Source organism: Ruditapes philippinarum, unplaced genomic scaffold (genome assembly GCF_026571515.1).
Source record: "Ruditapes philippinarum isolate M1 unplaced genomic scaffold, ASM2657151v2 ctg970_1_1_1_1, whole genome shotgun sequence".
In the NCBI taxonomy this organism is placed as follows: domain Eukaryota; kingdom Metazoa; phylum Mollusca; class Bivalvia; order Venerida; family Veneridae; genus Ruditapes; species Ruditapes philippinarum.
Genome location: NW_026863337.1, coordinates 123,827 through 268,005, shown reverse-complemented (window position 1 = coordinate 268,005; position 144,179 = coordinate 123,827). Strand labels below are relative to the sequence as shown.

The 144,179-nt window shown below is 31.0% G+C and overlaps 4 protein-coding genes across 7 annotated transcripts; 3 read left to right on the top strand and 1 right to left on the bottom strand.

The window, feature by feature from the left end:
• The first annotated feature begins 32,745 nt into the window (after window positions 1-32,745).
• LOC132721867 (uncharacterized) lies at window positions 32,746-49,318 on the top strand. 2 transcript variants are annotated; one of them, XM_060706245.1, is made up of 3 exons: window positions 32,746-32,899; window positions 48,801-49,007; window positions 49,210-49,318. In XM_060706245.1, the coding sequence occupies exons 1-3, from the start codon at window positions 32,822-32,824 to the stop codon at window positions 49,282-49,284; spliced, it is 360 nt and encodes a 119-aa protein (XP_060562228.1). In that variant the 5' UTR covers window positions 32,746-32,821; the 3' UTR covers window positions 49,285-49,318. The 2 variants fall into 2 exon arrangements, with proteins under 2 accessions (XP_060562228.1, XP_060562229.1); XM_060706246.1 differs by lacking the exon at window positions 32,746-32,899 and adding an exon at window positions 42,816-43,486.
• Window positions 49,319-49,874: 556 nt separating this feature from the next.
• Window positions 49,875-57,254, top strand: LOC132721863 (chymotrypsinogen B-like). Its single transcript, XM_060706239.1, has 9 exons — window positions 49,875-49,886; window positions 50,053-50,191; window positions 50,603-50,875; window positions 52,123-52,140; window positions 54,625-54,847; window positions 55,310-55,443; window positions 55,808-55,966; window positions 56,362-56,534; window positions 56,750-57,254. The coding sequence occupies exons 1-9, from the start codon at window positions 49,875-49,877 to the stop codon at window positions 56,918-56,920; spliced, it is 1,302 nt and encodes a 433-aa protein (XP_060562222.1). The 3' UTR covers window positions 56,921-57,254.
• A 3,799-nt stretch (window positions 57,255-61,053) lies between these two features.
• LOC132721866 (phospholipase-B 81-like) lies at window positions 61,054-85,089 on the bottom strand. Its single transcript, XM_060706243.1, is given in 11 exon segments — window positions 61,054-61,322; window positions 61,325-61,379; window positions 62,030-62,136; window positions 63,229-63,414; window positions 64,152-64,292; window positions 65,233-65,433; window positions 80,469-80,613; window positions 81,235-81,396; window positions 81,950-82,181; window positions 82,526-82,757; window positions 84,965-85,089. Coding segments are annotated over 11 exon segments (1,713 nt in total). The 5' UTR covers window positions 85,071-85,089; the 3' UTR covers window positions 61,054-61,176.
• Window positions 85,090-87,618: 2,529 nt separating this feature from the next.
• Window positions 87,619-97,884, top strand: LOC132721865 (uncharacterized). Of its 3 annotated transcripts, none has more exons than XM_060706242.1 (8): window positions 87,619-87,941; window positions 93,287-93,607; window positions 94,879-95,226; window positions 95,752-95,838; window positions 96,084-96,404; window positions 96,660-96,787; window positions 97,020-97,251; window positions 97,518-97,884. In XM_060706242.1, the coding sequence occupies exons 1-8, from the start codon at window positions 87,878-87,880 to the stop codon at window positions 97,670-97,672; spliced, it is 1,656 nt and encodes a 551-aa protein (XP_060562225.1). In that variant the 5' UTR covers window positions 87,619-87,877; the 3' UTR covers window positions 97,673-97,884. The 3 variants fall into 3 exon arrangements, with proteins under 3 accessions (XP_060562225.1, XP_060562223.1, XP_060562224.1); XM_060706240.1 differs by having other exon boundaries at window positions 87,644-87,941; window positions 97,458-97,884; XM_060706241.1 differs by lacking the exon at window positions 87,619-87,941 and adding an exon at window positions 91,923-91,956 and having other exon boundaries at window positions 97,458-97,884.
• Window positions 97,885-144,179: the final 46,295 nt, after the last annotated feature.

Below are 144,179 nucleotides of genomic sequence, written 5' to 3'. Positions count from 1 at the left end.
GGGAAAATTCATTTAGGGAAAGGGAAACCCGGTGTCAGGGATTTTTGATTGCTCAACCCCACCCGACTTTATTATCTTTTTTTCCCCGAAAATATGTAGGGTAAAAAAAGTCCCCAAAAAATTTTCCCTTCCCGTAATTTTTTTTTTGAAAAAAAATAAAAAAAATTTGAGAAAAGGGTTTCCCCCAAAGAAAATTAAAAGTATTTTTTTATTTTCCCAAAATTTTTGATGACAAAAAAAAAAAATGACTTTGATATGACAAATTTAAAAAATTTTTAGGATTTTTATTAAAAATAAAATCATTTTAAAAAGGCTTTTTTTCAAATAGGGTTTATTTTTTATAAATTGATAAACGACTTTTAAAAGCAAAAACGATTAAATAAATAACAATTATTATTAAAAAATTTGGGTTTTAAATGACATTTATTTTGATTTACCACGTAAAGTGTCCTGTTGTCCCCAAAAAGGGGTTACTTTTTTAGTCAAAACATTTTAAAGGAAATTTTTTGTTTTTATTTCAAAAAAATTGCAATGAAAATAAAACCAAAAAAAAAATTTTTAACTAACAATGGTTAAAAAATCAAACCCTTTGCGAAACTATTTTTTTTTTATAGATATTATGAAAAAATTTTGTGTTTAAAAACATAAAATTTAAAATTTTAATTTTAAAGAAATAAAAGAATTGCCCTTTTATTGTTTTCCCGGAAACTGTTTTTAAAAAAATTTCCCCCCAAATCCCATTTACAAATGAATATTGGGGGTTCACTATTGGGGCAAAATTTAGGGTATTTATTCATATGACTATTTTGTTTTTTTCCCATTTGCATAAGTTTTAAATAAATTTTCCCTACAAATTTGATTTGGAAAATTTCCAATTTTTGTTCTCGGGTTTAAATTTAAAAAAAAAAACGGTAAAACACATGCCCCCATTCCCTCATGGTAAAAAGTTTTTGGTAAAATTTGGGGGGTTTTGGGCCAATAAAATTTATTAAAAACCTTTTGGGAGCATTTGTCCCCTTAAATTTTAATTTTTTATAGTCCAAAACAGCCACAAATTTTTTATGAAAACGGGTTAAAGTTCCCGGGGTATATTTTTTTAACATTAACATTTTCTTTTTTTTTGAAAAAAAAAGCAGGGCCTAAAAAAAAATGATTCTACTTTTTTAATGAAACGAAAAGGGTATTTGCGGGGAAAGACGTTGATAAGTTGAAATAATTCTAGACAATGTTGCATTATTAGCATACGATTATTAATTTTTTTGCCACGTGTGGAAGATGATTGAGTTCGGTATCAACTTCTTATACAATTTTCCTATGAAAGTCAACTGTGACAGGCAAACAGGAGGTAACAAATGATTGGATATAATTCAGTGTTAATAGAAAAAGTAACATTTTCGGGGTTTTTTGGGCTTTTCATCGAATGTTCGTAATCCAATCGCAGATGACTCTCACCAATAAATTCAACATGTGAAAAACATATTGGATATTTTGGGTTAGTTTCAATTATTACACGTATCAAATCCGATTGTTTAAAAAAATAAACATTTTTCAAAGAAAAATGAAATTTATTAAATACACTTTTAAAGGCAACAATGATTTTCATTTTTAATCAAGATGTAAATGATGTAGTTGTTTTTAATGTAACTGTTCATTTAACTCAAAAACTCAAATAAGAAATTATAAATTGTGAGACCTCAACCAATAAATTGACATGGTGGCCTCTCGTAAGCAGTGACTGTTATTTTAATAATAAATATATAAGCGGCAATGGTTTTATTTTCGTTGTTGTTTGATATAAAGTAGGCCTAGAGTAAATAAAAACAAGAAGAATTTAAAAAGGGTTTAAGTTTTGCCAAATGTTTTTAGCTTTTGTGGAATTTGCATATATAGAATAAAATCCTAATTTCAAAGAATGACGGTAAAAAGAAGCATTGTATAAGTGAGTGAGTCTGGCTTTAATAGCAGTTTACATTATTGGTTGTATTCATCAAAATGATAAAAAGAGTTATCAAAATGTAAGATTTGGCGGAAACAAAGAACACAAATAATCGCAGTAACAAGCAACTCTTGTTGTTATAAACAAATGAATGTAGTATCGTCATCATTATTGGGTTGTTTGTTTCCAGTGCTTTAAAGGGATTGCTCGTTTCGCAATTTGGTCTTCCATGCTATGATTAATTTATAATAACAAAGTTTCCTGCTAATCACTATTTGACTTAGCTGATCTTAAGGTGACAACGAGTCAATTATCACTGAAAATACCTAAATGAATTTTTGCTTAGTAGATTTATCAACCTTTTCTGAACACATTCGTAGATTTAATTTTGGAAGCAGCTAGTCCAAAAAAATGTGTTTTTAAACGTTTTAAAACGGTATCTTGTACCATTTTTATCTGCTATTACGCGTAACCTGTCATTATCGGATAACGCTCCGCGCCCCCTGTTGAAGGCCATCATGAGGGAAATCGGTAGTTCCATCCATACTGTCCATACTAATCGTAATTCATGGTATCGAGTGACGAATCCCGTACATCTTTTATGAATATCCGGGGGTCTCCTTTAGTTAGTCCTTTTTTATAAAATACGGAAAATTATCGGCCAATGTACGTTAACATAAATGTATGAAAACATAAATAATTAAAGCATAGCGGCAAACATCGCACGCCACGGGGTTGATTAGAAATATAAGTTTGGCTAAAATATCCATAATGTGGTGAAAATAATTTTGTTGTCCCGTTAATCTGATAGATATTACATTGAGTTTATGGACCTTTTTTACGGATTCAAGGACGTTTGCTTTACATTCAATCCCCGTTTTTCATTTTAACAATCGTTAAGTTAAAACAAACAAACAAAAACAGACAAGATTTTTAATAGTGAACGCCTATATTGTTACGGCCCCCCTTAAAACGTGGAGAAAAGGGTGTTAGCTTAAAGCTAGGTCAGGATTTAATCAATATGCCAGGCGTTTGATAAGAGGGATAAGTAACATGTTTTTGTGGGAGTTTACGATTTGGGGTTCTACCTACTGAGAGATAAATAAGACATGTTCCAGGTTATCTATGATTTTATTATTTGTTTCATGATAGTTTTTTGAAATATTCACATACATAGAGTTATTGAGTTAATCTGGCTTTTAACCAGATTGTTCCTATATAAAAAACAACTGAGCTTATTAAGAGAAACATATATGTAGATCTAGTACTCATAATATAATATCGAGTTCAAGTATATAGTTAATTAATACGATTTACCAGATTGGGTAGTCAGAATCCGGTCAAGTTCCAGATTGGGTCAAATTACCAGATTGGGTCAAGTTCTAAAAAATGGGTTCCAAAGTTAAGTTTATAATACAACTTTAAAGATGTTATATAAAATTGTAATAAAGATCCAGATCAGTGACAGGTTAAATGTTTATAATTATATTTGGGGTACAAACCTCCTGGGATGGGAGTAAGCAATTTTTTTACGACTGGTTGGTAAAGGATCTTAATGCCCAACTGGTATGATAGGTTAACCCAGATAGCTATAAATAGAATAGGAGCGCGCGACCCAGTACTTGTGACGTCACTCGCTACCCGAAAGTAAATCGTGGTGAACGTGAAGACTACTTTGGACTCGTATATCTCAATAAATACAGAGAGTTAAAAGCTAAAATGCGGTCTCAAAATGGAGCTAAAAAAATTAGTATGATCGACAGAATACAAAAATACAAGGTTTGTCAATGCAGTATTATTGTGAAAACATCGATAAAGCTTGGACTAAATCGGGATCAATGAGAGGCTTGACTAGACGGCAAACAATTCCCATAAAATTAAAGCGTCCGTGACTTTTGTAGAGACACAATCCACAATTTGACATGTTCATTAGCATTGCCCTCCCCCCTAAAGGGATTGTCTCCCAATTAAGCAGGACTAAGAAAGATATAATTTACCGAAAAAGACCAAGTTGTGGTGTCCTTTTACAAAAGGTACATTAACTTTTCTTAAATACTTTGGGTAATGTAAAAATGCATGACATGAGTAATTAATTCTTCTAAACAATTTAACTAATTGACATAAATAATTTAATTAATTATGCCTAGAATTGTCAATTCCAATTTATTTACCAAAATGCACAAGTCCCACAGTAGCGGGAAAAATCAGCAGTATACTACATAATAGACTAGAACTGGATTCAACTTAGAATAACAATGTATAAGTTTTTATTCAACAATTAACAATTTAATTCACACATGCATTCCAAAATTACTCTAATTACATGTATAATAAATAATTTTTATGAACTAAAATTTTTTTTTAACCCCTATTTTCAAAACAAAATAATTTTTAATTAAAAGATGTACATTATGAAAAAAGATTTTGGGAAAGTATTTACAAAAAAGAAAAAATTAATAAAAAAAGTAAATAAAAATAAACCTTTAAACTTTTAACAATCTAAAATTTAACCCAAACACCCATTAAGTATTAATTTGTACATCTTTTTCATTAATAAATTAAATATAAACACATATGTAAACATTCATAATTTCATTTTTCAAAAGGGCATCTTTCATAACGGGCATAAATAAATGATTAACACTTGTAAAATTTATAACTTCAAACATTTAACTTTTGATTTAAGTAATAATGAAAAGTTTAGAAATTTACTAAATTCTAAACTTTATGATTTAGTCCAATTTTACATAAATGCCATAATGTATTATTAAGTGAATAAACATTTCAACTAAAGCAATATAATAAATTTTATCAGAGCATAACATTTAATAAAATGTGAACAACATTTAATTATATAACTATCCAGTCTATACCATAGACTCTACATCAATTGCCCTAATGTTTCTCTTTATTTAATAAATATTTCATAAGCAATACATGTAAATAATCTCAACCCAGAGCATCATTAAAAATCAAAAACATTCATTTACCATAACCCCATCAATCATAACCACTTGGGTGTTATAAAAAAGGAACACAAAAAATTTGTGTTATTGGGCTTTTTTAATTCAGAAGTACTAAACAATACATGTAGTATGTTAAAATTTGATTTAATCATAAATGTAAGAAAATTTTTCCTTAACGGTTATTTATTATTTAAGGTATTTCATGTCAATAATATTTGTTATTAACTTATGCAATAACAATTTAATATAATAAATCAATACTTACTATGTAAACTATGCTAATAAATATTTACAATTTGTTTTTTAATTTTTAAAAACTAAACTGTTTTCTAAAAACATTAAATGAAAAGCTTCTTTACTTACTTCAATAGGTACTAATGAAATGTGACTGTTAAGCAATTAAAGGGAAGGAAAAATCTTAAAACACATTCAATTGAGGAAAAATTTAAAAGGTATTGTATACCCATATAATTTAAAGTAATGATATTTAAGTTATGTACTTAAATAATTAATTTAGCATCTTCATCTGTTCTTTTTCCCTTGTATCTTGGGTACATTTTTCATATATATATTCCACGCGAAATTCATGTGAAGAACACTGACATATTGTATAATTATATAATTCATTTTCTGGAGATATTTTTTTGGTGTTTACTGTATTAATTAACATGACATTTCCTTTTTTTTTTAATTCAAAATTTCTGAATATTTTAACTTCTGTTACTTGATGATGATATCTGGATATAACTTATCTTTTATTAATTTCAAAATAGTCCGATTAGTTTTTTTTCTTTTTTCCCGTAGCTATTTTCAACAATTTGAGTTTGACCCTTTAAAATTTACACTCAAAAAATTTTTTTTTCAGTTCTATTTTTGTTTTTTGGGAACAGAGAAGCTGGGGTAAGTTCACCTTTTCGGGTTTTATCGGAAAAATTTGAAGTTTTTGGGCCTGAAATTTTTTCCCTTTTCCCCATCAAAAAATATATTTTCCTTCATTATCAATCTCTTTAAAGCGATTTTTTTCAGCAAGCTTTTTTTCCGCACATAGCTTCCTCTTGGTTTTAGAATATTTTAAATTTCCCCCTACATTCAAAATTATTATTTTCTTGGGGTTTAATTTTTTTTCGAGTTTCTTTTTCAATTTTTTTTTCTTTTTTTGTTTCCTTTTTTTTCAACTGTTTTTTCTTTCTCTTTTCCCTTTGGGCATACTTTTTCTTTTCTTTCTCTCCTCCAATTTTTCTCTTTTCTCCTCTCTTTTTTGGTCCCTCATTATCTAGCCTTCTTTTTCTTCTTTTTCTCTTTTTTTCATTTTCTATTCCCTTTCTTTTTCTTCTTTTTTTCTTTCTTTTCTGTCCAAACTTTCATTTTCTAGCCCTTGTCTTTTCTTTTCCCTTTATTTTCAAGTCTTTCTCTTTCTACGGATAAGCTTTCTCTTTCTTTCATTTTCCCAAGTCTTTTTTTCTTTTCTTTCATTTCTTTTCTTCATTATCTTAGTTTTTTCTTTTTCTTCTACTTTCTCTCTCCAACTTTTTCATTTTTTATTCTTTCTTTTCTTTTTCTTTCTCTGTCCAACTTTTCATTTTCCTAGCCTTTCTTTTTCTTTTTCTTTCATTTTCAAGTCTTTCCTCCTCTCCCAATCTATCATTTTCTACTTCCGCCTTTCTTTTCTTCATTTTCAAGTCTTTCCTTTTTCTAGCCTTTCTTTTGTTTCCAACTTTCCTTTTTCTCCTTCTCTTTCTGTGTCATTTTCCTCTCTTTCATCTTTTTTAATTTCTTTTTCTACTCACAATTCTGTACCATTCTTTATTTTCTTCCTTTCCCTTTAGCTCATTTCAACTAATGTCCTTCTTTCATTTTCTCTTTTTTTCTTTGTGTTTTTCTCTTCCTGATTCGAATTGTATTATTCTTCTTCACAGATCTCTCCCACAACCCAAGGGCTTTCTAAATGTTCGCATTTCTATTTCAGACGAGTTGTGTGGAAGATGACCCCTGGAAGATGATGATGACGAAGATGTTGTTGATGTTGCAGAAGATATGATGATGAGAACCATTGATGAATGATGGTGATTTACTTCTTACTCCTTTTTTCAAATTTGGGTTACAAAGTCATTTTTTTTTTTTTCTAATGTATATATTGTGGTCTTGGGGTTGCAATTCTTTTTTGTGGGCGAATGATTTTCTTGTTGTTAATCTATTATAAATATTAATCGTCTATATTTTAATAAAGTCTTGAAGACAGCTTAGCTCAGCCACGTGCCAGTGGTTTATGAAAGAATGAAGTTTTCCTTCTTGTATGACAACGACTACTGTGTGTTTTCAAAACATTTACAAACTTGTCATTAAAGTTATCTTGAGTGGTTTCAATTAGGTGAGCTCTACATTCCTTAGTAGTAAGTGTCATGTCTCCATGTAAGACTGTAAACGCGTTCTGCAAGAAAGACAATACAAAATTTTAGTTATTAAAAAAATGTGTTAGCTCATGTATACCATATTTATTATTATTTATATATTACAGATTAGTGAAATCGCATCTGTATATTGACTAACGTACAGTAAGTATACTCATTATTTCTTGTGTTCTGACTATTTATACTGTCCATAAGCTCAATTTATCCTAGCACAAACACGCGGTTCTCTCTAGAACCACACTGAATGCGAACAGATGTCACTTATTTTAGTTATATTACATAAGGACTTTCCATGGTCGTGTAATTTAACACTGCGACCAACTTTCTCTGAGGATGTAATAACCAGACACGGTCCCTCGAAATACTGTAATTGTGAATATTAAGATATATTTTTTTTGCCTCAGCTTTCGTTTAAATATGGAGATAATTGCCTGAGTTTCTGCAAAACTTGTTTGTTTTAGTGATATTATAGTAAAATTTTATATAAATGGAATTTAAAAATGGCATTAGATGTGAAATATAAGAAAAATAAATAAAGATTAGAGAATTGATAAAGAAATTTTTCTATGTTAAATATTGCTGTTTGGGATTATGTACATGGTTTACACTGATGTTTACCTGTGATTGTAAGTATAATGGATTAAGCTGGATAACGGACTATAATTTATCACATACAAAGAATTCTAAGATAATGACAATAATAGATACTACACTTAGTTAATTGTTAACAGTAAAATGACAGAAGTATTAATTTGATAAAAATTCTGAGTAAGGTAAGACAGACAGGTCGAAAGGACAACTCGATGGTACAAAATTTAAAAACATCAATAAGGGGAACACAGAAAACAACCATACAGCTAAAAGAGCAATTTCAGAAGTAAGATAACGAAGCACATTAAGTAATGACACATGAATATGTCATTGAACAAAATCAGCTAGAACTTTAATGTCAGAAATCTTGAAGAGCTAAAGAGACTTAAAAAGGTATCATAAAATGAATACATAGAATCAAAATTCAAGATCATAACAATGCCATGAAACCAATAACCAAAAAATGCAATCATTATAAAAAAAGAGATAGAAAACTAAAAGTTAAATGACAAAATAAGTTCACTGAGTTTGAAATAATCAATTTGAAGAAAGTCTGACAAAACAAATACAGAGACGGAAAAGCAAGCACATAGAAAAAGAATATTCAAAATGAAAAGCTCAAGATGCAAAAAAAGCCAAATCTAATGAACAGTACTCAGAAAAATACAATAAAAAATAATGACATAGCTGAAGTTAGAAGAAAATATCCAAATATTGACAGATAAAGTTAATAAACTCTGCAACACAAAGATTCAATAACTCGAGAAAAGAAAAATACGCTATCCAGAACTATTCAAGGAATCCAAAAAAACTGCTTAAACAGCAATCAATCAATGCAAGTCCAAATAATGAGGAAAAGGAACCATGAAAGAAGCTGGACAAGTGTAGATGATGTAACAACATAAACCTGGTTAATAACCGTTTACTGTTGCACCTACAATAAAAAGTTGCATGGTTCTTAATGGATCTGTCTATATACGCATGATGAAAGAATAACTTTGACTTGTTGCATATATGCAGTGATAAAAACTTTCAGAGAAAAAGACACCATGTAAGAAACATCTAAAATAATGTTACAATAGACCAGGGACGAAGAGAACAGATGAAATTATATATGTAATTATAGACTAAAATATAATCATTTCTTTTTTTAGTTGTTTCAAAATAATGTCCGCACTTAAAAGACCATTAATTTAAAAAGTTAAAAAGTACATATTTCTAGATTATTTTTCAATAATCTATGTTATATAGCAAAATGCTACATTAGTAGCTTTTAATATATTTTATTTCTACGAAGTGATTTCTAAGCAGGTGATAGTTAATTCTAAAAATGCTATACTATATACATGTAAATTATTAGTATTATTTATAGAATATTGAAAATGTATATCATATAAGCATTTCATGCTATAAATGAATAAATCCTATTTTTGCCAAAGTATGCTTAAAAAATTTGATGATTGAAGACTGACATTTATACATTCTGTATAATGTATAGTTATACGTAACAAAATTTCTACGTGTTTTTTAAATACATAATTGTTATTTTGATCTGGCATAGGTATATTTATTAATAAATGTCTATATCTAAATAAAGTAACTTGGTTTTTTTTTTAAATTTTGGAACTGGTAATTATATAATTCATAAAATGTGAAGATGAAATATGGATGAAATAAATTACTTTTATTTCATCTTTTAAATAGAATTTTATTGATCATTAATATGATTATTGTGTTATTCATGTATATTGTTTAATGTCATCATACTGGAGATCCAATTTCCTATTACAAAAAAACCTGTCAGTAAGTATTAGTCGCTGCTGTTAAATCTATCGCCTCGCTTATCGAGGGAGTTTACTTCAGTGGAATGTTAGACTCACGGAAAAATGGTAGAAATATCTGTGAGGTGCAGTAGTATATTCATTACTGTCTATGATAGAGAAATATTGACTTATTATATAACATTATTTTTTGTCTAATATACTCTAGTTTCATATCAGCTTATGTACCATGACACATGAATGTAATAATGTTTTTATTTATTATTTGCATAAAAAGTCTAAATAAAAATCTCTGTTCATATAATTTACAGAAAATTCAGTTGTCTTAAATTGTTTTTAATGAATAAACATTTGTTTCTGTTTCATTTGTTTACTTGAATACCATCAAAAGTGACAATTGTTGTTTTTATACACTTAAGAGAATGGAAATCACACGTTTATGAGAAATTTGATATCTCTTTAATATAATTTTATTCATGAATTGTTTCATTGAAATACAATGAAAAGAATGTTTCAATTTTGATATAATTAGATGAACATAACTATGCATCTTCACAAAAGTTTTCTTTCCATAAGTAAATTATTGTTTATTGAGCAAAATGTATTTCTTGCTTTATATACAACATTTTTTTATATTTTGAGGTCATTAGTTATTTAGAAGTGTTTCTCGGGTTATATAGATATTGTATTTATTTACTAGTGTAATAGTATATTGAGATATAGTGTTAATGTATTATTGTAAATATAGTTATGCGTAGTCTTAATATTTTCTCTTACAATTGTCGGGTTTACACGATAGTATCAGAGAAAAGATGTTAGATTATTTTCAGTCAAAAAAAGCTGATATTCTCTGCTCAGGAACACATTATAAAAGAAATTGAAAAGAAAATTTCTGATGGATGGTTAGTTTCCAGATTGTAGGTCTAATCAAAAGGGTGCTATTTTATGCAGAAAAGTTTAGATAAAAAATTAATTCTGTAAACTGATGATTCAGGAAAGTTTACATAATTTCAAATAATTGCTTGATTCTATAATTCACATATAGGTTAATTATTTTGCGCCAAACATAGACGTCCTAGTTCTTTAAAAACATTTTGATACTTAGATTCTTTTGATGATAATGATCCTATTTTTGTGAGATACAACCTTGTTCAAATCTGACTTAGATTATTATAACTATAAAACAAAAACATAATGTAAAGGCAAGAAATTTTTTAATAAGTATTATTGAAGAAAAAGACATTGAATCCTTTCGAGAACGCATGGTAATGAAAAATATACCATTGACGAAACCTATACACAGGTCATAGATTATTTTCTTATATCAATAGTTTTAATCAGTAGTACAAAATGTGATAATGCCATTAGTTAAAATCTGACATCAATATTATTTAGATTTTTGTTTAGTTCTGTAGTCAATGGAAAAGGTTATGGAATTTATAATGCTCTGTATATGACATTGAAGTCCTTGATATATAATATAAAAAAATAGAATGAAGTAAAATTAACAATATTGTTTACAGTATACAATATAGGACTTTGTAAGATCAAAAACAAAGAGTAAATTTGTAAAATGATGAACTTTTTTAGAAACTCTTTTGATGAAATAAGAGGTAAAACTATATTTACAGCTCTTATAAGGTCAAAGAAAGAAATACTTATGAAAAAAGTTAATTGAAGAATTAATCTATAGAGCAAAAAACCTGACAATTGAAATAAAGACAAAACTTTTACACTTACAGAATGAGAAGAATGAATTAAGAAATAGAAAAATAAAGGTGCTATGATAAGGTCAAGGTCACAATGATTGAATCTGGGAGAAAAGCCTACTATGTTATTTTTTAACTTAGAAAAAACAACATTGTTCATAGATTAAATTATTCTTTTTAGAAGACTTGATGATGGATTTTTATATTGATAAAAAGATATTTTACAAAGACAATGTAGTTATATGAAAATTTATATAAAGTGATATAATGAAGAATTAAGATTGATATGAATGAGAAAATTGTAATGTTACAAGTTGTCTAAATGAAGCATTGAATTGAAGTCTACTTCTTGAGAAGTTCTTTACATTAAAAACATGAAAAATGATAAAAGCCGCAGGGTGACGGTTTACAAGCAATTTTTTAAAAAATATTGGAAAGAATTGACATTTGTTTAAAAACTAAAACTTGCTATATGTAACTTTCTAAAATCAAAGCTAGGAACAATACATGCATTCAAAAGAAAAAACCAAACAATTTTTAAAAAATTGGAGAGATAACTTTTAAATGTATTTCTAAATTGCTCAGGTCAAGCATAGACTAACTTGTTAGATATTCTGAGTTTTCAAGATCAAAGATTGTAGACAATAGATATATTGTGAGACACTCGATTATGTATGATATTATGAAATATACTGAGGAATAATGATATACCAGTTTAGTAGATGCATAGATTTTGAAAAGCATGAAAAGTTTCATTTACATTTATAGAGAAATCTAGAACTTTTCCAATTGGTCCTTTTTAAAATGGATATCTTATTTTATAGTAATCACTGAACTTTGTTATTTTTTAATGGAATTTATCAAAGTTCAAAGTTAAACGGGTTGTAGAAGGACCTATACACCTTATATCTCATCTTGTCAGAGATTGTAGCAATAAAATAAGACATAGTAAAGATAGTGTAAATTTATAATATAGATGGAAGAAATAAATACACATTTGCTGTGATACTGCATTTGCTGATGATAGAAATCCATTTAATACTGTTTAAAGTATTAAACACGTTTCAAATTCAAGGATTGAAATAAATTTTGATAAAACTAAAGTACTATTATGATAGGCTTTAATACCGACAAGATCTATTAAACAAAATGGAAACTGACATGGTATCCACGTTAATTGTTAGTTATATTGATGTTGATTTAGAAAAGATAGAGTTAAATTTTAATGAAAACTCAAAGTTAAATTAATAAGGATACTGAAAAGAGTTAACACCTATAGAAAATACTGTTTATAGTATTATCTCTTTATCACTCATTGCTTAAAAGTTTTATCCAACACCTAATTCAGCATTTGAAAACATAATGAGTTATTTATAAATTATATATGGAAGGTTAAAGCAAAGATAAAGAATCATAGTATAAAAACATATGAGGAAGGTGCTAATATGATTGATATTGATGTTATATAATCTGTAAAGATAAAATGGTTTAAAAATATTTAGTAATAGTAAAGTAAATGTTATAAAAAGCAGCTAGTGATGCTTATTCCAATATTGGATAAAGTGTTTAGCAGGTAAATTGTTTGTAAATGACAATTGATAAAATTAAAAAATGCTTTTTGGATAGATGTTTTAAAAGCTTATATGATTTTTAGCTCGACTGATTTCGAAAATTATGAGAAGCTATTGTAGTCCGCCCGGCGTCGGCGTCGCGTCTGCGTTTGGTTAAATGTTTTTTGTAATAGTCAAATATCTCAATCATTAGTTGAGATATTCATTGAAACTTACAATAGTTATTTATAGTAACTAAGGTAATCAGCTTGACAAGTGGATAAATGTGCCTACAATATTGACAGAATAGCCCTTTTTAAGCTTAGAAATTTTGGTTAAAAGTTTTTTGTAGAAGTCAATTTACTCAATTATTGCTTGAGATATTAATTGAAACTTACAATACTTATTTATAGTAACCAAGGTACATCAGATTTGACAAGTTGGATAACTCTGCCTACAATATTGACAGAATTTGCCCTTTTTTAACTTAGAAATTTTGGTTAAAGTTTTTTTGTAAAGTCAATATCTCAATTATTGCTTGAGATTTTTCAATTGAAACTAACAATACTTATTTATAGTAACAATGTACTCAGACTGACAAGTTGGATAACTTGCTAACCATATTGACAGAATTATGCCCCTTTGGCAACTTCGAAATTTTGGTTAAAGTTTTTTTGTTAAGTCAAATATCTCAATTATTGCTTGAGATATTCAATTGAATTTAAAATTCTTATTTTTAATAACAATGTACATCAGTTTGCAAAATTGCATAACTCTGTCTGCAATATTTGCAGAATTATTTGCCCCTTTGAAACTTAGAAATTTTGGTTAAAGGTAAAAATCTTCAAAGATATTTACTTGAAATTTTACACATGCACTTAGGGTCATAATTGGAGGGGCATAATTGTATGTCACTAACCAAGTTCCATAACACTATCTTGCATTAAGGCTGACTCATATCCCCTTTTCTACTTAGTCTCTTGGTTAATGTTTACATGCAAGTTTTACATATCTCAATAACTATTAAAGATATTTATTTAAAACTTCACATATGCATTTAGGATCATAATTGTAGGTCACTGACAAAGATCCATAATTCTATCTTGCATTTAGGCTGATTTTTCTCCCCTTTTTAAAGTTTTGCTTGTAAGCTGTTATCTCAATAACTACTGAAGGGTTTGTGCCTTTTTTGGGATTCATAATAATAAAGCAGTGATTTACTTGATAAAACATCTTAATAACAAGCTTTTGTACCTTTTCTGTCAAATTTATGTATTCATAGGTAATTAGTATTATTATACTCAATAAAAAACCCTTGTGACATTACCTTCCAAATAGTCAAGCCAATTCTGTATAATTAGACTCTCTCTAAGACCTATAACATGAATTTATAAAAAAAAATTAGCCCTTTTGTGAACTTAAAAAATTTAACATTATCAAGGCTCTTTTACTATCAAGCACTTAGAATAGTCGAGCATGCTGTCCTACAGACAGCTCTTGTTACAGATAAACTTTGTATAGACAGTTTAGAACAAGTGTTACAAATGCCATTGTTTTACAATCATAACTTGTTAGCAGGAAATAGATACTTTTATATCAAAATTTTTTATGAAAAAGGAATCAGATTTGTTAATGATATTATTAATCCCCAAGGCGATTTTGTAGATTTAACTTACTTAGAGCAGGTGACACAAAAACAAGTAAATTTTTACAATATCATAGTTTGAAAAAAGCAATATTATTATATACACAAAAGCTTAACATTTCTATTTGTAAAGATTTTATTAACGTTCAATACCCTATTATGAGTTGTTATATAAACCTATTTTAATTACACAAAATATCAAAAAGAAATATGTTTATGATATTCTAGTTAAAATCAAGATGTACAACATGTCAAGAAAAATGGAACTCATTTTTTACAAATTTTGATATAAATTGGAATTTAATATATAGTTATGTATTTAAATGTACCAAAGATTCTATATTCAGTGGTTTCAGACAAGAATAATTCATAGAACTTTAGCAACAAACTCACTTTTATTCAAATGAAAATTGTCAATAGTAAAATGTGTACTTTTTGCAAATTGCCAAGAGGAAACTCTGTTGCATTTATTTTGGGAATGTCCAAAAATTCAATTGTTATTTCAATATCTGAAAGACAAGATAGATAATTTGGATGATAATTTTAATTGTAAATCATTTATTTTAGGTTCTGAAGTTAATGATTTTAAATATGATATTTTGTTTTAGAATTAAAAGATATATTTATTTGTCAAAGAGAAAAATCGTGTTACGCTACAATACCTGGTTTTAGAAATAGTCTTAAATTGGCGTGGAATATTTACAAAAAAATACAAATTTGCCAAACATGTAAATGAAGGATGGCAAATTGTAAGAACTTTAATAAACTAATAGGCTACACTAAATCAATTTACCCCAACCAATATTCTTTGTTTGTTTTGAAGCTGTTGCATAATATATTATCATACATAATTGTTTTATACATATTTATGAAATTGATTGAATGTTTTGAATATAATGTATATTATAATTATATAAAAAATATTATTATAGAATGATGATTAAAACTTATTATGTAATAATATCATGTAAGGTATCAGAGGGTGACCCCGACCCTCTCATACCTATTACGGGGTAAATAAACGGGGTTACCCAGTTGGGGTCAAAAAAAAAAAAAAAAAAAAAAAAAAAAAAAAAAAAAAAAAGATATATTTCTTTTTCATGGCATCACTAGAAAGTGAAAGCCTCGTTCGAGCAAATTCATGAACTTGAGCTAGCTTAGGACTCAAGTTGAGCTACATAATCTAATCCATTTTTGGTTTTTGTTCAGTTCGATCTATTTCAGGTTTGCCAAAGACTAAATCAATTGGAAGTCGAATTTCAGAGCCAAACATCATGGTTGTTGGTGTGACACCAGTTGACTCGTGCACAGACGAACGATATGCCATTAAACAAAAAGGTACAAATTTATTCCCAGTCATTTTATGTTCAGAACAAAAAGCATGTTAGCATATTGAGGATAACTTCTGTTTGCTTTTCTATAAAAACCTCCACGCTTGGGGACGGAATGGAGTATTTCGGGTCTTTTGAAATTCCTAATAACTTACAAAGTTCTTGAAATAACTTTTGATTCAAATTGGAACCCTGGTCTGTTATGAATTGAGATGGGCACACCAAATTTTGAAATAATGTGTTCAACAAGGGCATTTGCAGCTGTAACAGTTTCAATATTTTGAAGGGGAATAGCCTCTGTCATTTAGTGAAATAATCAAGAAACACCATCAAAATATCGGTTGTCATTTTCTGTTTTACCTAATGGACCTTACAAAATCTATTGCGATTCTCTCCCATCTTTCACCAGAATTAAATTTTTTTCATTGGAGCTTTAAATTTTCTTAGGGGGCATTTTTCTAGAAAGCACATACTAAACATTTTTTTTACACCACATTTTCTACATCTTTTCTTTGATTATACCAATATAAATCTTTGTCTGACCTTTTTCAAAGTTTTCTTAATCCCTAAATGACCATTGGTCACAGTATCATGTAACTGTGTCAAAACATACTTAGTAAACATTTGGGTAAAACTAGTTGGAATCAACTGTATTTCCATCATCACTCCTCCCCCACTTTCTATACAAATATTTTTCTTTGATAACAAAAGATTCCCATCTATACCAAGAATATTTTAATTCTAACTATGTTCAGAAACACTATTCCAGTCTGGTTTTCTCATTTTCGTTAAACCAGCTCAAAACAAATGGTTTGATAATAGGGTTCTGACTTCTGCAAATTCAGCTGCTATACTCTTAAGTTTAAATTTTCTACATTCTATCTCATTTTGTACTCCTCCCTCACCATCCTGTACTAATTGTTAACTACTACTTGGTTTGGCTAAATCAACTTGTTTTTTAGTCAAGTCCTTTGCCATGTGCTTATATTTGTAGTGGTTATCTGTTACTACTATCTCTATTTGATGGACCGAGGTAAACACTCTGGTATCTTTTTAATATTCTTGTCAGATAATGATCTGACCGTCTTTAGAATTTAAAGTATTACATTGTTTACCTGATTTTTTAATCCAATCTTTCATGTCAGTTGTATTATACACTAACCCTCGGTAAAGATTTGGTAATTTCACACTAAATGTCACTACTCTGGACCGATGCTAAATTTATTACCCAATTTTCTATCAATATCACATCTTGACTAGATCATTTCATTATTGTTGGCAAGTGTTACTAACACAGATATCGTAAGACCCTCTTTACTTGGTTAGGCAAGCTACAGTTTTTACTTCTTTTATTTCATCACTATTTTCTACAGGAATAATTAATTTCTCTGTGAACAAAAGTTGTCCTATTACACAAGTTGAAAGAAAATATACAGTATAAACAACACTAGTACTGAAAGGTACTTTCATTGCAATATAGCCCATAGAATACACGTATACAGAAAGGAAAGGTAGTCAGGGCACGACAAATAATGCTGACTTGTCGTATTAATTTTGTCAACGTTTATTTGTTCACATTAATCATTGTGTACTAAGTCTCTGTACAGAACTTCTGGTTGATTTTTAACCCTAATTTGGATCTACAGGTTGTTTTTACTTTTTGTCATGTTAATGTGGCTACTTCTAGCAACTGTTAAATTATCATATCTGTATTCTAATCTATCACAATGTTACAGCAGTGTTCTCATCATAACAATGGTCTCCTACTAAGTGCTATCAGCATTGTTATGAACCCTACTCAGGTCTATGTACAATTTCATAATCATAATTTTTCTAGAATCATTTATGCCACCTACATGAGTTGAAAAACTTCTAGATTTTTGAAATTGTGTTAACCATGTTTAAATCTGGCATGATCAGTTTGGATGGTAAACTTTGACCAGTATAAGTAATGATGAAAGTGTTGTTACTGTTGATCATTGCACTTAAAGAAGTTCTTTACGGTAGTACAATATCTCGTTCGAATCTAGTAAAGCATTTGGAGTAATACGCATAACCTTTTCTCTGGCCCCATTTGTGTATTTGTGACAAGACTCCGCATACGCGAATTACTCGGCGATCAGCGTCTAACTATAAAATAAATCATCTGAAGTTAGTGGATAAGCTAAGTATAGCGGACTACTGGTCGAATAGCAGCTTTCATAAGGTAAAAAGGCCTGTTCAATTCTGTGGTCCACACAAACTGTGGACCTTTCTGATAGTGCATTGCAAAGTTTTGCAGGTATAGTTTAGACCCTAAGTGATATATAACTTTCGGTACAATGAAACTAGGAGAGGGTAAAGCTTTGTAACGCTCCTTAATGTTCTGGTCTTGCCATTCTTTGCACACTTGTTAACTTTATCGGGACAGTGTTGAAATGCCATCTCATTTATAACTGACCTAAGAATGTAACCTGTTTTTGAAAAAGAGATGACACTTTTCGGAGCAACTTTAAGCACTTTGTCTTAACTCTGTTAAACTTCTTGTAAACGTAACCAGGGCTTGATAAAGTTTGTGCAAAAGTACAATAATGTCATTAAAATTACAATACCTGAAAGTATTCCAAATATAGACTTTGAAATACCATTTTGCATGAGCCTTGGTGAAAAACACTAGGATATTAGAAGACCAAAGCTAATTTACGAAACTGCCATTGCTGGACCAACCTTGCAAGCTAAAATGCTGTTTAATTGCGCTATCTTCCTTTACTCAATATCGATCTGCCAAAAACCCGATTTTAGTCATCAACGAGAACCATTTGGATGATAATGCATTATAATTAATTCTTCTATTCTAGGCAGAGTTGATGATTCTTTTAACAGTGCAACGGTTTAGTTTTCAGAAATCACAGCAAAAACCTGATTACTGGCATCTCGTTTTGTTACATAAGAAATGGGGATAGCCATGGGAACACTGCAGGTTCTATTTATCCCAATCCTCAAACCATTTCTCTTAATTTCAGCTTCTGCTGCTTTATCGTTCTGGCTGAAATTTTTTGTGGACACGATAAGGAAGGTTTTTAACAGGTTCAGATTACCATGTTTGCTATGTCTGACTTTTTATGTAACTAAGTCATATCGACCGAATGTCCCTCTATCCATTTTGTGAAAACACATCTTGATTCCTTTAATAGAACTGTTTTTAACTTTCCTTTTTGTATATTATAGTATGATCCACCACTGAAGACCTACTCATAAACACTTTTTAAATGATCAGGCAAGGATTGTACTACTTGGCTGCCACCTTGGATACATTACGTGCTGAACATTTCTGCACAGATATCAGGCTCATTTACAGTTACAGGTTCTAATACAGCAGTTCTGTATTTTATAAAGTAGTATTATAGGTACTATTGAAATTTGCAAAGTTTCTCATTGGAAATGGCCATTTTTGGACTAATTAAAGGATTTTGCTACTACAACCCTGGATTTTCATGCAAAACTAAATTCTGGTTCTATCAAAGCAATCCCTTATCTCGACTCAAGTGTCCAATCGGTTTCCCTTTCTACAATAACTTGCAGTTTCAGGTGGGAATAACTAACGGTTTAGTTACTGATATTCTACCCAGCAATTGAACAGCGTGCATCTTTTCTGAATTCATAAAACCTGGGATTCCTCTCCCCTTTCAGTGTAATGTACCTTTACTCAATCAAAACATTATATCACAATTGTCGACTTAACACAAAAATCTAAGCCCAATAATGGCAGGTTTGTTATATAGCAATCAAAAAACTCGTGAAGTATTTTTGTTTACCTATACATATTGTTATTTCTGCCTTCCATGCAAAAGGGTGATGTTTCACCAGTAACCGTAATGAAAGTGAACATGTAAACACTTCTAATAACTGGTCTCGACGTTGAATAAGGCCAATTTTGAACGTTTCTTTAAACTTATTTATGCTAACATTAGCACCACTAATACAGAATAAGCATACGCAAATCAACATTCATCTTTATTGGTAAGCAGATATAAGAAGCTATCCATGGTCAGAACCTAAATTATTTAACTGCAATTGGCTCTTGATGTTGTTCAGCTGCGATCCCCCTCAGCTGGACTTGTTTGAGTTTTCCCTGTAAGTTCTGGTAACACCTATCTTGATCATTATTCTATATCAGAATAATTATTGTTTGTATCAATCTCTATCGTTTCGAGCCATTGCGTAAAAACCATTATTATGAAGAAATCTTTTTCATTTCTGGATATTAGGTCTGTTTTTGTCATTTCTTGAACGTCACCTATTTCGTATAGAACTGCATCTAAACTCTGTGTTCGATAGTTGATTCTATTACCTGATTCTTGTGCCAACTACTAAGGTTGTCTACTTTGACTACTTATGTGCTCTTGATCTCCAATATTTGTTGGATTTGACCACAGTAATTTATTCTTTGTGACTACTTACATTATCTACTGCACAGACATAACTTATTTCTATTTCGATCAAGCTAACCTAATGGGCTCCATGCGCATCTCTATTTCTGCAGCTCAGAAATAGTTTTTGTGGAGCAATTTCTACGTAAAAAAATAAGCAACCTTAAAACGTATGTCAGAATTCATTTCTAACGCATGTATGGAACTATCAAGTGAAAAGCCTCGACCACATCTTGGCTAACCTGTGGATAAGCTAGCTAGTCATTTTTCTAATTGGACTGAGCCTTTCTGGAATGGTCTCCCCTTCCCACGAACACGATCTTGTAACTGGGTTCGACACACTACCTCGGCTTTTTTCTTCCCATGACCGTTGCTTTTTAAGTTTTTCTTCGTAATGTATCAAAAATCAACGCCGTTCCGCTTCACTCATTCGCTTAAAAGTGACGAGCCCTCATCCCCTGTTACTACTTGCAGATAATGATTTTGGGTATAGTCCCAACCATTTATTTTCGGCTATAATTTGAAATTGGTGCATAGAAAAGTCTTGCAAGTCTTTCATCTCCACTATAAGTTTGGGTTTCATTTCAAGTTATTTGTGCTTCTAGGTACTTGACAAATTTGGGTAAGTTAGGTCAGGTCTCATATTACAGACAGATCGATCACATTCGGGCCATTTTGATACACAATTTATATTACTTTTTCTGCTCATATAAGTTTTGATTTCTTCTTCCAAAAATGTGTTGAGAGTTCCCTGTCATCTCCTATGATCTAAATCTGTATTTCTTGGTCAGGATGTTTCAGTTTCAGCACAATGTTTCGGACTTTACAAGACCAATTCATTTCGTACACTGTTTTCATATTTGCTTTCATTGTGAATTTACATTTTGATATAGTTTTTGACAACAACGGTAATCTTATTGTATACATGTGAATTGGCTTCCCAGATTCATAATCTTCAAGATCTTTAACTGGGAAGTTTTCAATTTTTCTACTGGGTTGATATCATGGTTGGTGAGCAACAGCACTATTCTCATCATACTAGTATTAATACTAGAAATAGTTTCTTCATTAGATGACATTTTCATTGGACGAGACATTTCTGAGGCATTACCTCCAAAATCAAAGCAGATGAATAACTCGTCATTTAACTAGAATAGTTAAATATTGACTAATATAAAAATCTTTGATACTTATAAATTTACCATATAGAATAAAAATTAGATTTACATTGTAATTCTTATCTATTTTCAGAAGAGAAAATACAACAGCTGTCCACATCCGTCAACATAAAGAAATACACTGCCGTTTTTTGTACAGTCAATCAAAAATTTACTGATCATTACGTGTTCGATTTTCTGTAAATCCAGAATTCATGGATTCGATATTGGCGCTATTTGTAAACTTTCCTAATCAACACTATCAAAAAAAAAAAAAAATAAACCGGTCAAGATTTTTTCATTTATTTCTTATTTAGGACTACAAAGATCGCTGTCTCATTATCATCTCGGCATTTCCAAAATTCAAATCTATGAATCTCTAAGACACGATTTCCCACTTCTGACACCAGATGCTTACGCCCTTAAAGTGACGAAAAGGGTGTTAGCTTACAAGGCTAGTCAGGATTTTAAATATGCCATGCGTTATATAAGGGGAAAGTAACATGTGTGGGAGTTAGATTTGGTTCTACCTACTGAAGAGAAAATAAGCACACCTGTATCCAGTTGCAATCTATGATTTTATTATTGGTTCATCGATAGTTTATTAATAATATTTACAACATAAAACAATAGAGTATTAGTTACATTGGCTTTTTAACACCATTGTTCTACTAAGTAACAACTGAGCCTTATTAGAGAACATTATATGTAGAAAGCTAGTAACTATAATTAATATCCGAGTTCCAAGTAAGCTAAGTTAATCTATAGATTTACCAGATTTGGGTCAAGTCAGAATCCGGTCAAGTTCCAGATTGGCTCAAATACCAGATTGGTCAAGTTCTAAAAGTGGTTCAAGTTAAGTTTATAATACCAACTTTAAGAGTTAATATTAAAAATGTGTATAAAGATCGCAGATCAGTGACAGGTTAACATGTTCTTATAATTATATTGGGGTACATACCTCTGATTGGAGTAACATTTTCTTACATCGGTTGGTTAAAAGATCTTAAGCCCAACTGAGTATGATAGGTTAACCCAGTAGCTTAAATAGAATAGGAGCGCGCGAACCTCACTACTTGTGACGTCTACTCGCTACCCCGAAGTTAAATCGTGGTGAACGGTGAAGCTTACTTGGAACTTCGTATATCCAAATAAATACAGAGAGTTTAAAAGCAAAATCGGTCTCAAAATGGAGCTAAAAATTAGTCATGACGGACAGAAATCAAAATATCAGGGTTGTCAATCCAGTATTAGTTCGTGAAAAACTCGATATAAGTGCTTGGACTAATCGGTGATCATGAGACGTTTGAGCTACGACGGCCAAACAATTCCATAAATTAAAGCGTCCCGTGACTCGTTGTAAGACACAGATACACAATTTGACATGTTTCATAGCAATATGAACTTTGAATTTAGGTGTCCCCTGACAAATTTATACAAAAATCCATTTTACGGTTGTCGCTAACGGATGATTATTTCTCTACGAAGTCAATAAAAAAGAAAGGATAATAAAATATATGTTATCACTGAATCGCTTGGAATAAATCTGTCGCCAGTAAATTCGAACACAGTACTAATTAAACCGAGAACAAGTATGGAATTTATTTGTCATATCCCGTAGAAACTTGATCTCTATCGTCGTGCATATCTATGATGAGACGTGTATTAATGATAACTCAGAAGTAGAAGCCAGATCATAATGATGGAGTGATACCTTTTATTCTTGTTAAAATTCCATGTGAGCATTTATATCAATTTGGAGGAAAAAATCAACTATAATCATCCGTTCTTATTCTGTACATCATACCATGGACTGTTAAACTAGACCGCCAGAAGCTCAGGTTTTTTGTTATTTTAATTTTAGTATTGTTAACGGAATTTCATACACGAATACACGCTCAGACAGATTGACGGTAAATAATATAATAATAATGCTGATTCGATAAATACTAATAACTTCAAAAGTGAAACAATTAAATACCCGCTAGCGTGCGCAAATCGTTCCATTTCCCCCCACGAGTGCCCTCAAGCTAATTTTACCGAAAGTCAATGTTGGTCATGTGCGACCGATACCAGAACGGACGGGTAAATCACGTTAAGTATTTGAAGAAATTTACGTTTATAAACTGGATATTAATCAGGCAACTTTTAATTGGTCAATGTCACTGGGGTCAATAAAAAGTTCGTTAGAGTATTCCGGGAACTTGTGACGCCTCTCTGGTGCGATATTTGTGTTATTATGCAATTATTTAGCCGTGAAACGTAGGGGTCCGAGAGAGAAACAGCCGATTTATGACACTTCGTTTGATGCGGGTCGGACTAACTTTGAAAAGGCATAACTTTTTTAATAATCAAGCAATTAACATGCGGTTTAAAGCACATGAAAAGGGAATTCATTTACGGAGGGAACCGTGTTCAGGATTTTTGATTGCTCAATCAGCGACTTTATTATCTTTAATTACGTAATATGTATGGTGAAAAAAGTCGCATAAAATTTTTGACGTTACGTAATATTTTTTTGAGAAAAGATAGAAAAAAATTTGAGACACGGTTCCCCAGATATTATAAGTATGTTTATTTTCCAAAAGTTTGATGACAAAAAGATAAAAAAATGACTTTGATATGACGATTTAAAATTTTAGGATTTTTACTTAAAAATCAATCATTTTCAAAGGCATTTTTCTCAAATATGGTATTTTTTATGATGATCAACGACATTTAAAGCACGAACGATTAAATAATAACAATTATCTACTTAAATAAGTTGGTTTAAAATGACATTTATGTGAGTACCACGTAAAGTGTCTGTTGTCACCTAAAGGGTACATTTTTTAGTCATACATTTTCAGGAATTGTTTTATCTTCAATAAATTGCATGAAAATACACAAATAAAAACAATTTAACTAACAATGGTTACAAATCACTCAAGCATGGCGAAACTATTGTTTTTTTAGATACGATATTATGATCGATATTGTGTTTAAAACATAAAATTAAATGTAACTAAAGTGAATAAAAGTATTGCTTTTATTTGTCTCCCGGTTAAAACCTGCATATACAATACATGCATTTACCAAAAATGCGAATATGGTGGTCATGCTATTTGAGCAGAATTAGGGTATTTATTCATATGACTACTTGTTGTTTTCATTTGCATAAGTTTAAATCATATTCCTACAAATTTGATTGAAAAGTTCATTTGTTCTCTGGTATGACGTAAAACACATGCCCATTACGTCATGGTAAAAGTTCTGGTGACATTGTTTGCAATACATTATTACAACCATTGGAGCATTTGTGCTTATTTTAATTTTGTTTTATAGTCACAAAACAGCACAAATGATATATGTACGAAAGAAACAGTTCAAGTTCACTGGTATATTCTTACATTACATTTTCTTTTATTTTGAATAAAGCAGTGCTAAAAAATGATTCCTACTTTTTAATGAAACGAAAAGTACTGCCGGAAACGTTGATAAGTGAAATAATTCTAGACAATGTGCATTATTAGCATACGATTATTATTTTTTGCCACGTGTGGAAGATGATTGAGTTCGGTATCAACTTCTTATACAATTTTCCTATGTGAAAGTCAACTGTGACAGGCAACAGGAGGTAAAAATGATTGATATTATTCAGTATTAATAGAAAAAGTAACATTTTCGTTTTGCTTTCATCGAATGTTCGTATCCAATCGCAGATACGATCTCACCAATTAATTCAACATGTGAAAAACCATATTGGATATTTTGCGGTTAGTTTCAACTTATTACACGTATCAAATGCATGTTAAAACAATAAACAAGTTTTTCAAAGAAAAATGAAATTTATAAATACACTTTTAAGGCAACAATGCTTTCATTTTACATAAACAAGATGTAAATGATGTAGTGTTTTAATGTAACTGTTCATTTAACTCAAAAACTCAAATAAGAAAATTATAAATTGTGAGACCTCAACCACATAAACTGACATGGTGCCTCTCGTAAGCAGTGACTGTTATTTTAATAATAAATATATAAAGCGGCAATGGTTTTATTTCGTTGTTGTTGATATTAAAGTAGCCTAGAGTACATAAAACAAGCATAAGAATATTAAAAGGTTTAAGTTTGCCAATGTTATTAGCTTTTGTGGAACTTTGCATATATAGATATAAAATCCTAATTTCAAAGATGACGGTAAGAACGAAGCATTGTATAAGTGAGTGAGTCTGGCTTTAATAGCAGTTACATTATTGTTGTAATTCATCAAATGATAAAAAGAGTTATCAAAATGATAAGATTGGCGGAAACAAAGAACACAAATAATCCGGTAACAAGCAACTCTTGTTGTTATAAACAATGAATGTAGTACTCGTCATCATTATTGTTGTTTTGTTTCCAGTGCTTTAAAGGATTGCTCGTTTCCGCAAATTTGGTCTTCCATGCTATGATTATATTTATAATAACAAAGTTTCCTGCTAATACACTATTGACTTAGCTGATCCTAAGGTGACAACGGAGTCAATTATCACTGAAAATACCTAAAATGAGATTTTTTGCTTAGTAGATTTATCAACCTTTTCTGAACACATTCGTGATTTAATTTTGGAAGCAGCTAGTCCAAAAAATGTGTTTTTAAACGTTTTTAAAACGGTACCTGTACCATTTTTATCTGCTTTTCGCGTAACCTGTCAATTATCGATAACGCTCCGCCCCCTGTTGAGGCATCAATGAGGGAAATCGGTAGTTCCCATCCATACTGGTCCATACTACTCGTAATTCATGTATCGTACAAATACGCGTACAACTTTTATGAATATCGTCTACCTTTAGTTAGCCTTTTTTATAAAATAGGAAATTATCGGCCAATGTACGTAACATAATGTATGAAACATAAATAATTAAGCATAGCGGCAAATCGCACGACCACGGGTTGATTAGAAATATAGTTGCTAAAATATCCATAATGTGTGAAAATAATTTGTCTGTCCCGTTAATCTGATAGATATTACATTGAGTTTATGGACTTTTTTTTACGGATTCAAGGACTTGCTTTACATTCAACCCCGTTTTCTAACAATGTCAAGTAAAAACAACAACAAAAAACAGACAAGATTTTTATGTGAACGCCTATATGACTTGTGATTAGGTGTCCCTGACAAATTTCTAAACCATTTTTAGGTTGTCTAAGGATGATTATTTCTCTACGAATCAATAAAAAAAGATAATAAAATATATTATCAGTGAATGCTTTGAATAAATTGTTCGCCAGTAAATCGAACACAGTACTAATAAACCTGAGACAAAGTATGGAATTTATTGTATATCCCAGTAGAAACTTGATCTCTATGTCGTGCATATATAGATGATACGTGTATTCATGATAATAGAAGTCAAGAAGGCCAGATCATAATGATCGAGTGATACCTTTTATTTCTTTTAAATATGTGAAGCATTTATATCAATTTGGAGGAAAAAATATATAATATCCCGTTCTTATTTTGTACATCTACCATGGACTTTAAAAGACCGTCAGAAGCTCAGTTTTTTGTTATTTTAATTTATATTTTAACCCGCATTCTCATACAAAGAATACACGTCAGACACGATTGACCACTGGTTAATATATATAATAATACATGCTGATGATAAAAATAATAAACTTCAAAAGTTGAAACAACTTAAATACCCCTTAGCGGTGCGCAAAATGCGTTCATTTCCCCCCACGAGTGAGGCCTTCCAAATGCTTTACCGCCAAGTCATTGTGGCATTGTGCAGACCCGATACCGAGACTGGACGGTAAATCGACGTTAAGATTTGACACGAAACTTTCTCGCTTTATAAAACTCCGATCATTAATCAGCAACATTTTAATTGGTCAGATGTTCACTACTGGTCATGAAAATTGTTTGTTACGAATGTATTGTTACCCCGCAAACTTTGACCCTCTCTGGTGCGATATGTGTAGGCTATTGATGCAATTATTTAGCCGTGAAACGTAGGGGTCCGGAGAGAGAACGCCGACGTTTATGACACTTTCGTTTGATGCGGGTCGGACTAAACTTGAAAAGGCATAACTTTTTTAATAATCAAGCAATTAACATGCGGTTTAAAGCACATGAAAGGGAATTCATTTATGGAGGGAACCGTGTCAGGGATTTTTGATTGCTCAATCAGCGACTTTATTATCTTTAATTACGTAATATGTATGGTGAAAAAAGTCGCATAAAATTTTTGACGTTACGTAATATTTTTTGAGAAAAGATAGAAAAAATTTGAGACACGGTTCCCCAGATATTATAAGTATGTTTATTTTCCAAAAGTTTGATGACAAAAAGATAAAAAATGACTTTGATATGACGATTTAAAATTTTAGGATTTTTATTAAAAATCAATCATTTTCAAAGGCATTTTTTTCAAATATGGTATTTTTTATGATGATCAACGACATTTAAAGCACAAACGATTAAATAAATAACAATTATTACTTAAATAAGTTGGTTTAAATGACATTTATGTGAGTACCACGTAAAGTGTCTGTTGTCACCTTAAAGGGTACATTTTTAGTCATACATTTTCAGGAATTTGTTTTACTTCAATAAATTGCATGAAAATACACAAATAAAAACAATTTAACTAACAATGGTTACAAAACTCAAGCATGCGAAACTATGTTTTTTTTATAGATATTATGAAGATATTGTGTTTAAAACATAAAATTAAATGTAACTAAAGTAATAAAAGAATTGCTTTTATTGTCTCCCGGTTAAACTGCATATACAATACATGCATTTACAAAATGAATATTGGTGGTCATCTATTGAGCAGAATTAGGGTATTTATTCATATGACTACTTGTTGTTTTCATTTGCATAAGTTTAAATCATATTCCTACAAATTTGATTAATCTGTGAGTAAATCAAAGTTCTTTACTTAAATACTTATTTATTCTTTCTTACTATGTTTATAGTAAGTTGTAATATTCTAAAGCCAATGCCCAGTACTTCATCTTAATTCGTTTAATTTAATATTAGATACCAATAAATTACTTTTTGTTTTAAACATGTGCTATTTCTGCTTATTTAAAAGAAAGTGTGTTTTCTCGAACTTGTTTCTTACAAATGTATCTGTGCAACTCTTATTCTCATTCGATTCACACTGAAAATAAATTTGGTTATGTAGAGGCTATAAAAAAGACTTGTTGTTATAGAGATTTATCCATATTCTAACTTTATGAAATTATTAAACATTAAAACAACCTTAAGCCAAATAAAACTGACTCATTTCAATAAGAAGAACAGCAGAACAAAATAAAAACTAGAAACCACGTGATTAATATTTGCTTTCTGTGTCCTAAGCTGTAAAATTCTAGCGCAAAATCTTAGTGACGGGAGATAACTCATGTATCGCTTCGTATTTTCGTGAGCACAAGGTGTGAGGATACAATGCTACACGGCCAATTTAATCCAAGTTTATAGGTAGCACACCACAATAATGTAAGACACAGCTTTGAATGGCCCGGAGGATTTCTTGATATAGTGAATATTCTGGATTTAACCTTTTACCCCGATGATCATATTGTGAAAAATGGCCAGTTTTTCATTGAAAAAGCCTCCTGTTACAAGTTCAAACTGCTATAAAACTATAAAAAATGTTTCAATACTGATGAAACTTGGCACACATGTTGACTGGACCATGGCCTCTGTAACAGCATGAATCGTAAATTTTCTGTTACCACGGCAACGGGGAACGTCTAAAAATCACTATTTTGCATTGTTTTTCCCATCAAAACTGATTTCAAAGTGCTGCAACTTCTCAATGAATTGAGATAGAGTAAAAGGCTTTTCAGCGTCGGTTACTAGTTACCCTGACATCGACCTGAGGCCGTGTTTAGCCTGTCACATGTCCAAAATTTTCTTGGCGATGAGGGGGGCTACCGCCACCTTCAACGCCCCCCCCCCCCAAACAGAAGGGGGCACATCCCTCTTCTGGCAACCCCCTGATGTACTATTTTGATAGGTGGCGCGTCGAAAAGTGGTCACTTTTTTAACAACATTTCTCAAACGTCTATATAAGGGAAAAGGTTAAATGACTGGTTGTCTTTAAAGTGCATTTTCAGCATGAAATTTGTTTTTGTGACATCTAATATGATCACTTGCAAATTCGAAAACATGGCCAGAAATCACATGCTGTTGATTATAGATGTTAAGGCCGCCATTTTTTGTAAACATTGCTTTTAAACAGCATGCACGGTAAAGACAAGTCATTTTACAGGGGGTACAAACTATTAGCAGTAGTAAAAAATCTACAAGGTTGAGCACCAGTTTGTGATATTTTGCATGTGAAGGGTGTTGCTAAAGCAGAGACGGTGTTCCTTTAACCTGTATATTTGCACCCACTTTGTATTCTTAAAAGGAAGGACGTTTAAGATCATAAGTTAAAACTAAATTATTCAAATTGAAAAGGAAGAAGTATGCAACATAATATCTAATCACGTAGTTTAAACAAGAAGTCGAAACAATTGATCCTTACATTCTGCAGTATCAAACTACAAATGTTTAGCTGGCAATTAAAAAGTAGCAATTAAACTTGTTTAAATCAATTTAAATTTATATGATTATAGATAAGAAAATTAATGAATACGAATACAAACTAGATAAATAGAAATTGAAAGATAAACAGCGGATAAATACCCAAATTCTGCTCCATAGTCATCATCCTATATATCGTCTATGTTTCCGTCAATGTTACATTGAATGAGTTCTTTGCTTCGATTTAATAAAATTTGATATACGTGTTTTGAGATAAATGCCAGAAAGAGCAATGGTAGATATTATAGACCATATAATTAAGGCTAAACAGGAAAACATCTTATTTGATATATTATTCATCAATTGATATATTTCCTTACTTAAATTTACAACGAATTATTGCAATGGGGTGATAAGCTGCTTACAATTTTGTGACAATAACCTTTAAGCAAGTCTTCCACATTTTCCAGCGAGCTATTGCAACACTGGTGACATGTATTTTTTCTATGTTACAGCAACCAACTGTGAATCCAGAAATAAAGAATTGAATAACATACCATCTACATAATTAAAAGAACATCACACTATTGTCGCATATTGAAGTAGTACTGATCCGAAATTAATGAAATTAACATTTACAAAAACAATTTTCATTTAATCTCACTGTTGCATGTACATTATAAAACATACATTACATAACCTGATGCAATGCCAATTCATATAGAATTATAAGAGATGTTTTTGAGAAACAGAACAATTTACATAATCTATGCATAATACTGAAATGCCATTTTAGAAACACTTACAGAAACATTATAAGTATAACATATAAAATTTGCAAAGAATTCTGTTTTAAAGGCATAATGAATAGCATAGGAAGAAAATCATAATGACATATACTATACAACGGTTACATGAAACTTTGCATACATGTACATGACATTTGTCATAGAACGGTATGATATGATTCTTGACTTAGAAAAAGAAATACAGTTGATGATTCCAAGGTTTTCAGCCGATTAATCAAACAGATTGTGACATAGATATTTTGACATTTAGTGCTCTTGCAAGTTAATTGTTTTAATAGTTCAATTCTCCTTTGAATCGTTATTTGGTTTACAATCTGCAATTATATTAACTCTGGAATGAAGATTTTGCACACATCGCAGGTTTATGACCTACGTTACACGACCACATGCATGAATTTTCTATTATCATCAGATAGAGAGAAATATTTTAACCAAAGGAAACAATCGGTGATGAAGGTGAGCTATCTTATAAATACACACTACTGATCTTAATTCGTAAGGACAAAACTGTGACAAGAGATCGTCATTTAATCATAAATGTCAATCAAAGAACATGCATTTCATAAGAATTCACTCACAATTTATTTTATATCTGTATGACATTGTTTGATAAGGGATTATAGTTTGTACCTACATGTGTCATCAGACAAGATTTGCAAACTTTGACCTATCGCGGTGTTAAAATATGTTATATAACAATCAAATGCTGTAGAAATGACATTTTTATACTAGTGTGTAATAGTGCTTGATTTTGCTAAATAATTTATATTGGTTCTTTCATAATTGATAAATTCACGTCTGTTTCTTACAGCAAGATCTATTAATATCATATACGTATATATGATAGACTATTCACAAGAAGATGAAATTGTAGTAATGACCCTTTGGCTTTTGGTCATAGTTCTTAATAAATGGCACATAGAATTTCTGTAACAGGACATGACATGTAAGAACTGAGGCAATATCTGTTAGTGCTTTTATCACGTTATTTAAGCTTTTACAACAAGAATCGTTGGTGTAGGTGGAAAAGTTGTACAAACGAAACTGACATTTGATATAAAGCTATGTGAAATAGATAATAATAATAATACTTGTTGGAGATTGAAAAACATTTGTGAAATATATATTGTGTATTAATTGTTTCCAGAGCGGTTTCTAAAATCTTATATGAAACTTGTACATATATGCACAAGAATGCTAAAAACATATAGATAGAAATATCTAATTCGTTCACAATGATTGGCCATTTCATTATATACAAAGATAACATAAATCATGATATCGAGCATTATTTTCTATCAAGAAATAACAAACTCAAAATTACAAATATTATTATTTACCCTAAGGTCAATGCCATACTTAGCGGTAGAATGTAAGATTTTGGTAGAATCTTGCTCTCCAGAGAAATAACTACATGTTACTCTTACACGGCGTGATACCGATATCTATACGGCATCGGACGGGCAGGATAAGTTACAATGGGAATATATAATCTGGTTGAAAACTATTCCATACTTTCGACATTTCAACTTATTATTCATTTGTTTTCCTATTAGTTCTTTCACATTTAAACTTTATTCGAATTATCTTTTTTGTCAACATAAGTGTAATCCGTTTGTGTCATAATCTACATTAGTCTGTCTTTAATATTATCTTCAGTCTAGCACCCAACCATTTGACTTTGAACGCCTTAACAATGGAATTGATGATCTCTTATATAAAAAGTATCTTGCTATGATATATTATATCATTAAGATTGTATGTATCTCAGGGTATTATACATGTGAATACGTTTAGTATATAATGTTTCAAAAGATATATAAGTCACTCGTAGAACTAACCTATCGTATTACCGTATCAAAATAAGCTCAGCATGCGAAAGCTATTAAAAGATAGACACGTGACATCTGTTCGATGGAACTTTTATTGATGATGCGGAGAGACTGTCTTTAGAGAATAAACGAACTTTCTTGTTGACAGGACCTATGTGAACTTGAACAAAGTATAAAAAATAAAATGTGGACTTCAAGATTGTTTGCGTTATTTCAAATATTTATGGTATTGGATACAACAATTTGTAGAACAATAAAACGGGTAAGATTTCTTTAAGATACCAGTGGATAAATAATTAAATATATTGGTATATATACACGTATATGAATATGTTGATAAAATATTGATAAAAATATTGATATAGTTTAAATTTAGTATAACACCGTGGTATTTATGTTTTTTTCGATATCTCTGAAGCATTTCAAACATCTTATTTCTTTGTCCTAAAATGTATATTTTATTATCAAATGACATTGGTAGGTAAATCTATATCCCGAAAAGTCTTGTCAAGCTGAAAAGAATCAGTTAATGTTAAGAGATTTGAATTGTAAAAAACAGCAAATTAAATTTGAAAAAAAGAGAAAAAATGCCAATTTAGCAGATAAATTTATTACTGATACTGCAAGTGTACTCGAAAAGCTTTGTTTTGAATTCTAAAAAAAACAACAACATTGTTTTATCATTGTAATAGTACTGTATAATTCTCTCAAGGAAATTATCCAAAAAAATATGGCAGAAATTAGATTTAACTTTGAATCTGCCGTTGAAGCGGCATTTCACCTTAAAAATTTAAACTTAAGGTCAGAGGAAGCTGCTTTATTTACGTTGATAGATAAATAAATGTTATCATAGATAATTCAGATTACAGATTTTCAGGTATTCAAGAAAATATCCGCCAAAACTGGATTAGCATAGACATGGTAATATATTTATACATTAAAAAATTATCCTGAATTCTGGTGTAAAAATTCTAAAAAATAAGTTACATCAATTAGGGGACAAAGCATCCGATAATCTGAATTAGGTAAGGTATGGTTAAATTATATCTTGAATATAGTAAATCAGAATAAACTCGGAGTAAATGTCATAAACATATACAATCATTCGCTAAATCATATTCATTTTCTGATTTTTGTATAGAAGAAACATATATGTATCAACACAAGAGCATTTCAAACATTTTTATTTGACTATAAAAGGTGAAATGATAAAAATAATATGGAAAGCAAATTGATGTATAGTTACGATGCTTATTTACTCAACTATGAACAGAACAGTTCATTAACAAAGAGTGAATAACCGAACGGTTTTTATTAGTTCAACTACAGTGGTCCGACGCACCTATCATATTATCACATATCTCACCAGCTAAAAAACACACAAATATGATTAGTCTGTCCGCACTGATAATTTACTTGTAAAATGTCTTTTTGATACAATTGATTCAACAAGTATTCAGGCATCAACCAATATCAACTTTTAGCTCAACATTTTCTATTTTGTATTTAGTATTATATCAACAAATTTAAGGCTACATAATTTCCAATTACTTTAATGTCTACAGAATTCATTCGAACATAACTTGACAGAAGCATCAAGTGTATCCGCCCTTTCTTGCAGCTTGATTCATCAACGTGTGAAGTTGAACTACCTGTTTAATTATTTGATACACCTGATTGGGCAGAAATGTGTTTGAGGCCCGTTTATAGCCATGCCAATCCTTATTTATTGGCCAATAAATATTTCTGTCAATACTATTCCAAAGAACTAGAGAAATTAATATTATATTATAAACGGGGGATAATTTGAAGCAATACTTCCTAATTTTATGCGTAGATACATACTGTACAATATGCAGCCTGACAGTGAATTAAGAAAAGGTGGCAACTTCCTACATTTAAAACAGTTGCTAGACATATAAAATGTACTGAACTACTAGTATACAGGCATGATTTATCTAGTTTTAGACTAGTCCTTTTGACAGATGAAGTTGTAAATGTTTATTTTTCCTTTCAAAAAACAGATTCTTTTGATTAGTGTTCAATTTTGTGTGATAGGAAAATAAATTCTTTCCACTTAACTACTTTAATCACGATCCCCGGATCAGGAGGGAGAATCTTCAATATCAAGACCGCCGTTTCAATCTGTGCTTCCCATTCATCATTTCTATCTTTATCATTTGCAAATCTAGTCTTTCTAATACCTCGTTTAACAACATCTTAATCGAGATATTTTAATCAAGCATTACTTATTAAACCTGGCTGTACTCCTCCCAGTACAAGTTTAAGGCCCCCAATCAACTTTTGTCATTTTCTTGTCATATTCTGAAGCATCAACCAAGAACTGTTTAAAAACTTAAGCAGCTTTAATGATGTATCATAATAAACAATAAGATAATAACGAAAGCCCGGTAGGGACATTTCAATTTCACGAATTCCCGATTTCATCTTCATGAATTCCCCATTTTTAATTCCGAATTTTGGGGAAGTTAAAACGGGAAAATTCCCTGGAAATTGAAATGTGAATTTGTGTTAATTGAAAACGGGGAATTTTTTTGAAATTGAAAAACATAATTTAACCAAATTGAAAAACGAGAAGTTGAAAACGGGGAAATTATGAAATTAAAAACGTGGGAAATTATGAAATTTTAAAACGGGAAATTTTTGAAGTGAAATAGTTAAAATTTGTGAAAATTTGTATGTTTAAAACGGGAAAAACAGGAAAATTAAAATTTTTGAATTTTATGAAAAATGAAAACGAGAATTATGAAATTTTAAAAGCCCCCAACCCGGGTTTTTGTGATAATTCAGTTTTTTTCCAAATTGTTCTTTTAAAACTAAACCCTATAAACTTAAATTTAAAGAAAATTTAAATTTTTAAAGTTTTTATTACATTGTAACTATTTAAAATTTTTATAATACCCTTTAAACACTGTCCATGGATGGCAGTTTCCATATCTATTGAATAAATCTTGTTTATAAGACCGTTTGAAACATTAAGTATTACTGAGCACTATTAAACAGCTGCGTCGCATGAAATTAGAGCGTAAAGCGTATTGTAAATTGGTTAAAAAATTAATGGGTAATATCCAAGCAATAAATTTGATCATTATCCGCGTACAATTAGCGATTTTCGATTATCAAACAATCATTCTTAATTTCATCATATAATAAAAGTGCAATGAAATTCCCGATTCGGAAAAGCTTACACTGTTTACCTGTAAAGACCGATGCTTTATTACAAAAACATCCTATAGAAAACTTGCCCTTGTCAACCATTTGTATTCATAAAAGTAAGACAAAAGTTCATTTGTTCTCTGGTATGACGTAAAACACACGCCCATTACGTCATGGTAAAAGTTCTGGTGACATTGTTTGCAATACATTATTACAACCATTGGAGCATTTGTGCTTATTTTAATTTTGTTTATAGTCACAAAACAGCACAAATGATATGTACGAAGAACAGTTCAAGTTCACTGGTATATTCTTACATTACATTTTCTTTTATTTTGAATAAAGCAGTGCTAAAATAATGATTCCTACTTTTTAATGAAACGAAAAGTACTGCGGAAACGTTGATAAGTGAAATAATTCTAGACAATGTGCATTATTAGCATACGATTATTATTTTTTGTCACGTGTGGAAGATGAATGAGTTCGGTACAATTTTCCTATGAAAGTCAACTGTGACAGGCAACAGGAGGTAACAAATGATGGATATTATTCAGTATTAATAGAAAAAGTAACATTTTCGTTTTGCTTTCATCGAATGTTCGTATCCAATCGCAGATACGATCTCACCAATTAATTCAACATGTGAAAAACCATATTGGATATTTTGGGTTAGTTTCAACTTATTACACGTATCAAATGCATGTTAAAACAATAAACATTTTTCAAAGAAAAATGAAATTTATAAATACACTTTTAAGGCAACAATGATTTCATTTTACATAAACAAGATGTAAATGATGTAGTGTTTTAATGTAACTGTTCATTTAACTCAAAAACTCAAATAAGAAAATTATAAATTGTGAGACCTCAACCACATAAACTGACACGATGGCCTCTCGTAAACAGTGACTGTTATTTTAATAATAAATATATAAGCGGCAATGGTTTTATTTCGTTGTTGTTGATATTAAAGTAGCCTAGAGTACATAAAACAAGCATAAGAATATTAAAAGGTTTAAGTTTGCCAATGTTATTAGCTTTTGTGGAACTTTGCATATATAGATATAAAATCCTAATTTCAAAGATGACGGTAAGAACGAAGCATTGTATAAGTGAGTGAGTCTGGCTTTAATAGCAGTTACATTATTGTTGTAATTCATCAAATGATAAAAAGAGTTATCAAAATGATAAGATTGGCGGAAACAAAGAACACAAATAATCCGGTAACAAGCAACTCTTGTTGTTATAAACAATGAATGTAGTACTCGTCATCATTATTGTTGTTTTGTTTCCAGTGCTTTAAAGGATTGCTCGTTTCCGCAAATTTGGTCTTCCATGCTATGATTATATTTATAATAACAAAGTTTCCTGCTAATACACTATTGACTTAGCTGATCTTAAAGGGTACATTTTTAGTCATACATTTTCAGGAATTTGTTTTACTTCAATAAATTGCATGAAAATACACAAATAAAAACAATTTAACTAACAATGGTTACAAAACTCAAGCATGCGAAACTATGTTTTTTTATAGATATTATGAAGATATTGTGTTTAAAACATAAAATTAAATGTAACTAAAGTAATAAAAGAATTGCTTTTATTGTCTCCTGGTTAAACTGCATATACAATACATGCATTTGCAAAATGAATATTGGTGGTCATCATCCTATATATCGTCTATGTTTCCGTCAATGTTACATTGAATGAGTTCTTTGCTTCGATTTAATAAAATTTGATATACGTGTTTTGTGATAAATGCCAGAAAGCGCAATGGTAAATATTATAGACCATATAATAAAGGCTAAACAGGAAAACATCTTATTTGATATATTATTCAACAATTGATATATTTCCTTACTTAAATTTACAACGAATTATTGCAATGAGGTGATAAGCTGCTTACAATTTTGTGACAATAACCTTAAAGCAAGTCTTCCACATTTTCCAGCGAGCTATTGCAACACTGGTGACATGTATTTTTTCTATGTTACAGCAACCAACTGTGAATCCAGAAATTAAGAATTGAATAACATACCATCTACATAATTAAAAGAACATCTATCTTAAAATACCTATGTTTTACTGAAATATTCAATTAAATCATTACTAATAGTTAGTGTGTATTTGTTTGCTCATTTGACGATATCTAAAATGTAGTAAATGTAAGCTGCATGCAATTAAAAGAAAGCTCACAGAATGAAGAATAAGTTGCCAGTATGTACCTTGACATATATCTGAGTGCATACACACATTTCATCTATCTGTAGAAGAAACGCACGTGGTATCTGCTTGGAGGAACAAAAAATAAATGTTTACTTGATAAATTTTTGCGGTTTTGAATATGCCAGAGGTTAAAAAATGATTTCGTTTGAAAGCATGTAAAACAGCCATCATTTAAAGAATATTTTATTTTATTTTTTCATGTTTGAACATAAGTGTTGTAGTAATAATAACTTGAACACAAATTTTATCAAAATGAAATTGTAAGTCAGCTGATAAACAATGTTTCAATGTCAAAGAACGGGATGTTTTGAGGGCCTAATTTAGATGCGAAATAACAGCTTTGAATTATATAATAGCAAGTTAATATGACAAGTCTTGGTACACTATTGTCGCATATTGAAGTAGTACTGATCCGAAATTAATGAAATTAACATTTACAAAAACAATTTTCATTTAATCTCACTGTTGCATGTACATTATAAAACATACATTACATAACCTGATGCAATGCCAATTCATATAGAATTATAAGAGATGTTTTTGAGAAACAGAACAATTTACATAATCTATGCATAATACTGAAATGCCATTTAAGAAACACTTACAGAAACATTACAAGTATAACATATAAAATTTGCAAAGAATTCTGTTTTAAAGACATAATAAATAGCATAGGAAGAAAATCATAATGACATATACTAAACAACGGTTACATGAAACTTTGCATAAATGTTCATAACATTTGTCATAGAACGGTATGATATGATTCTTGACTTAGAAAAAGAAATACCGTTGATGATTCCAAGGTTTTCAGCCGATTAATCAAACAGATTGTGACATAGATATTTTGACATTTAGTGATCTTGCAAGTTAATTGTTTTAATAGTTCAATTCTCCTTTGAATCGTTATTTGGTTTACAATCTGCAATTATATTAACTCTGGAATGAAGATTTTGCACACAGCGCAGATTTATGACCTACGTTACACGACCACATGCATGAATTTTCTATTATCATCAGATAGAGAGAAATATTTTAACAAATGGAAACAATCGGTGATAAAGGTGAGCTATCATATAAATACACAATACTGATCTTAATTCGTAAGGACAAAACTGTTACAAGAGATCGTCATTGAATCATAAACAGGCGTTTCATGTACAAATCGACATATTGTTACAACCTATTAGCGATAACATGTACCAATTAAATAATTTTACTGCAATCAGAGGTCTATATAACTGGTATATAAGTTGTCATAGAAAATTATTCTGTATACACTTTTGATGATGTCCATAATTTGCGTGGGGCGACCAATGCTCAATGAATAATTCATAACTTGTGAATTTTCGTTTCAATTTAAAGACGTTCAATAATAAACCAATGTGGTCGACTATAACTATTGTATCTGACGATCATATCATCATCTCGCATGTCACGTAATATTTATTCATAAAGAACACATCAATCAAGAGCTATTGAAAATATTTACATTGACAGTTTTGTAAATGCGTTTAAATATTTTGAAATAGAGAAAATTTAACTGAACACGGTTTTATTAAACAAAAAAAGGGAAACATATTACTTCCAGTAGCTTCTTTTTAGTGTCATTGAACATGTTATTTATTAACGAAATAATTCAAGTTTAAAACAATAGAAATTTAAAGGCTTTGCTTTAGGTTCCTATAAACATATACACGTAGGCAGAATCAAAGAAACAGTTTCTGCAAGGACTAAAATAGGGATCATCAAATTATTTTTAGTTATCTGCCCTTGAATTAAAAATATTTCTAAGGCAGATATTTTTATTAAAACATACATGACGTTAGTTAGTCTCACTTTCATGTACCTTACTTTCGGGTGATGGTGCAAACGTTCAAGAATTTGTAAAATAGTTCTTTACCTCAGCCTAAATATTTACCTCTATAATAATGGTCCATTTGTTTAGAACTGTCAGTCTTTTGATTAACTTAAACTGCAAAAGGGAACAAAAATGTTTAAAGGAATAAAACAAAATATATTTTGTATATTATTGTTTTCAGGGATAAAATGAGAATGTCTGATAGTATTTTTTTCATATCAGTTATCACCCCTTGCAATACACTAAACAGGGACAGATTAATTGAAAAACGAGGTCCGTGACTTCGATTTTTAAATGTGTCGTTTATGTTATACTATTTCATGTTTTATTATATATTGCAATGTTTATACAATTTTTATTCTGTCTTTATATATGAACTATATGTAAACTACAGAATGCGCTTTTAAGGATACGATGTGAAGATTAGAAAAACTAGTTGAAGATTATGTAAAATTTTCATTCATGGATCATGCATAATTTTGAATATACAGTGTATGTCAAACAAAAACAACCAAAGAAAAAATAAATAGAAGTTATGTTATCTCGTTTCATTTGCTTTTCAAAAAACCCTGCATACAGCATAACTCAAAGAAAAGCAAAAAGAGAAATATAATTAATCTTAAGGAATTGTTTTCAACATGAGAAACGATATCTTCTTACATTTGACAAGAAAAAAAACATATTTAGTCTCAACAAAACTTTGTTACTTTACTGAGCCAGTGGCTGCCAACTTTGAAGTAAGAACTAACTTCCTGTATACAAGCGTACTTTTTCAATATATCATGCTGTTATTTTTTCTGTATAGAAAGAAGCATTCAGAACATCACTTGATTTCTAGTTTACTTTGGAAAGGATAGTAATATTTATATATGTGTTGCAAAAATGATTTACTTGAAGCGTCAATATAAAAGTCAACATATTGAAATAGTAAATGTGCATCATGTACTTAGTGTCTAACAGTAACGATAATCGGGTATAAAAATAAAAAGGAATACCAAAAGTATAACTAAATTTGTTCAAATACGAGAATAGAAAATGATGGAGAAAATGATGTTGGACGGGAAAAATACTTTTGACATAAGAATTCTCTCACAATTTCTTTTATAACTGTATGACATTGTTTGATAAGGCATTATAGTTTGTACCTACATGTGTTACCAGACAATGTTTGCAACCTTTAACCTATCGCTGTATTAAGATATTTTATAGTACAATCAAATGCTAAAGAAATGACATTTTTTATACTAGTGTGTAATAATGCTTGCTTTTGCTAAATAATTTATATTGGTTCTTTCATAATTGATACATTCACGTCTGTTTCTTACAGCAAGATCTATTAATATACGTATATATGATAGTCTATTCACAAGAAGATGAAATTGTAGTAATGACCCTTTGGCTTTTGGTCATAGTTCTTAATAAATGACACATAGAATTTCTGTAACAGGACATGACATAAAGAACTGAGGCAATATCTGTTAGTGCTTTTACCACGTTATTTAAGCTTTTACAACAAGAATCGTTGGTGTAGGTGGAACAATTGTACAAACGAAACTGACATTTGATATAAAGCAATGTGAAATAGATAGTAATATTACTTGTTGGAAATTGATAAGCTTTGTGAAATATATATTGTTTATTAATTGTTTCCAGAGCGGTTTCTAAAATCTTATATAAAACTTGTACATATATTCACAAGAATACTAAAAAACATATAGATATAGATATCTAATTCGTTCACAATGATTGGCCATTTCATTATATACAAAGATAACATTAATCATGATATGCTATAGTGAACATTATTTTCTATCAAGGAATAACAATTATACTCAAAATAACAAATATTACTATTTACCCAAAGGCAAAAGCCATACTTAGCGGTAGAATGTAAGATTTTGGTAGAATATTGCTCAACTGAGAAATAACTACATGTTACTCTTACACGGCGTGATACCGATATCTATAAGGGATCGGACGGGCAAGATAAGTTACAATTGGAATATATATAATCTGGTTGTATACTATTTCATAGTTTCGGCAGTTCAAATTATTATTCATTTGCTTTCCTATTTGTTCTATCACATTTAAATTTTATTCGAATTATCTTTTTTGCCAACATAAGTGTAATTCTTTTGTGGCATAATCTACACTAGGCTGTCTATAACATTATCTTCAGTCTAGTGTTCTGCTTTCGATTATCGGTGCAGAATCTTTCACAATGGGGAGTATCTACATATAAAAATATAAGAAAGTTTAATCCACTTTTCCAGCTTTTATTTAATTTGTAAACACATATAGTTATTTATCAGGCAGAATGATCTATTATAAACATAATATTTAATTCTAACATATCAAAAAAGTAAGTTTTACATTCATTTACTTGAATTGCTGATTAGACAAAAATAGATAATATTCAAATATTAAGTTACATCTTGTTACCTGAAATTTTTTTACAATGTTTTTAACAAAATTATATTTTCAAGTATTCAAAATAAGAACAGCTTAGTGTTCTGAACTAAATTTTAGTCATTTAATATCAAACATTTACAAAATGTACATAGAATAAAAAAAACAACAATGATTTCATAACAGATGTCAAATTTATAATTATGTAACCGGAAGATTAAATATGGCTTTTCCTCTTTGTCCAATCAATTGTGCTAAAAGTTTTATTATATATAGGTGATAAAGTCAATTAAGCTGTCTGTACTTAATAAATTGTTAAACTTTATGACTGATAAAATGTCCAGGTGATGATTGTTGTTATAAATTCTATGTTGCTAAGTTACATTATTTTGTATTGTAACCTGATTGACCATTTTATTATTTAAGAAACATGTTAAAATGTTATTGGACAGTTTAAAACGATACCAATTTTAGAAATATTCTAACGATAGAAAATTAGGACAGTTAGACTTTGGATTTCCAAGCGATAACATTGTGGCTTTCCACTAGAAATATTTGTTACTGTTTTAATATCTATATTTGTTAAAGTCAGGATAACCTGTGCATATTTTATATATCATTTGTGGTATTCAACTGAGAAAGAAACATTAAAATATAAAACGGAACATTGTGTTGCGATTCAATCCATCTACAGTAGAACTGTAAAGATCAGCGAATAAAACTAGCACAAAAAGGCAGAACACAACCACTTGACTTTGAACGCCTTAACAACCACAATGGAGAATAAAAAGTATCTTAAATCGCTATGATATGATATATTATATCCGTAAGATTGTCGGTATCTCAGGGTATTTTACATGTGAATACGTAAAGTATATAATGTTTCAAAAGATATATAAGACACTCGTAGAACTAACCTATCGTATTACCGCATAGTATCAAAATATGCTCAGCATGCGAAAGCTATTTAAAGATAGACACGTGACATCTGTTCGATGGAACTTTTATTGATGATGCAGAGATTCTGTCTTTAGAAAATAAACGAACTTTCTTGTTGATAGGACCTATGTGAACTTGAACAAAGTATAAAAAAAAAAAATGTGGACTTCAAGATTGCTTGCATTATGTCAAATATGTATGTTATTGGATACAACATTTTGTAGAACAATAAAACGGGTAAGATTTCTTTAAGATACCAGTGGATAAATAATTAAATATATTTGTATATATACACGTATATGAATATGTTGATAAAATATTGATATAAATATTGATATAGTTTAAATCAATTACAACGCCGTGGTATTTATGTTATTTTCGATATCTCTTTCGAATCTATACTTCGAAGTGTCTTGTCAAGTTGAATAGAATCAATTAATATTAAGAGACTTGATTTGTAAAAAAAAACAACAGCAAATTAAATTTGAATCTTTTAAAAAAATATGCCAATTTAGCAGATGAATTTATTACTTATACTGCAAGTGTACTCGTAAAGCCTTGTTTTGTATTCAGAAGAAAAAATATTGTTTTATCATTGTAATACTACTGTGTAATTCTCTCGAGGAAAATATTCATATGTTATATTAAATCTGCCGTAGAAGCGCCATTTCATCTTAAAAATTTCAGATTGATCATGTTAGAACCTGGACGCTGATTTATTTACGTTGATAGATAAATAAATGTTATCACATATAATTAAAATACAGATTTTCAGGTATTCAAGAAAATATTCGCCAAAACTGGATTAGCATAGACATGAAAATATATTTCAACGATTTAAAAATTGTCCTGAACTCTGGTGTAAAAATTCTAAGTAACAGCAATTAGGGGACAAAGCATCCGATAATCTGAATTATATTCATTTTCTGATTTTTGTATAGCAAAACATGAATGTATCAACACAAGACCATTTCAAACATATATGTTGACTGTAAAAGGTGAAATGATTAATAATATGGAAAGCAAACTAATATATATACCCATCTTGATATGCATGCATATGTTAATTTTGTTGACAAGTTTGTTAAAGTATGGTTGTTTGGAATTGTATAACTTTCTACAAAATATCTCCAAAAATCAAAGAGTATGATACTTGTGCGGCAGCCACCTCATGGGTCGGCATAGTTACGATGCTTGTTTACTTAACTATGAACAGAACAGTTCATTAACAAAGAGTGAATAACCGAATGGTTTTTATTAGTTCAACTACAGTGGTCCGACGCACCTATTGTATTATCACATATCTCATGAGCTAAAAAAAAACTCACGCAAATATGATTAAAGTGTGTGTACACTGATAATTTACTTGTTCTACAATCAATTCTTTTGGAGTAATAATGCCAATCCTTATTTTTTGGCCAATAAATATTTCTGTCACTACTATTCACAAGAACAAGAGAAATTAATATTATATTATAAACTGGGGATAATTTGAAGCAATACTTCCTAATCCTATGCTTAGTTACATTCTGTACAATATGCAATTAAGAAAGGTGGCAACTTCCTTCATTTAAAGCAGTTGCTAGACATATAAAATGTACTGAACTACTAGTATACAGGCATGATTTATCTAGTTTTAGACTAGTTCTTTTGACAGATAAAGTTTTCCTTTCAAAAACAGATTCTTATGATTAGTATTCAATTTTAATTACATTAATCACGATCCCCGGATCCGGATGGAGAAACTTCAATATCAAGAACGTTGTTGCAATCGGTGCTTTCCATTCATGACATCTATCTTTATCACTCTCTAATACATCGTTTATCAACATCTTAATCGAGATTTTTTAATCAACCATGACTTATTTTAACCCCATTGTACTCCTCCCAGTACAAGTATAAGGCCCAATCAACTTTTGTCATTTTCTTATCATATTCTGAAATATCGTCCAAGAACTGTATTTAAACACTTGAACAGCTTTAAGGATGTATCATAAAAAAAACTAAGATAATTTATTTGTTCCCTTTGTTCTTAAAAGCTGCCAGTTAAATCTTAAATGAAACGGATATAAGTTTAATGTTATTATAACATTGTAACCAATTTAAGATTTCTATAATATTCTTTTTCCAATGTTCATGGATGGCAGTTTCCAGATCTATTGAAAAAATCTTGTTTATATGACCGTTTGAAACATTAAGTATTACTGAGCACTAATAAACAGCTGCGTCGCATGAAATGTGAGCTGAGCGTAAAACGTATTGTAAACTGGTTAAAAAAATAAATGGGTAATATCCAAGCAATAAATTTGATCATTATCCACGTACAATTAGCGATTTTCGATTATCAAACGATCATTCTTAATTTCATCATATAATAAAAGAACAATGAAATTCCCGATTCGGAAAAGCTTACACTGTTAACCTGTAAAGACCGATGCTTTATTACAAAAACATCCTATAGAAAACTTGCCCTTGTCAACCATTTGTATTCATAAAAGTAAGACAATAGTTCATTTGTTTTCTGGTATGACGTAAAACACACGCCCATTACGTCATGGTAAAAGTTCTGGTGACATTGCTTGCAATACATTATTACAACCATTGGAGCATTTGTGCTTATTTTAATTTTGTTCATAGTCACAAAAAAGCAGAAATGATATGAACGAGGTACAGTTCAAGTTCAGTATATTCTTACATTACATTTTCATTTTTTTTTAAATAAAGCAATGCTAAAATAATGATTCCTACTTTCGAATGAAACAACGAGTACTGCAGAAGTTTGATAAGTGAAGTATGATTTAAGACAATGTACATCATTAGCATACGATTATTATTTTTGTCACGTGTGGAAGAAGAATGACTTCAGTAAAAACTTTATTGTGTATCAGCCTCTTTTCCTATGGAGGGCAACTGTGACAGGCAACTAGCAACAGGCAATATTATTCAATATTAATAGAAAAAGTAACATTTTCGTTTTGCTTTCAGTATCATAATATTTTGCGTCAACGTACTTGAAAAAAAAGATCATGTGAAAAAAGATAGAAATGTCATCATTTCCTGCATGTCCAATCATATCAGTTGTTGATTAAGATAGAAGGTGATAAATATGGTCGCTGTATTGAACTGAGAAAGAATGGCATTCTAATTAATAGTTCCTATACAAATTGCCCGCAAGTTCAATCACCATGACAAGAAAAAGCCATTAGAACAAACACACTTGCTTGACGTCCAAAGAATGAAAAATGTACATTGTATTTTTAAACATTTTTTTTTGTGTTGAAGATAGAACTGTAAACATGATCATTACTTTACCTGATTGCCCTTCAAGCAGCTGCCTCTTTAGATATATGAGCAAAAATAATTGAAAATGGTTTTGTTAAAACATTGTAATATCCGTTCGTAATCTAATGAAATATGATATTTATCTATTCAAATTTACGAATTTACAAATGTCATGTTGTTTGCAAATGTTCAGTTTTACGAAACAAAGTAAGTGTATGTATTTGGTGCTCTTACACATGTGCAATATTTGAAATAAGATATATTGCAGGATCTTCCTATCCTGTAAAGTGTTAATTTGGTAAGATAGACAAACGTATAAATGATATGACACGAGCAAACTTAATGAGTTTATTTAAATATTTTTTCTCCTCAATCTAGTTTTGTTTAAAAAAAACTTTAACTTATCTCAAATGAATATCAGTGGTCTTTCTTTCATAGGCAGTGTATTTCTATTGTAGGACCTGATGTAAACATAAAGGATCTTGCAATTAAAGTCTTGTTACATGCAATATACACGATTTTAGAGTTCTTTTTCTCTAATTTCTTTTATAAATAGTCGCCAAATATGTACCAAGAAGTGTCTGAAGAAATACATTTTCACATATGATTATTTTTTCATACTACAATATTCAAGTTTGATTTGATATACAGTATATCATATAGCCATTTCCATTGCAATGAATCATTTCTGCTATTAAATTTTACTTTAAGTCAAGAAATACTTTATGATTATTTTACATTCTAGGTATGGAAATAAGCCTTCGGGCTTTCATGGGCAATCCTAGGTTATTGCACACTACTTTATACATGCTTCCACTTACGTCCTAACATTATCATTAACTAGTAAATTGATATCTAGTCATAGGAAAGAAAGATAAATTTGGTATTGTCTGAAAAGTAATTTTTTAGATTTTGTTCTTTATTATTATTTTTTATTATTTAATGAGCCTCCTGTGATATTTATGTTTGACAAACTTCCGAAATATTTTATTATGTGTTCTAACTTTTATATAAAATGCATAAGTGTTTGTATTATGTATATGTGTGTTTTAACCTGAATAAATATTTATCTACCAGTATTTTGTTAACACAAATGTTTGATTTATACGTATTATTATGATATTTCAATACCCCATTTACTGTAAAAAACATACGTTTAAAACAAACTGTATATTTGACTAAGAAATTGTTATATTTTGTTATATACATATATTATGTCCAGTAGCAATGTTTTGCTGTGACAAAGAAATTGATATGGAAATGATAAGGCTAAATATATCAAAATAAATACTTGATGCTACATTCTGCAAGTGCTTCAATTAACTTCTGGAAAAGTACACGCTCAAGTTGTTATTTGTGATTTAATTAGGCAATAAGTAAAGACTTTATAGTAAATAACTTCTTAAATGTTTGAACACATGGGATCTACAAAATCAGTTTAAAATTTAATTTGAAATAATATCTATTTCATTTACTGTGCTCGAGTAACAACAACTCAGATCTTGTAAAAAATACTAGGTAATATTGTCTATGTCAATGATGTGACACATCAAAGGATGTAAGACAAAAACACATGTGTGAGATACTTTTCGATCTATTAAATTTCACATTTTTAACTTTGATATACTCTCCATGTCACACATGTGGTTGTAATAATTAAAAAAGACAGATTCAGAGTCTAATGTTTAAAGCATAAGCATTTGTGTCACGAAACAATATCTGTAGATGAAGATTTGTGTTTCATCATACTTTTGAATTACCAAGGGAAATTTTAAAAAAGGAAAGACGAGTTTATCGTGGCAGTCTTAACTCACAAGCATTCATCAACGTAAGCCGAATAAGAGCTTAAGTGTAATTGAAACATGGAGCTTATAAATAAACAGAACAGATCTCTGTATAAAATACTAAACGTAATTATAAAAAAGATAGTTACTAATCAAAGACTAAGCACGATATAGCCTATAGCCATATTTATATTTATTTCATTTTATTGGGGCTAAACCCTGATTATTTGAATACAAAGACCTTCAATATACATGTAGTTGATAAAAAATCAAATCGTGGAGACAAAAAAGAGGATTTGTATTGTCAAGCTGTCTTAAGTCCGGCGTAACGCTATAAGGGCAATTTTCATAAGCGAATTGATGTAATTTTTGATGTTAATAATTTCGAATTTATCTATGTTAGGTAAAAATAAACAAATAATAAATAAATAAATAAATTTGTATCTGAAATTACCAATGTTTTAATCTTTTATGGATAATTTTAGAATGTGAACTCGTCACCAAATGATGACTACCACTGTAGCTCACCACTTGGCATTGCCAGGGATTCTATAAATATCCAGGTTGGTTTTACCGTCAGTTCCCGAGACGATTCTCGGCCAACATTTGATGGTATCGGACCCCGAGAACAACATGCAGATGATCAGATGACATTAGATACAAATACACTTCATGACAGGTCTTATATTCAGGTAAATAGTGTAGCAGTACAACGATAGACTTTAATAAAATATTTACGTTAGTATAAATATTCTTTATTTTCTACTAAATATCGTATTTCACCTTAAACAGATGTATGTGCGTATGGAGGGCAGCAAATAAACCTGTAAGAAAGAAACATGTGCATACTTTTATTCGTTTAAAATTAATAAAACTTTTAAATGTATAATACAGGTTGAATTCGAGCGTCCAATGCTGGTAACAGGTTATTATTACACAAGGGAGCCCAAACTCCATTTCAAGGGTTGACGCATTACCGTGTACTGCATAGTGAGGACTGTATCCCAATTCATACCAATTACAGACAATGAAGGAACAGTGTGGTAATACGAAGTTTCTTGACATCTGTTTTTTTTTAAATTCTTGTTCAGTTGATGCCTGAATTCACTATAGAGCGATAACCCAACATCTACTGTGTAAAGAATCACCAATTTTGTAAGGTCAATGAAAAATACAGAATTGATAAGTGGCCGTAAGCAATAGTTACTTTTAGGAATCATCATGTCACATCTCTTTAATCCTTATACATCCTCATGGAATAACCGCTTGATGAAACCACTTCATATTAATAAATTCCACTAAATTATTTAAAAGACAATACCATGGTTATCAACCAAAGCCATTATATACACATATATTCGAAATAATTATCAATCGGTATTTCAACTAAGAGGTTAATGTATAGTTCAACCGACGGCACTATATTCTGGAACTATGAAGTCTCAAATTTTTTTATTTCACTCAATTTTCGAAGAGTTCCCCATAAAAAAAGAACGCTTTTGAAATTGGTACAGGTCTATCTGTTGTCATACTGCAATATTAGTCCTTCTTGTATGGCAATGTTTATACACGTATCTATTTCACAAGTTACCATGTTATAATTTATAATGTTTAAATGCATACAAATCAAAGAAGAAAAAGATAAATAAAGCATTTTATAATGAGTCTTATTTGACGTTTCCCAAAACTATAATTTCCTTGTATATGATAATTGTGATATTGTCTTTGATTTTACAGGAATTTGTTGGGAACTTGTACGTCAATTCGACAAATACTGTCGTATTTGACGATGCAGTATTTGCAAGGTGTGTTAGGGTTGTACCTACTAGAAGGGTCGGTGATGATACCTCAATGAGATTTGAGCTTCTAGGCTGTGGTAAGACATGCATACTTTCAAATACTTTAAAGTTTAAAACAACATTTTGTCAACTGTTTGCTTATTGTCTTTTTGTGTCATGCCGAAAACATATCCTTGAAAAAAAATCAATAAAACAAGCAAAACAAAATGGAACACCTTTTCGGACTTATATTAGTTTCATCTTTAAATATGAATGCAATATATTCTTACCGTGCTTAAATATTATTTGCGCAAATATCTTAGAATTGAAATATGCATTTTGTAGCATACATGCAAAGATGTAACAAAAACTTGCAAAAGGGGGTGGTGAAAGTCCTCATTAACTTTTGTATTAATTTACAGATTATCCAGATTCCGGTATCTGTTAAATAAGCTAGTAGAATAATCATTGATTTTTTATAAGCGGATGTCATTTATAATTGTTAATAGATAGAAGCTCGTGTCAGGTGGAACTGGCAACTCTGTTGTTAGAGGAACAAGACACGTGGAAGAAGTTCATGTTTGATAAAGAAAAGATCGTGTCCTCTGTGAAGATATCAATGAATCAGAACGACGTTACCGGTATTCCTGTATTCGCAATGGCAGCGAGTAGAAATTGTAACTTTGGTCCCAACGATAGACTAGAATACAATGGGAAAACAAAAGTAAGATCATCACTGTCAAACAATCACTGGAAAGCTAAAATAGTCTCCTTTATCCCGTGTTAATATATTAACGTATCCCTATATTATTTCGATATTATAATTATTGTGATGTCTATATACGTATTAACCTAAATTTGTCCATTAATCTGTGTAATAGCTATTCAATATATTCAACATACATAACTAGTATATTATTTACAATACCACTAATATGTAATAATAATATTGAAATTTCAAAAATCGATAAAGTAATAAGATAACAAAAATACATTGTCTTTACTTGGATTTTATTACATATCTTATTTAGTTAATTTTTTTATACTATTATACATATTATTTAAGTTACTTACATTACTTTTCTTATTTAGGGTTTTTTTCTAATTTGAGCGGGAAAAAGCGAGTGCTGATTTGACGGGTGACTCCCCTTTCCCCAAACCGAAACCTTTTTGTTTCGCCCGGTGTATAGGGCCCCAACCCCCAATCATATAGCTTTTTCCCCGACGTTCATATTGGAGATGTTTTAAGTTTGACCAAAATGAAAAATTGGGTAAATCCAAAACAGTTTTCACCCTGGGCGTTCTACGGCTTTGGGGAAACTTCCCTTAAAACATAATAAAAGTTTCAAAAAAATAACAAAGTTTTTTTGTTCATTTTTGAAATAATTTTTTTAAAAAAAATTTTAGAAGTGCATCTGGGGAAAAAAGGGTTGGGCATGTAACCCCCCCAGTGAAAATGTTTTAGTGAAATAAACTTTAGATAGTTGTTCAAATGGTCTATCACTACAGTGGAAAATTTGGGGATGATAGGGGAAGTCACTATGCCCCCATTGTTGAAACGTTTCTGTTGTCCAAAGGGGAAAATTTTTGATCAAAAACGAGTTTGACTGGGGAAAAAACCAAATCACAAATTTTTCTTTTAATTTAATAAAATTATTTTTTGAAGTCTGAGCTATATTTAACTGTTTAAAAACGTCACTGTATCCGTCTTTTACAAAAGTATACTTATTTTCCAGCGCCCATTTCCCAGTGCTTTAAAATGTATATTTGATTTAGTGACAAAACCTTAAAATCTTCATTTCAAATTTTTGAGCCGAGTGATTGCACTAGAACATTACCGCAGTTTAACATAAATAATAAAACATTATTTCGAAACAAAATGTGCACAATCTGTCACATAAGAAATATTGTTATTTTTTCATGTAATCATCAGCTTATGTTATAGGTTATGCGTAAAGATGTTATATTTGAAACATTCCATAGAACATTATCAGATTGTGTTTGATTTCAAACTATTTTTAATTTTCAGATGCTTTGGATACTCATGGTAAGATATATATATATATATTTTGAGATTAATGCAATATAAGTTGACAGCAAATAATATGGCGTAATGTTTTTTTATCGTCAAAATATTATATGAAGATTAGTTATAAGCAGCTTATAACTTGCTTGAGTAAAATAGAATCCTGTCACATCCCATTGTACATTACGTATGACTTATAATTACAATAGAAATAACAACTCTTTACATGTATACATACATATAAGTACACCTACTTCCCACTTGCCCTTCACCGCTGTGGGTTCGAATCCCGACAGGGACTTTGGATTCTTTCATGTGAAAGCTACCAAGCTAGCTTACGGAACGTCGGTGGTTCTACTCAGGTGCCCGTTCGTGCCTGCAATAATGCACAGGTCTTCCTCCACCAGTAAAGGTGGGACGTCGCGATATGACCTATACTGTGTCGATGTGACGTAAAACCCAAACAAACAAAAACAACTACTTCCTGTATTATTAAACGCTATAATGATTATTGACGTCTTGAAAGAAACATTCAGAACATCTTGTCAAAAATGAAGACAAAAGCGACATTGTTAATGCGACGATTAGGAGAAAACGTTGAAATTCCCAAATAACACTTTAATGACATGTATACAATAACCATGTCTGTCAACTGTCATTTCTAATAATTTACTAAACATATATTGAAATAGACTCAATATATTTGTAGTCATTTCAAATTAAACGAGAACGTTTCCTTAAAAAATCATATTTGATAAAAAGCTATAGATCTTAGTTTAATAATATTTTATATAATAAATATATACGCAGTATATAATTTCATAATTTTACAAAAATAATCAAGTGTACATACAAAAGGGTCGGGCCAAAAGTTCGACGGGCCTTCCCTGAGCTATAGATCTTTTTTTATATTTCTCTTTATTGTACAGTGCAAACAATAATTCCAGAAATAATACAAGGTGTGTAAAGAAATACTATAAAATTTGATATAATAACAGTGTCCTGAAATAATACACACAAATTCATACATTTGCAAAGCACTATACATGTATGTATTTTCTTATTATATTTTTTTAAAGGCAAAGTTGACTTTGCACAACGTTCAATGATTTAAGCTACAGTCTCACTTACATCCCGGCAAAGCCCCGGTAGACGTCCGGGGTACGACCGAGAACAACCGGTAACTCTGCCGGCAACGTCCGGGATAATCCGGGATCATCCGGCATTCGACCCCGGATGGAAAAAAATATCTAATATCACCGGGGTGGTCCGGGATGGTCCGGGAAGGTATAGCTTTGCCGGCTTCATCCTTAGCTCTGCCGGGAACGACCGGGGCTATACCGGGGAAGCACCGTAGCTCTGCCGGCACAAACCGGGGATGATCCGGGGTATGATATAGCCGGTAGAGCTACGGTAGAGTTACGGTATAACCCTGGGATATGCCGGCAGAGCTCCGGTAACTACAGGAAGAGCCCCGGAGGATAAAGGTAGAGCTACGGTTGATCCCGGTAGAGCCCAGGCAAAGCCCGGATCATTTCAAAAGAATAACGACAATTTGCGATGATTGCACTAGTTTGTATTAAAACCCTTCCCATTTCCCTTCTATCCAGTATGACATAATGATTTTTCAGAAAATCATCATGAATTACTATTCTGGAACAATAGATACTATATTAAATAAAAATTATATATCAATGTTATCATTTTCGGGCGTTTTCAATCCACCGGGGTTCTACCGGGGCTCTGCCTGGATCGTCCTGGGCTCTGCCGGGGCTCTGCCTGGATAGCCGGGGCTCTGCCTGGGTCAACCGGGGCTCTTCCGGCGTCATCCGGGAACGACCGAGGAAGCACCGGCATGAACCGTAGCTTCACCTGGGCTCTTCCTGGGTGATCCGGAGCGCATCCTGGGCGGTTAGTTGGGAACTACCGTAGTGATGCCGAGGTAAGTGTGACCGCAACAATAATTTCACCCCGGATCGTCCCGGATCATCCCGGTTACTTACCGGGATGGTCCTGGGCTCTGCCGGGAGTAAGTGAGACCACAGCTTTAAGAGTTAAGTAACATAACAACGTACAATAAGCAAGTGTCAAAATTTTCTTACAGTTAATAATGCTAGACACTTTCGTTTTCATTGACTTATTTTATGTATTCTTTCCATACATCCTGTATTGCTTCAAACCTAAGCATCTTTTTGGCATTGATTATTTCTGTTTTAACCAAAATATAGTAATTGATTTTTTAAAGCCTCTAAGCTTGGCAAAACGGACTTTTACATTTGTAAATATAATGTTTTAATAATGATAATTTATAATTATCTGGAACTGCGAAACTGGAACAGCCGAAAATGACAGATTGTTCTGAAAAATTAAAAGATGTATTTGGAATTTTGTTTGTTAACCAGACCTGCACGTAAAGAGCTCTAAGATCTAGTATTGTGAAATAAATTAAATTTTTCGTAAGAAAAACATGCTTATTCTTCTATTGTTTTCTTTTCTCTCATTAAGACGCTCTTGACTCGTGTGGTAAGACGAGAGTTGCTGCCCGCCATACTGATCGCCGGAAACGTGTCGTTGGTGGAGATGCGTCACTTCCGGGAGAATGGCCTTGGCTAGTGTCGTTGCATTTTATGGCTTCTCACGAATTTACAGACAATTCAGGACTGCCTCATTTATGCGGGGGCTCCCTTATACACCCACAATGGGTGGTGTCAGCAGCTCACTGTTTTGAGTAAGCATTATTCTTAACATTGGAAAACTCTATAGCCGCATTTATCAGTTCGTACATCAATATGACGCGCACAATTAATGTTGAACAATTTCTGTGAAATAACAGCTTAAAATTTCAAGATTTGTATTCATTCATCAGGCATATAGAACACATTTCATGTGAACAAAAGGAAAACATAAATTGTCAAAGTTCAAAGAATTATATTATTTTTGGATGATTTAAGTCGAGTCGTACTTTCGCTTTTTTCGTTCCTAAAACACAACAGCTTTAGCTTAAGAATTAAAAAAAAAACGACATGGCGTAAATTAGACACCAAATCCTACAGTTTGACGCCTCAACATTACTCGTATGTGTTCATTTTCCGAAGTGTCTTTTTATATTTAAGAATCGAGCAATAAATGTGACCGATAAAGTTTGTTTACAAACATTATTTTCCATTAAATAAATGAAATTTCGTTTCAGTGATATGGCTGGTGAGGGACTATCTAATAAAGATAATTGGGTAGTAGTTCTTGGTGAACACTATCAAGGTATAATGGACGGAACAGAACAGTTTCTTTACATCGATAAACTCGTCAAACATCCGGATTTTATTCGTAAGATAATACATGTAATTATGATCTATAGAACAATTGAGAACTTGACTAAAATATTGGTATAGCATATGATACATAATACCGTTTCTTGATAAGTAAAACAAAACTAGATTATTTGTTGTCCTTAATTAAATCGTTTATCGGATAAAATTGATGTAAAAAATCTAAAAACAGTGATCACTCGGAAGCATTAAAACAAAATTACATGAAAATTGCAGACTCTGTTTGATTGAGTCTGTGACAAAATAAACATTATATTTACAAAGACATATCATCATCAATTTGCATCTTGTTTCTAGCGTCAAACTGCAAATATTTTGTCTCTAAAGATATCAAAGTTTGATATATCTTTTCTATTTTTCAGTTTCATTTGATCATGCGATCCTAAATGATATTGTACTCCTTAAGTTGAACATACCAGTCGTGCTATCAGACTATGTGAACACTATATGTTTAGAACCAAACTACACAGTACCTGACGGAACACCGTGCTTAACAACTGGATGGGGACTTGTTGACGTCGGTAATATTTTTTATTTCTTCGGAGTTTTGCAAATAGTTTATATATTTTCCTTATAATTACATGTACTCTTCATAATCAATGTAGATCACTAACTCAAGCAGTGTAAGCTTATGAATTTGTAAAAAACATTTTAAATATTTCTGTCGGAGCGAGCCGTATACGTGTGACTAATATGATTTGATGTCAAGAACAGATCCAATATTACGGAATTTTCCTACATTTAATGAAGGCAGCACGACATATACTATTTTTTTTGAAAACTGATGTTATACATAAGCCTTTATAAAAGGGTACAGTCCGACTATTTTTAATCACGTTTTGCATGACCGTTATGACATAAACGTGTTTTACTAGTTCATGTGCATTTTACAAAGTATAATGATTATATATTGTAGAAGGCGTTGGTGTAGAGCTTCCTAACTCGGCGGAATTGAGGATTGTACCAAGAGATGAATGTAGAAATATTTATGAAAGTTTGCCGGATGACCACGAGGCGAAGCAATTCGTTTCTATTCAAGAGTCGGTGATATGCGCAAGAGCTGATCGAACTGGAGTAGACGCTTGCAAGGCAAGACTTGATTAAAAATATCATATGCCTCACATATAAAGCTTCGACACTGAACTCTTCGAGACATAGAGCAAAATTATATATGTCTGTCAGCAACTATATCATATAAAAATCATTTATTTTTTAAATACAATTTGCATTTATTGATGTAGATTTATTTGTGAATCTATACCAAGATGATATGATAATAAATATAGTTTAATCATCAATTTCAGGGCGATTCTGGCGGGCCACTAATTTGTTACCATAACGACCATTGGATACAGACGGGCGTTGTTTCAATTGGTTATCAGTGCGGGGATATAAGATACCCAGGTCTCTATACTAACGTGAACTACTTCTACGACTGGATAGAAAATACCATACACACAGACGTCGGGACATAAATATTCCAGCTGTATAAATGAAAAATCAAACATTCAACAATGTATTAAAGTATATATTGAAACAAAAGAAGACACACCTTTTCAATAGAAAATAAACTTAATAATACTTAACTAAAGGTAAATTGATCGACTAGTATGATTTAAGATAAACCATGTTTTAATTGTTAAAGACAAGAACTTATCTTCTTAGTTTATACTGCTATTTTTCTTTTCTCAGAACAAGCATTAATTGATTTATACCAATGGTACGATAATAGAACTACCACCCCTTTCATTTACACTTAAAAGAAAACATATTTGTCTAGCAATTTATTAAAACTTGCTTACTCATAAAGCGTTGTTTCTGGTTATTTCTTTGCAATATTACTTTAAACGTGTAATGATCTAGAATATCCAGAATAAAAAGACAGTTCTAATAATGTCTACTACGCGTTCACAAATTCACTGAGGTCAAATGAAATAACATTACATCTTAATACAATGACACAAGGTCTGTCTGTCTTTTACAACGAAAGAAATCAAGGCAAGATATTTTCTTCTTCCGCTATCAATCTAACACCTGTAACATAAGCATTTATGTATATAAAGTCAAACGTGACAATATAACAAAAATGCGACAAATTTGAATATTTTCGAATCATTCTGAATCAATCCACGTGCTGGTGAACATGACTAAGTGAAGTTCAAAATCCTTAGTGCAGATAGGTTACAGTGATAATTCAAGTTTTAAGTTCATTGACAAATCGATCACATGATAAGGCAAGATCATTGTGCATGAAGATATATCTTATACACATGTGCATTAAAGAAATCTTAAGACACAGTTTTTTTTCGTTTTTTTTTTTGTATAACAAAAACTGTTTTCTTTCTCATACAGAAAGCATATGGGAACGAAGAAAAAAGACAATTACAAGAAATTGTCAAAAGTTCTATAACTGCTATTCAATTTTATTATGATGTAAATAATGACTGTTCTCAGAAGTGGTCATTCTGCAACCTGGACACAAAAATAAATAGACGTACACGTACATGTCGTTTTCACTTTTTAACCTGGACACGGACACATACACACACGTGCATGTCGTGTTTATGGCGTTACTATACTCCTAGATTAGAGCAAGTCATACATACATGGATGTTATTGTTGTAACGAAGTTTTGTTACGGACGAGACATGAGGTAGAATAAACGATTTTCCGTAATGGCATGAAGCAAATGATAGAAAGTCAACAATGTTTAACGCCACATTACAATTACTATCATATCACCAAAATTAGAATTTCAGAATAAGTACAACTTACTCTGTATTGTTGTCTTGACAAAAGTAAGTCATTTACTTATTTCAAAACAAAGTATATACAATTTGTCTGAACACAAAGTTTTAATCAATACATCTATTGTACACACCTAAAATATTAAACCCTATATAGACAATGAAAACAGCCCGATTGTTTGTCGGGAACGATGAGCGATAGCAGTTACAAAAGACCAAGTATTTCATTTATGTAGAAAAGAAATAGTTTAAGATGGAGTAAGATCTTGAAAATCAACCTTGTACCTAATGCTCGTTCTTCATTCTCCGCTTATAAGTCTTAAATAAGTCGTGCCCTGTGCAATGAAACATTGTCATTAGGCAAGGAAATATTTGTCATACTTTTGCTCAGACGCCTTGACGATATCATGTATTCAACGTTTGTTACAAATATTTGCACAAGTGTTTCACTAGCGGCGACATTTCTTCCTCTAGGTACAATAACACTGACAGGAGGACCATGTCTAAGATATAATTTCTAATACACAACCTTCAACACAGTTATAATATCTCGGACAATGACTGGTCTACAAGCTTAAGATAGTAAACTATACCTAAATAAAACCTTTGCGAGTTTGTTCCCAGTGATTCACACAGTAATAGGTTCAGAGAATCGTTTTTCGGCGTATGTACAGTACAGATGCAAATAAAACAAGAACTGCTTAGCTTTTTGACTCATCCTTAATTAAAGAGAAGTACTTTATAGGAGACCTTAGAAAAATATTATACTCATTCCGAGAGTATTCTATTTTTTAATGTGAGAGTGAATTTTAGCACGTTCTTCTATGACTACGCATTCCCGGCCATATTTACACGTGGTGTAATGTATAAAAATATTTCAAATTGCATTAACTCTATCGGTATAAATAGTTTTCTTTAAAACTTCATGCATCTGAAGCTCTATGAAATGCTTTTAATTGGAAAGTCGGTTTAGTGTTAACACTACATTGGCCGTTTCAGACTTTAGTGAACTTGCATTAATTCTGTAACACCTTTGTATAAATTCTGTAACACCCCTCGAATAAATTCTGTAACACTTGTATAAATTTTGTAACACCCCTCGAATAAATTCTGTAACACCCCTCGTATAAATTCTGTAACACCCCTCGTATAAATTCAGAGAACTTCGTCACTCACCTCTCTAGAATTAATTTGGAATAGGAAGGGTCCCTTATTTACATGTACCTATACCAACAATTTTATTACCTACAACCATGAATAAATAAATAAATAAATAAAAATATTTGTTTATAAATTTATTCATTTTTTTTCATTACGAATTCATATAAAAATAGATATAGATCTATACTTATCACATTCATTGAATAAATCATAATTATATATATTGTAATACAATGGTATAAAAATCTCAAGTTTAAATAATCTAACACCACATACTAACAGACTATCTGAATCTTTACTTCCAACTTTTAATACACAATGCGTATTCAATACCTTTAACAAAATATATGTAGAATGAACTTACAAATTTAAAAATCTGTAATAGGAATTTTTATAAATAAAATAGTTGCATCAAATATTGCAAAATATTCAGTATATGTAATACATATATTTTCAAATATGATTGCATACACATGTAAAAATCTGTTTCTGGTGATAAATATTCATAAAAAGATTGGATACTTAAATATGGGTATAATTAAAGCACTCTATACAGCTGAACGCCATGCCCCGCATGGCAGAAGAAAAGGTTTGGCGGATAGAACGTGAAGATGTTAAGATCAAAGTTCTTTCTTTCTTTTTTTCCGATAAACAGACGTGTAAGAAAATAAAATAAAATGTTACATCAATTTTATAATACCTTAAAAATTATACAGTAATGCTTTACGTTCTACGCATGATTGTCATTATAATCTTATTATAAACAATGTTTTAAAATTTACAATGTCTTTTTGATAATGATAACATACAACCTAATACAAAAGACGTGTTCTATCATGCACTATTTTGTATGCCATCACAAAAAATAATAAAATGTGTCGCCACTTTTTGACATAATTCATATATACAGGCATTTTCCAAAAAAACTTGTATTAAAAATATTCATCAAGACTTTACAGTATTTATTTGAAATAAATTAATGATTGAATGAATTAATGTATAATAATACTTAACCTAATCTTACGAATGTGTTGACAAATTTTATCATGATATTGATCCCTTTTTAATTTCAACAAAGCAAACTATTGATTAATATTTATGGCCAAAAACTGGCCCAATGTAGAAAGAATATTTACATGAAACTACATTCACTGTCTTTGTCACTTGATAACCATTAATTGGCATAATTGGTAAACCCACTTAAATTTAAGCATCACCATTATTAGCAAGTTTATAAATAAACATGAATCCATTACTCATGACGTTAAAATCTTGATATAACACTGTCATATGAGATAAACAATTTAATCAAACATTGTCTATCTATAGAAGACAGAGTGTGTATTATGACACTGACACCAGATTTGAGATTATGTAATAATCAATTACTCTTCAGTGTAAAATAATAATATCTTGCCATGATATAATTGAGAATGAGAATCTAAAGTGTTTATCAATTATCTACTTGAATATTAACCTCAGTTCTGCATTAAGAACAATTAACAAATACAATCAATTAGTTCAACAGTGTTCTGACACGGTGTCTATTCATAAAAAAAACTTATAAGGTGTTGTTGTTTATGATGTTCTGAGTGGGTATTGTTTTTTTATGGTTATGTTAGGGGTTTGTTTGTTCTTTATTGTGATGTGAATGGTATTGTCTGTTGTTAATGGTGATCTAATGTGTCTTGTTTGTTGTTTATGGTGATATTAGGTGTCTTGTATGTTGTTAATGGTGATCTTAGGTGTCTTGTTTGTTGTTTATGGTGATCTGAAGAGTCTTGTTTGTTGTTTACGGTTATCTGAGAGAACTTGTTTGTTGTTTATGGTGATCTGAAGGGTCTTGTTTGTTGTTTATGGTGACCTGAGAGGTCTTGTTGTTGGAAGTTAAAGTTGTATGTATCAGGAAGACCTATATGTGACTGTTTGTACTCGTCAGTCCATTGGAATGGTTTCAGACCTGTCCCAGGGTGGGGCCATTGATTATATCTGCTGTCATCTCTAGAGCCATCTTATAATTTGCTACCTGTATAATGATAGAAGTACTTTGTTAGAGATACTTCCACAGTTAAAGTCATGCATATTGTTTTTTAAACTTTATATGGTCTAATAAATCCTGCAAATCCATTCATCACCTCTAAAAATGCTCTAAATCTCCTCCAAGTATATGAATCTGCTGTTTAGAATACGAATCAAGCTATCAATGGGTTATATATTAATGATTTCACAGAATAAATACTAATGTAAATTGCTTTTAAGACTTTTTGGCCATTACTATCCAACTAATATAATTTTTTTCCATTTCCATAACCATGGCAACCACAATCTAATTTTTCTCTAGTATTAATCTTCATATGATTCTTTGTCCATATACCATATCATCATGAATCATCAACCTAGCATTTATATGCTTAGAGTTATGGCTGAGTTCAGTTTTGTTCAGTTTTCATTGGTTTTCACCATTTCTAGAACCACAGCAGTCACAAAGAATATGCATTATCTCCATATGGTAGGATCCAGATTTCATGTACAGAATGAAATGGTAGGGGACTTACTAGCTGGACAGCATCCTGATATGAATAATGAAGGATTTCAAAGTATGTGGCGAGATTCACAAACCTATAATGATAGGTTACTATTGTTCCAAAAATCATAATAACAACCATGTAAACTAACCTTGGTATCATAGCAACCAAATGGTCCAGGTGAACTCTTCCTTAGATCTCCTCGGCAACATATAGCATTACAAGAATCCCCCTCAGAATATGGATCTTCTGTGTAATCTATATATCACAGAGTATATTAAAGATATAGTTAGTTATTAAACATGGAAAATAAAGGATTAAAATTACTTTATATATTTCTTGTATAACTTACTTTGAAATTACCTGTTGATATTGTTTACATAATGGTATTGTTAAAGTGACTAGAAGTATAAAGATATACAAACAAATGTTGTCATAACAAAATTTATCCTGCTACTGTATATATTATCAGCTGGATAAAGCGTTGCTGGATAAACTTATCTTTCTCCAGTCATTATGTCATATGATGATGTCACATGATTAGCAGCAAAACAAACAAGAGCCGGTTAAACCGGGTGATGCTCCCCGCATAGGTTTTGGACACAGGAAGGTATACCTCGTGAGTGTCAGAGTTATGTCACAGACAAAGTTCAAAGTGTAAAAACAAGGTAGCAACCAAAATGTTGCGCGTGACACGTCGTCTCAATATATGGTGATAATTTCTGTGAAATTGTTGTAAAATCCGACTCTGAATAACAAAGTTATGGGCAGGACACGATTTTGCTGCAAGGTCATGCTGTGACCTTGACCTTCAAGGTAGCGACCCAAATGTTGCGCCCAACACGTCGTCTCAATATATGGTGATCATTTCTGTAAAATAGTTGTAAAATTCGATTTCAAATGATTAAGTTATGGTCCGGACACGATTTTGCTGCAAGGTCATGCTGTGACCTTGACCTTCAAGGTAGGGACCCAAATGTTGCGTGCGACACATCGTCTCAATATGGTGATAATTTCTGTGAAATAGTTGTAAAATCAGACTTCAAATAATGAAGTTATGGGCCGGACACAAATTCGGGACGTACGTACATACAGACGGACGGACAACCGGCTTCTATCAGGTGTATAATAAAACCATTTAAATAAACTAAAAACATGATGAAAAGCAGGATAAATCAAATACATGATTAATGTCAGGATAGGAGACGGTTTATCCGGTTCGCTGCAAAAGCTTGCCAAGATACACTTTCTCACTCACCAGATAAACCTTCTCCATCCTGATATCAACCATGTATTCTCTATATCTTTCAAGAAGCCAGAAAACCATTCATATACTTCAATATTACCTACCATTATATCTCATTATATTTTTCATGGTTGCCATATCCTTTACACTGGCCTGATCCCGACGGAAAATCTTTGCTCTTGGTGCCAGCTGATAAGAGAAATCTGTTCCATGTTGCTTTACAAAGTCTGGATAACCACTCATATTGTACACTTTCTCAAAGTATGGAACATTATAAGATGGCCAGTATCCTTAAAATATAGGTCACAACAAATGAAATATTGTGCAACATAAATTGATATGGGGGGTTAACAGTTTATTTATTTGATTTAACATGTATTACCAAAAGTCTGACCTAGGTATGTATGAAATATTCTTATAAAATTGAACTTATGTGATATAGTTAAAAGGTCTTTTAAAGTATATAGAAAGTTATTTTAAAGGTGAATGTTATAATGTACATGGCTACATTTATCACATGAAACTTACTAAATGTTACTAAATAAATATATAAGAAATATTTTACCTGTATTATTTGATAATGTAAAACATATTTTGTTTGAATTAAAAAAAAAAGTGTTACGTACTTGGTTTAATTCTATAATATAAAATAAAAGCTTTTATGAAGATATCCTTTACAGTATTTGCAAGTCATATAATGGAAATCATCATCATAATCACAACCAGCATCATCATCATTTCTCTCATCATCAGCATCCTTGTTCCAGCAATTCTTTTTATAATTATCATTAATATAACATCTTGATGTAAAAAAAGATTTTTTTCATATTTGAAACATTTTGCATAATAAAAATGATTTATTTTAAGAAAACAAGGTGAGGGAATGCTACAAAATTTTGCACACAAGTTATAAGAAGAGACCTACATGCAATGGTACATAAAATTTTTTCCAGCTCCTTCATGTCGTAAAATCTCAGTAGAGTCCCTTTAACATTAGAAACAATCCTAAACATAATGTTATACTAACCAGTTCTGAGTATAGGTGTAGTATCACCATACTCAACAAGCCCGGGGATCTGTTCAACCACCCACAGAGCTCCATCATGGATGTTCCTTTCTAAGTCTATCTTCCTCAAGTCTAATATCATATACTGGTTGTTGTACGTTCCTATAAGGCAATGAAATAATTATCAATAAAATGAAATGATTATCAATAACAGACTTTTCTTTTTCAAAAAAAAAAAAAAAAACCTAACATTTTTTTTTGTGTCAGTTGGCAAAGGAACAAAACACTTTCATTGAAAAGATAAACAAGAGCAATGCCATGTTAACAATCATCTGATTATAACAAATTTTCATAACATTAAAAAAGAGCATAATTCAAAAACATATTGCTAACAAGATAATGCCCCTTGTGGAACAACTGGTTTTTTGTCATGATAAATTGCTAAAACAGTTTGAAATCATCTTACTTAATAGGAAATTACGACCAAAATTGTAGTTAAAAAGGGGTATAACTCCAAAAATATTTCTTTCAGAAAAAGTCCCTTTTCTGACAACTGTACTATGTCATTATAAACAAGTATTTTAAGTTTTATTTTGATACCAATTATAGTTTTGAATTATTCTACTTAAGAGGTAATTTTGACAATAATTATATGCTAAAATTGGACATAACTCCTAAAATATTGCTTTCCTAAAGCTACAACTCATCATAATGATTAACAGATACTCAAATGTTCATGTTGCTACCTTAAAATTGTTTGAGAAATGAGCTACATTAAAGTTTTTACACTATGACGACAACAATGATGCAGTGATTATTACAGATCAACTTTTTCTTTAAAACAGACAAGCTAAAAATCATATTCAAGTATAACATTCAACAATAATGAATAACTGGGTTGAATCACTCTAAGTAAAATATAGTAGAATAAGCAGATAACAACATTGAATAAGTTTCAACAGTTCAATACAAGTTACTTCCCTTATATAAAACATAGGAATTGACATTATTAAATGTGGATTCCATAGAAAACAGTATGAAATATGCCACAGGCCAGGTATGTTTTTATACAATTATATTCTGATCATATAATTATACAAACCTGAATTATTCTCTGAGAATATGGTTGCCCACTCCTCACCATCATGTGCCATCATGTTGGCTAGTCGAACCCTGTGCCAGGCGAGGAGTGACTGAGGTGTGACTAGAGAGTATAATGACGTGTTGAAGACATTGTTGGTTGTTTGTAACATTATCAACTTACTGCTCATCTGGTAAAAATCATCCAGTGACTCCAAGAACCCTACAATAATATGATTCAAAGGCTTACATCTGCTACAACATCTATTTTTTATTACCCCTCACTTTTTTCGTAATATTAATTTCCCATAGGCCTCTGGGAGTTATTTTTACTTTTAATGCAAGTGTATCACGTGACAAAGAATTTTGTACTGTTACATAGGTAACAGTATTTTTTAACAGTATAAAATCTGGTCACGTGGTCTATTTTCTAAATAAAATGAAATAAAATGGCCGCCATTTTTTTTCTCGATTCATTCTTATTTTAGACGTTAAACCCCGATCAATTTCTTCTCTGAAGTAACTATGACACCCATAAAATTTAGTTGTTTGCACCCTGGTCACCTGGTGTGCTTTTCGCGTATAAAATATCTTTTTACTTTTTTTAAAAGCAAACAAAGAAATGTTTGAACAAAATCTTAACATTTCCTTTTTATAAAATTAATCGGTCTGTCTTGTCACATTAGTTTTGTCTATATATTTTGTATATATAAATATACTAATTGATATATATATATAAATAGAAACACACAATTCTATAAAATGAAAATTCTATAAATAGAAACACACAATTCTATAAATAGAAAATTCTATAAATAGATACACGTGGTGGAGTCACTTGGTGTCACATGGTGGTGTCACGTGGTGGTGTCACGTGGTGGTGTCATGTGGTGGTGTCACGTGGTGGAGTCACATGGTGGAGCCATGTGGTGGAGTCACGTGGTGGATTTACGTGGTGAAGTCATGTGGTGGTTTCACGTGTAGGTGTCACGTGGTGGATTAAGATGGTAGAGACATGTGGTGGAGTCACTTGGTGGTGACATGTGGTGACATGTGGTGGTGACGTGGTGGTGACACATGGTGGTGACACGTGGTGGTGACACGTGGTGGTGTCACATGGTGGTGTCACATGGTGGTTTCACGTGGTGGTGTCACATGATGGTGTCACATGGTGGAGTCACGTGGTGGTGTCATGTGTTGACACCTGGTGGTTGAGTCATGTGGAGTCACATGGTGAAGTCATGTGGTGTCATGTGGTGTAGTAACGAGGTGGTGTCACGTGGTGTCATGATAAACAACAAGGTCTTGTTCTTAAGTATGTTCTGTTATAATATGAAGTTGATCCCTTCAATAATAGCAAAGTTACAGCCAGTTACAGCCAAAAGAATCAAAATTTCAATAATTTGAACTTCAAAGTCAAGGTCATTAATGAGTGAAGGTCAAGGTCTGTCTGGTTATTTTTAAGGGTTATCCTTGAAAATTATTATGTTCAAGTTTGAGGACAATCCATTCAAAAATAACAAAGTTACAGCCAATAATAGCCAAAAAAATGAAAATTTCAATAATTTGACCTTCAAAGTCAAGGTCATTTATGAGTGAAGGTCAAGGTCTGTCTGGTTATTTTTAAGGGATATCCTTGAAGATTATTATGTTCAAGTTTGAAGACAATCCATTCAAAAATAACAAAGTTACAGCCAATAACAGCATGAACAAGCAAAATTTGGACATTTAACCTTGAAGGTCAAGGTCATTTATGGATGAAGGTCAAGGTCAGTGTGTTCTACTGAAAGGTCTTGTCCCAAAGGTTGTTGTGGCCAAGTATGAAGACAATACACCAAGAAATAAAAAAGTTATGATCCAGGTACAAGTTTGCGGACGGCAACGGCAACGCCGCCGCCAAGTATACCTGGTTAAATAGAGAAAACAAGTTTACCTGGTTAACTACAGAAAACAAGTATACCTGGTTAACTACAAGAAACAAGTTTACCTGCTTAACTAGAGAAAACACGTATACCTAGGTAACTAGAGAAAACAAGTATACCTGGGTAACTACAGAAAACAAGTATACCTGCTTAACTAGAGAAAACAAGTATACATGTACTTGGATAATAAGAGAAAACAAGAATACCTGGGTAACTAGAGAAAACAAGCAATTATCATAGTATTGCAAGCAATCCATAAGTCCCCTACCAGTTAGAACCCCAGCAACATTCTGAAGGGCCATTGGCCATTCACTTATGTTAATTTGTTGAAAAAATTCTTTAAAAGTGATCACAGGAAACAGTTTTTTATGTACAGACAGACAGACGGACTGAAGGACACTCTAAAGTTATTTTTTTAACATCCCTGTTATCAAAATATAACATTTTTAAAAGCAAAATTTTTAAAAAGGAGATAACTCTTGAAACAAGAGGGCCATGGTGGCCCTGAGGTCGCTCACCTGTATATAGCCCCCCCCCCCCCCCCCCCCCCCCCCCCCCCCCCCGGCCAATTTTTACCAAAGGCTTTTATTTGTTTATTTGAACAGACTTGGTAGACACCCATAAGAAGATGTTTCATGCTAAACATCTAAGTTCTAGCTCATTGGGTTTTTTAAAAGAAGATTTTTTAAGTTTTTTACTATACACATATAGTTAAAAACAATGACCCCCTGGGGCAGGGCCAGTTTTGACCCCTAGACTTTTATTTGAACAAACTTTGTAGATATTTACTTAAAGATATTTCATGCTTAATATCTAAACTCTAGCTATTTGGTTTTTTTCAAAGAAGATTTTTAAGTTTTTGCTATACACATATAAGGAAAATCAATGACCCCCGGGGCGGGCCAGTTTTGACCCCAGGGCTTTTATTTGAACATACTTGGTATACACCCATTAGAACATGTTTCATGCTAAATATCTTAGCTCTAGCTCTTTGGGTTCTTTAAAAGAAGATTTTTTAAGTTTTTACTATATGCATATAGGGAAAATCAATGACCCCCTGGGGCGGGGCCAATTTTGACCCCAGGGCTTTTATTTGAACAAACTTGGTAGACACTTACTAGAAGATGTTTCATGCCAAATATCTTAGCTCTAGCTCTTTGGGTTCTGTAAAAGGAGATTTTTTTAAGTTTTTACTATATGCATATAGGGAAAATCTATGACCACCTGGGGCAGGGCCAATTTTAACCTCAGGGCTTTTATTTGAACAAACTTGGTAGACACTTATTAGAAGATGTTTCATGCTTAATATCTAAGCTCTAGCTCTTACGGTTCTTTACAAGAAGATTTTTTAAGTTTTTACTATATGCATAAAGGGAAAATCAATGACCCCCCGGGGCGGGGCCAATTTTGACCCAGGGCTTTTATTTGAACAAACTTTGGTAGACACTCCACTAGAAGATGTTTCATGCCAAATATCTTAGCTCTAGCTCTTTGGGTTCTTTAAAAGAAGATTTTTTAAGTTTTTACTATATGCATATAGGGAAATCAATGACCCCCTGGGGCGGGGCCAATTTTGACCCCAGGGCTTTTATTTGAACAAACTTGGTAGACACTCACTAGAAGATGTTTCATGCCAAATATCTTAGCTCTAGCTTTTTGGGTTCTTTAAAAGAAGATTTTTTAAGTTTTTACTATATGCATATAGGGAAAATCTATGACCACCTGGGGCAGGGCCAATTTTAACCTCAGGGCTTTTATTTGAACAAACTTGGTAGACACTTATTAGAAGATGTTTCATGCTTAATATCTAAGCTCTAGCTCTTACGGTTCTTTACAAGAAGATTTTTTAAGTTTTTACTATATGCATAAAGGGAAAATCAATGACCCCCCGGGGCGGGGCCAATTTTGACCCCAGGGCTTTTATTTGAACAAACTTGGTAGACACTCACTAGAAGATGTTTCATGCCAAATATCTTAGCTCTAGCTCTTTGGGTTCTTTAAAAGAAGATTTTTTAAGTTTTTACTATATGCATATAGGGAAATCAATGACCCCCTGGGGCGGGGCCAATTTTGACCCCAGGGCTTTTATTTGAACAAACTTGGTAGACACTCACTAGAAGATGTTTCATGCCAAATATCTTAGCTCTAGCTTTTTGGGTTCTTTAAAAGAAGATTTTTTAAGTTTTTACTATATGCATATAGGGAAAATCTATGACCCCCTGGGGCGGGGCCAATTTTGACCCCAGGGCTTTTATTTGAACAAACTTGGTAGACACTTACTAGAAGATGTTTCATGCCAAATATCTAAGCTCTAGCTCTTAGGGTTGTTTAAAAGAAGATATTTAAAGATTTTTCTTTCGGTTGCCATGGCAACCAGAGTTCTGCATGGAATTAAATTCTTTGAACAATTTTTAAAGGTGACCACCAAAGGAACATTCCTGTGAAGTTTGGATGAAATTGGCTCAGCGGTTTTTGAGGAGATGTCATTTAAAGCAAAAGTTTATGGACGGACGCCGGACAGACGCCGGACGAAAAGCGATCACAAAAGCTCACCCTGTCACTTTGTGACAGGTGAGCTAATAAAGATGCAAGATGTCATACATGATGTGAGTGTAACAAAGAACAATTAGTAATGAAGGTATGAATAATGAATGTTTATTTTGAATTTGAAGTAAATGAAAGTTAAAAGAACGAATAGGAAAAATTAAAAGTTTAAGGAGGAGATTATTCTGGAAATATGGATGCTAGATTTATAAACCTTGTCATAATTATTATTATGATGTGGGAGTTTGAAGAAAATCCTATCATGATTGAAGAAGTTGGAGTAAAAATTAACAATTTCTCAAAGTTCAAGTTCAAAAGGGGCATAATTCTGGAAATAGTCTTGCTAGAGTATTGAACTTTCTCACAAAAGTTGAGTGATAATAAGAAACATTTATTATATACTTTTAAATGAAATATTGAGAAATATTGATGAAATAAAATGCGTATTTTCATTTTCCGTATTTTCACTGTAAAAATTTATTTTTCACTGCAGTGAAACATATTTTCCGTATTTTCACTGGTGTCTTGCCGGACTACTTTCTTTTAAATTCTACCAGTACACAAAATTTAAGCGAAAGTTTTTCAAATTTTATCGCAAAAAAAGAGAAAAATGTACATAATAAACAGAAAATTCAAGTACTACCGCCACTCATGAAATATTTATTTTCATACCACTCGATGAAAATAAATCATGTATTTATAGAAAAAACTTGAATATCCTCTATTTATATGAAGATTGAAGTAGATACATTCAGAAAAAAAGAAGTTATTAAAAAAAACAATATTTTTTCATGAAAATTTTAAGTTCAAGGGAGGTAATTCTGATAAATTTTGTCCTAGAGTTGTAAACCTTCTCACATATGATGTGGTTGATGACTAGCAACTTATATTTAAAGTTTGAAGAAAATACCTTAAGAAATAAAGAACTTATAGTGAAAAAATATTTCAATTAATTGTAATCGCAACTGGGGTCTCGAATCAAGCTTGCTATACACCAAGTTTGATTACAATATCTCATTCCTAACTCTAGTTATTGTCTGGAAACCATTTTTCTATTTTTAGTAACACTGTAACGGTGACCTTGACCCTAGGTAGTCCAAATGCAATACCAACCCAGGTCTTCATATAAGCTTCCTTTACACCAAATAAGATTACAATATCTCATTCCTAACTCTAGTTATTGTCCGGAAACCATTTTTCTATTTTTAGTAACACTGTAACGGTGACCTTGACCCTAGGGGGTCCAAATCGAGGGCTGAAAGCGAAACTAGTGTAAGTGCATTTTCAAACATTTTACAGGAGAAGGAAATAACTGTTTAGATTTATTATTACTAAATATTTTAACTAAATACTACAATTATATGTGCAAATCAAGTTTTTTTCACTACTTCTTTGTTTTGATTTTCAGATTCAATCATCACAGATAAAAATATTATAATAAACGTCACTTAGAACAGTTTCACGCTAAAAAACTTTTTAAAATGTTTAAAAAATTAAATGTGAAAGGTGTGTAAGTGCAGTTATTGATGATTATTTTTTCAACTATTTATACCTCAATTAATGTGGTTTTGGTTTTAAAGAGCTGTTTTTTTAATAATATCCATCTTTTTTGTAAAATGTCAGTTACATTGTTTTCACATTTATAAATGCAGACATTTGAAAGTCTGTTATTGTCACTTACATAGAGGTAGGATCAGCTCAACCAAAGTTCCAAAAGATATCTAAGGGGAATAATTGAAAGAACTAAATCTGATGTTAAATTTTATTCAATGGGGTTTAATAGTGAAATAAAATCTGTATCACTCACAGTTTATCTCTGACATAGGGGAATATTGGTTTAGAAAGTAATTCGAACCACAATTTGGTTTCACATTGTCATGTTACTTTGTTATAATAACTACTTAAGTCTGTAAGAGGTTAAAAAGGCCTTGTGTTAAGCCAATTCCAGGTCTTTATACATATGAATACTTAAAAACATACTATAGCATTTTTTGTAAGTCATGTTCTTATGGAATTTTGCAAACATTGGAAAGAATGAAAAACAATGTTATTTTAAATGTTTCATTTCAATTAAGCTTTAATTAGAATTTATAATTTTGGCAAATTTAGTATGCAATTTATCTTTAAGTAAATCATACAATTATGACTTTCATTCACTAATGTAAAAACAGAAGTAAATTTAAATGCATCTGGACATGATGACTACCGGGGTAATGTCTTCCCTACTTTTTTACGAAGATTACCTGGTCACTCCACTCAGGTAATCTGAGAAATTCATACATTCATTACAGATACATTTGTTTGCTCAAATAACTTATCATAAATATTTCACACACAGGAGTCAATATGATTTTACAATGTTAATTTACTGTTAAGTATTTAATTACAGGTGATAAGGCAAATTCATTTGTGCCAAATGGCATTTTAAATGCACTGCTGTCACATACCATTGATCTGCACCAAAACAGTTAACTTTTGCACCACCATTTCATCATTAATTTTGTACCAATTGCAATTACAGTGGTGCAATAATTAAAATCACAATTATTGGTTTGACCATTATGATTTGTGGCACAATTGATATGAAACTTTTTGTGCATATGATAAATTCTAATTTGCCCAATTGGCACATTTGCAATTGCCCAGGTGATTACAATTCTAATAAATTACAGTTTACCATTGTAGAAAATGTAATATACATGCATATGTAGCCGAATAACATGTAGGTAAATCATATATACCTGTACTGGAGTCCTACATATTTACCGGACAATAAGTTTACCGGACAAAATTTATTCCTGTGAAATAAGGCTTTATTTTTTGTTTCGATAAAAAATTCATCCGGTCTGAATTCAACACACACTTTCTATTTCAAAGTAAATAACAACAAAACCACTCTCAGGCAAATATTGTTGATTCAGTTCTTTATTTACTAACATACCCTTTTGTTTACTAGTTATTCCCTGACCTGGTCATGCGGGGGAATAATCTGTTCTGCGCATGCCCAAATATTGTGGCCCTTAATGGGTTGTTTTAGATGGGTATTACTTTTATTTTTTCTCAACGTTAACTCAGGAGACAATCGTAACATATTCTAATGATAAAAAGTAATTTTAAATTTAGTTCAAACAGTATCTCGTTGTTGTCTTTTACAAAGAAATGCAAATTATAAAACATATAAGGAAACGGGTTACGCCCATGGGAGGAAACTCTACATGAGATGTTTATTAAATAGATTTTATGACTTTTGTAACATCCTACATGATGACCAAAACGGAACTGTATGACAAAGAACATAATTCCATTTGAATATCAAAATGTTTCATGCGTTTAAGGATTATGAAGAATCAATACTTTAATTGAGTTAATAGTGTTAATTTCAATTACACCCCTATATTGGCCTCTTCGAAACAAGCATGGCTGCCGTGTCTATTTTACTGACATACTGGGTTTGCCATTCAATAGTCGTAGTTTCCTAGATTAATTTCAATTCACGACTTCAAAATGTTTTGATACACAATGTCCGGTAAATTGAGTTGTCTACACGATTTTTTCCTCTTATAATGCCCTACTCTAAAGACACATTTCTAGTTTTCTACGGTCAAATGTTAAATTTCATGTTTGATAAAGGAATGTTTACGTGTATTAAGAACCCAAAATTATTTAGGTAAAATTCCATTCTTTTTCATTGTTTTAAATAAAAGTTACAGCGAAAAAACATCATATCTTAAAAGTAACACTAGAACAATAGTCACTATTATATTACAATTATTAGATGGAAAGCATGAAATAGAACAACTCTCATATTAATTGCCACTTATAAAAATACCAGAAATTAGCATTATACATTAACATCCAATAAGTAATAGAAAGAGCACCGAAACACGAGGCTATCTGATTTGTACGAGGGGGCGTAGCCCCCCGAGTATTAATCAGATTGTCGAGTGTTTTGGTGTTCTTTCTCTTTTGTATCATAGTCAAACATAAAACACGTTCCCTGCTGTCACAATATGAAACCCCGGGAAAAAATAACCAATGAACGAGCATCTGAATATGATATTTCTGTCGCTTTCCCTTTCTCGTCCGTCACAATATGTAAACCCCAGCAAAAATGAACCAATCAATGGGCACACTCTGGAGTGCGGGTAACTAATACCTGCACTCCAGTTAATGCACTGTACATGTATATGTATACGATTTAACTCTGACACATTTTCAACAGAAAATCCCCAAACTATGATACAAGTAATAGAAAGAGCATCGAAACACGAGGCTATCTGATTTGTACGAGTATTAATCAGATTGCCGAGTGTTTTGATGTTCTTTCTCTTTTGTATCATAGTCAAACATAAAAACACATTCCCTGTTGTCGCAATATGAAACCCCGGAGAAAAGTAACCAATGAACGAGCATCTGAATATGATATTTCTGTCGCTCTCCCTTTCTCTGCCGTGGCAATATGTAAACCCCAGCAAAAATGAACCAATCAATGGGCATGCTCTGGAGTGCGGGTAACTAATCCCTGCACTCCAGTTAACGCACTGTGCATGTATATGTATACGATTTAACTCTGACACATTTTCAACAGAAAGGTCCCCAAACTACGATACAATTTTGATTTAACACATTTCCAGTCACTATCTATTATGTTATGCACAAGATGAGAAACTTATAAACATGCCACTTTTCAATTAAAACAATTTAAATGAAGAACAAATCAGTATTATAAGTTTCAATGTATTTTCATCAAGTTTTTTTTGTAATTACATCAAGGACAAGATCTGCCAGTATGATTGAAATGTTCAGCTTAACTCCTTATTAAGAGGTTAATACAATATTCAGACAAATCTTAAACAATATTCAGTATCTATAATTAAATTAACAAAACTTTGCACAAGTTGCATTTGCTTCACATAAAAATTAAGATATATATATACATTGAATATCATAGAGACTTACTTTAGAATGACTAAAATACACCTATGCAATAATTAACAACATTTTTAAAAACTTATGACATATACATGTAATGTATATAATGCTATAATAAGTAACACAATTTAATATAAACTTGAACTGAACATTGATCCATAATGAACTGGCCTAAAACGCGGTAACTACTCAAAATTTCTATCATAAATGCATAATGGGTATGCACCACATTGATATCTAATTAATAGTCTTTATAAAAATCACTTATCTTAATTAGTTTCTTATACAAGGATTTTCTTAAAGACTCATGTGTCATTTTTAAACTACATTATTCTTGTGACTGTTCAATACTAGTTTCATGTGGCAGAAAAGCATAGAAAAAATGGTTTGCTCTAGGAATGATGTTATCAAGGCACAGAGTAACAAGGTCATTATATTTATCAGCACTTATCTTTATATAGTCATTTCTTAATTTAGCCAGCCTAAAATAAGTCATTAGACCCTAAAGGTACGCTGGCAATATGACGTCTGATACGTGACACTAGACTTACGACTTCAAAGACATAATCGTATAATTGTATTTAAACTTATATTTATTTGGTTCATCAAACTCGACTTTAAGTACTCTTACTTGACTTATGAATACCGTTCGCCTTTCTTCATTCAAGTTAAAAATTTTCAAACACTTAGATAAAAGTTTAAAGTAAAACAAGAGCTGTCCGTAAGACAGCGCGCTCGACTTTTTTAGTGCTTGCCTATAATACAAAACATTGACAGTTAAGGGCCATAATTCAAATAAAATCTTTGACAGAATTACCTTCTCCTGGACATGTTTGGGAATCATGATTGTAAACAAGTATTCCAACTTTCAAATTAATATCTCAAACAGTTCAGTCAAAAAGTGGACTGGTACTAAAAACTTAACCAAGATTCTAAGTCGATAAAAGGCCTTAATTTTTAAAACAAATCCTTGACAGAGTTACCTTCTCTTGCGTACAGATGGGGGTAATGATGTGAAATAGCATTAAAAGTTTCAAAGCAATATCTCAAAGGGTTAAGGCAATAAGTGGATTTTACCCATATTCAATGTTTTTTCTAAGTCAAAAAGGGGCATAATTCTGTCAAAAACCTTGACAGAGTTATGTCCTCTTGTCTGTTGATGAAGGTCGTGATGGTAAACAAGTATGGTCAGTTTCAAAGCAATACCTCCAATGGTTTTGAAATAAAGTGAGGTGGTACAAAAAACTTAACCAAGATTCTAAGTCGATAAAAGGCCTTAATTTTTAAAACAAATCCTTGACAGAGTTACCTTCTCTTGCGTACAGATGGGGGTAATGATGTGAAATAGCATTAAAAGTTTCAAAGCAATATCTCAAAGGGTTAAGGCAATAAGTGGATTTTACCCATATTCAATGTATTTTCTAAGTCAAAAAGGGGCATAATTCTGTCAAAACCTTGACAGAGTTATGTCCTCTTGTCTGTTGATGAAGGTCGTGATGGTAAACAAGTATGGTCAGTTTCAAAGCAATACCTCCAATGGTTTTGAAATAAAGTGAGGTGGTACAAAAAACTTAACCAAGCTCAATACACTTTCTAAGTCAAAAAAGGGCCATAATTCTGTCAAAAACCTTGACAGAGTTATGTACTCTTGTCTGTAGATGGAGGTTATGATGGTGAACAAGTATGGTAAGTTTCAAAGCCATACTTGTAATACTTCTGAAATAAAGTGGGGTGGTACGAAAAACTTAACCAAGGTGTGACGCCAACGCTAACGCCGACGCCGACGCCGGGGCGAGTAGGATAGCTCCCCTTTTCATAGAAAAGTCGAGCTAAAAATCAATCATACAAGGACATCTCATGAACTTTGTATGGATCACTCAGCAGTGATTTTTCTCGCTTTATTGGAAAGAGGCCTTAGCCTCTTGATTTTGGGAAAAATTATCGCTAAAATTGCTGATTTGGGAAGTAAAAAAGCTGGTTTGAGTTCAGATATTTGGGAAAACTGCATGATTTTAAAGAAAATTTCAATTGGGAAGAGGCCTTCTTTCAGAGTCTGTTACATAAGTAGGAAAATCACTCGGATGCCTGCGTCTAGCTGTTTGTATAATACCTGCCCACTGACTAGTTGTGTAAAAGTTTAAGATTAACCAAAGTTTCATCAATCACAGTATCTAACTTAACTCCATCAGCATCACTACCACCCTTAACACTCTCACTAAGTAATTCACCATCTGACCTACAGCTTTCTACTGTATCCTCACATAGCACTGTATCTAACTTAACTCTATCAGCATCACCACTACCATTTACATTCTCAATTACTAATTCACTATCTGACCTACAAGTTTCTACCATATCTTCACCTAGCACTGTATCTAACTTACACCACTACCATTTACATTCTTTATTACTAATTCACCATCTGACCTACAACTTTCTACCTATCATACCAGCATTGTATCAAACTTAACTATATCAGCATCATCACTACCATTTACATTCTTTATTACTAATTCACCATCTGACCTACAATTTTCTACCTATCATCTACCAGCATTGTATCAAACTTAACTATATCAGCATCATCACTACCATTAACATTCTCAATTACTAATTCACCATCTGACCTACAACTTTCTACCTATCATCTACCAGCATTGTATCAAACTTAACTATATCAGCATCACCACTACCATTTACATTCTCAATAACTTATTCACAATCTGACCTGCAATTTTCTACCATATCTTCACCTAGAACTGTATCTAACTTACACCACTACCATTTACATTCTCAATTACTAATTCACTATCTGACCTACAAGTTTCTACCATATCTTCACCTAGAACTGTATCTAACTTACACCACTACCATTTACATTCTTTATTACTAATTCACCATCTGACCTACAACTTTCTACCTATCATCTACCAGCATTGTATCAAACTTAACTATATCAGCATCATCACTACCATTTACATTCTCAATTACTAATTCACCACCTGACCTACAACTTTCTACATATCATCTCCCAGCATTGTATCTACCTCAACTCTTTCATCATCACCACCCTTTATATTATCACAGGCTTAATCATCATATGATTTAGAACCTTCAACCGTATCATTAACTAGCTCCATATTTAAATAATCTTTTTTCAAGATCATTAATACTAGAAAATTCAGACTCAGACTTGTCAGACAGATAATTCTGATTCAGATAAAAGTTAATTTTTCATTTCTTCTATCAAATAAAGATTACAGGCATATTCACCTTCACTCAGTGTTGTAAAACCTGACAAATCACTAGAAGAATCTGAAAAGCAGTCAGAATCTTTACCTGTTAATATTGTTACATGATTAATTTCAAAACATACTTCAGTGCATAAGAAGGGCTTAATCTAATGTTGTAAGAACTTGTTGCCCAACCCATTTGCATTTTGATATATACTCATTATTTGTATGATATATTTGTGTAAACATGTATTAAATGCAATAAAATATGTTTAAACTAAACTAGTGCATAAGAGAAGAACTGATGAGAGGTGTCGAATAAAAGATATTAAGTTTTCCAGACAGGAGTGTCCAGTCAAAACTGCCATCTCTTCAACTCAAGACATCCCACATTCACATAAATACCAATCAAAATAAGAAATAAATAAATGTATTTATTCATTTAATTATTTACTCATCTTCATTCATTGTTATATGAAAAGGACAAAGTTTTACAAAATTGATGACATCACTCATGATGTAATCACACATAAAGTTTTAAGTGAGTACACTTACACTAAATTTATATTTAAACCTCTTTGAAAACTTGAATTGTGAATATGAAAACAGTGTATGTGACATATGCTTTATAACCTGCATAATTTTTCTCTAAAATGTTGTCCATCTTGCCAACAATCACTAACATTGTGTCAAATACTTTTTAATATTAAATAATTCAAAACAATTTTACATACTTTCATCACTTAAACATTTTGCTTATAAATGTATTGGAAAAAAATTTGAATGTGAAACTGATGTAAGTGCCTTTGTCACTTAGTCTAGTTTCACATTTAAAAAAATGGGGCATTTTCACTTACATCATTTGTCATAATATGAGATAATCTTATTTAATGTTGGAAATCATAGAAAATACTTATACAGGGGACGGATATGTTATTTCTAGACATGATTATAGAAAAAAGTGATTTTTGCTAAAAATGTCACTTACACTAGTTTCGCGTTAAGCCCTCGAAATGCAAAACCAACCCAGGTCTTCATATAAGCTTCCTTTACACCAAATAAGATTACAATATCTAATTCCTAACTCTAGTTATTGTCCGAAAACCATTTTTCTATTTTTCCTAATGGTGACCTTGACCCCAGGGGGTCCAAATGCAATACCAACCCAGGTCTTCAAATAAGCTTGCTATACGCCAAGTTTGATAACAATATCTCATTCCTAACTCTAGTTATTGTCAGGAAACCATTTTTCTATTTTTAGTAACAGTGACCTTGACCTTGAACCCAGGGGGTCCAAATGCAATACCAACCCAGGTCTTCCTATAAGCTTGCTATACACCAAGTTTGAAAACAATATCTCATTCCTAACTCTAGTTATTGTCCAGAAACCATTTTTCTATATTTAGTAATGGTGACCTTGACCTTGACCCCAGGGCATCCAAATGCAATACCAACCGGAGTTTCCACATAAGGTTGCTATATACCAAGTTTGATTACAATACCTCATTCCAAACTCTAGTTATCGTCCGGAAACCATGATGTGGACAGACCGACGGACAGACGGACCGACCGACCAACCGACCGACAAGCTGACTCCTATATACCCCCCCCTAAACTTCGTTTGTGGGGGTATAAAAACTTAAAAACTAGAATCAGAAATCTTGAAATTCAGTCTATTTGTTGCCATAGCAACCAGAATTTCCAACATAGGAAGATAAGAAAAGGATGTTCATAATTTTCATACTGCCATCTACCCATATGTCAAGTTTCATAAAAATATTTTCAATACTTTTTGCGTTATCACTGGATCCAGGTTATGTGTAAAATTTGCCATATTTTCAGTCTATTTGTTGCCATAGCAACCACAATTTTCAGTATAGGAAAAAAAGAAAAAGACGTGCATAATCCCCATAATGCCATCTATCCATATATCAAGTTTCATAAAAATATTTTCAGTACTTTTTGCATTATCGTGGGATCCAGGTTATGTGTAAAATTTGCCATATTTTCAGTCTATTTGTTGCCATAGCAACCACAATTTTCAGCATAGGAAAGAAAGAAAAAGAGGTGCATAATCTCCATACTGCCATCTATCCATATATTAAGTTTCATAAAAATATTTTCAGTACTTTTTTGTGTTATCGCGGGATCCAGGTTATGTGTAAAATTTGCCATATTTTCAGTCTATTTGTTGCCATAGCAACCAGAATTTTCAACATAGGAAGAAAAGAAAAAGACGTGCATAATCTCCATACTGCCATCTATCCATATATCAAGTTTCATTAAAATATTTTCAGTACTTTTTGCGTTATCGCGGGACCCAGTTTTGTGGACGGACGGACGGACAGACAGACGGACGGAGGGTAAACCTAAAGTCCCCTCCGGTAAACCGGTAGGGGACAAACAGGTATACCTGGGTAACTACAGAAAACAAGTTTACCTGCTTAACTAGAGAAAACAAGTATACCTGGGTAACTAGAGAAAACAAGTATACCTGGATAACTAGAGAAAACAAGTATACCTGGAACTAGAGAAAACAAGTTTACCTGGGTAACTAGAGAAAACAAGTATACCTGGGTAACTAGAGAAAACAAGTATAACTGGATAACTAGAGAAAACAAGTATACCTGGATAACTAGAGAAAGACATTTGTTTGGCAGCAGTGTCAGGATCATCTACATTAAAGTCATAATGTTTATATATTCTCATAGTAGCTTGATAGATAAACCAACTAGAATGTGACATGAATACATCCTCATATGCTCCTAACACCTGAAAAACAACAACTTTCATTTAGAATAATATTATCCAACGCACAGTGAAATTTATGGTACAATATGCAAAACCTTCTTTACACAATCATAGTATATAATTTACATAAACTGACTGTCATAAACTCTTTTAAAGTCTGAAGTTTGATATAAAGTGTAAGTATATGCATACCTACTATGCAGTTTTAATAATATAACAGATAAGGTCAGGATGGACAATGAGTAATTGCTGTGATATTTAATATCAAAAATGAAAGAGATGTGCAAAGTCTAAACACAGCAAAATATATGGGGTATATAATTCCGGGATTGTAGACTGTATTTGTCATGCAGGAAATAAATGTTTTTTTGGGTGGTAGTACAAGTCACACTAACACTATTACAGTCAAATGGTAACTTTCCAGCTTAACACATGGAGAGGAAGAGCTCAGCCGCCCCTCCATGTACAGGCACCCAAGTAGAACTATCAGCTTTCTGTAAACTAGCTAGATAGTGGGAAATTATTGATAGGGGAAATACAATAAAATAAATAGTACTAATAACTATATAATCAGGAAACTTGTTGTTGAATATTAATATTTCAGTTTATGCTTCTGTTCTGCTTACAAAATGAAAGTTTTACCTTGATAAGAGCTGAACATCGTCCAGATTTGGCTATAAAAGACACAGCTTCTGCCTTGGTCATTTTCTTAAAATCAGGTCTACTCTTGGGATTTACAGCACTTATAAGGTCCAACATATCCCCATTACCATTTAATACTTGAAATGCATACAGACTTAGTTTCTGAAAAAATCAAAACAAGAGATGTATGTAAAACATGCAGGGTCAACCTTGTCAGCATGTCAGAAGTTGTTTGTCACTGACCCCTGACCAATTAACTGTGACTACAAAATATCACCTCATCATTCATTTAAAGCATTAGTTTCAACATTCAGTCCAAGCTATGTTATGTATAAACCTTTATTTATACAAAAATATCACCTTGTTTTTACAGAATAATTATTCAAAATAATGACCCAAAATGAAAAGCGTTTAAACACTTTTCACTCAGCTTGGGCTAAGAAAAGCATAAAAATGAGATTTTCAATTTATTTCAAAGTATATGATATTTCTAAACTATCTTTGCATATATTTCTGTTTAAAATGCCCCAGCTCATTTATGTAAGAAATTCAAATGTTATATTTTAAGGCTTTTAAACCTCAGTGGAGTCCCTTTAAATATATAAGCATCTTATAAAGTATTGGTAGCTCAGTTTTTATATCTTGATATTAAATTCCTTTTACTTCAAATGGACCATTACTAAAATTCACTTTGTAAAGGATAAATACAACTTACCATATCACTTGGAGCAACATCCCCATAACCTTTTGCAAGTCCATCATATTGTGCCAGTATGTAAGACATATGTCGCCAATATGGACTAGCTGGTACATTATTTTTGATCATTTTTCTCATGTACATGTCCTGATTTAAAAAGAATGCTTTCACAGCCTTCTTAGCATCTGTGTTGTTTCCAAACCTTGTTTCAAAATAGTCATTCAGATTCTGGTAATGCTGAAATATTCTCCTGTAATAGTGAATACAAAAAAATGAAACACATTGTACTCAAATAATAATTTCATAATGATACCTTTGTATTTGATTTACAACATTAATATCAATTATTTACCATGAAAATTTCTTTAGATATTTAACTGTGATTTAGAGATACTCTTTAATAAAACTGATGTGAAATCTTTTTAATTAGACCAGGTATGTAAGTATTTTGTTGTCAATGGACATTCTTGCTTTTTTTCTTTATTTACAACTTGAAAAATGAAAGGTATTACATTATCTAGGAAATACTTTTTTTTTAAAATTGACACACCAAAGTGCAAATTTTTTAATCTAAGGAGAACTAATGTCTTATACTTTTGAGTAAGGATTGCTTCTAAGTAGCCGGCAGCAAACATAAGGTCGACATTTTCTGCTGTCTTACTGCCTCTCCCAGCACTGATGTTGAGAATTCCCCAACCACTTTCCATAAGTGTATCATTGTAAACACCATAGGCTGTTGCTGATTCTACATCAAGGTTGCCAAATTTGTAGGTACATTGTCGATCACTACAGTATACACTGGCTGTTTTCACATCACAATTGATATCTGTAATTATACAAGAAAAGAAAATCGTTATAATCATAAAGAGCAGCTGCTAGTCATATTTTAACAAATTTTGACAAATTGATATTCTAGCAGCTGTGCCTCTATGGTCTCAGGGCAAGACAACACAATCAGGTTCTTTGCTAGATATATTTATTCAGTCTATAAAAGAAATAATATAATGGACCTTGTGAGTGATACAAGTATCCTCTTCTACATGTATATTATTATCTTTCTCCACAAACAATCACTCTACCATCCAGTGTATGTGACAGTTGTGACTAGTGTGCTTAATTGTGTCAACTCAATTTATAAATAGTTTAACATGTACAATATCTTGGAATCAATGAGTGAGAAGTTCTCACTAGTATTAAAGACCAATGATGACCTTTAATTATTAAAGGCACAGCATGACCAAAAATATAAATATTTTAAAAATAAGATTAAATGATAAAATATTAGCACTACTACAATATAATATATACATGTACAATCCAGATATATGTCTTTAATTTTGACTTGTTTACACATTTTGTTTACTATATTGTATATACAATGAAGAATGGAAACTCACACAAATTGTGTTTTCTATATCATAGACAATTAACTGTGCAGAAGCACATACTTAATTGTAAAAGATCCTGTAACACAAATTTTTTGTATGGTTGCAAGTTCCAAAAAGCATTATTTATAAAGATATTACTGGATTTAAAATTTCATGTGAATAAAGTGAGGTAATCTTGTCTTAGATAAGAATTTATATTATTACAAATTTTTAAAACATGTTAACATGTCGAAGCATCTACATGTATTAAACTGGTATCAAAGAAACAACACTGAGTTAAACTCACATGACTAGAGATCATATCATATCAGTACAATTTTTAGTGTCATTTGTACATGTAGTTAGGGGTTGCCATTTTAATTTAACTCAATGATAATAGCAGAGGTATTACGATAATGGAACAATCAAAACTTTTTGGTTAAGGCATAATCCTCAAGGTGTTCCGATTAAAAATTGAAGAGTTGCATAAAATACAGAATGACACCTTTAAAACAAAAAAAATATTTAAAACAATGAAATTTATAAGGTTTTTATTCCATAGGCTTTGCCTACTTTCATGTTTTTTAATTCTGTACAATACTGCTGTTTTTTTATAGTTCCACTTCACACTCTCCCCATTGGCAAAGAATTTCTCCCAGTATATTAGACAAGGTATTAGGAATTTCACACAATGCACAGGTACAGTTGAAACATAGAAACAAAATAATGATAATAATAAAATGAAACTGGTAAGATACAATCTACATATATGCCATATGATGTAAAACGCAAACTTGGGTAAATTATATTATATATAATAATATATATAGCAAGATGATCCAGAGACGTACAATAAGATGGGTTTAAAGGGATTAATCCCCTCACTCTAGTGTCACAGCCATGCAGGAAGAACTGGGCTGGCGATCCCTTGAACATCGCAGATTGGACTGTAGACTGATAATGTTTTACAAGATATACAATAACCTAGTTGCAATTAATCTCCCACCATATGTCCAAGCCCCACATAGATTAACCAGACATATGCACTCCTTATCCCTACGCCAAATACAGGTATCCTCCGACTACCATAGCATTATTCTATGGAATAAACTCCCTAGTAACATTGCCACCCTGCCAAACTTGAGTCAGTTCAAACTGGCAGTTGTGGGTTTGCAGTACTAGTCTTACTCCCAGTGTTTTTAAACTATTTTATCTCTAATCATCTTGTTTCACTATTAACATTTTAAGTAACATTGCCACCCTGCCAAACTTGAGTCAGTTCAAACTGGCAGTGGTGGGTTTGCAGTACTAGTCTTACTCCCAGTGTTTTTAAACTATTTTATCTCTTATCATCTTGTTTCACTATTAATATTTTAAACCATGACTAGAATACATTTTCAGTCTCACCTTCCTAGCATGTTTATAATGCTTGGACTTTTCTTTCTATAGCTTTCTTTTCACCTTTTACTAACCATCCGACGTGCACATAACACTCGTAAGATTGGTTGGCAGTATTACAAATTTAACTTAAACAATTTAACTGAATAATTCTCCAGTATTATCATACGATACAAGCAAAAACTACTATACATATTTTTAAATTCGCATCACATGTTTAAATCGAACCGATTTAAAATAAAATATAATAATCACACAATTTTCTTACCAGGAAATAAAAGGAATATAAATAATAAACCGACACAAAGGTTTACTATGGGCGCCGCCATTTTCCTATCACATGATATATACAGTACAGTGTCATGTGACAGCATATTTTCGTTCTACGACTTTTCGAACTTGCCGACGTTACATGTTATGTGGCATATGAGTGGATTTTTATCGGCTTATACATATTATTTGCCTCGGATACATATTTCAAGAAAAATATAAATCTGTTGAATATCGAATCAGAATCTTTTTTTTTTTTTTTTTTTCAAAATTAATAAATTATATCAGAGACATAGACAATCTATGTCTCTGATTATATCGTATCTAATTTTCAGTATTTATTCAAGTACATTGTTGTAGATCTGCATGTACTAGGCAGACATTAAACACTTAAGAATTAATTTATTCCTTTTAAGATATTTTGACGAAACGAAAAGATATCTACATTCATTACATAATTATAAATGAAATATTGAGAAATATTGATGAAATAAAGTGCGTATTTTCATGTTCCGTATTTTCACTGTAAAAAATAATTTTTCACTGCAGTGAAACATACATTTTGTATTTTCGGTGGTGTCTTACACGCAGATAGAGTTATATGTTAGGTTTTTATAGCACCGCGACATGCTGGAATCTAATTCAAGAATGTTCAAAATGTCTGGATCAATAAGGCGCCTAAGAAAATATTCAGAGCTATTACAGCACATGTTTTATGAAATATTCACAAACTTGGCGAGTGATCTCGACACCTGTACTGACGAAATTCAATGAATGTATCTTTATGACGTTTAGAACATGGCATATAAGATTTTTTGTTTCTGCTAAAAGGTATAAGCTAGAGGGAGAGACTGCTATATGAATTGATCAAGATGTGCAGAATTCTGGATCAGATTTGATATTGGATCACTTCCCGGTCAATATATTGATAGAAATAATGCTGTTTCTTATTGTGTTTTTCCAAGTCTATTTTGTTGGGAACTCTGAGAATAAGAAATATTCATTTAAATTCTTGAATAACCCATATTTGACCAATATTTTGCATTTAGAGATAAATCCTAGTTGAAACTTAACTTGCGCCTTTAAGCATAAACATATTTAATCGCATTTCAAATATGTGCTTGGTAAGGCAATCATTTGGCATTTGACATAGTTTCTGGAGAACGCCAGCCTAACAGTGCCAGAGCTATATCAGTGCGGGTTCGAGTTGGTAATTTTTCGATAGATTTTGCTGCTAGTCACCAGAAGCGTTCAAATCATAATGAATTCTTCTGTGTTAAGTTATGCCAAAGCAAGGATTCATATTACAATTATATATTGTAATATAAATCCGTGGCCAAAGTTAGCATTCATAAATGCGACTGGGATTGTTACCTTAAAGAACTAACATATTTGCTTACCCTGGTTCAGATTCTATGGACAGGAATGAACTGACTTGACCTTTCTGCATCGCGCATAAACCGCATTAGAGCAGCAAAATGAATCAATTAAGCTCAATACCATCATGTTTGGTGTTTTGAAAAAAAAAAAATCTTCAATACGGTGACTTCCAGCTTTACTGGTGGAGGAATACCTCAGTCCCTATTTGGATTCGAACTCATAAGGGTGAGGGCAAGTGGTTTAAAGTCAACGACTAACCACTCGACAAACACCACACGCTCATGACGAACGTCCGCTGACACTCAGTAAAACGCCACAAACGAGCACCATAGGATGCGGCCAATACTCTGCAAACTTGCATCAACAGTATAATGAGCCGCGTCACGACCAACATAGTGCGTTTGCGACCAGCATAGATCCAGACCAGCCTGCGCATCCGCGCAGTCTGATCAGGATCCTTGCTGTTCGCTATCAGTTTCTCTACTTGTAAAAAGGTTGGTAAGCGAACAGCATGGATCCTGATCAGACTGCGCGGATGCACAGGCTGGTCTGGATCCATGCTGGTCGCAAACGCAGTGTTGGTTTTGTCGTGACGCGGCTCATATATACATCATGTTTCAGTACATTTAGCCCTACAATCAGTCATTTGATGGAATAAATTCAACTGTTTGACATTGATTGATTGTTTGATTTTGCTTAAGAAAAAAAATTGAAACCGTTAATGTTTCCCATCTGTAAGTTATTATTTGTGAAGATTGCATTTAACCAGAGTTCATATCTTATAGTCGTTTTCGTATAGCTACGATTGTTATTAAACATATATTAAGGGGAACGCTCATCTCGATGTGTAAACGTCATCAAGTATTTCGCAGAATTCTATTGTCCATACACAATCAGTTAGTCATAAAAATATGAACAATATGCATTGTTTACTGATTTATACACAATAAACGAAGTCTCAATTTCGTCCCACAATTACATATATACCAGAACATATTTTTGCCATTTTCTGAAAATACTTCGTTCACGAAGTGCGTAAAGTCATCATTTGAGCGTAAGAAATTTCTCATTAACGCCTCTTTTTCATGTGAACAAATTAAAACAAGTGATTATTAGTTTTAAGAAATGTTATATACATTGTATACAGAGTTAGGCCGCCAAAACATTTCAAAAGTCTTTTTTATATTGTCATGTTTTTGTAAATGAAAACCATTGTCTGACGTGTCTCAAAGCAGTACGCCGTCAGGCTCATTGTAACTTTTAAAAATTAAGAAAGTGTTATCTTAAAGTTGTAATACAATAATACTATGCGTTTCAATTGTGAGTTTTACCACTCTAAAATTACTGTTTCTATGAATTACTAATGTTTAACCCTTTACTCCGTTACTAAGGGGCAAGCATTTGCTGTCAGATAAATAAAGAAAAATAATTAATACACATCCGTTGTAAGACTGACAGAGAACGATAACAAAAAGGAAGTAAAGTATTTTGCTAAACATAAGCTTTCAGTTTGTGCTTGGTTGAATTAACAATGATATCTAAATTTATATTATTTAACATAATACACTATTTGGTATTTGGGTTTATATATGCAGGTAAGTTTATTATTTTCAATAATATTTTATATTGATCTCATTTCATTTATTTGAAATTAGCATTTCAAATACCTTTGACAAGATACAAATACTCAAGAAATACAATTTGCATTGATAAAACACAAAAATGCTTTTAAAGTTAATAAACAATTTAACATTTGGATATATTATGTAATGTAGGTACTAGCTTTATAGAGTACTAAATATTATAAGAACATGCACACTTTGTGATAAAGATATATATCAGTTGATATTAATGTTATCTTATGCATGCGCTATGTATTTTAAAAAAATAATAATTCATATGTTTGATTTTTAGTTTTATTTATTTATAACATTGTTATAACTTTTTCAATTTAACCTTTGATGCACTGACTGTAATGGACCTCGTAAATACGATCGAGAACGTGTGACATTATCAAGTTAGATTGTTTTTCGGCTAAAACTTTTCATATTTTTGCCGCACGAATTTTCCATTTTTCGCAAAGTTTATGTTCTGTACAAACTATTATTTTTATTTGTGTGTTTGGTGATTTTAAGACATTTTGGCACGGTCAAACGTTTTGTTAACCAAGAGACGAAGAGAGTCGGAAACAAAATTGCTTCAGAAAAAGTGTTAATATTGGTCATTGTCGTCTGTAAAAAGACACCGTACCTTTTTTCCTGCTAGCAAAATTTCTAGTATTATGTCGCAAACTAACGCTTTCTTAGACCACATTACAATTTATTTTCACCCTTTCCCTTTTGATATTGCAAACGGTACAAACGTTGTAATATGATGATAATATTGAAATAGATTTGCTGACAACATTATTAACTTCATAGGGAACATGGCTTATTTACACAATATTCATCCATGCACATTGTTCCTCTTACCAAATCTATATAAGCTAATTACTGCGCTTCTGAGTTTGCATACATGACTATAACTTGCAAAAAAGTGTTGCATTTTGAAGTAGCATTTTCTTCTATGTTCTTTAACCAGAACATTGTTGCCTGCTGCGTGTCGTAAAGCAGCATTTCATCAGGTTAATTGTTACTTTATACAAATTAAGAAAGTGTAAATTGTTAAACACTACTGTTAGGTGTGCTTCATTTGAATGAATATTAATAAATACTACAAACGTTATTCCTCTCAAATATATACAAATTGTGCTGAAACTGCTACAAAATTACAACAACAACTTAATGTAATTGATCAATTTTGCTTGAACACAGGCATGGAAATTAATCTTGACAAAACAGAGATAATTGTATCTCGAAATTGAGGTCGTCTTCGTAATTATGAATCTTGGTCTTTTCGCGGTCAGCCTGTAAATACAACTGCTGTTTATAAATATATGGGTTTGTTATTCACTCCACAACTATCATGGAATGTAGCTCATGATAAATTAGCTTCACAAGCTCAAAGAGCAATTTTTGCCATCAAAGGTTATGAAAAACCATTTGGTAATTTTCCCATAAAGGAACACTTTAAAATTTTGATACAATGATCAAACCTATTCTTTGTTATGGATCACAGATTTGGGGGTATGAATTTAGTCCAACTATAGAATCTGTTCATAATATGTTCTGTAAGGGTTTATTAAATGTTCGAAAAAATACAAATACAAGCATGGTGTTAGGTGAATGTGGTAGACTCCCGCTTTGTATTACTTATTAATGATTAGATGAAGCTGGATGAACTTGTTGGGCTAGCAAAATACGAATACTTTTGTACAATTACGGATTTGGTTACATTTGGATTTCTCAAGAACTAGGAGATGTGAATATTTTTGTTAGCATTTTTAAACAACGCATAATCGATTGTTATACTCAAAATTGGCATGATGATATTAACAATGCCAGAAGATGTCACCATTACTGTTATTTTAAAAGCCTATTAAATGTAGAACGGTATCTTCTAATAGAAATCCCTGTAAAACATAAGAAAGCATATGCTAAATTTCGATGTTCAAATCACAAACTTAATGTTGAAATCGGTAGGCATTTAAATATACCTTTTCAAGAACGCTTTTGCAACTTTTGTCTTGAAAATCATTTAACTTATCATATTGACTGTGAATATCATGCTTTTTTTTCATTGTTAAAATATTTAGAAATTAGAAATACCTATTTACTAAACTGGTATAATTCCGGAACTGAATTACATAACTTTTATAAATTACTTTCATCAAATGATATTTCTATAATTAAGAAAATCTCTACTTATATTTACCACCTCATGATCTCTATAGCACAGTAGCATTTAAATGTAATGATTGTCAAAACTTGTAAAAGACACAACCTTATAATGTTAAATATCATATTTTGTATGACATGTATTTTGGGCCGGTGGCCTTTATTTACTGAATAAATCTTTTGACTTGACTTGACTTGACTTGACTTGACATACGTTGATACATTTTAAACGACATGTCAGGCCTTTCACACATGTTCATACGTGTAAAATATACCTCGCAGAATGGTGATTTTAATACTTATTTGAGCAAAGCGAATCTTTGTTTCTTATGTACTGACGCTTTATTTACATAGATGATGTAAGTCTTCTTACAGTACTTATTGTGATGACCTGAATCATCTGTGAAATATCATCAGTATCACTTACTTTATACCATTTTGTTTAGAAATCAATGTTTCTAACATACAATAAGAATAATATATCAAGTCATTTGGATATTCTGGGGTTAAGCAAAAACAGAAACTAATTAACTACATCTTTATCACTTGTCTGGGAACATATCAGGGGAAGAAGATTTTCCCTCTTCTGGAAACTTTTACAGTACACGTTTTTATCTTAATATTTCTATTTCAATCGTCATGATAATACAAACGTTAGTAAACAAAAGAAACTGAACAGTTCAACCGATGCAAGATTATTAATAAGGATGTTATTTAAACAAATGTATCAAATAAGGAAAGTAATCTGAGTCCTTATTATCAGGTAAACAGATTAATTATCTTTTAAAAAAGTGACCTAAATAAACCTAGTTATCTATCGAAACCAATTGAGGAAGATAAACCCCATTTGAAATAGGGCGTTAACCAAGTAAAAGGTGTTATGTTGCCATAGCAAGGTAAATTATCTGTCTCACTTATCGTTCAATTATTGTTTATTTCGGGGTGAAGTAGTTTATATTATTGTCAATGTATCTCTATTCAGACATGTATTAATGTCCTTATTTTTCAAATATATTTTTTAGATGTTTTAAAATTTTACATGGTTTAAACAACTTTGTAAATGCCAAATATAACGAAAATCAGGCGTGTTAGTGTTCTTTCCATTACAAGATTTCTATCAAAACTTTACATTTAAGTAGGTATTGATATATGAACAACTAAATGCTTATAGCATTTATTCACTAATAAACTACATGATGAATACAGATAAGGAAACGATGATTTGTATTTTCCTTAATTAATTTGTTATCGCCATATGTATATTACATGACACTGTAAGGTTTTTAACAAAGAATGAAAAGGAGCCGAGAGTCGTTTGTCACGTGAAAACATTACGTTGTTAGGGTAAGATGACGTGTGTAATATTGACGTTATGAAACCACATGTTTAATTTCTGAGAAATTTCAGGTTGATATAAATCGTACTTAAACATTTTTCGATGTAAACGTCCTAATTTAAGCACTTATACATCTTTTCTATTTATAATATACCTATACATATTTTACTATGTTAACTTATGAAATACGACAAGACGGAAAAAAAAATAAGTATCAAAATATATACCGGAACACGTTACATAACAGTTATCAGAGTAAAATATGTTTTATTATATCTGACTTTAATGGGTTTGACTATAGAACGGTTTACGCGCTTTGTTGGATCCTTGTTTAATAAGAACCAACCAAGTCACGTGATTATTGAATCATTAATTTCATCTAACCATATCCTTATTTTATAAATTTTCTTTAAAGTTTAGAGTCTAGAAGTTTACAATAAACAAGCAATTTAATTTAGTTAATGTGTATAAAATTATGTATGTTGAACAGCTTATCAGGTAAAATACAGATTTTTTATGGACTTTATAAGGAAGTAACCAAATATTTAAATACTTATATTTGTTACTTCTTAACTTCCTGTATCATCTGATTGGAAGACTGCCTTAACTTTTTATATTCAAAATACTCTATATATCGTATCGATCTGAGATAACCGTATTAATCGTAAATACATTCTACCATGTATCTTAATTGATACTTAATTCTCTTTTTTTATCTATAAATAAGCATGAACTTAATTCAATGTACGAGTTGTTCAAGATCTAACACGAGTTTATTTTCACTTTCAATCAAATATCTATTTGCGACACAATATCCACACAAAAGATGCATTTTTGTTTCTAAAATCTATAACAATCTTTACACTTCTTTATGTTTTTCTCTCGATTTTTTTTCGATTGTTTTGTTCTAATTTGGTCTTATTTTCCTAATACATTTTTATTTCATGCTTCCCAGTGTTTTATTGTAATATATCAGATGATTATATTCTGATAAACCACTAGTGAAATTTATAAAATATAATTTTCACTGTAGCCGGACTATATCTGAATGCGGATGAAAAGAAAACCATAACTAAATGGAATAACACGCAGAAATAAATGCCGTCATACGTAAATTTTGCTTCTTTGGGAAAAGAAAGTCGATGTCATCATACATCATTTTAAAAATGTAACAAAATTAGAGAAATTTAGCAGAACTATATTTCAAAAATGATGATGTGACGTCATAATGTTATGACGTCATAAAGGAGAATGCGCGACGTTACGCGGCAAAATCAGTAAAAAATACTTAAAATCACTAAAATAAGCATGAATTAAAAAGAAAATTTATTTGTTTTACATATAAGATTGAAATATATTTCATTCGTGAACACCAGCTATTATATTTTCACTCGTGGCTACGCCACTCGTGAAAATATTGCATCTGGTGTTCACTCAGTGAAATTATATTTCGATCTTACATGCAAAACAAACAAATATCCTCTATGTAATAATACTGTTAATATATTTTATCTTGGATGTAACAATTTATTAAATCATCTGTATCACCAAAATATGTACCGATGTCTAGCCAGAAGTGAAGAGAATTACAATAAGCCTTGAGCTTCCAGTACAATCCACTTTATCATGATTTTGTATAAATTTTGTGTTTGATGTGAATATTGTAACTTGATGAAAAAAATAAATATGTTTAAACCAAAACGTTGACTTTATTGAGCATTTAAAAATTGTAATACATCGGCGTAACTTTGAAAAGCATGACAACAGAACATTACATTCTTTTACAAAAATATTTGTAAAATATATCTGAAAAAATTCTCTTTTACAGAAGAAGTAATCAAATGTCTGACAAAACCAGCAGAGAAAATTCGAATTTCGTGCCCGAGAGGTTACGTGATATACAGACCAGTGATTTTGGCGGGAAATAGTGAGAGTAAAATATGTAACCCTTCTCCAACAGACTGTGTTGGGTCTACGAAAGAAATAAAGAGACAGACAGACAACTGCTTTTGGAAAAAGAGATGCATAATAAAACTGTGTAATGCTGGGACTATCAGAACGTGTGAACATAACAATCCATCTATATCACCACCATCATCTCACAATATAACTTACATTATCATCAAACAAATGTACTGTATACCAAAAGGTAAATATCATTTTAGCTGACAAAATACTGAAATAAAAGCATGTCTACATATTTTATAATACAAGGGAGAATATATGACTAAATCATAATAACTAGGTCATAAAAACAACTTGAATTTATCATATTGCATCAAGATTCTCAATACGCAATGATTACTGTGACAGTAATGGAAGGCATTGATGGAAATGAGCCGCGTCATGACAAAACCAACATAGTGCGTTTGCGACCAGCATGGATCCAGACCAGCCTGCGCATCCGCGCAGTCTGATCAGGATTCATGCTGTTCGCTTACACACCTAATAACAAGTAGAGAAACTGATAGCGAACAGCATGGATCCTGATCAGACTGCGCAGATGCGCAGGCTGGTCTGGATCCATGCTGGTCGCAAACCCATTATGTTGGTTTTGTCATGACGCGGCTCAATTATTGTTGCATACAAATAAAATGAAAACCACATATGTATTTAGTACATAGAGGATATTGAATGAGTGTAGTTTAATACTAAATTTATTGAACGAGTTGAATAAAATCATATTACGCGAGCCTCTGGCGAGCATTATATTGTTTTATTCAACGAGTTCAATAAATTTAGTATTGAATCTACACGAATATAATATTCTTTTTATCACATATATGGAATAAGAACAGTAAACTGTTAAAGTGAGTAATTATTCTATGACGCGCCCATAGTGTAACGCTAACATTCGCGCGCTTTAACGCTATGTTTCTATATAGCGCAAATGACGTCACGTTAAAGTGTTATTACACTAGTGTAATATCGTTTTTATTAAATGGCTTTATCACACACCCGTGCCGATTTTGCGACTCCGTAAATATGGTATTGCACGGCCGTGCATATATTTTGACGTGACGTCATTAGCGTTATACAAACATAGTGTAAAGACGCGCTAAATGTTAGCGTTATACTATAGGCGCGTCAATGAAAAATGACTCTAATTTCACTTTAAATGGTCTTTATTTTGGGATTGTGATAAATAGAATATTAAATTCGTGTAAGTTCATTACTGAATTTATTGCACTCGTTGAATAAAATGATATTATGCTCGCCAGAGGCTCGCATAATATAATCTTATTCAACTCGTGCAATAAATTCAGTATTGAACTTACACTCATTCAATATCCTCTATTATTACACTCCTGCGCCACGGTTTATGTGATAAAAAAAGGTAAACATTAGATAGTTAATACACAATGTTGATTAAACAAGTATGCATAGATTGCCTTTGGATTTATTGAATCTTATTTTCAGACATCATCATTGACATTTGTTTAAAATCAAAAACAAGATCTGATTATAAGATCGGCGTGATCAAAAGTCATCGTGAGTATCCCAGAAGCAAACCAAGAGCGGAAATATGTGCCATGACTATACCAATTAAAGATAGGAAAACTCTTATCATACAGGCTGTGACAGAAAATAACACATTTCCTAGTGGACTTACTTTGCAAAACGTTCTTAAAGGAGGTCAGAAAACAGAAAATATTTCTACGATGAAAGAAGTTATGTTGCATGGAAACACATCAAAAGCATTAAAAATTACTGTAGATTATCGTTGGAAAAGAAGAACGCTTGAAGGATTCATATTACAATTTAATGGTAATATATTTCAATGCGTTCACCGCCAGTGAATACATTTTTATAGAATTTGTTAAATATGTTTGTGTGGCTGTTCCAAATTTAAGGCTTGACAAATTCTATAAACACATTCAATTGGTTAAGGATGATTCAATAATAAATTTTCTTAAAAATCTTTACAGACACGCATCAATATTAAATAATAAAATATGTCTTTAAAAGTTGTATGATTAGTAAAAATGATTTTAATCTTTTAATATATATTATATAAGTGTTATTACATAAAAAAATAATGACACATACAAATACACATTCAAGATTCATACAAAACACATTCAATACACATTTAGAACAAATTCAATACACATGCAATATGCATTACATACACATACAATACACAATCAATAAATATTCAATACGAATACAATATACATACAATATACATACAATATACACCTATACACATACAATACGCATTCATGTCAAATGCAGTTCACATGCGATAAAGGTCTTGTTTAATGATTGAAGTGATATTTTCAATTTCAGCGTATGAAAGTTCTCAACTTAATTCTGTTTTAAAATGGCCAAGTAGTTCTCGACCAGTAATGAAGGAACTAGGCTGGATAGTAGATGGTAAGATTATGCTTGTTTTAAAGTTTATCTAAAAATATCAAAGTAACGTCTAAACATTTTATGCTTTTTCCCGATTATCTCAAAGACAATGTGACATATCATTCTCTATTCACATATTTTTTCTTCTGTTTCGAATGGAGATATTCGTAATAACTCCTATTTTAAAAAGCATATACATGCATCTGTGGAAATAATATAACAAATCTTAAGTGATAATAAATAGATGGTTTTGAATGTCATTATAGTGAAGCCAGTTATAGAACAATGTGCAGTAGATGTAGAAGGACACATGCGACTTTCATGTGAAAATGACGAGGTGATATATTCCCCCGCAGTCGCCCTGTCAGGATATACGAGAAGAAAATCGAAATGTATGTTTACCAAAAAGAATCCGTGTGGAGGATTTTCACCTGAACTTCTTGTGCAGAGAAACTTGTGCTACTGGAAAAAGTCCTGCGATATTACATGGCAGAAGTCGAGCCGAATTGTTGTGACGAAAGAGGCAAAGTGTATCGGGTTTTCTGCTTCAACCATCGGTCTTTCTGGTCATAGATGTGTGGATAAAGGTAATATTATTAAAATTATTTTATGATCATATCGTAATTTTTCACAGTATAACTTTAAAACTCCTCGTTTATTTGTATACCAAGTGGCTATATATTTGAAATGATTTTCTAGTAAAATGTGTAATTATAAATAGTATTACATACGTTAAAAGTCTTACTTAATTATGGAAGTTCTTGCTTATTTGTAAATGAGCGACGTAACTACATGCATGTAGGCAAATCATTGAAAGTGAACTTTTATTTTACTTTCAACAGCTAAAATCACAGATCTTTGTACCAATGAAACAAGTGCTATCAATTCATCATGGGGAATTATTCGGAGTCACCCAGTGTATCCATGGTACTTTAATCCGCGGTTTGACGAGTGTAAACGGATTATAAATGTAAGAACCAATACTTAATAATATTTTCAAAATAATAAACGAATTAAACTGAAATGGTTAGCTCGCACATCTTGGCAGGTCATATATGAGTGGTGTTGAACTCTGTAATAGGTTGAGCGGTAAATAATGATAGTCTTCCACCTAATTAAGGATGAGAAAATAAAGATAAAAGCGTGTAAGTGTACATGTATCTTAAAAATGTATGTTTGATCTCAATATTATTCTTAAATAGATTGGTGGAAGGCAAGCAGTGACACTGATAGTTCAAGACATGAACCTTGATCCCGACGGAAGAGACAAATTTTCAATAACGCACGTGCGAAAGTCGAGTAAGGATACTATAGTAAACGCAAAAACCGGAAAAGAAGGCTCCTACTTTACAGTGAAAGGTGGCAAACTTGTTATTAGGTTCAAGCCTTTTCAAAAGTCAAAATCAGGACGGGGATTCATCCTTGTATTTAGAAGTAAGTATTGATTAGTGTTTCAATCTCAGGTATTTGTTATATACTCATATGAAACATATACAATGTACATGATAATTAAACAGACACACTTTACTTTTGTTTTGCAGGTATATTGCTTAATTTCTGTTCTACCTGAGAAATATGATATCGAATGTAAATAAAACATCGCGTCAAAAATTACATTAGAACTTTCTTTTTATCTTCAGGATTTAAAGTATCCAGGGATGATATTGACGCTATTCCGTATAATGATGCTGGTATTTCAGGACATGCTATAAACCCATTAAGAGACTCCTCCTCTAGAACGATGTCATTTAGATTGTCCAATAGAAGATTGTGTTCAAAACGAGGAAAATTAAGAAAGAAGGGACGGGCTTGTAACAGAAGAATTTGGACAGATTACTTCACTAGACTAGAATAATATAGCCACAACACATGTTCACACAAAGGAAGAGTCACGTCAAGAAAATGGTACAACAATGAAAGATATAAAATGTCAGTTAGAGACGCATAATATATTATCTGTTCATATATGGTGTACATTTAGATATCTATTTATATATATTAACTATGTATTCAATTATTAATACTTCTATCTATTTATATTTATGCAATACATATGTAGAATCTCTTTTTCGTGTTTCAAGAATTTGTTTCGTGGATAGAATATCGGTGATATTACATATCTTAGCATAATCTATTTGACCTGAATTACACCATGATCCAATCTGATTAAAATCCGCTGTAAATAACGCTCCGCGTTTAGGTCTGACCGAGACCCAATACGAGATAATTTCTGGTGGAGTTTCACACAGTCAATCATCAGTGAGCTTTCATAATTTTGAAAGCGATGTGGTTTCTAATTTTAACCCTTGGAAAACCAATACTGAGTAGGTAATTTTCACGAATTCGAGAACAAGCATGACATTGTCCATAAAGTCGACACGTAAACTGCATTTTTTTTGCCCATTAAAAATTGAATCTATTATTTCAAGTAAATTTGTTAAAAATAACTTCAGATTTTTTTTCTTGTTAAAAATTACTTCAAACGTAAAGAAGGCGAAATATATACCGTGGTTATCAGATCTACAAGAAATAAGTAGATCTAACTTTAGTCAAATTGACCATGATCAAAATTAGCAGAAACTGTTGACGTCTCCATCCAATTTACCTCATTTATACTATAAAAAATATTGTATTCACAGGCCGAAGAATTTCCGTTTTAATGTCAGATTTTATTAGGTCATTTTTTACGTTATGCTTGAACATGTTTGGAAAATGTGCTTTACGACAATGTCATGAGTTCACCAGAAAAAGATCAAAACTTCCACAAGTTCATAGCTAACACCTTTATCTTTAACAGTAGGTGTGGAAAGAATGCCACGCTTATGATATACTTATCATGACATAAGATGAAATAAAGACAATTATTACACCATTTGAAGGTTGGCCATTTTTAAACCTGATCATAAATTAATACATAGTTTGATTCGTTTGATATTAAAATTCGTTGATGTTAACCCTAAGTATTTCATCATCTGAAATATAAAACATCAAGTGAATTTTTTCCCAAACCAATGAATTCAATGTTGGAATCTTTGTGAAGACTGGATGAGCTGAAAAAATTTGGATTTCGGTAAGTTCACTATTGACCCCTCCAAATAAGTAAGGACAATCTATATCGCTTATTTTACGAGTCTCAATGAGATTCGAAATATGCACTCCGATTTGAAAGTTCAAATCCATTGACAATTTAAGCAGGACGGGGATAAACAGGACGTGGTTTTGCGGTTTGTTGACTATTGTTTCAGTTTCAATAGTCATTGATAATCATGAGAAAGAGGAAAATATATTTTTACTATAATATTATGAATCATTTAAATATGTTTTTGATGATTACTTTTTCGAAGAATTATGGATAAAGAGTTGACATTCAATGAGATTTATTATTTACGTGGCTTAATATTTTAATAGTACGAATGAATGACAAGCTTGTTTCATATGGTATAGGTTTTGATATTATTGTGATATCATTCATTTAAACAGATATAAATAATCCCAATTCGTTTTTATAATTATATTTTATTATTTATGATTGTATTCATAATAAGGTATTTACAGAGCTTTTGTATATTAAATACATGTTAATAACGAGACATTGCAATGAAAAAACAACATAATACACAATTCAATATACATACAAAAAGCTGAGAGTCACTAATTCATCTTAACATGTTTTGTTTCTGTTAAGCAAAAATATGTACTTTGAATGGTCAGATGCATTCAAGACAATTTTACAAAATTTCATAAACTTTTAGATAATAAACATGTCAAACAATTTTTTTTGCTATCATAAATAAATAAATGAATGAATGAATGAATGAATGAATGAATGGATGGATAAATAAATAAATAAATAGATAAATAAATAAATAAATAAATAAATAAATGATAAAGCTTCTATGTTATCAACTTTGATAACGTTTCTATAATTTAATAATCAATTAACCTTTTGTTGTATAACTTTATATGTTCTTAAAGCTAAAGTGGACATGTCTGCAATGAGCTTTGAATTAAACGAATCAAAATAAGTATTTCAAATATTGATGAAAGCAATAGAAATGTATCATATGATATTCTTATGAAATATTGCTTGAATGAACTTATTGATAATGTTCTAAAAGATTCAGTATGAACATTGAAATATGGTGAATATTAATATTCTGTTCTAGAAACAATTTATTATCTGCTATATAAATATATGTAATACCACAACATGTATTTCACACTTGCCAACAACATCCATCTATAATTCTTTCGTGGTTTCTTGTTATGTCTGATACTAAATACTATCTATTATATGCATTTATTATTTATATTATTACAGACTTTACATTATAGACACGTTTACTTAAGTATATCTATAATGGAAATTGAATTAGATTAAAACATTCGCTGATCAATATTAATGAGTTAATAGTGAAAAAGTGCAAAAATATACAAACGAAGATATTTTTACGAGCAAATATGACACATGTCGTACTGATTTTCTTTTGTTTAATATCCTTTTGAAGTAAAACTTTGATGTGTTTTACCACAAAGGTCAAGTGCCAGTTGTATCCACAACACAAGCAACATTAATGTCCTGTTTCTAGAGATGTTTATATTTATTTCGGAAGTAATTTCAGTTTAATCATTGTGCCTTTCCCATTAACGGGAAGATTATTTCAATTACAGCGGTTAACTGGAATTCTAATGCGCATTCAACCTTAAAATTTTCTAACTATCCGGCCAGTGCATATATGAAAATAACAACATTTACTTTTTACAGTTTATTATTCATAACCTTATTTAAGTTATTTACAACAATGTTTTTTTAAGATATTTACTACAATGTTTTAATCTGTGCAAAATTTAAAAGAATGGTTTCCTGTAATATATGCCCTAACCACAATGTCACTTGCTACTTATAGTAACTTATTGACCCACTAGGTCGTGAGTGATTTTTTTTTTGCAGTAAGAGATGTGTCTGCCCACGTCACTTAAATAAACTGTCTCTTTATCTATTAAACGTACATGTAAAGACAATATATATATATATTTTTAATTTGTAACTTTATTTTCTGATTCACATACAAACATCATAACATATCTTAAAATTCACAAAGACATACAATAGTATATAAATTCATATAAATTCAAAAGGACATTACATAATTATAGTATTTTCTAAATGCATATGAACAAACATTAGACATTTTCAGATACTTCTTTATAATTTACAGTTAATATTTGACCTATTCTCTATTTTACCATAAATGAATATAGCAATGGTTTTTTTTTTGAGTTCGTAAAATCAAAAATGAACATTGATTTTCTTGAAAACAAACTATTCTCTGAAATTGTTACAGTCTAAGTTCGAATGAATATTCAATATCACCTTTTCTGAATATATAGGTAATTTAACATGTTCTGAGACCTTGTTACAAATTCACAAGTACATACAATATATTAAAATCATATAAAATTCTTAGTCATTATAAAAGACATTTATTAGGATATATATCTATTACTTATACAGAACTAAGAAAACAAAGATGGCTAGAGAGAATATTACATCCATTTACTGGAAAGGAAAAAAACAACAACAATAATATGCCTTCTGAACAGTCATGAATAATGACTAATGTCTTTGTTAAAATTATTATAGTATATATACCTTGTTATAATGATTTGCCTGTAATTCCAGATTGAATTTTTTTTATATACAAAAGAGTTATCTAAAATATGAAAAAAACATATGCATTAAGGGGTCAATTTAAATCTTAGAATTATCTACATGAACTCAAGCAGACAGATACTATTCTTGCATAGTTCTAACAATATAAGATGTTAAATGCATAGTTCTAACATAATCATATGAATGTTTAAAGCTTGAAGAAAAAAAGAAAAGAAAAATAAAGGTTCAAGAGTGTCAGGTGGATGTTTTTTTTATCTAGCTTGTTAAACAAAAAAAAACCATTTAAAACATTTACATCTGTAAAAACATTGTAAAGACAATATTTGGAGGAACCATCTATCAGCAAAAAGACAATTAGATAGATATTTATATCATTTGTATTTTTTCAACAAAACACAGTGTCTGTCCGACAACTGAATATTGTCGACATAATTGTTCTTAAAGGAAGGGAAGTAATGCAAATATAAATTAAAATCTAGTGATGCCAAATTTATTTCCCGTTTATACATTTCAGATATCAAGTTCGAGTTTACTCTAAGTACATGTATATAAATAATTTACACATTAATTCAGAAAGTAAATGGACGGAGAGCTGGGATACTTCAAAGGTTCACTTCCATATTGTACGATAGATATGTTATTTGGGCGAAAAGTTGCTGTATACAATTTCAAAGCTTATATTTATAGTTCTGTTTATAGTTGTGCAACATTTTAAATTACTCTTTATGTTTTTTATGACAATAACATGTTTGTTACATTTACGGTATGTAATCTTTCTCCTTCCTTGTTCGCCGTCTTCCCAAATGAGTGAGTTCAAGAGGTCAATGACCTTGACCTTGATATATCGATGAGTGACGCTATGCTATCGACGACATTGCCATTATGTCAGACAAATTTTCACGTTAGAGACTGTAGATAAGTACAAATAGTTTGGCATCACCATGCATACATTGCAAATTGTGATGCTTTAGCAAAGCTGCCGCGTATCTACAATCGTTGGGCTGATTAAAATGGATAATGATAAACTCACAAAACGATTGTTTAATTATGACATAACAGTATGTCACAATAACTGGTCTTATGACGTTAAATAAATTATGAATAGCCTTTCACTCAGCGGTATATTCAATTCACGACCAATGGTCGTTATGTCAGACATAAATAAACAAAATCAGAATTACTTCTCTAACAAGTGGTGTGTAAAGAATGTACATAAATGTGAAGACATCCTAAAAATATGAATGTTCGCTAATTTAGAGTATGACCTTTAAGAATTGAAACAGGCCGTTATATAGGAGAGCGAATAGCAGAAAAACTGTTGAATTTGCTAAACGAACGTGATTGAAGATGAAAATCACTTTGCGATTGAGTGTGACTATTATAATCAAATACACAACAATTAATATTCTAGGGAAATAACTGTTAAAGATAAATACATTTCTTTAACTATATCTAACAGATTAGCGTATCTTTTAAACAATTATCCGCGAAAATCAGCAAAATATATTGTAAATTCATATCTACATAGAATAACAACTCTATATATGACGTAGTTAAATGTCTTACAAATTCTTTAAACTTGTAAATTTAATGTCTTAATTAAAGTTTATATCAATACTTCTATATTATTGTCTATTTGTAACATATTGCATATGTCACTATAATAAAATTCTTACCTACTTATAATTAATTACTTACTTACTTTACTGTTAACGAGGTCGTTTAGTAAAAAGAACTTTAACTAAGAAAAGCTCCATTTGTCCAGAATCGTCATATTGTTTTTGTTTTGTTCATATATTATTCTTCATAAACAAAAGATATTGCTTTCAAAAGGAAAATAAATAAGTCTGCATATAAACGACACAGAAAGAAATTCTCTCCCCAGACATAACAAATTAAGTCATAACTGCTTATTATGATCAAGGTACAAGATATAACGATTGCAATTCATATCACATCGTCCTTATTTCTATAAATTATGAAACTGTCATAATCGGCTATCGACTCACCCTGTACAGTGTGTCTTGGAAAACATGTGAAATATTTTGGGAAGGAGAAAAGAAAATAACATGAAAATAGTTGTATTCAAAATAATCGATCACCTGCAAAATGTAACAACAAAGAATGACAAATCTTTGGGTTTCTTTACTCATAATTAGAATGTAATATCTGTCATACGAAATAAATGCAAGTATCTGTTCAAATAATATTTTGACTGTACTCTGTGATACTTGTCTTGGGAACGGCGTCTAGCTCTTGATTTGATATCTATTATGTCACAGATTGGTTAAAATGTAGGTAGCCTCTCATGAACCTCAAAATACGTTTTCGTAATTCCCCGGACGCATACAGATTGTCGTAATATATCGTACAAATTAGGTTTTGAGCTAACTTTTTAACAATAGTGTCCTTATACTTAGACAGCTAGTTGACAATTCTTATCAATGTACACACTTCAAATCTAGTCACTGACAAAATAATGCCTCATTCTAACAACAGGCACACACGGCAATCAACGCGGTGGGATTTTTAATTCATGAATATTTGATATCTTAAAAAGTCAATGCTAATAGCATTACAGATGCGACACACGGAGAATAAAAAAACCCAAAAAACTTCTAGTTCAATTAAATCACGATTTCCATGAGCATCAGCTAACAGCTAACATTAAATATTTATCCTCGGAAACTTTTTCTAGGAACTGGGCAATAATAGGCTGAGAACTACTAGTACAGAAAGAAATCTTGAGAAAATAGTTGTTTTACTCCATATTTTATCATTATGTCTCTTAAGCCTGAATCAAATAACAAGTTAATAACAAACATTTTTATTAATTCAAGGTAAATATCAAATTCGATTTATGTAAAAATACATGACATTCTTTTTTCCGTGGCTGTTATTATTTTAGAATGATGGTTGTCAATAAAATCGCATAGTCATGCTAAAATAATTGAAAAAGTCGCAAAAATATAATATCTTGTATGCAGTTATCATCACAATCATCAGAGCACTGCCTATAAATATGTTTATAGTTTTAAATTATAGAACGTTATCATCACCTATCAAAATAGTTTTGACTTTCAATTGACCTTGCGCATTATTTAAGGTTTATGTTTTAGTTCTTTACACCGGGACCGTTTCGATCACTTGCAATCCAAATGTTTATTTATAATATCTGAAACAAATTTGATGCTTTAAAATAATTCTATTTGAACTGAACATCATGCCTGATAGAGTGGCCTTTTCAGTGGCTGTTTGGTTCGAAATGTTCCTACTGTACCTGATCATATAAACTTGGTCTTCCAACTTCTAGAGCTTCGAAATGTAGTGCATTATAATTTTGTCCGATTAAGTATGTATATTAGTTTATACATAACAGTACTAGCTTGGTCATTTTTTATGAGCTTAGATTACTTAAATACTTAAATAATGCTCAGGTTTTTATCTGTTATGATGTGTGGATTAACTGTTTTTTTAAACGGATTGCGATCCTAGCTGCAAAGCTCTTTTAATGCACCCCCGTATCGAATGATTCGGGTGTATATTGCTTTGGTTTATCTGTCATTCTGTCTGTAAGTCAATCCATCTATCGCAATTTTTTAAAAAATACCTTTAAACTTCATATGTACACAGAATCAACCAACTAGCCTTAGAAATATCTGTGCCCGTACCCTTTATACAGAAGATTCTAGGCATTCATGTTTAACCGTGGGGCGTGGCGAGATCCAAGATATTTCGAGAGAAAGCCCGAGAACGCCAGGAGAGTAAAACTGGGCAGAGACGAGAAATGATGCCTGCCTGTGTTGTGGAAAAATATGGACAGTGGCTACCAAACACATGTGTAATCCCTGACATGGGATAACATGGGATTAACTGCTGTGTTAAGTGCTATATGTGTATGAAAATGTACATGTTTTACTAGTTGACAAATTGAAGAAAGTACATGTACTTATAAATATATATTTGGACACACACTTTATGTGATTTTCAATGTTCTAGCATATGTCCATTTAAAACACAACATTAACTAATTTGTTCATATGAAAAATGCATGTATAACCTTTGGTTATAATCATCTTTCTGGGCCTCACTTTACCTGATGGCATACAGGGTGGTTAAAAGTTAATTCCAACTCATTTACGGTATACAGTAATGCTCTTTGCAACCACAATAGTATTGAAGTGAACTATTATTTAATGCATGTATAACTTCCTGTTGTGAATTAGGAGAGAGAGAGACTTATCATACAATCTGCCGCAGCAATATAAAAATAAATCGGCGACCCGGGGTGCACAATTAGATGTAGTTACTGTTGGAATGTATTTTTTTGTTTGAAAGAAGTATTACTAAACCACCTGACATTGATGTTATCTAACGTATACAAACTTTGTCACAGGTCCAAACAATCTTAAATAAAATCTTTATTCCTTTTTGAATATTTTTATTCATGAACTTTGAGAAGTGTCTGCGTTAGTCACGTAGTAGCAATATGGTGATAAATACTACAAAACCAGTCATTTATTTCAAATATCGTTATTTCAAATATCGAAAGTACGATGATGAAAAGTCGAAATAACGAAACAACGATAGTGAAAAGTCAAAAGTACGACAGTAAAGACACGAAATGATGTCACATTTCCAATATTTTCCATCGTACTTTCGGCTTTTCATCATCGTACTTTTGATATTTACAATTAATTACTGATTTTGCAGTATTTTTCACCATATTTCTACTTCGTGACTAACGAAGTTAGGATTTGTTTTGCATAGTCTGACCTATGTTTGTTACTATTTTAAGTGTCGCTTCTAATGTAAATTATTTTCTTTGTTCACTTGACAATATTCTACTTTTTAATACATTTTAAAAATGTTCATGAAAATAGGCATGAATCTGGTGACATGCTTTAACCTTTATCGCTATCTTACAGCATTTGTTTTAGTATAGCTGTTTAGTTATTATTTTCTGTGTCTCACATCGTCTTGATGGAATTGTGTTACTATATGTTCGTAACTTTCCAATAACAGTTTCTGAAATAAAATGTTAGATGCGTACAAAGTGAGTTATTTTACCAAATGTGACCTTGACTCAATAATATCTTATTTCAACACAAACAATAGTTTTCGCAACGGGAAATATATCAATTTATGTCTATAGATAAAAGCTTTATTGAGCAAATCAAAATTGACATTTTTGTTTCAAATTATTATCAATTTAATCAAATTTAAAACTACGTAACATATTTACCTTTGTTATAGTGTCTTGAGGGAAACAACATACAAGGGAATAAAGGCGTTCATAAACTCCAATATACATATTTTGATAGGCATACTTATTATTATCGGAATTTAATATTGTTTTTTTCACCGCCTTTTTCTACAAATACGACAGTAGATGTCTTTCCTTCCATTACAGATAGGCTGTTAACATTAACATTTTGTAAAACTACACAATTTACAGCACATGTTATATTTTCTAATTGCTTTTTGAGAAGTCCGTGTTATATAGAAACAAATGGCGGACGTCAGTGGCTTAAAATGTTCATTCATTTTTCAAAAATATTTTAGAGCAATTGTATCAGTCACAGTTTCAACATTTGTTTCTATTGATATTGCTTTTCTTTTTTTTATTATTAAAATTGAATTTAACAAGCTATCTAAAAATATCATTATATCACGTATACCAGGGACCTTATTCTTGTATTTTCTAAAGCGCATAAACATTATTAAATATTTCCACCACATTTAGCAAGCAAAACATATTTAAAAATAACGGTATGCAACAACGTGGTCGAGGGGTTAGAGTCGATGACTTCTAATCCAGTTCCAGTTACCTCTCTGGCGTGTGTTCGATCCCCGGGAGATGCTTTGGTAGTTTAGCACGGAGGAAGGTAGTCTAGTACTGGTGTAACTCTCCAGGAACAATTCCATTTATTGAAGTGCCGAACTATTTTTCTCAGTTGGTTCCCATGGTGGCGTCTTTTGTTGCAAAAATGCTGCATTAATCAGGCATGAATATTATTTCTTGACAGCTATAAATTTTGTTTGTGTCTTAAAATATAGATAAATAATAAATGGAAATTATGTTGTTGTGGCATTCCGAATCGATGTTTATTACTACTCGCAGTGTGCGAAAATTTATATCTTGCTCGACCTTTAGTTTCGCGAGATATCAATTTTCCGACGCTGTTTGTAGCATAGTACAAAGTCTCAGAAAGCTACTACAATATAATATTCCGTATATAAAAGAGTCATATCGCGCATACAAACTTAATTATATCAACAATTTCACGAATATGACTTTTGTTTTTACATATTTTTTATAATACTGAAAGTTGGTAAGGTGGCTTTTCAATAACTGGAACCACACAAATAGCAAACGATTACCGAGGAGAGTAACGGCCTGTACAGTTTACAATGTTCGATTTGTGTTGGACCAAATTTGAACATGTGTAAACAGTGCTGCGGCTGTCCTTTTTAAAAAATCTATAATATTACCAGTTGTAATTTGCACTGGTATTGACCGCATTGCACGAGTAGCATTATAAGTCAAAATTCTTTATCTTTCAATTTCACTATGATTAAATGTAAAACAACAAACACAGACGCACTATGAGCTTATTTAATTTGGATTTAATACATTGCTGTCCGAGCTCAGTTGATCGTCAGTCATATATCTTGTGAGGGTTTTGATTTACTGCAATTGTTCATTTATTAGTTTCGGTCTGTCTACAGAAGACAAAGACGTTGACACCATTCTTTCTACAGTTAAGACCTCCGAGAAAACTTGAGCAGACATGTTTAAGTATCAGTTGCCAATCATGTGAAAATATAGATTTCATGTATACAATTCAATAATTATTGCATTGTTATGCACTTTACTGCATTACGAAACTTCACACACATTTTATTGACTCCTTCGATTAGTACATTGTTTTGTGAAGCGTATTTTTTTTTTTAAAGTTTCCTGCTAATATTGACGGTGTGGTTTAATACAATAATGTGTTTTAATGAATATTTAAAATTTACTGGTATTTTGATAAATGACTTTTGCAAAATGGTATGGCAATACCTGTTCAATCCTTCAAAACTAATTTTTCATATGGATTTCACGTGACATAAGATAAAGGATTCCACCAGTAGATGAGCACCAGTGCGAAAAATAAAGTATAATATGATGACAAGAAAATGTACAAACGTCAGTTCTTTGCAAGATGTATTGGCAATCTATTGCAAATGTTGTTTCTGTGTTGTGGTTTATTATATAATTTTACTATTTTAATTATATTTTGTAAGTAGGGATATTTGCATTTTTATGGAATTTGAAGTAACTTTTCTTTCTAATATCCGCAAAATATATTTGAGATAGTGAAATACGACTGAACTATCGATTATATTAAATCAAGTGATATTAGAATGTTAAAGTGAATTATCTTTAGTTGAACACTTGGTATTGCAAGATTGAGCATATTTCCAAATAATATTATTTTCTGCTAAATTATTTTGTAGTAATTCAACTTTAATCAAATCATTGTACTGACCATGCACGTTATATCATTATGGTAAGATGATATTTCTTGTAAAACAGTATTAAAAGAGATATGTAGAAAGTTTCATTTATTGATAATGTATCATTTCTTTTTTGTTTTCGCTTATTAAAACTTAAGCTCGAGACACGGTTTTCGACAATAACTCAGGGTAAGATATTATGCATTTACAGTATCATAAGACCATCGGTGTATGTTTACTGTGTTTTCGGGAAAACAAAAGCAATTCCCTTGAAATACATACAGTTTATTCTGTTAGTGAAACAAGTACAGTGCAATCATTCTATTTCTAAATGTTAACATCGTGAGTTCTCTCGTTTTGTTATTCTCACATGCATTCTGTGCAATAATATTACACTGTCGATCACGTTTCGTGACTTTATCTCTTCTTCTGGAAGAGTGCACAAGCAATGACTAAATCAATTATCTTTATTAATGCAACATTCGTGTTGTTGTAAAGCACATGGTCGCTTATTCTCACACCTAGTGCTCAAGTGCATGGAATACAATATTATGAAAAACAAAACGTTTTAGTATTCGAGCCTCTTACACGCAAATGTTGGCTTAATATTAAAAACCTTTCAATGAATTGTTGGTTCATGTCTGCTTCTCATGAATTTATCGAGTATTTCGCTCAATCACCCTTACATTTTATTGAATTAAATTGCACGTTATGGATTATCCCGTTAAATAAGTGTCCATTATTTTTCAGGAATGGACTGTTTGATTACAATAGGTCTTCATCCTTGTAAAGACCTATGGCATGTTTTTGTTCACAGCGTCCAATCATCTGTGTCATTAAATTGATAACAATGTTTATCATCAACAAGTCATCAGGACAAAATACAATATTTTTAAGGCCTTCTACGTAAAAATACGTATGCTCTCAAACATGTATCGGCATAAAATACAACACATGTAATTAAACAATATATATCTATTCCAAACATGGAAAATGATAAATACACTTGTTATATGTGTAATTTGCAAACCACATAAAAAGAAAGTACATTTCAAAAAAATAACCTGTGCTAATAGCAAAAAATATTTCACAACATCAAAATTCGAAGGAAGAGAAATATTACTTTTTCAGAAAATATTAAACGACAGATTAACTGTTCATTATTTTGCATTTAAGGAATTGTCATTGGCATATCTTATACCAGAACATGTATATTTTTCAAGAGTGTAAATCATTTGAAAGTAACTACCGAATCAAAATAATCAGATATATGTTTTGTTTATAACTATGCACATTATGATGCCATTATGTCCATGTTTCGTCATTATTTCATCAAGTAATCAGAACAATAAATCATTTGTCATGCCGATTAGGCAGAAATGTGTCGTATCATATACAATATTTCCGATACATATGTAAAATGTTTTCATATAGCCAAACTATAAAATGTGGCCTTGCTTTATATAGCGTATAATTCCTTTTTATATATCCAGTGACAATTTGGTATATGTTTTCGGATTAGTTTTAATATAGATATTAAAAATATTATTTACACACAGTACCAGCTTTCAAGTATTGCCATACACGTGATAAATATTCTGCAGTATAATTCCTTTTCATTGGAACGGAATCTCTTTCAAAGTAATTCCTAACCATGTATTTTCAAACTAATTCGTGGATGGCACAGTTAGATTAATTTCAAAACAAACATCCAAAAGTATTTCCTCTATGCGGTCGAACAGTGTCATATTACCTATCATTGTTTTATATTCAATATACATTTACGCCTGTCTAGATATTTTAGGAATATGGTCGAGTGATTAACGCTTGACATGAACAACTATTGTTTGTACTTACTTTCCATTACTAACACTATTGTGTCAGCGTATTGACTATTGAGCAAGTATGTCCAGTATGTTACAAGGTACTTAAAGGGGTTCGAATCAAATTTTATTTATTCTCAAAACAATGATGAAATAAGTATTATCTAGCATTATTGACTAGCAAAATGAAATGTAGTGGTGTATTTTAAGTGGAGAATAGTCCTCGTATGTGTCCATTCCGGAGAAATAATTAAAACACGGCACCTTTGGGGTCTTGTCCCAATTGTTTCTCAGCAATGGACAGAAACCCGGCCTTTCTCCCTTAACCATGTTAACGTAATGTGATGTAAGCTTTACGGAATTCTAGGCAACAACTAGCATAGTTAAAACAATCGGGAATGATATGATTGTTATCATGTCACTAAATACGGTATTTTATATATACTTGAAATAAAACTTTAAAGTCTTGAATACACCAAAACATTTAGATTAATTGAGGTTCCGTCTGTATTATATGTCCAGCACCTATGTTCCATGAAATGAAATTCATATATGTCGGAAATATATACATGTATATCAGAGACTGAAACATGTTTGATTATATGGCAGAACGTGTTGCCTTTAAGACTTTATTCAGCTATAGAGACAGCACTATAACATCTGCTAACGGCATAAATATAAAATTTACATACTGAACGGAAAGCCCCAATAGCCAATCACCACTGTTTTAAACTCATATCTTGGCATAACCAGAGAAATTATTATATTTTTCGTCGTATTATTGATAAAAGATATAATCTAATGTGAATTTTCATTTTCATATAACTTGATTGCTTCATTGCTTCATAGGGATCAAAGTAATTTTTCGTTTTATATTCTTTTTTTTGGAATCAAAAAAGAAATCTATGTAAATCTATCAATCTTGTTTATTAGACTATCACTGCAATGTTCTCCAATTTCCTTTGAGGAAGTTTATAACCTAACAGCGTCTAGTCCGTCTATCAGTCGACTTTGTCTTCTTGTAGAAGACGAGAGGATGACAACGACATGACTTTATCTCACCAGAAAAGTGATAGTTTTAACTTTAGTCCATCATTTGATGTTTGTTAGCCACACGATTTATTTCTTGCCGTCATTATACTATTACATACACAATCAATTGCAAGTCGTTTCGATTAAATGTATTTTTAAAAGTGTTTTCTATTGATAGATCCAATACTCTGAGCTTTTATTTGAATAACAATAGATTTAAAAACAGGCAATCATATGCTTTTTGTTATAAAAAAGATCAGGGATCTATATACAAAACATTAGCATTCACTGGCAGATAAAAAATTGTTATAGTGTATAAAATTATGATAACATTCTAAAACGTCCAGAGGAAAATTCATGATCACTCTACATTTTTAAATTTTGTATTGCTTATTTGTTTTTGTTGGTATTCGTCAAATTGGTCATCTATAAATATTCATCTAAAGTACTATAATTTTACAAGATATGTACAGCTGGACGCACGGACACATAACCAAATGGCAGAGTTTTTTTAATAGCCTTAGAATAAGAATCTGTAAATGTTGATTGTCGGTGATATTGTATGATAATACTTGAGCTGAACAAAAAGTCAAAATGTTAACTTTAATCTACATCCAACACAATTTTAAACGCTCATTTATAAAAAACTCATATTATATACTTCAATAAATTTATACTTAAAAATATATGTATCAGATTTTATTGAATTAACAAATAAAATAAAAAAATCTTAAAGCTACATTCAAATGTTAATACTCTAATTCTAAGCAGTGTAAACAACTGGACGATCATAACTTTCCTTTGCAAATGAATTTTCAAAGTTCTCAGGAATTCCCTATATGTAGATACTTCAATTACATGTTAATGTACATCAAGTTTAGACATCTAGACGTGGTTTAATTAAATAAAAAATAACTTTATACATCACATCTAACACGCAATTTCCTTGTTTAAGATAAATAGGAAAATTTTAACAATGGTATTAAAGGAGCACAGTAATTTCCCTATTTTACTGAATAGGTGTGTCTTAGATTTTATTACATTTTCGGCTTCAATAATTAAATCTCATTAAATCACGCCACTATGCTGCAACTTTCACTGTGATAACTGATCTGTAATTTTTCTTTGTTTCCCTGAAAATAGGAGCAGAAAAAATAACGTCATCTGCAAAACAAAAATGTTTTATTTCCTATTCATAGGTAAAGGCGATTTCTCTAATATGTGCTGCGACCACTTTAAATACATTTGCATCTTTATCTAGCAAAAAGGGTCGTAGAGGTGCAACAGAAATATTGCATTGATTTTAAGGAATTACACGAAATAACTGATAAAATACCGTACGCCTCAAACGGATTTGATTTAGATGATGATATTTTTTTCTACGAACTAAAAATATTTATCGGAATGATATCTTATTCGAAATGGACATTGCCTTATCTTTTCATCAGTTTTATCATGACGTCCGTAAAGTTAGTTTGTAAAGATTATGACTTCATCAGTTATTTGGAATAAATTATAACAAAAACCAATTTATTCCTTTATTCAACTGCCAGGTGCAATAACCTAGATTCACCACAAAAAGTTTGATTTCTTTTCCTTAAGTACATGTGTATATGTTTCAATGAATAGCACTAACACATATCATCGTTCAGGACAACGTGAATCTGTACTAGAATGACATTATCTAAGACTTGTTTGTCTAGATAGATGTTACCGCGGACATTTTGATTTGAATACTATCACTGACGTCTTTCTAATTTTTTGTGACCTAGGAAGTTTCCCACTAGAATGACGGAGCTAGGACGTTTCCCACTAGAATGATGTGTTCTAAGACTATTCCACTAGAATGATGTAATTAGGACTTTTTCCTCGTAAATGATATGACGTAGGGCATCTTTCTAATAAAATTTTGTAATCTAGGACTTTTTCTACGAGAATAATGTGATTTAAGAAGAGGTATCTCTGTTGTGGCATTGTTTACATGTATTTAAAGAAATTTGTATCATTAAAACTGTCACATTGAAGACAAATAGACTTACTTGCAATGTTACATTAAAGATAATAGACTTCTGTTGCAGTGATTTCACCGTTATGTATTCAGCTGTCAGAGTCTTATATGATTAAGTATTTGAGGGATATTCTGCGGAATGACACGATTTCTTTTGCGAGTCGTCAATAAAAATACAAGTACATAACAACATTCAAATACATCAGCTTAACACTTCAAAACCAATTTTAAATTTCTTGCTTTGTTGCAAAACATTTTTATTTACATTTATTTACGTTGTCTCCCACCTAAGGAGAACTGTTTTGTATGGTGGCTGATTTCGAACACTTTTGTGCGTCGTGTTGTCACTAGCGACAGCACGACAAAACGTCAAACGGCGCATTTTCGGACTTTCGTCTTGTCGTCCTGTCGCAAACGATGCACGCCAAACGCCAGATGACAAGACGAGAAGGCGATAACGATATATGTTGTGTTGTCGCTATTGACAACGCAACGCGCAAAGTGTTCCAATTCAGTCGCCATAGTTTTGCTTTTGACCAAATCGCATCGGTGTAAGACCTGTTGCATTGCATTGTCATAAAACATCTAAATTTTTCAATTTATCAATTGCTTACTTTAAGAAACAAGGAAACAATTTTGCTTTGAAGTTATTTAAACTTATATATCTTTTAATGTTTTGTACTTTTCTTTTGAGATGATTTGGATAGTAAGGGCGTAATGGAATTTTTGTGATGTAACGTTAAGAGTTATAGTATAATAATTGTTGAAATAGTTATAACATTTAAAAAGGAAGATAATCAGTTTCAGCGATAGACTATGTATTCGGATAAAATAGATTATTTTTTACTACGTATTCAGGTCAAATCCATTCTAGTTTTTACAGAAAAAAGTTTGTAAAAAAACTTATTAAGATATACAGACAGAAAGCATGTGTAAGATGACGAACATCTATTTTTTAACATAAAACAACCCATGTGTTTATGTTACAATTATTATACAAATTTCAGATAACAATTTTCTACTGTGCATTTTACAGTATCGTGCCTTTTAATAATGAATTATGCTTCGTGCTGTTCAAATTGTCTTTTCGTCGATGATTGATATTTGATTTATTCTGCAGAAGAATTTAATGTGCTCTTTAAAATAAATTATTTCGACATTAAAGCTGCATGCGTTCAGAAGAGCGAAAATAAATCAAGAAAATCAAAATTAAGCAAATGTTCTATGATTACTAAGAAAGACTCAAGATTCAGATAATAATTTTCACGTGCTATTTTTTTTCCATATTTTGACCTCAATTTGGTAACTTACATGGATTGTTACCGTCGTTTGCAATTGTGTAAATTATTTTCTTTTTTCACTTCACAATATTTTACTTTTAAATACATTTTTCATGCAAATTAGAATAAATCTGGAGGCATGACGCTTAAATTAATCAAATTCAGCAATTGAACACTGGGTTTACTGTGTATACTTTATAAATGTCAAATAATGTCTTAGATTCACTTAGTATTGATTCAAAATCAAAATGTCAATTTATTTAATTATATGGGTATAAAACACAGTTGGCACATGTTGAGGAATTTATGTTTTGTTTTAAGTCGGCAATCTTTCAAACCTTGTTCCATGCAATGAACTTAAACATAAACTGGAGGATATTCTAGCAACCTTGACCTAGTACACGTTAAAAAACACACCTCAATAACAAGAAGAATAATGCTGTGATTTTTCACTCTGTCACCGCGTCAATTAAAGGATTGGATATTTGGAAATAGAAAAGTAGATGTCCATTAAAAGGTACCCTCATCACTCGACTATATCAGGCACTATTAATTATCCTTAAGTCTTAGACTAAGTCTCCAATATGACGCCAGCTGCAGCTATATATGCGAACTGATACCATATCTAGACGATTAATGCTTCCTTGGCAAAAACTTGGGATACTAAATGTATAAGTATCTTTAAAAAATATATTGTCTAAAAAAGATCATTTTGATTATCATAAGAAAAAGAGGACTTTTGTTTCGGAGAAAGTAAATGATATACGTAAATGACAATACATCTGTAATAAATGTTTGCAATTCAGACAAATCGAATTCGAGACAAGACAAAAAACAACTGCACGTATATGATTTAATATGATGTTTTATTAACATGATACAAACATGTTTTTAAAATATGTATATGTTATTCATCTTTTTCTTACATTGTTAATATAAAATTCTGATTTTTGTATTGGAATCGGAAGGATTATCAGTTTGTTGAAACTTTACGACACTTATTGTTGTTGCATAATCGTTTAGGGTGCAGAGAGCATTATAATTAAATTATAAGTTAACCCCTTTAAAATAATGATACTAGGGAATTGTATTGACATTGATCCCAAACTAATATGTTCTGTTCATACGCGAGTTTATGAACCTTACCAAGCAATTTCTAATATGGTTATGAAATTATTTTCCTGCATTAAAATTTTATTTCAGAAACATGTGCGGCGAAATTGATGCCTTACATCAAAACAAGTCTTTTAACAATATGGAACATATCAAGATTTCTCTTAACGACACCAACAAAATGACGTAAGGTTATTCCCATTTATGTCACCAATGATGATATGGCGCACCGATAACATTTTTTTTCTGTAAGACACCAAGAACAAATATGGCAACGATTAATTTCTTTTTCTAGGGGAATCAGCCAAATAGATTGTGTATATTTGTATATGATGTATGCAAAAAATTATTTTATATATACTTAAAATATGCCATTTACAAGCTTTAAACAAAATGCATATTGAAGAAGAAATGATATTTGTACTAAAAATGTCGCTTATTTTTGTCTATTAAAATCATTAGCAAAATGCTAACATTAATTATATACGACTCAAGAGACAAAATGCAAGCAGTGTGGAAAAGGAAATGACAACATATGTTGCATTCAATTTGAATAATGAAATTAATTTTAAAGACAGTTCCTTCCCTAATTTTCTTTAGGATGATTCGCAACCACTAACTTCAATTTGTAATACTTATTATTTCGTTTATTAACACTTAGTTTTGTATACGACTACACAAAATTTTCACTTAACGAGATAACAATAATGTTATATAGTTGTAAAATGCACTTAAATGAATTACCCCCCTTTATTAACATGAAATGTAAATTCGGTTATATTTTTTACAAATAATGCTTTTTGGAACTTACAATTTTGATAAATCTTCATTTGAGCATTATATTTATTATATAAAACCACAGGCATTTTTACAATTTTTTCATATATCAAAAAATAATTGTAGGACGCATACCCTGTACTAGACTGATTTAATCAAAAAAGAAAATAATGAAAAATGAAAAAGAGAATAAATAGAAAAAAAGCCAAAAACAAAACAAACATTTATATTTGTATTTAGAAAATAACAAATGCAATAGCAACAACTTGTTTGTGAACTTGTTTGTCATTATTTTAAAGAAAAACATGTGATAAGATTATACAGTAAGTTTAACAAATAAGCACATATTATAGTTAAATGGTCAATGTAAACACTTTATATGAAATTCATATTCAAAATAAAACAATTTCGCCATGTCCAATCATCAAAAGTTACAGCACTAGGTTTATTCCACCTGCCAGTTTCAAGTCTCTATGTGAAGAAACTATAAGCCGAGACGGTGCAATTCTAAAGATTTTTAATATAAATAAAGTTTAAGTTCTTCTGAAATTTGAAAATGTATTTACAATAAATACAATCTTACCTTATCCTTGACACGATATACATTTTTCAAACGTTAGCAGTCATAAACAATAATTTACACAACGTGTATTTTTAAATTATATTAACAGTAAATGGCGTAAGCTATTTTGTGGACAGCTGGAAATAAAAATGTTTTCAAATTTGCATTTCAATTTACAAATGATTTAATGATATTAAATAATGACGAGTTGACAATGTAATAGGATGATGGCAAAAGTATTTTTATTTACTTTTTTGGTTTCATGCGCTATGACATTAATATTTTATAAGCTTTTATGAACCTATTATGAGCTATAAAAATTATACTGTCGTTTATTTATCATAAATATATGTTGTTTTAATATATGTCTGTGACAGAAAACAAATGCATTTTTTTAAAAAAAAAAGAAGAGAAATGATTATTCAGCAAACAGCTTGATAAAAAAACTTTAGACGTAGAAATGAAACTAATGACAACGAATAAAATGCATTTGCCGTAGGGTATTTAACCATTATGTCTTAATTCTGACTTAACTGCTTATAAAAGATGGTTCACTTTTGTGGTATTCAGTTCTAAGAACATGTAGTATAAAGTGTTGTGGTCCAACTTGAAAAAAACGTTTTGATATACGTACGTACGTGTTGCCTTTTACTTTATTTTGGTCCATCACAACAACTGACTCTTCAGATTGTAACAAACTAAGTCTGCGAGTTAGTCAGTTGTTTTTTCTGAATTTTGAATATTAGATTTGTGACTTGCATCTTATTGCGACACAATAAAACAAACAAACAGACAGAAAACCTGGGCGATGAGAACTATTTTATAAAAATCTATATGGACATTATAGGATTATGGGGGATGTGGTTGTAGTACAAATAAGAAAGGAGAATGTAAATGATTGGAGAGGATGAGAATGGAAAGGAAGAAAATGCTCACTAATTTTTGGGAAAGCCAGTGATACCGATATGTAACACATAACTGTTGAAAACACGTTCTGAAAGAACAATGTTCAAATTGTCAATAGGAACCCAACTTGAGAGATAGACTGGTTTATGTAGCACCAAACCTTATTCGCAGCCCTCACATAGTCTTGAAATACGAGATAGTGTCAATTGCTTATAATTATTATCGTTCAGAAGTTGATAAAAAGTATAAAAGCATGTACCCACAATTGAACTCAAAGGACGCCAGGGTAAAAAGAAAATCACCTGCAAAAACCAGACAAAGCAAAGCAGAAGATAAAATTAAATTACTTCAGTCTCGATGGGTTTTAGGAACAGCTAATTGTAGAATGTTCTACTTGACCTGTAAGATGTAGCCAAAAAGAAGCGTAGCAAGTGCTGCATTCTAAAAATAAAGTATGGTTCAACATAATTGATTCATAACCTTTTTATCACGACTTTTTATTTGTTAATTTTAAAAAGTTGAGACAGTACCAGTACAACACCAGTAACTCGTGAATGACACAACATAAAATCATTTTTTAGTACAATAAAAACAAATTTGTGACTAGGGGTGTGTATTGAATACCCATAAAATTGCATATACCTTAACACCTGTATTTGTTAACAGGACAAACATATCATCTAAGAGAATGGAGAAGCGTTTACCAACTTTGTCAAAGATCCATATAGTACGGATTTTTAACTGTGCTATTTTAATAAAGAAAATCATTTTTGAATAACAGACTAGTAACTTAATTTCTTTGGTGAAATTCTTTTGAATAAAGAAATTAGTTTTCAAGTATCAGTTTCTGTGGTAATGTTGTATATAACGTAAATAAATTATATGTTATTAAGAAGGAATCTTGAACATTTTTAATATTTCTCTCATATTTCTCTTTATTAATTATTGACAAGAAGATGTAATTATATCTACATTCAATTACTTTTTATCAGTATCTAGTATCATGCGTTCAGATAGCAGTCTCAAATAGAGAGATATGAAGTTATATACATTAATTTTACAGTACATTTGTGTCTAGAAAGTAATCTTAGCATTTACAATACGTTCAAACGGTATGGGTTTTGTCTAGAGTATATTGATACGGGATAGGGAATGATAATCTAATAATAATATTATGATAATCTGCCAATATAATTATATGTAAAAATAGAAAATTTACTATTAGACTATAAATGTTTACTTGCTCGAAACATTTCAATATTTTGGGTGTTTGTATCAGCATAAGGGGAGATGCAAATATTCATTTTCACTCCTATTATATATCTCGGATTACTTAACCAATGTACCTCGTATTACTGAGATTTTTCAATAAAGTTAATTGTATCATGCGTCGTAGATTTCATTTTAAAAGAATTTGCTTGTTTCTGATAGTGTCTTATTTGAACTCGCACAATTTTCTTGAAATATTAAGCTTACTATTAATCATTTGGTAAGCATTATGAAAACATGTTATCTATCTGTTATTTTAAATATATTTGTAAGTCTAAAAATAAAATTTGGTAAAAAGTTAAGTGAAATCTGAATGGAAATAATTTTTTACTTGCAACCTTTAATATTTTTTCAATGCATAACATGTGTTTTCTTATCTTTTCCCCCAAACGGATTGCCTTGTTTAATTAAATGGAAAAGTTTCTTGGCTGAGTTGTTTTTGTCTAAAATGTCCGTTTATTTAATTACGCAAACCATTATCTACTATCTGTTCAATTTCAACACAGTTTGTTTGTTTGTTTGTTTTATTTTACGCCCTTTTCCAACAGTATTTCAGTCATATAGGCGGGTCGTTTCCTAACCATCGTTCCTGGAGAGTTAAACCAGTACTAGACTACCTTCCTCCGCGCTAAACTACCAAAGCATCTCCCGGGGATCGAACACACGCCCGAGAGGTAACTGGATTAGAAGTCATCGACTCTAACCCCTCGACCACGGAGGCGGTCCAATTTCAACACAGGGTGTCTTATCTTATTAATAAAAACATATAAAACAGTACACTTAGATGTCATTATTTCATTCTACCATCGAAGATGATTTAGTTTTGTAGCCAATTAAGATTGAGATGCTAATCTCTGATATGAAGAGACACTGTGACGATGTTCATCGATATATCGTATCTAGTCGGTGAAACAGTAAAACAGGTCAATTTGAAGCACATAACACATGCCTTCGCAAACATGTGTGGTTGCGACAATTTATTATTAACACTGACATAGAACAAAACTCAAAGACAAAATGTGGCACTACATTGGAATATACGACTACTTATAGGCTTCTTTAATTTTAGAATCTGATCGACCGTGACTTCGTATTTTAATTTCACGACAATTATTCCAGGATTCTATATCACTTCAAAACAAATCAAATGCTGTTTTTAGAATGAAACTTTTGCATCAAAACATTATAATTAAAATGAGAATCTTTAGCGATTTCAAAATAACTTAAAGATTTATAGTTTTGCCATATCCGTGTCTTTGATATCTTGCGTATGACACTATGTTTTAGACTTCTGTCTGTAGTTTCTATTTATATTTAATTCATCACTACACTTCATTCCTGCTAGCTAGAATAACGAAACAGTATCTTGCGAGTTTCTTTTGTATTGGAAATTTTATTTTCTGGGGTGTTTTTCACCGAAGTTAACATTTAATTTTGACTCAATTTAATATGCTTTGTTTCCTGGAACAGCAGCATTGTATCTATCGTTCAACGCAAAAACAAAACACAACGCATATATAAATGTATAACCATACATTTATGCAATACTGTATTATAATGGCCATTGTTTAAAATACACATTTGTTTATGAATTTCAAAAACGACAGTTTTTAGTATAGATGTCTTCCACACACTGTCAAACTTCACCAGTAAGTTATATTTATAACGAATACTCTTGCTCTAAACTGCTTATGTTGATAACGTTTTAAATCCCTGTATCTTTTCCACTAAAAATAAGTAAGGAAAGATTACAAACGGCTTTTTCAAATTTTGGTATGTACATCTACTTCATTATTTTTGAAATGTTTTGGATGTGTGGTAATTTCGTATGTAAGAAAGATATGATATAGTATAAATTCTGGTAAGTATTCGTTGGAAGTAAAATCAATGTAATGATTTCAGATGGAAATAATACATTAAATGACATAGACCATTCATGTTCACTTCCTTTATCCGAGTCTTTCTTAACCTAATGGATGAGCCAGTTTTATTTCACAAACATTTCCGCTCTCTTTTCCTTGTCGGTATTTAAACTGTCTAGAATTTATTGCAACTTTACCACAAGGTTACCTACAATTTTTATTAAGAGAATTCAATAATCATATAATGTTTTATTGTCATTTTTAAATTATATGAAATGTAATGAAATTAGCATTGCTAAAAACTATTATGTATATCTTGCCTGAAATCAGTCGACATATAAAAAGTGTCAACATATGATTTTAAATATTTATTGAAATAAAATTTATGAAGATGCCCATTTTCATATTAAACAAAAACAATATTTTCTTATAGCATCTATATGTATATTATCAGTTATCCATGTATACACTTAAACATTTCTGATAAACCTACGAGTCAATGCACTGTATGCTGCAAATACACGGTGAATAATCGGATGCTACGGACGGGTTATTTTGATGATTAAATGCAAGAATATAACATTAAAGATAAAATTGTAACTTATCAGTAAAAGTCTGCTACTTTTGTTTACGACAACGATCAAATTCTTTTAACTGCTCTTAAGGGATCTATTATTTTACAAAAACCGGTAATTATGAAAATTAAATGGCTTTCTTTAAACTTTTTGTCAGTAACAAATAACAAGTTCACCTAGATCTGTTATCCTGCGACAATTTTTTCCTTATCTTTTCCAATTACCATTTTTAAAATCCCCAAAGAATTCCCCAGGGAAAAAATTAATAAAGAAAACCTCATTTAATTTTGAAACAGTTGGCATTTTTTTTAAATAGTTAATAAAGGGCATTTCTAAAGTCATTAAAAGTGACGTGTCATATTTAATAGCGTTAATTTAGCTCGTTCTGATACTGTCATAATAAAATTCATCTTTACATAACATTTCAGATAACGATAAAAAAACAAAAGTGATTAAAAATAATGCCTATTTTTGAATCTCTGTAAAGTTTATGGTGCATTTTTACTTATTTAAAAACCTCACATCTAAATAAATAAATAAATTACAGCCATAAATTATGTTGTTCCATAATGTTGTGATCGGTTGTTGAAACATATATCTCTGTAATTTAACATACATGGGTATTGTACCTAAAAAAATAAAATGATTCAGTACAACATATTATGTTGTTATTTTAAGTAGTTTTGTTCATGTGCCATTCGCTCGTAAGAAAAATATTTAAAGATAATTTCTTTCAGGTATTTTGCAGGTGTTCTGATCCAAATTCAAACAATATTTTTGTAAACTACATGAAGCAGATGATATAGTTTTATATTCTGTAAGGTAAATTAATTGATATGCTTATCATACGTTACCAATATAATTTAACCCGTTACCTGCTGATTTTCTTATTTAAGGTGAACCTGTCAAGTTTCCATCGTCATTTTGTAACTTTCTAACTTCATTTTATGGAATTACAATATGAAAATCTTTTTGAAGTTGGTAAACCAGCATTAAAGAGATTGGTCAGATTTAGCATTTAAAGTTCCACCACATTTTCTAAGTAATATTCTCTTTATTCCCCTACAATGTGCTTGTCTGCAAAACTTCACATAAATGGCTGCGATACCAGAAGTCGATCAATAATATTTTATTGTCATCTGTAAACATTAGCAACTTATTACATTTCATCGTAACAAACACATGTAACAAGAACAAAAAATATAAAGAAACAACAACAACAACAACAGGACAAGGAAAAGCAAAACAACAATAATATGTAAAAACAACAATAAAACATTGGACAATTCTTGACTATATTAACATAGTTTTGTATTTATTATGAAATGTTCTGAGAAGTTAGCATCAACCTAATATCTTTCGATTAATACAATTGCACATGAAATCGACCAGCTATAAATTTTGATTTGATTGCGCTTGCAATTTCTGCTGGTAAGACGATCAATAAAAATAACCGTTTGTACCTGTGATTCAAAATTTTCATTGCTGGTGAAACATCTTTTTCTGAAACTGAACTTTTTTTCTCTGATTGTGATATCATGCACATAGTCACACTTTTGTTCGTCAAAAGAAATTCAAATCCTTTCAAATTATAGTGTTTTAAATACGATGCAAGGAAGGCAAAGATGAGTTGGCTATTTCAAGAAACATACAGGAATTCATGTGAGCAATCAAAGAAAACAGAGAATAATTTTTAAGACAATATAATGTCATGAAAATCATCCTTTTGAGAAAGCTCACAAGTTTCGAATCAGTTCCGATAATGAGAACAACACGTTAGTTTTCTTCACATACAAATATCAAATAAGTGCGACCTATTTCCAGTTTGACCTACAAAATGTATTTGTCATTTTAGCACAGACGTGAAAAGAACTGAAAAGACACTGATGTTCTAAATTGATATTGTCAAAATGTTGTAACATCTTTTTGATTAAAAAGTGACAATGAGATTTAACAATACGGAGAGTGTTATATTATCTAACTTGTTCTTCTGTGGCACATCGAAAAACAAATTCTTCCGTAAAGATGAATGACTGGTTATTGACGTTGTTTGGGCTTACAACGATACTTACAAGGAACTTTCAGTATAAGGGCGGATCATATAGAAGGAATGTGAACGTGTGATGTTACATTAATGTATACGCATTATAAGTAACACAAATTTCTGCAATTATTTTTTACATTTCTTTAAAAATTCTAAATGTTTGAAGCTAAGAGACCTCTTTATAAATTACAAATAAATATTTGCGTTTTCGTTAACTAAAGCAGAGAGGAATTCTTTACTTGTTTAAGTGAATTATGTTACATTTAGTATGCCTCACATAACTAGGAAACATTTTAGAATTGAATAAATATCAACTAAAATTTGTCTAAATTAGGACACTGTGGCGTATTCTTATTCTAATTATTTGATTCATTTTAATGACTTAGATTGAATTTGATGATTAATTTAACATATAATTATTATACTTTGATTAATGTTTTATTCGGTGATAAGTAGTACAGAAATAATTAAACCTTAACAGAATCTGAGCTGTAACAAAACATTTGAAAACGTATTAAAGAAAAGATCGGTACTATGGCAACGAGAAAACAAATATTAAGAAGAAATATCTAATATATACAAAATATTTTATTATTGATCACCGTCCATACATTCTTGAAAGTCAATATTATTCCAATAAAAAATAATTTAATATAAGTATGAAATGAAAAAAACCAAACCCCCCCCCCCAAACAATAAAAAAACATCAACAAATAACACGGTTATATAAGTATTCTTTAAAAGTCGATATGGATGGTCGTTACGTTACATATATTTGTAATTTTATCTTTCAATGTGTTAATATATTTACTTAAGAATGAGGAAAATATAACATTGCAAATTGCCACAGAAAGGTAGGATACAATTCAATAGTATAATTATACCACTTCGGGTATTTCGTGTAACGCGTATCTCGTGTGTATGTAATTATGTAAGCAGCGTAACAAATACAAAAAATAATAAAAATATCGACTAAAAGAAATAAATAAAAAACAAAAAGAAACAGGCGCATGAATATTGGAATATTGCAGACCTCCGTTTGACTGATTGTGTTGATAAGTAAAAAATGTAAATGCAAAATCATAATTTCGTCATCTGCAGAACAAAATATTTTATTTCCTATTTATAATTAAAAACAATTCCTCTGGGTTTTGCTGGGACAACATAAAATACATGTGTATTTACATTGTGGAGGTGCCAGAGACATATTGCATTGATTTTGAGAAATTACTCGAAATAACTGATAAAAAATTGAATGCTTCAAAAGGTTCTGATTTAGATGTTGATATTTCTCAAGGAAATAAAAGTATTAATCGGAAGAATATCTTATTTGACATTGACATGGTCATATCTTTTCATCAATTTTATCTTGACGTCTATACGTCTGTAAAAGTTACTGCTCCACTTAGTAAAAAGATTAATAATTTATCATTTATATGGTTCAAATAATTAAACAAAAGAAATTTATTCCAAGATTCACCACAAAAAGTTTACTTTCTGTTCCTCAAGTATATGTTTTAAGGAATAGGACTAACACATATAATCATACAATATAACATAAATCGTTATACTTGTTTCTACTAGAATGACATCATCAAAGACTTGTTGGGCTAGATAGATGTGATCTTAGACGTTTTTGATATAGGACGTCTTTCTTATACATCCTAGGACTTTTCCCACTAGAATGATGTGTTTTAGGACTTTTCCCACAAGAATGATGTGAGGTAATACTTTTTCCACTTGAATGACATGACGTAGGGCATCTTTCTAATAAAATTTTGTAATCAAGGACTTTTTCTACTAAATAATGTGATGTAAGAGAAGAGGTATCTCTGTCGCGGAATCGTTTTCATTAATTTACAAAAAATGCATTCTTTAAACTGTCACATTGAAGACAAATAGACTTACATGCAATATTAAATTAATAATGATGGAATCCTGTTGTACAGATTTTACCGTTATTTATTCGGCTGCATAACAGACAAGTCTTAAATGATTTCGTATTAGACGTATGATTTACTGCGGAATGACACGATTTATTTTGCGAGTAGTCAATAAAAATACAAGTAATAATAACCTTCACATACATCAGCTTTACACTTCAAAACTTATTTTAAATTTCTTGCTTTGTTGCAAAACATTTTTATTTGCATTTATTGACTTTGTCTGCACCTAAGTGGAACTGTTTTGTTTTTTTAACAAAACGCATCGGTGTAAGACCTGTTGCATGGCATTGTCATGAAACATCTGATTTTTGTTCATTTTATCCATTTACTAAGAAACAAGTTCGTTTTAAAGTTATTAATTTAAATTAATGTATCTTTTAAAGTTTTGTATATTTCTTTTAAGATGATTTTGATAGTGACACGCGAACATATCATAGTTCTAGCTTTAAAAGCTTTAAAAGCTGCCTTTTACAATAAATCGAGGTCACACGTGCGCTATTTGCTAGATTTGGTAACGTGTCTGATGCCTTAAATGTCTTATTTACTAAGTTTTTGTTAAAATTTGATGTTTTGTTGTTGGCCATCTACTTAATATAAGTTTATATATCGTTTAATCTGGATATAAAAAATTTAAAGTCAGCATTAATGATAACATAAAAAAGGGAGATAGTCAGTTTCGAGCGATGGGCTATGTATTTGATCTTTTTACAGGAGATAGATTGTAGAACAACTTATTAAGATATAGAGACAGAGAGAAATTAGTAAGATCAAGAACAAATAATATTGCCTTAGAATTTTAAACAGAAAACAACCCATGTGTTTATGTTACATAAATTATACACATTTCAGATAACAATATTCTTCTGCACATTTTACAGTACCATGGCATCAATGAAACTTTTCTTATATTTAGTTATGCTACTTGATGTTTAAATTGACCTTTCATCAATGTATGATATTTAATTTATTCTACAGAAGAATTTAATTTGCTATTTAAAATGAAATATTTCGACATTAAAGCTGCATACCGTCAGAAGAGCCAATATTTCAAGACAATCAAACTTGAGTAAATGTACTAAGATAACAAAGAATGTTAAAAGATTCAAGATTCAAATAATTATTCACATGTGGTATTTTTTAAAACTTATTTTGACCTCTATTTTGGTATTTTACATGGATTGTTTGCGCCGCTTGCAATGTGTAAATCATTTTCATTGTTAAATTTACAATATTTTACTTTTAAATACAATTTCATGAAAATTAGCATGAATCTGGAGGCATGGCGCGTAAATAAAACATATTCAGCAAATGAGCACTGGGTTTATTGTGTATATTTTATAAATGTCAAAATAATGACTAAGATTCATTTAGAATCGATTAAAAAGCAAAATGACAATTTATTGAATATATGACTATAAAACACATCTGAGGTATTTATGTTTTGTTTTAATATGAAAATCTTTCAAAACTGCTTCCATGCTATAAACTTCAACATAAACTGGGGGAGATTCTAACAACCTTGACCTTGGGCCAGTTGATTCAACCTCAATAGTATGAAGGCTAATGCTGTGATATTTCATTCTGTCAACAGGTCAATTAAAGGATTGGATATTTGGATATAGAAAAGTGGTTGTCCATTAAAACGTACCCTCATCACTCGACTATATCAGACATTATTAATTATCCTTGATACTGAGTCTCCAATATAACACCAGCCGCAGCTATACATGCGAACTCGATACCATATCTAGACGACTTATGCGTCCTTGGCAAAACTTGGGATACTAAATGTATAAATATCTTTAAAAAATATATTGTCTAAAAAGATCATTTTGATTATCATAATGAAAAGAGGACTTTTGTTTCGGGGAAAGTAATGACAATACATCTGTAATAAATGTTTGCAATTCAAACCAATCGAATTCGAGACAAGAGACAACTACACAAATATGTATTTAATATGATGTTGTCTTAACATGATACATACATTGTTATTTAAATATATATATGCTACTCATCTTTTTCTTACATTGTAAAAATAAAATTCTGATTTTTGTATTGGAATCGGAAGGATTATCAGTTTGTGGAAACTTTACGACACTTATTGTTGTTGCATAATCGTTTAGGGTGCAGAGAGCATTATAATTGTAAATTAAATTATAAGTTAACCCCTTTAAAATAATGATACTAGGGAATTGTCTTGACATTGATCCCAAACTAATATGTTCTGTTCATACGCCAAGAACATAAATGGCAACGATTAATTTTTATTTCTAATGGAATCATCCCAATAGATTGTGTATATTTGTATAAAATGTATGTAAAATATTCTTTTATATAAACTTAAAACATGCCATTTACAAGCTTTTAACAAAATGCTTATTGCAGAAGACATGACATTTGTACTAAAAATGTCGCATATTTTTTGTCTATTAAAATCATTAGCAAAATGCTAACATAAATTATACGACTCAAGAGACAAAACGCAAGCAGTGTTTACAAGGAAATGACAACACAGGTTGCACTCAATTTGAATAATGAAATTAATTGTTAAGACAGTTCCTTCCCTAATTTTCTTTTGATTCTATTATATATTTAAATTAGGATGATTCGCAACCACTTACTTAAACTTGGAATACTTATTATTTCGTTTATTTACACTTAGTTTTGTATTTGACTACACAACGTTTTCACTTAAGGTGTTAACAATAATGTTATATAATTGTAAAAGGCACTTAAATGCATAACCTCCCTTTATTAACATGAAATGTAAATTCGGTAATATGTTTACAAATAATGCTTTTTGGAACTAACAATATTGATTAATCTTCATTTGAGCATTATATTCATGATATAAAACCATAAAAGAAACAACAAATGAGTCACATGCATTTTTACAATTCTTTCATATATCAAAAAATAATTGTATGACGCATATCCTGTACTAGACTGGTTTAATAAAAAAAGAAAATATTGAAAAACGAAAAAGGGAATAAATAGAAAAAAAAATATTTGTATTTAGAAAATAACAAATGCAATAGTAACAACTTGCTTGTCATTATTTGAAAGAAAAGCAGAATATAAGAATAAACAGTAAGTTTAACAAATAAGCATATATTACAGTTAAATGGTCAATGTAAACACTTTATTAAAACTAAAACAATTTCTCCATGCCCAATCATCAAAAGTTACAACACAAGGTTATTCCACCTGCCAGTTTCAAGTCTCTATGTGATGAAACTATCAGCCGAGACGGTGCAATTCTAAAATTTTTTAATATAAATAAAGTTTAAGTTCTTCTGAAATTTGAAAATGTATTAACAATAAATACAATCTTACCTTATCCTTACCACGATATACCTTTTTCAAACGTTAGCTGTCATAAACAATAATTTACGCTACGTGTATTTTTAAATTATATTACATAATAGTAAATGGCGAAAGCTATTTTGTTGACAGCTGGAAATAAAAATGTTTTCAAATGTGCATTTCAATTTAAAGATATTAAATAATGACGAGTTGACAATGTAATAGGATGATGTCAAAAGTATTTTTGTTTACTTTCTTGGTTTCATGCGCTATGACATAAATATTTTATACGTTTTTATGAACCTTTTATGAACTATAAAAATTATACTGTCGTATATAAATATTTGTTGTTTTTATATATGTTTGTGACAGAAAACAAATGCATTTCTAAAAAAAAGAGAAATGTTTATTCAGCAAACAGCTTGATAAAAAACTTTAAGAAATGGCTGTTTCATACGTAGAAACGAAACTAATTACAACGAATAAAATGCATTTGCCGTAGGGTAGTTAACCATTGTGTCTTAATTCTGACTTAACTGCTTTTAAAAGATGTTTCTTTTTTGTGGTTTTCATTTCTAAGAACATGTATTATATATAAAGTGTTGTGGTCTTACTTGAAAAATGTTGTGATATACTTACGTACGTGTTGCTTTTAACTTTATTTTGTTCCATCACAACAACTGACTCTTCAGATTGTAACAAACTAAGTCTGCGAGTTAATCAGTTGTCTTTTTTCTGAATTATGGATATAAAATTTGTGAATTGCATCCTATTGTGAGTTAGATTTGTTGCAAAGAGATAAAAAAATGTAGTATTGATCATATTTCAAACAATTCAATGGATATACAACGGAATTATAAAAGTTGATAAAATCATTTTTATAAGACTATGGTACGGAAGCGTCCTGGTGCCAATTCATAATGTTCTATAAAAAAAACCTCCTACGTAGGAGATAAAAAAGTGTAATCAGGAGTTTGTAAGTCCTACGTAGGAGTTTAAAAGTCCTACGTAGGACTTTATAACTCCTACGTAGGACTTTATAAGTTCTACGTAGGACTTTGTAACTCCTACGTAGGACTTTATTATTCCTACGTAGGAGATAAAAACAGCCTAATTAGGAGTTTGTTACTCCTACGTAGGACTTTAAAACTCCTACGTAGGACTTTGTAACTCCTACGTAGGACTTTATAACTCCTACGTAGGACTTTGTAACTCCTACGTAGGACTTTATAACTCCTACATAGGAGATAAAAAAACCTAATTAGGAGTTTATAACTCCTACGTAGGACTTTTAAACTCCTACGTAGGACTTTATAACTCCTACATAGGACTTTATAAGTCCTACGTAGGACTTTATAACTCCTACGTAGGACTTTATAACTCCTACGTAGGAGATTAAAAAGCCTAATTAGGAGTTTATAACTCCTACGTAGGACTTTTAAACACCTACGTAGGACTTTATAACTCCTACGTAGGAGATAAAAAAGTTTGATTAGGAGTTTATAACTCCTACGTAGGACTTTGTAACTCCTACGTAGGACTTTTAAACTCCTACTTAGGATACATATCAAAGTACTGAAAGCACAGAGTTTGATGGACATGTATGCTAGAGTATAACTTAAGAAAGCATATTATGTAGGAAAATAGATTATATGAGCCGCGTCATGACAAAACCAACATAGTGCATTTGCGACCAGCATGGATCCAGACCAGCCTCACAGATCCGCGTAGTCTGATCAGGATACATGCTGTTCGCTTACAAACCCTATTACAAGTAGAGAAACTGATAGCGAATAGCATGGATCCTGATCAGACTGCGCGGATGCGCAGGCTGGTCTGGATCCATGCTGGTCGCAAACCCACTATGTTGGTTTTGTCATGGCGCGGCTCATATGTGCCAAGTTGTAATCGTTGCAAGCCGCTTTAGTAAATACCTTTAGTCTGTAGCCAGAGATGACTTTGCCATTCTCTGCATATATTAAACGATGATTCTGTATTATGTACGTTTAGTTATATTTATTATACACATGTACTCAAAATGTATGGGTTAAACTTTGTTCAATGTAGGATATACAATGTAATTCATGCATGCATAATGCTCCGCAAACCGTTATCTTCTTAAACTTTACGGAGCAGGAACAAGACACTTCACTACTCCCCCTGCCCCCTAAAAGGATTAAATCATTTGAAACGGCCGAAAATGGATAAATTGCTCGTTTTGTTCAGCTAGTTCGTATGGAAAACGTAATCGTTAAAGCCTTTTAAAATTTTGATATATATGCTTGTTGTCGAGTAAGTCTTTTTCGAATAGCTGTAAAGCAATTTTTCGGGATACATCGCCAATGCTTACAGACACCTCACCCTAAGACACTGTACACTCTAGAAACCTGAGACCTAGGAGAAGTGTGGCGGCATGGCCGTGTGACTATTAGCCTAATGATCGCTAGCCGCATGGGTTCAAACCCCGTTAGGCGCAAGCCGTTGTTTCCTTGAGCAAGAAGCTTTACACTCATTGCTAAGTACGTACTGGTTGGTTCCAGGAACGGATTCGAAAGTGTGTCTATAAGCTTATAGCTTCCTACACAATCAAACTTAAATAAATTCTGTATGAACCAAAGGTGAAATGTCCTCTATATTTAAGATTTGAAATTTCGGCCGGGGGGGGGGGGTTAAGTGTCTTGTTCCTTCGCCGATATACCGGTCCGGAATGTTGAGATTTGCAAAGCATTCTGTATGCATTTCTTATAAAGTCATAAAGTCCTACGTAGGAGATACAAACTCCTAATTAGGATTTTTTATCTCCTACGTAGGAGTTATAAAGTCCTACGTAGGAGTTAAAAAGTCCTACGTAGGAGTTTAAAAGTCCTACGTAGGAGTTATAAACTCCTAATTAGGCTTTTTTATCTCCTACGTAGGAGTTAAAAAGTCCTACGTAGGAGTTATAAAGTCCTACGTAGGACTTATAAAGCCCTATGTAGGAGATATAAAGTCCTACGTAGGAGTTTAAAAGGAAAAAAAATGTTTTGTGAAGCATAAACTATTTAAAAAAGTTAACTGCTAAGATTGACGTGTTGTTTAAATACCTGTTCAATCCTTAAAACCAATTTTCATTTGAAGTTCACTTGACATAAGATAAGCAATTCCACCAGTAGATGAGCACCATTGCGAAAAGATATACAGCGATTAATAAAGTTCAATATGATGACAAGGAAATGTTCAAACGTCAGTTCTTTACAAGATATATTACCAATTTCTATTGCATAAGTTGTTTCTGTATTGTGGTTTATTAAACAATTTTATTATATTTTGTAAGTAGGATTATTTGCATTTTTATGGAATTTGAAGTACCATCTACAAAATATATTTGAGACAGTGAAATACGAATGAACGATCAATTACATTAAATCAAGTGATATAAGGAACGTGAAAGTGAATCACCTTAGTTGAACACTTGGTAGCATGTTTCCAAACAATATTATTTTCTGCTAAATTATTTTGTGGTTATTCAAATTCAATCGTTTGATTGTACTGACCATGTAGGATATATCATAATGGTATTGTCAGTCGAGATCCAATATAATATTACTTGTAAAACATTATCAAAGAGATATGTAGAAAGTTTCATTTATTGATAATGTACCATTTCTTTATGTTTTCGCCGATTAAAACTTAAGCTCGAGGCACGGTTTTCGACAATAACTCAGAGTAAAATATAATCGCATTGCATTTACAATATCATAAGACCATTGCTGTATGTTTACTGTTGGAAAACAAAAAGCAATTCCTTTGAAATATATACAATTTATTCTGCTGGTGAAACAGGGACAGTGCAACCATTCTATTTCTAAATGTTAACATAATGAGCACTCTCGTTTTATTATTTACAAGTGCATTCTGTGCCATAATGTAATACTGTTTGTTCGTGACTTTATTTCTTCTTCTGGAAGAGGGCACAAGCAATGACTAAATCAATTATCTTACTTAATGCTACATTCGTGTTGTTGTAAAGCACATCTAGTGTTCAAATACATGAAATAAAATATTATAAATAAAACGTATTAGTATTCGCGCCTCTTACACGAAAATTTGGGCTTAATATTAGAATCCTTTCAAAGACTGTTTGGTTCATGTCTGCTTCTCGTGAATTTATCAAGTATATCACTTAATCACCCTTAAATTATCTTGAATTAAAATGCACCTTATGGATTATCCCGTTCAGTAAGTGTCCATTATTGTGCAGGAATGGTCACTTTGATTACAATAGGTCTCCATTACTTGTAAGACCTATGACATGCTTATGTACACAACGTCCAATCTGTGCCAAATTTATATAGACATAAAATTGATAACAATGTTTATCATCAACAAGTCATCAGGATAAAATACAATATTTTAAAGAACCTCTACTAAAATATCATTATTTCGAGACTGAAAAATATCTTTGCTCTAAAAACATGTATCGGCATAAAATACAACACATTAAATATACAATGGACTTTTTAGTTCAATGTCACTATAACATCAATATCAGAGTAGACATTTTTAGAGTTTTAGAGAACAATTATAATAATTATTGAATACAGATTTTATGAGCATGACCTTTAATATTAAAACGAAATATCTTTTCGGAAACTTTCCACGAAAAGTCGCTCAATACCTTGGTAATGCTTATCTTAAATAGAAAGAAATATTTATCATTAAGATATTATTGTTTATAATAAAAGATAACATTTTTCTCTAGAATATCTTTAGATTCAAATTTTAATTTAAATTAAAGTCAATATAGATACATACATTGCCTTTTATCATACACGACTATTTATACTACAATATTTATGATGTATTAAGTATAATAATAATTTCATTTAAACTATTATTAATGTATAAATGTTTAAGGTGACTTATTGGTCCATTGTGCCGGTTGTTTTCTTAATTTACTTATTCCCGTTATATGTTACTTGTCATACACATGTGAAAAAAGAGTTATTGTGCATTTAGGGGATAGTACTTTGTCTCTTATACCAGAACACTAATTCTTTCAAGATTGTAAATCAATTGAATAAAACTAATGACATATATGTTTTTGTTTTTAATATGCACAAATCAGGATGTTCAAGTATCGTAATTTTATCACTAAAAACCAGAAAAAAAATATTTTGTAGTCATGTTTGATTATAAGACAGATCTTGCTACAGTAAGCTCAAGAGATAGCACTGTAACTATTTGCTAACAACATCAATATAAATCTGCAGTGAACGAAAAGCCTCAATAGGTGTCGGCCCGGTGAATATTGGTACTCTTTGTTCTATAGTAAATCAGTTACATTTGAGGCTTTATTCTCGATTCCACTGTTCTTGATGAATTATTTACTGTCTTCAACTTTAAAAATCAACACTATCTAAGTCAAATGAGGCCCGAAATATAATATGTTAGCCATTTACTTTTTTCAGAAACCTTCATTCTGTTGTAACACTGTTTAAATTCACCACTTTAAAACTCCTGACAGAGAATTTAAATCGGGTCACTTCAAAAATTAAAAGAACTACTTTCTAGACTACAACGGGGTGGGTCTAATTCTGTACCTGGGTGAGACCAATAGCCAAAACATCATCTCATTCGTTTTATACACATATATTGAGATAACCAGATAAATTGTTATATGTTTAGTCGCATTCTTGTTAAAAGATATAATATAATGTGTCTTTTAATTTTCATATAAGATGATATTTTCATTGCTTCCGAGGGATCATTTTAATATTCTTTTCTTCTTTTGGAATAAAATAAGAAATCTGTGTTAATCTATTAATTTTGTTTATGAAACTGTCACTGCATTTTTTTGTCATTTCCTTTGAGGAAGTTTAGAACCTAACAGCTACTAGTCCGTCTATCAGTCGATTTTGTCTTGTTGTACAAGACGAGAGCATGATAATGACATGATTTTATCTCACCGGAAAAGTAATAGTTTTTACTTTAGTCCATCATTTGATGTTTGTTAACCTCTTGATTCATTTCTCAAGCTATTGCAAGTCGTTTCGGTTGAATGGATTTTCAAAAGTAGGTCTAATACTTTGACTTTATATTTGAATAACAATAGATTTAACAACAATCTTTGACATATACATGTTGCATAAAATGTTGTGGTTAAATTGTAACCGCTTATCTGATAATTAGAATTAGACAGGTCAGAGTTCTATATACAATACATTTGCATTCACTGGCAGATGGAAATGTGTTATACGTGTATGAAATATGCTAACATTCTGAAACGTCCAGAGAAAAATTCCTGATCCATTTGCATTTTTAAATTTTGTATTGCTTATTTATTTGTGTTGGTATTCTTTAAATTGGCCATCTATAAATATTCATCTTTACAAGATGTGTACAGCTGGAAGCACAGACACATAACTAAATGGAGTTTTTTTTGGAATAGCCTTAGAATAAGTATTTGTAGATGTTGAGTGTTGATTGTCGATGATATTGTATGATAATACTTGAACTGAACAAAAAACCAAAATGTAATTTTTATCTACATCCAACACAATTTTTAAACGCTCATTTATAAAAACTCATTTTATATACTTCAATAAATTGACACTTAAAAATTTATGTATCAGATTTTATTGAATTTACCAAAAAAATCTAATAGCTACATTCAAATGTTAAAACTCTAATTCTAAGCAGTGTGTACAAAAGGACGACCATAACTTTGCAAATGTATTTTCAAAGTTCTCAGGAATTCCCTATATGTAAAGACATCAATTTGATATGAAATCTTGCCGCCGCATGTTAATGTACATCAAGTTTAGACAGCTAGACGTGGTTTAATTAAATAAAAACAATAACTTTATACATCACATCTAACATCAATTTCCTTGTTTTAGATAAATAGGAAATTTTGAACAATATAAATTAAAGGAGCACTGTAACTTTCCTATTTTACTACTTGGTCAGAGTAGGGATCTATTAATTCGGGGAGCATATTCCGGATCGACTGGCTCTTGTTTTAAGGTATTTTCTATTTACATGATTTATAGACTCAATACTCTGAGCTTTTAATTGAATAACAATAGTACAGAAATAATTAGTCCTGAATAGAATCGGGGTCTATATGAAGCAACGATAAGCCGAGACGGTGCAATTCTAAATTTATCTATATTAAGTTCTTTTGAAATTTGAAAATGTATTTACAAATAATACAATCTAACCTCATCCTTGACACGATATCGCTTTTTTAAACGTTAGCAGTCATAAACGATAATTTACACTACATGTGTTTTTAAATTATGAGCTATAAAAATAATACTTTCGTTTATTAATAAAAAAGCTGAAGATATCTATTCGTCGCAAATATATGTTGCTTTTTATCTGTATATAACAGAATACAAATGCATATTTACAAAAAAAGAAATGCTCATTTAGCAAACAGCTTGATACAAACACTTATGAAATGGCTGTTCCATACGTAGAAACGAAACCAATTTCAACACATAAAATGCATTTACCGTAGGGTAGTTAACCATTGTGTCTTAATTCTGACTTTAAGTTAACTGCTCTAAGAAGATGTTTCGCTTTTGTTTTCTTCAATTCTAAGAACATGTAGTATAAAGTGTTGTGGTCCAACTGGAAAACGTTGTTATATACGTACACACTATTTGCCTTTTACATTATTTTGGTCTATCACAACAACTGACTCTTCAACTTGTAACAAATTTAGTCTGCGAGTTTATCAGTTCTTTTTTTTTTCGGAAAAAATATTGGATAAGATTTACTATCCCTTCAGAAATTCAATTCAACAGATCTTACATAGGCTGACTTGACCATACTACAAACGCTGTTGAAATTCTTTAAAATTGCTTGTCCTGACATTACTTTAGATAACCATTTGGGAAAAGAATAAAAAAACTGTTCTAGGCCTTTTGTTTGACTGCATTTAACCAAGAACTTTTTTAAAATTTCAAATGAACAGAAGAAAAACACTAATAAATTCACGCTTTAACCCAGTGTTGGCAACAGGTAAGATATGGAAAGCACTAAACCTCTAAATGTTGGAAGAAATAAGTCTTATGACATATAAAGTGTCTTTTTTAAATGTTAGAAATAAACGAATAAATGAATGAATGAATGAAACAAAAAGACAAACGAAAACAACAACAAAAGCCAGACGAAGCAAAGCAGAAGATGAAAGTTAAATTACTTCAGTCTCAATGGGTTTTAGGAACAGCCCATTGAAGAGTCTCCTACTTGACCTGTCAGATGTAGTCAAATGAGGAAGCGTAGCAAAAAGGATTGTATACTAGGAATGAAGTATGGTTAAACATAATTGATTTATAACCTTTTCAATTTATTGTTATTTCTTAACTTATAAACAAAACAAAAATAAAAAATTAAAATAAAACGAAACAGTACCAGTATATCACCAGTAACTCGTTAATGCGTTAATGGCACAATATAAAGTTTTTTTATTACAATCAAAACAAATCTGTGACTAGGAGTTCACGTATCAGTTTATGCGGTAAGGTTGTATATAACGTAGATAAATCATATGTTATTAAGAAGGAATCTTAAACATTTTGATATATCTCTCATATTTCCCGTTAATAATTATTGACTAGAAGATGAAATTATCTGTACTTTCAATTACTTTTTAGCAGTATCTAGTAACATGCGTTTCAATAGCAATCTCAAATATAGAGATAAGAACTAAAACACATTAATTCTACAGTACATTTTTGTCTATCAAATAATCTTAGCGTTTACAATGCGTTCAGACGGTATAGTTTATGGATACTGTTTCAGATTTACTTAATATAAATGTATCATCTGTATGCAAAAAGGATGTATCCCGTAGGACATCTAGTTAAGTGATTTAATCATCATGCTCCAGACAGGACAATGTCAGAATACAGCTGTCCTTTTGTGAAATGTTTTAAGTGATTCACTTTGTCAGGAGTGCCGACAAATGTGAGGCCAACGAATGTACATTACCTTTTGTCATAATATTGTTTAGATATATTAAAAATGTTTTGCAATCATTTAAGATTAGCTCAAGCAATGATGAAAATAGACTTTAAATCTGATTAATGCTTCCGAGGGATCACTTTGTTTCCAGATTTTTTTTGCATAATATAAATGATATATTCATACGTAGAATGATAGTAAATGGTTTTATTTTATTCTTTGTCCTAAGTGAGGTGCTTTCATGTTTAACAATAAATAAATGACATGTAATGTTTTAAAAGAAAAGAGCACAGGTTTAAGTACCCGTGTTAGAATTTGATATTGTAATTCAATTAAAATGTGATCATAATCTGCAAAATCATTGAAATAACTTGATCATATCTGTGCTCTCTAAAAATTAATCATATCTTATCATTACGTTTGATAAACCTTTTTTAAAAGAGTTGTTTATTCTCCGTAGTTCACTGACAAATGCATAAATCCAATTGAATGTAAAAGTCGTACAATTGTTCTGCGCATGTTATTCTGAAAGCTAGACGGTGTTTAATTAGATTGCAAATCCTTTCCGTTATTCTTATTGATCTCAAAAATTGAACAGGAGATGTTTAAAGATATGATTATAACTAAAAATCTTGACCTGAACAAGTGGTTTACTAGACCGAAATCGCACGAGGCACGTCACCTCTAACAATTACCTTATACATCATGATTAAATCATATTTAAAAATGTGTTTTTCAGTTATGGCCTTTCAATAATTTATAGGAATTCCAATAATGTAAAAAAGCCCAACATATAAATTTTGAAATTTTTACAAATATCTAGTGAAACATTGAAAACGAAAGAATCTGCAAAAGATAAAAAAGAATTTAATCGAAAATCGAATGTGAATGCAATCATTGCAAGCGTTGGGACGTTTTACATTTTGGGTCATTTTGCCTAATAAAAATTATTATTCTTGAATAAACGGGTTGAGGGAATGATCTTAAAGTTTGCACACAATTTATTTGTTCAGACCTTCATGTAATGGTACACAATTTTCGGAAAAAAATATTTCCAATTTCATCATGTCAAGTCCCTTTAAGGGAAACAGTTTGTTAGCAACATTTTCTTCAAGAGAAATAGATAAGTATAGAAACGGTCCTATCAATATGATATTGTGCTTAAGTATGTCTTTGTTGCATATTTCTCGTGCAACACATTTCTTTAAATGCTTATATCACTATGTATATTTGTACTGTTTTAAATAGTTAAGATCATAATAGTGATTTTATGAGATATACTTATAAGACCTTTGCTTTATATATACAAGCATATTTCTCAGTTACTATTGCGAAGTAAATAAAAGTAAATATTAAATTATGTTAATTCCACGTCTAATTGTTTTCAGTAAAATTGAGCATTATTTCAAATACATCAGCACACATTAGTTTGAGGCTTTATAAAGGTCTAGTTTTTACGACCACCAACACAGTAGAGACCATGTAGTGCCTTCCTAGCTTTACTGATAGAGGAATATGGTAAACAAGATCAGGAAAGGTGGCGTTCAATAAAACTCAGTTGCAGTCATTACGAGCGTTCACTTGAATAGAACCATCTAAGCTAGCCGTTTAGCTCCCTCACATAAAAGAATCTGAAGTACTTAGCTGAATTCGAACCCACACCGGTGAGTGGAACTTGAAGAGCCTGGCATAGCTTTTGCAGTTGTGTACAAAATTATTGAAAATATATTGCAGTAACTGGACACATTCTTTGTTATTATATTTATATGCCAATATGATTATATTTAAAAATAGAATATTTAGTATTAGAGCTTTCTTGCTCAAAACTTCTTTCATATTTTGGGTGTTTGTATCAGCATAAGATAGAGATGCAAAAAATGATAAGCTTACTCTTAATTATTTGGAAAGCATTATGAATACATGTTATTTATTTGTTATTTTAAATATATTTGTAAGTCAAAAATAAAATTTGTTGTAAAAAAGTTAATTTAAATCTGAATGGAAATGATTTTTTACTTGCAACTTATAATATTTTTTTCAGTGCATAACATGTGTTTTCTTATCTTTTTCTCCCAAATGATTGTCTTATTTAATTAAATGCAACAGTTTCTAAGCGGTGTCGTTTTTGTCTAAATGTCCGTACTACCATTGGAGATGACTAAGTTTTGTAGCTTATTAAGATTTAGATGCTAATCCCTGATATGAAGAGACACTATGACGATGTTCATCGGAATACCGTATCTGGTCGGTGAAACAGTAAACAGATCAATTTTGAAGCACATAACAGAGGCCTTCTGAAACATATATGGTAGCAACAATTTAAAGTAACACTGACAAAGAGAAAACTCAAATACAAAATGTAGCACTACATTGGAATATACAGCTACTCAAAGGCTCCCTTAATTTAAGAATCTGATCGACCACAATTTCGTACTTTCATTTCACGACTATTATTGTACTGAAAGTGTATTATTCCAGTATTCTATATCAATTAAAACAAGTCAATGATGTTTTTAAAGTGAAGTTTTTGCATCGAAACATCATTATTCAAATGAGAATCTTTCGTGATTTCAACATTACGTTAAGATTTATAGTCTTGCCTTGTTCGTATCTTTAATATCTTGCGCATGACAATATGTTTTAGACTTCAAAAATTATCTTTATGGGACAAAAGTCTCTTTTTATGTTTAATTCATCATCACATTTCATTCCTGCTAGCTAAAACAACGGAACATTAACTTGCGAGTTTCTTTTGTATTGGGAAGTTTAGTTAATCTTGACTAAGTTTATATTTTGTTTCCTTAAACGACATTATTGTATATATCGTTCAACGCAAAAGAAAAAAGAAAAACAACTAAAGCAAACACACAACAAAACAACAACGCATCAATACATGTCCATGCATTTATGCAATATTGTACTATAATTGTTTTTAACATAAGTTTGTGTACGAATAAAACAATGACAGTCTTTAGAACAGATGTCTACGAGACACTGTCAAACATCACTAGAAATTATTCATATCTATATAACGAACACTCATGCTCTAAACTGCTTATGTTGATAACGTTTACACAACCCGCAATCCCTCTCTCCCCCAACAAAAAGATAACAAACAGATTTTATTTTTTATTTTGATATTTACAGCTACTTCATTTTGCATTGTGTGGTGCTTTTATATGATAGAAAGATTTGATACAGTATAAATTCTGGCAAGTATTCGTTTCGGGTAAAATCAATGTAATTATTTCAAATATTAATAAAACAATTAATGACATAGAGCAATCACGTTCACCTCTTTCATCTATTTTTTACTAATGGATGTACCAGTTTGATTTCACAAACATTTCCGCTCTCTTTCCCTTGTCCGTATTTAAACTGTCTAGAATTTATCGCAACTTAACCACACAATTACTTAAAAAATTTTATTATAGATAAGAGAATAAATAATAATATAATGGTCTATTGTCATTTTAAACGTTTATAAAATATAATAAATTAGCATTGCTAAAATTTATAATGTATATATTGCCTGTAATCTGTCGACATAAAAAAATTGTTAACATATGAATTTAAATATTCATTGAAATAAATTTATGGTGCACATTTTTTTTACAAACAAACAAAAACAATATTTTCTTATATCACCTCTTTACATATTATAAGTTATCCATGAATACACTAAAACATTTCTGATAAACCTTCGTTAAAAGAAATTCAGTCAGTATATTGTGTGCTGCAAATACATGGTATATAATCTTTTAGGCTACAAACGTAATATTTTAAGGATTTAATGCAAGATTACAAACAAAACATTCAAGATGATATTGTACGACTGTCAGCTCCTTTTGTTTACGTCAACGATCATATTCTTTTTACTTCTCTTCAGGGATCTATTATTTAAATATGCTATAAAAGCCGGTAATTATAAAAACTAAATAACTTTTTATAAACTATATGTTAGTAGCAAATAACTATTCACCTAGATCTGTTATCCTGCGACATAGTTATTCTTATCTCCTCGAATTACAATCTTTTGAAAACTTGTTGGCAGTAAACAGTTGAAAATCATAGAATTATCTAGAAAAATCCTGTTAATTTGTGACTTCCCTACAGTTGAGCATTTTCTATGACGATTCCCCCAGGATTAATAAAGGTCATATTTTGAAAGACATTAAATAATGACGTATGTCGTATTTAAAAGCGTAATTTTAGCTAGTTCTGATACTGTCATAATAAAGTTTATCTTAACATAACATCCGGTAACGGTAAGACAAACAAAGTGATAAAAATGCCTTTTTTGAACCTCGAAAAAGTATGGTGCATTTTTACCTATTTAAAAACTCACATTTTAATAAATAAAAATTATAACAGCTAAAATTATGTTGTTCCATAATGTATTGATCGGTTGTTGAAACATAGACTATCTCTGTAATTTAACACACATGGATATTGTACCTAAACATAAAAAAATGTTTCGGAACAACATAATATGCTTTGATTTTAAGTAAGACTTTAACCACGTAGAAATAGTTGTTTTGTTCATGTGCCATTCGTTCCTAAGAAAAATATTAAAAGATAATTACTTACAGGTATTTTGCAAGTGTTCTTTTCCATATTAAAACAAATTGTAAACTACAGGCATCCGATAATATAGTTTAATAAGCTGCAAGGTAAATTACTTTATATGCTAATAAAATGTTAATATGATAATGATATCATGATAATGATAATCTAACCCTTAACATGTTGAATTTCTAACAATGGACTTGCTCAATTTCCATCGTCATTTTGTACCTTTCTAACTTCTTTATGTTGGATTATTATATGAAAATCGTCTTGAAGTTGGTAAACTAACGTACATTATAGAGATTGGTCAGGTTACGCATTTATAACTTCTCCACTTTTTTAAGCAATAATCTCTTTATTCCCCTACAATGTGCTTATCTGCAAAACATTGGAAGATTTTTTAAAAACTTTATTAACATAGTTTTGTAATGTACTGGGTAGTTAGCATCAACCTAATATCAAATGACTTAAATCTTTCGATCAATAAAATTGTACCTGAAATCGACCAGCTAAAAATTTGAATTACATTGCGCTTGCAATGTCTGCTGGTAAGACGATCAATCAAAATAACCATTTGAATATGTGATTCATTTTTTTCTTTTCTAGAAAAACATCCTTTTCTGAAACCGAAAGTTTTTCTTTGATTGTAATATCCTGTACATAATCACACTTTTGTTCGTCAACAAAAATTCAAATTTTGTCAAATTATAATGTTTAAAATACAGTGCAAGGAAAGCAAAGATGAGTTGGCTATTACAAGAAACATATAGTAATTCTTGTATACAATCAAAGAAAACAGAGAATAAGCTTTTAGAGAATATAATGTGATAAAAATCATCAAATTGAGAAAGCTCACAGGTTTCGAATCAGTTCTGAACATGAGAATAACACATTTGTTTTCTTCACATACAAATATCAAATAAGTGCGACCTATTCCCAGTTTGTCCTACAAAATGTATTTTTCATTATAACATAGACATGAAAAGAACTGATAAGAAACTAATGTTCTAAATTGATATTGTCAAAATGGCTTTTAAAAAAAAGTGACAATGAGATATTTACAATCTGGAGAGTGGCACATCAAAAAAAAAATGGATTCTTCCACATAGATGAATGACAGTTTGCGCAGACATTTTAACGATACTTACA

Bases quoted from the DNA above. Each gene is read 5' to 3' on its own strand.
- LOC132721863 (XM_060706239.1), top strand. The intron at 54,848-55,309 runs GTAAGCATTATT...ATTTCGTTTCAG, and splicing joins TCAGCAGCTCACTGTTTTGA to TGATATGGCTGGTGAGGGAC. The intron at 55,444-55,807 runs GTAAGATAATAC...TCTATTTTTCAG, and splicing joins CAAACATCCGGATTTTATTC to TTTCATTTGATCATGCGATC.
- LOC132721867 (XM_060706245.1), top strand. From the start codon at position 32,822: ATGTGGACTTCAAGATTGTTTGCGTTATTTCAAATATTTATGGTATTG. The intron at 32,900-48,800 runs GTAAGATTTCTT...GGATAATTTTAG, and splicing joins TTTGTAGAACAATAAAACGG to AATGTGAACTCGTCACCAAA. The intron at 49,008-49,209 runs GTAAATAGTGTA...TGTATAATACAG, and splicing joins ATGACAGGTCTTATATTCAG to GTTGAATTCGAGCGTCCAAT.
- LOC132721865 (XM_060706240.1), top strand. From the start codon at position 87,878: ATGATATCTAAATTTATATTATTTAACATAATACACTATTTGGTATTT. The intron at 93,608-94,878 runs GTAAATATCATT...TCTTATTTTCAG, and splicing joins AATGTACTGTATACCAAAAG to ACATCATCATTGACATTTGT. The intron at 96,405-96,659 runs GTAATATTATTA...TACTTTCAACAG, and splicing joins TCATAGATGTGTGGATAAAG to CTAAAATCACAGATCTTTGT.